At 40.4% G+C, this 144,179-nt stretch overlaps 6 protein-coding genes and 1 long non-coding RNA gene across 14 annotated transcripts; 6 read left to right on the top strand and 1 right to left on the bottom strand.

Annotated features, from left to right (window-relative positions):
- The first annotated feature begins 5,790 nt into the window (after positions 1-5,790).
- Positions 5,791-11,553, top strand: LOC131231562 (MDIS1-interacting receptor like kinase 2-like). Of its 2 annotated transcripts, none has more exons than XM_058227791.1 (3): positions 5,791-6,679; positions 7,544-9,319; positions 10,646-11,553. In XM_058227791.1, the coding sequence occupies exons 1-3, from the start codon at positions 5,797-5,799 to the stop codon at positions 11,002-11,004; spliced, it is 3,018 nt and encodes a 1,005-aa protein (XP_058083774.1). In that variant the 5' UTR covers positions 5,791-5,796; the 3' UTR covers positions 11,005-11,553. The 2 variants fall into 2 exon arrangements, with proteins under 2 accessions (XP_058083774.1, XP_058083775.1); XM_058227792.1 differs by lacking the exon at positions 5,791-6,679 and adding an exon at positions 6,686-7,378 and having other exon boundaries at positions 7,523-9,319.
- Positions 11,554-34,368: 22,815 nt separating this feature from the next.
- Positions 34,369-37,033, top strand: LOC131230559 (MDIS1-interacting receptor like kinase 2-like). The gene is made up of 4 exons (XM_058226463.1): positions 34,369-34,429; positions 34,540-35,379; positions 35,524-36,906; positions 36,987-37,033. The coding sequence occupies exons 1-4, from the start codon at positions 34,369-34,371 to the stop codon at positions 37,031-37,033; spliced, it is 2,331 nt and encodes a 776-aa protein (XP_058082446.1).
- LOC131231563 (uncharacterized) lies at positions 36,977-134,025 on the top strand. Of its 7 annotated transcripts, none has more exons than XM_058227793.1 (5): positions 36,977-37,320; positions 38,728-39,080; positions 48,026-48,503; positions 49,102-49,347; positions 53,919-55,685. In XM_058227793.1, exons 1-3 carry the CDS (start codon positions 37,038-37,040, stop codon positions 48,047-48,049), a joined length of 660 nt encoding a protein of 219 aa, XP_058083776.1. In that variant the 5' UTR covers positions 36,977-37,037; the 3' UTR covers positions 48,050-48,503; positions 49,102-49,347; positions 53,919-55,685. The 7 variants fall into 7 exon arrangements, 5 of the variants coding, with proteins under 5 accessions (XP_058083776.1, XP_058083778.1, XP_058083777.1 ...); XM_058227797.1 differs by having other exon boundaries at positions 36,979-37,320; positions 38,728-39,015; positions 53,903-55,685; XM_058227796.1 differs by having other exon boundaries at positions 36,985-37,320; positions 38,728-39,015.
- LOC131230558 (probable leucine-rich repeat receptor-like protein kinase At1g35710) lies at positions 81,208-82,723 on the top strand. The gene is made up of 3 exons (XM_058226462.1): positions 81,208-81,661; positions 81,878-82,216; positions 82,506-82,723. The coding sequence occupies exons 1-3, from the start codon at positions 81,208-81,210 to the stop codon at positions 82,721-82,723; spliced, it is 1,011 nt and encodes a 336-aa protein (XP_058082445.1).
- LOC131231565 (MDIS1-interacting receptor like kinase 2-like) lies at positions 82,332-85,987 on the top strand. The gene is made up of 2 exons (XM_058227798.1): positions 82,332-84,015; positions 85,394-85,987. Exons 1-2 carry the CDS (start codon positions 83,685-83,687, stop codon positions 85,750-85,752), a joined length of 690 nt encoding a protein of 229 aa, XP_058083781.1. The 5' UTR covers positions 82,332-83,684; the 3' UTR covers positions 85,753-85,987.
- On the top strand, positions 106,993-107,933 carry LOC131230557 (glycine-rich cell wall structural protein 1.8-like). Its single transcript, XM_058226461.1, has 2 exons — positions 106,993-107,809; positions 107,925-107,933. Exons 1-2 carry the CDS (start codon positions 107,009-107,011, stop codon positions 107,931-107,933), a joined length of 810 nt encoding a protein of 269 aa, XP_058082444.1. The 5' UTR covers positions 106,993-107,008.
- On the bottom strand, positions 116,249-121,702 carry LOC131231566 (uncharacterized). The gene is made up of 3 exons (XR_009164440.1): positions 120,351-121,702; positions 120,108-120,199; positions 116,249-116,710 (listed from the first exon to the last, which is right to left on the bottom strand). It is a non-coding gene; the product is annotated as an uncharacterized LOC131231566 (long non-coding RNA).
- Positions 134,026-144,179: the final 10,154 nt, after the last annotated feature.

The raw sequence follows: 144,179 nt of genomic DNA, 5'->3' as shown, positions 1-144,179 counted from the left end.
AATGGGGTCCATGGAGAATGGCCCCATCATGGATCATGAAGATTAAGGTGGTCCATCGGCCACATCAAGGGTCCAAAGTGAGATCCATACCATCAATCGGTAGGCCTCACTTGGCATATCATCAAAACATGAAAAATCTAGCCTAATAAGCACCCACCGTTCGATCTTCTTGGTCCGTTGGAAAGTCGATCTCCTTGTGATCTACTTTGATGGAGGGTGATGAGAGTCGAATGGCTAGGATGAAGGTTTTGGAATGGGAAAGTGGGCCACACACATGCACTTTCTCTCCTTAAAAATGTTGGACGTCCACTCCTCTCTTTGCTTGGAATTGTGTTAAGAAAAGAGAGAGAGAGAGAGAGAGAGAGAGAGAGAGAGGGTTGTAAGGAGTGATGGATGTGAGGTGAGCGATGGGTGAGGTGAGTGATGGATGTGAGGTGAGTGATGGGTGAGGTGAGAGATTGGTTGACTTTTGGGATTTGCTTGACTTGTCAAGAAAGAAAACATGGGTTGATCTTGTACTTGACATAATATGATTAATTAATTGATTTGAGTGATTGATTGATGGGACATGTTGTAGAGATTCTCTTGTGATCGTAGAAGTATGGCGTTTCTTCAAAATAAACGTCCGCCCACATCTTCCTGTCAGGGTATCGGATCGGTATGCAAGATACGGCGTTGGAACCGCGGCGACGGTGCGGTCGCAATGGTACAAGTCTCAGATTAAGCCGACTCAAATCTACGAGATTCGACTTACAGTCGAGTGCAAACGTCAATTATTAGTCGCAGGTTACCAAAATTCGACGGGAATGATCGTTGGAGTCGACGGAACAGTACAGACTAGGATATAGGTCTTACATGGTCGTGGTGCAACTATTGCTGGGGTTGGATCTCATAATCACCGTATGGCCTTTAAAATGCTTGACTGCATCACTTTTAATTTTATTTTATTTTTCTTTAAATCATACAGGGATGCATAAAAGGAGATTCTTCTCTGGTGATTTAAGGCCCTTTTGGATGCACTTCCACGATAGGGGTTTTTGGAAAAGGGTGCAAACCTGCTTTTTTGGATGAGTTGGCACTTGGCACCCTACTTTGATGATTTTGGGGTCCATTTTCATACACTTTCACAAATTAGGCTTCTTTTTTTTTGCCAGTTTGTTTTATAGCAACTATTTTGTCAAGCAAAGAAGGGGATTATGCAAAGTCACATCATAAATTGTTGTTTGGAACAAAAATGCTCTTAGGGCTTGAACACCCTCTGGGAGGGTGCATCCAAAGAGACCCTTGGAATCTAATAGCTCCCTGAAAAAGGAGAGACATGACTCAAATATAAGGGGAGACTTAACTTTTAAAGTAAAATTTGAACCCAAACCCACCCAGTCATGAGCCAATATTTTTCAAAATTTACCAGCACCCACCTAAAAAAGATAAAGACTTGGAACTCTAAACGAATGGTACACTTAACTCAAAAAGTAGAATTAGGGCTTAAAACCATCCAGTCCAAGGTCCCACTAGGAATCTCAAAAAGTAGAATCAAGGCCCAAACTCATCCATCAGAGCCATGGCTACTTCCATAAATCTCACAGCACCCAATAAAACAAAAAAACAGAAAAGAAAAGAAAAGAAAAGAAAGCAAGAAAGATAGTACTTTACACGTGGAACACATTGCGGGACTCGCCTCTCACGCAGGATTACGAGAATCACATGTGACTTTAAGCTCTATGAGGACAGCCGTGACGTCTGTGTTACTCCATTCCTTGTGCCAGCAGCCCATGCTAGAAGGTGATGTTAAAATTCACGAAGATTCAGACCCACATCACATGAAATAGTGGGGATAGAAATGGCCACGTTGTAACTTTCCAAAGGCTCACCTTATGTTTATATGCCATCTAAAACGGCTAATAAGTTGATTCCCATGCAGATGAAGGGAAACACTTATATCAAACCGTTCCGAAACTTCTGTGGCCCACAAGAAGTTTTCGATGGTGGTTGATCAATCACCACTGCTTCTTGTGGTATGGCCCATTTAAGATTTGAATATACTTTATTTTTAAAATGAGTTCCTAGAATGAGCAAATGCAATGGATAAATGAAGTGGATATAACACAGACATCACAGTGGGCCTCATTGAGCTTAGTATAAAAGTAGATTCCTTTAACCTCTAATTACAGGCAATTTGCGTTTGATGCCACTTTCCTGTGCCCAACATACAGGGAGCTCCCAAGGCAGAAGCTCCGCCCATCAATTTCACTGGGATCGCGTTAGGACATGAGCCCAATCATGATGAGGTAGATCCAAAACTCAAGTGGGCCATATGATAGGAAATAGTCCTAAGATGAACCTGCAAAATGGATGGACGGAATGGATGTTGCACATAGATTGTGGCAGACCACATATAGCTACCACCTACTGGAACATCTTCTATGCAGGGGCATAGCCAATTCACATCCATTCATCTCCGAAGTTCAGAGCAGGCAAGAAATAAAGGAATTGAATACAACCGTTGAAATTTTCTTTAGGATAATAGAAGTTTTGTATTAGGCTGATATTCATATTTTCCTTCCATTTGGCTTTTTGTTCATAACCGACTGTGGAGAAGAATGATCCACATGCACCTCTGGTATTGAGTGTATACATGTACATGATAAACCTGCATGCAGTTGTTATTTACGCTCATGAAGCTTGTTCGCATCATCGCAGGTGGAAAATGCTTTCACCTACTGAAAGTTATTCATCCTAGGGTGTGGAGCCGACTGCGTTGTTTGTACCTGATGATTGGACCAGCTAAATTTTTGGCTAATCTGATCGAGATGGTCGTGGTGCAACTATTTCAGGGTTTGGATCTCATAATCACCGTCTGGCCTTTACAATGCTTGACTGCATTACTTTTAAAATTTTAAAATTAATATATATATATATATATATATATATATATATATATAGGGATGTATAAAACGAGATTCTTCTCTGGTGATTTGGGGCCCTTTTGGATGCAGTTCCACGGGAAGGTTTTTCGAAAAAGGGGTCCAAACCTGCTTTTTCGGATGAGTTGGCACTTGGCAGCCTAGTTCTTTTTTATTTTTTTTTCTTTTTTTTAACTTCGAACTACATTTCATTAAAAAGGAAAGGATGTACAACCTATGCAAAAAAGGGGACATTTTGGGACTCCCAGCTACAAAAAAATACTGAGGGCCTATCGTAAGGAAGCAAAACATCAAAAAAGAAGGGGACAAGCAGCAACCAAAGTAGCTTGCACCCGGAAAATTAAGAATCATATCTGAGCGACCCTAATCCGACCTTGTCCAGAAAAATGAGACCCCGGACTAGAGGCGGGAGCGAAGGGAAGTAGTGGAACAGCAAGTCTCTCTAATTTCGGCTCCCATCCTTGGCTAATCCATCTACGGGACCATTGCTTTCCCTGTATGTGTGCAAAAAGGAAAATTTTCCTAACTGTTTCAAGTGGTTAATTCTAGTTATCTACGGTTTCCATCTCCACGGAACCTTTGAATGGCTCGCAAGAATGTCAATCACCAAACTAGAGTCCGACTCTACCATGACATTGGGCAACCCCTTCTGGATACAGATCATCATCCCATCGTGAATGGCCCGGAGTTCCACCAGGTTGTTTGAACCTTCACCGTAGCCAAATGAGAACCCGAAAATGAAGGACCCATTGTCACTTCTACATATGTCACCTCCTCCCGAGGGCCGGGATTCGTAAAGGCTGATCCGTCTGCATTCAGCTTGACCCACCCAGGGATTGGAAATCTCCACTTAACGAGGACCGCGTTGGGACGCCTCTGACTCGCTGCAGGGTGCTTGGGACTGCCTCTACGATTCGGGAGGCAGATATCACCTTCCAACTCAGAACCGATAACTAGCTGGGCCCACCATCGAATGCGGGCAATGGCTCCCCTGATGTTCACCAGCTTGTCATCATAAGTGGCCTCATTTCTTGAGTGCCAAATTTCCCATAGAATGAGACAAGGCAGAAGATTTCTGACTGGAGAGGTGGCGCTACCTTGGGCCGCCGCACACCTCCAATGAAGAAGCCTACCTTCAACAGATAAGTGAGGGAGGTTGGGAACGCCGCATAGCGCGCTGAAGAAGGACCATAGGGACTCAGCAAGATGACCGGTCAGGAACAAATGAGCAATCGATTCCCTGTCCGAGCTTCCGTGAGGGCTGCCTAAGCAACACTGACATTTTGACGCCAGCGCTACCCCTTTCTCTTGAATTCTACCATCAACCGGGATAACCTCCTACAGCAACCTCCAAAGGAAAACAGATATTTTTGGCGGGATAACCTCCTGCAGCAACCTCCACAGGATTCCACCATCAACCGGGATAACCTCCTGCAGCAACCTCCCACGCTACCCCTTCTTTGATGATTTTGGGTCCATTTTCATACACTTCCACAAATTAGTGTTTTTTGCCGGTTTGTTTTATAGCCTCTATTTTGTAAGCAGAATAGGGGATTATGCAAAGTCACACAATAAGCTGTTGTTTGGAACAAAACTGCTCTTATGGCTCAAACACCCCTAGGGAGGGTGCATCCAAACGGGCCCTTGGAATCTACTAGCTCCCTAAAAAAGGAGAGACCTGACTCAAAAGTAAGGGAAGACTTGACTTTTAAAGTAGAATCTGGGCCTAAACCCATCCAGTCATGGACCCAAAAATTTCAAAATCTACCAACACCCAACTAAAAAAGATAAAGACATGGGACTCTAAAAGAAGGGAAGACTTGACTGGAAAAGTAGAATTAGGGCTTAAACCCATCCAGTCCAGGGTCCCACTAGACCTTGGAATCTAAATGAAGTGGATATAACACAGACATGACAGTGGGCCTCATTGAGCTCATGATACGAGTAGATAATTCCTGTAACCTCTACTGACATGCAATTTGCATTTGATGCCACTTTCCTGTGACCCAGCATACAGGGAGCTCCTTAGGCAGAAGCTCTGTGCTTCAATTTCACTGGGATCACGTTAGGACATGAGCCCAATCATGATCTAAAACTCAAGTGGGCCACATGATAGGAAATAGTCCTAAGATGAACCTGCAAAAACTGATTGCAGACCACATATAGCTACCACCTACTGGAACATCTTCTGTGCAGGGGCACAACCAATTCACTTCTATTCAACTCCAAAGTTCAGAGCATCCAAGAAATAAAGGGTTTGAATACCACTATTGAAAATTTCTTTAGGGTCTTAGAAGTTTTGTATAAGACTGATATTCGTATTTTTCATTCATGCATGTAAGAATCGCCTTATGAACATGTAAGATGGTACATAAGCATCAAGATGCACCACAAGAAGGTATTAATGATTGGAGTTTCCATCTCCACTATTTCTTGTGATGTGGCTCACTTGCGTTATGAATGATGGGGTTTCCTTCTAAACTATTTCTTGTGATGTTGGGTACTTGCGCTTTGGATCTCCCTCTTATTTGGGCTTATCTTTAAAAAGATGGATGGAGTGAATATAAGTTAAACATCACAGGTGCATATCAGCGATAGGAAGACATGTGACATCAGCACTGATGTAATGATAGAAAATCAGAAAATGAGAATGCTATGTTAGACGTTGATTCTCTGCAAGTGCACAATCGTCATCGAAACCGTTAAAATAATGTGTACAACAAGTCAATACTTTTCAGCATGTGTGTATCAAATGACCTTTTTTTTCACTCGTAAGAATGACGAGCAGCAATCGAAGCCAAGTGTATCAATCTTTTCCTATAAATACCCATATCCCTCCTAAGTTTGTAACATACCATAAGCAACAACAGCCATGGCCATACATAAATCTCTCTCCCTTTCTTTTCTCCTCTTTTTCCTACCATTTCTTTCTTCCCATGCAACATCATCATTTGCAACGGCAGGACTGCCAGAAACAGATGCTCTCCTGAAATGGAAAGCCAGCCTCTCACCAGCACAAGCTCTCCATTCATGGTCGCTTCCTGCTGCTAATGGCAGCACCAACGGAATCTCTCCATGCAAATGGACTGGGATCTCATGCAACAGCCTTGGAAGTGTAACAGAGATAAGCTTACCGAGTGCAGGCTTGCAAGGTAAGCTCGACCACTTGAGCTTCCTGTCATTTCCAAACCTCGTTCATCTCAATCTCAGTGGCAACACTCTCACCGGAACCATCCCAGCCCATATTGGCACTCTTTACAAACTCATGTCCCTCGATCTGTCTGCAAATAATCTTTCTGGCATTTTACCACTTTCAATGGCTAATCTTAGCCGCATTTCAGAGTTAGACATCTCATCTAATGAAATTAGAGGCGAACTAGCTCCAATTTTCTTCACCAATTGGACCAAACTCATCTCCCTTCGGCTCCAATACAATCAACTCACTGGAAACATTCCATCTGAAATCAGGCTGCTTACAAATCTCCAAATCTTGTATCTCAGGGGAAATAAAATAAATGGATCAATACCTGTGGAAATAGGGAATCTGGTGAATTTGAATGAGCTAGTCTTGTCCATTAACCATCTAGATGGTTACATCCCTTCCACTTTAGGGAACTTGTCCATGCTCACACGTTTGTCTTTATACGAAAATCAGATTTCAGGCACAATTCCTGCAGAATTAGGGAATCTCAAGAATTTGGTTGGGATTTCATTGTACCGAAACAATCTGACTGGTCCCATCCCTCCTACTTTGGGTAATTTGAGAAACCTTACACTGTTGTTCCTCTACAGCAATCAAATTTCTGGTTCAATTCCACCACAATTTGGGAATTTAATGAATCTCGACAATCTTGATCTGTCCAATAACACTCTAACAGGTTCTATCCCTTCCACTTTAGGGAACTTGACAAAGCTCACAGTCCTCTTCCTCTTTCAAAATCAAATTTCTGGTTCAATTCCTCCACAATTTGGGAATTTAATGAATCTCAACAATCTTGATCTGTCTGATAACATTCTAACAGGTTCTATCCCTTCCACTTTAGGGAACTTGACAAGGTTGACAGTCCTCTACCTCTTTCAAAATCATATTTCTGGTTCAGTTCCAACAGAACTCGGGAATTTAATGAATCTAAATAAGCTAACATTGCATAATAACAGTCTAAGTGGTTCGATCCCTCCTGCTTTGGGTAATTTGTCCATGCTCACAATTTTGTATTTATTCAAAAATCAGTTTTCAGGCACAATTCCTGCAGAATTAGGGAATCTCAAGAATTTGGTTGAGCTGACGTTGTACCAAAACAATCTGACTGGTTGGATCCCTCCTGCTTTGGGTAATTTGAGAAACCTTACAATTTTGTATCTCTACAGCAACCAAATTTCTGGTTCAATTCCTCCACAATTTGGGAATTTAATGAATCTCGAAAATCTTGATCTGTCCAATAACACTCTAACAGGTTCTATCCCTTCCACTTTAGGGAACTTGACAAAGCTGACAGTCCTCTTCCTCTTTCAAAATCAAATTTCTGGTTCAATTCCTCCACAATTTGGGAATTTAATGAATCTCAACAATCTTGTTCTGTCCAATAACATTCTAACAGGTTCTATCCCTTCCACTTTAGGGAACTTGACCAAGCTTACTTTTTTGTCCCTTTTTGACTGCCAATTATCTGGTTCCTTGCCTCAAGAAATGACAAACATGACAAATCTTTCTAAACTCTACTTGGGTGGCAACAACTTCTCTGGCTATTTACCTCAGTTATGCCAAGGCAGATCTCTTCAAGTCTTCACTGCATTTGACAACCATTTCACTGGTGAGATCCCAAAAAGCTTCAGAAATTGCACTAGCTTAACAAGAGTACGACTCAATGGAAACCGGCTTGCTGCAAATATATCGGAAGCCTTTGGTGTATACCCGCATCTCACATTCATGGATGTCAGCGACAACATGTTGTTTGGTGAACTCTCACCGAATTGGGGAAGATGCCAAAACTTGACAATGCTACAACTCTCCGGGAACATGATCACCGGTAGAATTCCTCAAGAGATTGGGCAGTTGACACAGCTAGGTGTGCTTGGTCTTTTTTCAAACCATCTAGTAGGAGAGATTCCAAAGGAATTTGGGAGGCTGACTTCTTTGTTCAACTTGACTTTAAATGATAACCAGCTTTCTGGTCAGTTACCCCAAGAGATTGGAAACCTATCCAATTTGGAGGTTCCTGACTTGTCAATGAATCACCTAAGTGGTCCAATACCACCTCAATTAGGGGATTGCTCTAAACTCCAGTATCTCAAATTGAGCCAAAACATTTTGAATGGAAGCATTCCTTTTCAGATCGGTAACCTAGTATACCTACAGGGCTTACTAGATCTAAGTCATAACTCCCTCAATAGAGAGATATCTCCACAACTCACAAAATTGGTTAGGCTGGAAAAGTTAAATCTCTCCCACAACATGTTGTCAGGCTCCATTCCGCCTTCTTTTCAAGAGATGGTCAGCTTGCAATCCATTGATTTTTCATACAATGCTTTGGAAGGTCCGCTTCCCAAAAGCAAAAGCTTTCAAAAGGCTCCTGCAGAGGCATTCATAAATAATAAGGGCTTATGTGGTGAAGTGCAAGGTTTGAGACCTTGCAATACCTCTTCAATCAGTCATGGTGATGTGAAGCAAGGCCATAGAGTTGTGGTCCTCATTATTCTTCCTCTCTTGGTGGCGCTGTTTCTGTTATTTGCAATCTTTGGCATTTCTTCCATTTATTACCAAAGAAGAAAAAATATAGAGAAAGGAGTTCTTGAGAGGAGCACTGGAAATCCATTTTCAATATGGAATTATAATGGAAATGCTGTGTTTGAAGACATTGTGGAGGCAACAGAGGGTTTCGACGACAAATACTGCATTGGAACTGGAGGGTATGGAAAAGTTTACAGAGCAAATCTACCGATGGGCCAAGTATTAGCTGTGAAGAAACTTTGCCAGCTAGAAGGCGGTGATCAATCTAATCAAAGAAGTTTTAGAAATGAGATAAGAGCATTAACTGAAATCCGTCATCGTAACATTGTAAAGCTTTATGGTTTTTGCTCTCATGTTCGATGCTCATTTCTAGTCTACGAGTACATGGAAAAGGGAAGCTTGGCAAGCATCCTAAGCAATGATGAACGAGCTGCACAGTTAGACTGGACTCTAAGGGTGAAGGTTATTAAAGGTGTTGCCCATGCTTTATCTTACATGCACCATGATTGCACCCTGCCGATTGTCCATCGAGACCTATCAAGCAACAACGTTCTGTTGAATTCAGAACTTGAGGCTAGTGTCTCTGATTTCGGCACCGCACGATTGCTGATACCTGATTCGTCCAATTGGACTACGCTCGCAGGCACATATGGATACATTGCTCCAGGTTAGTCGCTGATACATTCTCAACACTTGATAGTTTTATTATAAATTAGTCTTTATTTTTTAGTAATAATGTACTATAAAAATTTTGCATTAAAGTACCACACTATTGTCAGATGAGGCATTCAAAGGTGATTGGAATGTATGAAAAATTCATATTTGAAAATTTTCCCTTTTCTCTCTAAGATTCCTTAATCCATGCAACGACTATAAGAGGCCTTGTAAAGATAATATGGTAAAACTAAACTGTGATTCACATTTATCAAACAGACTTTAACCATACTTTATCAATTATTAAATGTATGGCACTGACTATTTCTCAACCATACATTTGTTGGCCACCAAATGGTTGGATAGAATCCTTCTATAAGTATCGTTTATGGGATCTTCTCCATCTACAATATGGGTCATGTTTTCAGATGGTCTAGATTGATTTACAAGAATACCAAGTTTAGGTGGATATGAGTTATTGTTATTTAAGGAAATGATTGAAAAAGCTCATAGCTTTTAGCCCATACAAGTAAATCTGAAAATGATGCATCAGGAAACATGGCATGATGCAATGCTCTGCCAATAGATCCCAGAGCATGGTTGGATTTTCTCCATTGTACAGGGGATCCATAGTTCTAAGATCCAAATTGTCCATGTGATGTACCACACAATGAATGCTCCACACAACAAAAGAAGTTCCTAGATTGGAAAATGTCAGACATTGAATTTATAATCTTTCTTTGTTGAATGTGTACAATTGTTTCTTCTTCTTTCTCTCTCTTGATAGTCTATCTTGGAACTATGGACCTCATTAGTACAGACTTAAAGCCTTAGTAGAATATCATAGATACCCTTGGGTGGACACCATTACAGTCTTGTTCACACATGCCAACTTCTCCCGTGTCTTGGAGATCTAAGGTGGACATAAAAGTAGGCCCAACCATGCAGATGACCTGACACAATGTTTAAGTTGGTCCCCTCATCAGGTAGGCCAACACCATGTCAAAACGATGGACGGTTTCGAAGAAAAAAAGAAGCAGCAGCAGCAAACAGTATGCACTCAATATATATATGTGGTATGCCTGATGAGTGGATCATCCTGACTTTCTAGTGAGATCATCTGAAAGTTTAGCCCATCTTATTCACCTACTAGATGTACCAAATACATCTCTTGGCACATGCTCAGCCTATAAAGATGCCTAGGGGTTAGTGCACAAGAGCGTAAAAGATATGAAACCTAGATTAAGAAACCCATGTTAGTTTGATATATTGATAAGAGTTTATTTATTGATGATTACAAAGGGTAAAGAACATGATTGAACTATCTTCTTTCTTGCAGAGCTTGCATATACAATGAGGGTGACTGAAAAATGCGATGTATATAGCTTTGGTGTTGTGGCACTTGAAGTGATGATGGGAAGGCATCCTGGGGAGCTCATCTCCTCATTGTCATCACCAAATAGAGATGATACACTGCTAAAGGATATGCTGGACCAACGTCTCTCCGATCCGACGACGGAGGTTGCACAGAAGGTCGTATTTGCCGTGTCAATGGCAATGGCATGCATTCGGCCAGATCCAAACTCTCGTCCAACCATGCACCATGTGGCTCAGGAACTATCTGTTGGTGGGCCTTCTTTCTCTCTGGAGTCATTCCATGCACTTACATTATGTCAACTGTTCGATCTCAAGGTATAATCAGGTGTGTGAAAATTATTGAGGTTGTGAGCATGTAGTGGCTAGAACATTATTACTGTATGTCGATTATATAAAAATAATCAAGCACAGAGGTGTTTTTCTTGTTGTGATACATGCATAGGTCAGTGTGTGGAATCGATGCTTATCTAGAATGTAGATTTCTAGGATTGGTGATCAAACTTCAAATGTTGTAGAAGCAAGCTTAAAGAATAAAGATGTTTTCTTGTGTGATGGTTATCTTCTAACTAAAGGTTTTTATGCCAAAGAACTTACAGTCTAGGAATTGTAATATCCTTTTTTGTGATACCAGTTGTGTACTAATATGTTATCCCAAGTAGAACAACAACTTTATTTATCTATGAAAGAAGGCATAAATTGTAGTTGTTTTAAATAGAAGAGAAAAAAAAAAGAACTTCATTTGGCCTTGTTGCAACTTGTAATCATCTTCTTTCTCCTTGTTCCAGAGTCCTTCAATAAAATGATTTTATGTTTATTTATTCATTTATTTTTTAGAAAGTTGGAAGCACACCATCTACAAATTTTATTGAAAAGATTTTTAAAAAAAAACATCTAGGATGGGGTAGAGAAGGACTAAGACCCTTGCAAATGACCTATATAATATATGGGATCCTCTCAAAGCAAAATGTACGAAGAAATCTCAGTCTCAATCCAAACAAGACAAACGAAAAAAGAAAAGTAAGCAACGATCCAAAGTTTGAAGCCTAACCAGCAGACCAAGAAGCAAGCAGAACAGAGACCAATGCGCAGCGTTCCACTTCTTCATATCCACATCTCCTATCTATTTGGAAATTCCATTAGGAGAAATTCTCACTAGTCTCTCATGCACCTTTTGGGGTCGGGCTTGAACTTGGGCCTAACCTTGTCTACACCATATGGCCTGGCTCGATCCCGTTACAGGCTCAGGTCGGATTTAATCTTACATGCAAAATTGCGGGCTGTACTTAGACAGAACTTGGCACAGCCTAACCCGGTAGGTTGACAACCCTAACTCTACGTTCTATCATAACAGAGCCTCCTCCCAAATCCAAGCATGACTTCGGTTAATCATTGACTGTTGGACCCACTTTTATATATGTGTCATACATCCACGCTGTTCTTTTGAAAGCCCATTTTAGGCTATTATTTCTAAAAATGAAGCAGTTCTAAATTTTAGGTGGACCACGCCACAAGAAACAGTTGTGATTGAATACCCACCATTAAAAACTTCTTGGTGCCACTGGAATGTTTATTTGCCACCTAATCTGTTTATAAGGTCACAAGGATCTGGATGGAGGGATCACACAGATATCAGCTTGATCCAAAACTTTCGTGGCCCACAATAAGTATTTAATGGTCAATCACCACTGTTTCTTTTGGTGTGGTCTGTTGGAGATTTAGATCTATTTCATTTTTAGGATCATGCCTTAAAATGAGCTTTCAAAATGGATGACCGGCATGGATGCAAGGCACATACATCAATGTGAGCCTTAAGTGAGGGATTCACTGAAGCCGTGCACCCCAAAACTGGTATCCTACAAGCGTTAAGGACACTGGAGCACCGTGGGGCCCACTGTGTTGTCCGTCCCATCTACTCCATAAATCAGGTTCGTCTCTAGATGTCAGGCCTTGGGTGAAATGTCCGTGACATCTACTCCAATGTATTTCAACCAACCCGTTGAAATCAGGTGGTTCAGCAATACAGGTGGGCCCCACTGAAAATCAAGGGTGGGTGAGGGTCTCCACTATTCCATATGCTTTGGTATACCTGAGTTTTGGACCCTGGGGGTTACTGAGGTGACGGATCTGATATAAGGACGGGTCGGATGTGATATATACATCACATGGGTCCGGCATCTACCGGTACGATTCATGTAGCTTACCTCTTTTATATAATAATAGTAATGCTAGCAAGATTTTAAAACAGTTCCCTATTTATTAGCAACAAAAGTGAATTGAATGGGTCACATACACACCTGCTGGTTGCTCCACACAAACCAATGGTTGGTATCCAATCCATTATTCCTAGGGGTGGCCAGCCTGAGTTATGGATTTGGATGATTTCTTTTGCCTCACAGCCTAGACTCAAGGATAGAACCTGATGGATGGAGTGGATTTTACGTATGGAACTGGTGGACCTCACTGCTCTTGGGTATTTAATGCATTGTGTAGAACTGGTGCTGAGGGTCCCATGTAAACAGAAGTTGTGGGACCATGTAAAACCTGACTTGTTGGGATCCTATCTAAACCAAAGCTTGGTATCTCTCTGTAAAACCTGACTTATATGGAGCCCGTGTAAGCAAAAAGATGTGGGGTCCACTGTGTTATGAGTGTGACATCCACTTTGTCCAGCAAATTGGCCAACTCATCTTAGGACATGAGAGCTCATAAAAAAGGCAGATTTAAGACACACGTGGGCCATCCACAGGAAATATTGGTAATTAAATGCCTACCATTGAAACTTTCCTAGGGTCACTGAAGTTCTGGATCAATCTAATACAGTAATTCTAGAGTCTCAGCTGTATTGCTCATCTTGTGAATAAAATTTCTTCTTTTTTTTTTTTCCTGAAAAAAAAAGGTCTAATATTTGTGTTTTTTGTTCATCACCTTTCGAATAACCGTATGAACAGTTGGATGCCATATAAACATCACGGTGGGCCCAAGAAAGTGTCCATGATGTGTATTTCGGGTCCACTACTGTTTTGTGTAGTGTGGTGATGGAGTTTTGGATTTTGCCTCATTTTTCCGCTAATAGCTGGCGAAGTTGGGGGTCCGGGGCTTTCAGTTCCCAATGGGGTGACCCACTCGATTGGATCAACCCCATTTTACGGGCCCCTTATGAGTTGATTAGGTGCAATTGATGCACGCAGGGTTCGGATGGGTGAGGTGTTGGTGGATTTTGGACCGTTAACACTCATAAAAGACATGGACACGCTGTTTGGCTGGTGACCCAAACACCAGCCAGCTAGCTGGTGTCAAAGCTCAATGGGTCCCACCACGATGTAGCTGTCTGTCCATTTTGTTAGCTTATATATTGTAGGTCATGAGCCCAAAAACAAGGTTGATCCAAACGTGAAGTGGATCACACCAAAGGAAACAGTGGGGATTGAAAACTTATTAGTGGGGATTGAATGCATGCATGGTGTTTAAAACTTATCAGGGCCCACAAAAGTTTTGAATCAAGATGGTATTAGTGATTTTCCTTCATCCATGTTTTTGACCTTGTGAACAGGTTGGATGATGAATAAATATCACTGTGGGCTCAGGAAGGTTTGAAGGGTGGACACTAGTCTCTCCATTGTTTCCTGTGATGTGGTCCACTTAAGGTTTGGATCTTCCTTATTTTTGAGTTCATGCCCTAAAATAAGCCGGCGAATTGGATAAACTACAGGGATAAAACACATCCATCATGGTATGGCCCAAAGAGCTTTGACACCAGCTAGCTGGCTGGTCTTGGGTCACAGCCAAATCCGTCCCTGTGATACACTCGCGTGCAGTGAAACTTGTTCGCATCATCGTACTGGAAAACATTTTCAGCTACTGAAAGTTATTCATCTGACCGTGTGGGGCCGACTGTGTTGTTTTTATGTCTTTCCACAAGCGCTTCTGGTGAGCCCCACCCTGATGATCAGCTTGACCCAAAAGTCAGGTCGGTTCCTATCATCAGGTTCATGGGCTACAGGTTCCAAGGTTTTTTGTGGTGTATTATAGTTTTCTAAGGTGGCCCACCTGATGGTTGTACCATCTAGATTCTTGGGGGTCATCTGGCCGAGATGGTAGTGATACAAGTATTGCAGGGCTTGGATCCCAAAATCACCGTCTGGGCCTAACAATACTTAACTGCACACCACTCTAAAAAGAATGATGTAGAGCGGGTCGCGGACAGTTTCATGGCCAAGATGGATCAAAAAAGGCCCGGTCGACGACAGAAGTGATCCAGACCATCGGACCTTAGATCGGGCGTATCTCGCAATCCGGAATGAGTTAGCTGACGTAAAATATATGATTTTGGGGTAGAACGAGCTACTTTAGCCAACCAACCCGCTACGCCGGGCTGCGCCGCCCGGAATTGCGAAAAACCCCTTGATTGACGGTCGTTTCCCTGTTTTAATTTCGTTTTTACTATAAATAGTAAGTTTTAGTTTGATTATAACTCTTCATCCGTTGGGCTTTAGGAGTTGCGCCCAACGTGAAAAGAGCTTAGAATAATTAGGGGAACGGTTTGGTGAAGCCAAATAGGACACTTACTATTTTTGGCCGAAAACCTTGCGCACTAATAGACATCACGACCGTCTATAAATAGTAAGTTTACTATTTATAGTAAGTCACGGATTCTAGGAGTTTGAGTTGTAGTTTGATTATGATTTCTTTCCCATTGCTTGATACCCTTATTTAAACGGTTGTGAACTCGATTTTAAGGATTCATCAATCAATTTCGATTTTATTAGAATTTATTTCTATTTTCTGCTTTCTTTCCTCGTGGATTCGAGAAGTCTCTGTGAGGAGTCCAGAGAAGTTCCGTGGATTCGGAATAGTTATCCTCTTGAGGAAGACGGTGCTCGACCTCACGTCCTCCCCTGCGTCAGTTTGGTATCAAAGCGAGGTTTCTCCTCGGATTGATGGCTTCTAACGACGGGTCGGGCAACAATCCCATGGGCGGTGCTCCAGGGAATTTACCTTTAACGGCGGCAGCTTTCGAAGTAGCGCAACAAGAGAATCAGCAAGCCATGCAAGGGCTGCAGGCTTCCATCGACAGCATAGCGGATCTCTTGGCGGAAAACCTAAGGCAACTTTGTGTTCCTGGTGTCAATCCTCCACCCCCAATTAATCGTCCTGATCGCAGGATAGTACCGACAGTGCATTCAAGGGTCATTCCTGAGGAAGGGGGCTCCAGTGAGGAGGAAATCGATGACATACTCTTCCAACATCCCAGACATGGCGGTGATCGAGTAGATCGAACAGATCGAGAATTCAAGATGAGGGTTGATATTCCTAGCTTCAATGGCCAATTACACATTGAGGATTTCCTCGATTGGCTTTCTGAAGTTGAGCGATTTTTTGACTATATGGACATCCCTGAAGTAAAGAAGGTCAAGCTTGTGGCCTACAAGTTGAAAGGAGGAGCTTCAGCTTGGTGGGAACAACTGCAACTCGCACCTGGCAGCTTGGTGGGAACCAGGCAGACGAAAGCACCAATCCGCACCTGGCAGCGGATGAAGCAGCTACTACGTGCCCGATTCCTCCCTAGCGATTACGATCAGGTATTATTCCAACAATACCAAAATTGTCGACAGGGTAGTCGGTCGGTGAGAGAATACGCAGAAGAATTTTACCGCCTGACGGCGCGTAACGATTTGGTCGAGACTGAATCGCAGCAAGTCGCCCGATTCAACGGTGGATTGCGTATGGCTATCCAGGATCGGGTCCAGATGCAGTCCGTCTGGACGATGAATGATGCGATCAAGTTGGCTACTCGTGCAGAAGTGCAACTTGAACGTCCTAACACACGGACCTATCATACTGCAAGGATTCCTGTGGCAGGTCTGCCCCAAGGAACTGCACAGCCTAAGGGGAAGGAGCCCGTAGGAGCACGCACTCAACCTCCAACGTTTGAGAACCGAGATCAGGGAAGTGGGCAAGCTAGACCCCAAAGGGGCGTATCGACTGCTGCTGGTCCAAGTAGAATCCCGAACCCCTATGCTCGGCCAAGGCCCGATAACTGCTATCGTTGTGGCCAACCGGGCCACCTATCAAATACTTGTCCCCAGCGAAAAGTGGCAAACCTCGCCATCAATGATGGTAGTGCTGATAACGCTTATGAAGATCCAGATATTGAAGAACAGGAGCATACCACCGAGGACGAGGCAGATGATTCAGGTTGGGTTCAGCAAGATCACGGCGAGTCGCTTGTCGTGAGGTGACTATTATATGCACCAAGAAAAGAAGTGCATCCACAGCAACATAACATCTTCCGCACTAGGTGTACGGTAATCGAAAGGTTTGCGACGTGATCATTGATAGTGGGAGTAGCGAGAACATCGTTTCCAAGGTCATGGTGGAAAAATTACAATTGAAAACGGAGCGTCATCCCTCTCCATATACAATCGGTTGGATCAAGAAGGTCAGCGAAACAAAGGTAACTGAACGGTGCACCATATCCTTTTCAATTGGCAAACATTATAAGGATGAAGTAGTATGCGATGTGGTCGACATGGAAGCATGTCACATACTACTCGGTCGGCCCTGGCAATCTGACCGTGATGCCACTCATAAAGGGCGAGATAATATATATATCTTCGTCAAGGACGGCCGAAAGACCATATTGGCCCCTATGGATCCAGAGGGACCACCTGAAACTTCTAAAGTGGAGGGCCGTTTTCTCTTAACCATACGGGACTTCGTGGAAGAATCAAAGGAAACAGGACAGACTTATGCATTAATTGTAAAAGGGGAAGAACTCGAGCCTACCAACATCCCTGAAATACTAAGGCCTCTGCTACATGAATTCAAAGAAATCTGGCCCGATGACCTTCCCGATGGGTTACCCCTCATGCGGGATATCCAACACCATATCGACTTTGTCCCTGGGTCCAGTTTACCGAATCGTCCCCATTATCAAATGAGTCCGAATGAGTGCGAGATCCTGCAGGGACAAGTAGAGGAGTTGATCCGTAAGGGTCTTATTCGGGAGAGCATGAGTCCATGTGCTGTACCAGCTCTATTAACTCCAAAGAAAGATGGGAGTTGGCGCATGTGTGTTGACAGCCGAGCCATCAACAAAATCACCATAAAATACAGGTTTCCTATACCACGGTTGGACGATATGCTGGACATGCTAGAGGGTGCAAAAATATTCTCTAAATTGGACCTAAGGAGCGGCTACCATCAGATTCGAATACGGTCGGGTGATGAGTGGAAAACAGCCTTTAAAACGAAGGAATGATTATACGAATGGATGGTCATGCCCTTCGGGCTTTCGAATGCGCCTAGCACATTTATGAGATTGATGAACCAAGTTCTGAAACCTTTCATTGGGCGGTTCGTTGTGGTTTACTTCGATGATATTTTGATATACAGTCAAGACGAAACCACCCATATGGAACACCTCAAGAAGGTCATTCAAGTGCTCACTAAAAATAAACTGTATCTCAATTTAAAAAAGTGCAGCTTCATGACTGATAGCCTATTGTTTCTGGGTTTTGTCGTCACATCCACGGGCATTCGGGTGGATGAGGAAAAGGTGAAGGCAATCAGAGAATGGTCGGTTTCTACAAATATTCACGAAGTGTGAAGTTTTTATGGACTAGCGACATTCTATCGTCGGTTCGTGAAAAATTTCAGTACCATTGTTTCACCAATCACAGATTGCATGAAGAAAGGGCAGTTTCGGTGGACTGACGAAGCCGACAGGAGCTTTGCCGAAATCAAGCGCAGATTATCCACGACCCCGGTTCTTATACTTCCCAACTTCGACAAACTATTTGAAGTCGAATGTGATGCCTCATATGTCGAAATTGGAGGAGTTTTGTCTCAAGAAGGTAGGCCGGTAGCCTTCTACAGCGAGAAACTTAGCGATGCACGTAAGAAGTGGTCTACATATGAGATCGAGTTATACGTGGTGGTCCAGGCACTGCGGCACTGGCGACATTATTTAATTCAAAGGGAATTCATACTTTATACGGACCATCAAGCTCTCAAATTCATTAATAGTCAAGCTAACATTAACCGTGTGCATGCTAGGTGGATCTCGTTTTTGCAGGAATTCACGTTCGTACTAAAACATAAGTCAGGGCAACAGAACAAGGTATTTGATGCACTGAGTCGCCGCGCAAATTTGTTAGTCACCATGAGCAATGAGGTTGTCGGGTTCGAGCACCTCAAAGACATATATGCCGATGACGACGACTTCAAGGACGCATGGGTTAGATGTCAAGAAGGTCACCCCGGTGACTTACATATGCAAGACGGTTTCCTTTTCAAGGGAAATCGATTGTGCATCCCAAATAGTTCGCTAAGGAAACAAATAATCCAAGAGCTACATGGAGGTGGCCTCAGTGGACACCTTGGGCGAGACAAGACGCGAGCTCTTGTGGAAGAACGGTATTACTGGCTGCAATTGGTACGTGATGTGGGAAAGGCAGTCCAACGTTGTTATATTTGTCAGACCTCTAAGGGGCAATCTCATAATACAGGCCTTTACACTCCGTTACCCGTGCCTGACGGCCCTTGGGAGGATTTATCTATGGACTTCGTGCTTGGTCTCCCACGAACACAACGCGGCATGAATTCGGTGTTCGTGGTAGTAGATCGTTTCTCCAAGATGGCGCACTTTATTCCATGCAAGAAGACTCTCGATGCAACACACGTGGCGAATCTATTCTTCAGAGAAATTGTGCGGCTACATGGGGTTCCCAAGACTATTACTTCTGACCGTGACACGAAGTTCATAAGCCACTTTTGGCGGACTTTGTGGACTCGATTCGATACACGACTTCAGTTCAGCAGCGCCTACCACCCACAGACTGACGGTCAAACTGAGGTTGTGAATCGCACGTTGGGAAACCTCCTTCGATGTATTTCAGGAGAAAAACCGAAGCAGTGGGATTTGACTTTGTCTCAAGCGGAGTTTGCATTCAACAACATGGTGAACCGCTCGACAGGGAAATCCCCGTTCCAAGTTATTTATGGACGAGTCCCTCGCCACACACTAGACTTGGTCCCTCTGCCCAAGCTCCCAGGCATGAGCATTGCAGCGGAACATATGGCTGACAAGATCATGGGCATTCATGCAGAAGTACAAACCAAGTTACATGCCTCGAACGAAAAATACGAGCAAGCCGACAAGCATCGGTGACAAAAAGTGTTCGAGGTGGGTGACCAAGTAATGGTCCATCTGCGCAAAGAACGATTTCCGACCGGAACGTACAACAAGTTGAAGAATAAAAGGATTGGACCGGTACCAATCATCCGAAAGATCAATGACAACGCTTATGTTGTTGATCTTCCAGATGACATGGCGATCTCACGGACTTTCAACGTCGCGGACTTGTTCAAGTATCATGAACCAGCGCATGATGAGAACTCGAGGACGAGTTCTTTTGAAGTGGAGGGGACTGATGTAGAGCGGGTCGCGGACAGTTTCATGGCCAAGATGGATCAGAAAAGGCCCGGTCGACGACAGAAGTGATCCGGACCATCGGACCTTAGATCGGGCGTATCTCGCAATCCGGAATGAGTTAGCTGACGTAAAATATATGATTTTGGGGTAGAACGAGCTACTTTAGCCAACCAACCCTGCTATGCCGGGTTGCGCAGCCCGGAATTGCGAAAAACCCCTTGATTGACGGTCGTTTCCCTGTTTTAATTTCGTTTTTACTATAAATAGTAAGTTTTAGTTTGATTATAACTCTTCATCCGTTGGGCTTTAGGAGTTGCGCCCAACGTGAAAAGAGCTTAGAATAATTAGGGGAACGGTTTGGTGAAGCCAAATAGGACACTTACTATTTTTGGCCGAAAACCTTGCGCACTAGTAGACATCACGACCGTCTATAAATAGTAAGTTTACTATTTATAGTAAGTCGCGGATTCTAGGAGTTTGAGTTGTAGTTTGATTATGATTTCTTTCCCATTGCTTGATACCCTTATTTAAACGGTTGTGAACTCGATTTTAAGGATTCATCAATCAATTTCGATTTTATTAGAATTTATTTCTATTTTCTGCTTTCTTTCCTCGTGGATTCGAGAAGTCTCTGTGAGGAGTCCAGAGAAGTTCCGTGGATTCAGAATAGTTATCCTCTTGAGGAAGACAGTGCTCGACCTCACGTCCTCCCCTGCGTCAAAGAAGAAGAAAAAAAATGATCGAGGGATTCATAAAATAGATTCTTTGGTGATATAGGGCCCATTTGGATGCACTTACTATAAAAGAAATACACCATTGGGCCTAGAAATGAGGGAACGTGACTCAAAAGTAGGGAAAGACTGCTCTAAAATAGAATGGTGATGCTCTTTGCAGAAGAAGAGACTTTACCATAAAAGCGTAAACTTTTGGCTCAAAGTCATCTTGGAAATCTCGTAGCACCCTGTACATATATGTGTGTGTAAAGTGGGTTGTAGATGCTTTCATGGTAAAGATAGACCAGAGAAGGCCCGATCAGAGGCAAAAATGATCCAAACTGCCGGGACCTTAAATCAATTGTATCTTGCAAATTGGAATGAATTTTTCGACATATTATATATGATTTTAGGATTGGAGAAGCTACTTAAGCCAACCAACCCCACTACATCGGGTTGCCCACGCCGAATATGCGAGATTCCATCAGATCGATGGTCACAAAAATCCTATTTAATTTCATTTTTATTATAAATAGTAAGTTTTAGCTTGAGTATAACTTTTAATCCTTTGCATTGTAGTAGCCGTGCCCAACATGAAAAAGGGTTTAGAAAAATTAGGAGAGTGCCCAACATGAAAAAAGGGCATAGAAAAGTTAGGAGAGTAACATAGTTGGCCTAGAACGGACACTTAATAATTTTGGCAAAAAATCATGAAGTCTGGTAGGAATGAAAGCCGTCGATAAATAGTAAATTTACTATTTATAGTAAGTCATGTTGTTAGGGTGTTTGAGTTAGAGTCTAAGTCTAAAACTCTATCCTAGGTTTAGCTCATTATTTAAAGGATTGTAATTTCATTTTTTAAAGAAAAATCATCAATCAAGTTATTTCAAATTTATTAGAAATTATTTCTATTTTTATCCATCGTGAGTTTGAGGAAGCTCTATGAGGAGTCCAAAGAGCTCCATGGATTCGGAGTGTACATCTCCTAAGGAAGACAATGATCAACCTCATCACATCCCTCCCTACGTGTGTGTGTGTGTGTGTGTGTGTGTGTGGGGTATCCGCAGGAGACCTTCCTAATCAGCAAGGTAGGCTTTCTTAGACAGGTGGACTGGGGTGGGCCCATCATGATGTATTGATGAAATCCACCTACCATTAGGCCTGTGAGAGAAATTAAGTTGTGAGACTCCAACATCAAGTTGATACGTGATTCGGGTGGGCTACACAAAGGGAGACAAAGGGAGAGGGGGATGCCTACGGTTGACTTTGTACATGGTCCACCATGATGTTTATCTCGAATCCACTCCAACCATTATCTACCTTATGAAAATTAATGTATGGGGACCAAATTTTTTGCCCATAAGTGATTTATGTGAGCTACACCAAGTGAAACAGTTTGGATGGTGGGCATCCTTTGTACTGTTTGCGCATATGTGGTCCAGCATAAATTATGAATGTGTCTGATGTTTGAGCCCTATAGCTATATTTTCCTCACTCACGATACGATTGGAGTTAATTTCACATACACATCACGGTGGGGCCATCTCCAGCCCTCCCACCCTGGTTTTCCCACCTGTCTCGTGCATGTTTACCTAAGTCTTGCAAGTGGCAACCTCTGTTGAACGGTGCTGAAACTGCAATGTGGGACCACCATGATACATGCATGATCCAGATTGTCCATCCATTTTTCCATATCATTTAAGGGTATGAGACCAAACATGAGCAAGATCCAATTCTAAGGTGGACCACACCACATGAATCAGTTGTGACGAACAACGGCCATTAAAATTTTCCTAAAGCTCTCAAGAGTTTTGGATCAGTTGATATCGGTGTTTTCCCTTCATCGAGGTCAGTATGACCTTAACGGCAGGTTGGATAGCTAATAAATGTTACAAGACTCTTAGGAAGCTTTTAACAGTGGGCGTTCAATCACCAGAATTTTCCTATGGTGTGGTCCAGCTGAGATTTAGATCTATCTTGTTTTTTTAGCTAATTCGATAAAATAAGATGGAAAAATGGATGGACAGCTCGGATAAAACACATACATCATTGTGGGACCACGAACACCAACAAGCTCTGCCCCTAGTGGCAGGATTACGATGCAATCCATGTTCTAAGAGTCTTGCTAGGCCAGGGTGGGCCCATAATGATGAATATGAAATCCACTCCGACAGTAAGGTGAGTGACAAAATTTTAGCTGTAGATCTCAAAAACCACTCACATCCATAATTCAGTTGAGTCATATGAGCAGAAACATTGCAGGGGAGATGGCCATCATCCAAATTGTTTCATTGGGTGTAGCCCACGTAAATCACTTATAGGCCTAAATTTTGGTCTATATACATGAATTTTCACGAGTCAGTTCATGGTTGAATTGGTTTTCATATAAACATCATGGTAGGCCTTCTAAAAATCCAATGATAAGCGTCCTCTCCCACTTTCTCTTGGTGTGGCCCACTTAAATCACAAACCTACATAGTTTATCAAAATTTTGGCTAAATTTTCATTTCAGACTTAAACATCAGAATGGATTTCATGAATGCATCACAATGGGACCTACCCCCAAGCCGTTGTGCGTACAAAGGTGGAGGGTGCAGGAGACTATCACTCTTTGCGTGTGTGTGGATATATATAGGGAAATGGTACTATGAGGTCGACCTCATGCGAACATCCCATGAGGTTGAGCTGTGTGGGCCCTACCTTGATGTGTGTCAAACATCAACACCATGCATTTTATTGGTCCCCTTTAAGCTATGGTATATCCAAAAATCAGTCGTATACGGAATCCAAGTGGGCCATACCATCTAAAATCATGTGAGGACATGCCTAAAACATATAAAATCACTTGGTGGGGTCCACATGTGTTTTGGATGCGACTGAAACTTGGTCCGACTCTCATCCAAGTGGGACACACACAATGGATGGGCTGGATTTGTGAACCATATCTTGGTGGGCCCAATAAATGATTATACATGTTTTAATGGGACAACCCCTCTCAACTATTTTATGTGGTGTGGCCCACCCAAGTCATGGATAGAATTGATTTTTAAGCGTGTTGCCCACCATGGAATGGTGCATCTGACTAATGGGGTAGATGTTTGATACACATCACAATGAAGCCCACACAGCTCGACCTCATGGGAAGTTCTCATGAGGTTGACCTCGTAGTACCGTTTCCCATATATATATATATATATATATATATATATATATATATATATATATATATATATACACGCGCGCGGAAACACTCACCTGCGAACCAGTTCGTACATACTACATACCAACTTTTTTGAGAACCCATCATACGTTATGTATACCCAAAATCTGAACCGTTGATGTGAAGAAGCACATTGTGAAACCCCCCAGAACCAAGTTTTAATTTAATCTAAAACTTTGATGGGCCATGAAAAATGAAAACAGTTTCCTCCTTTGATTTACATTTCTCTTTTCAATGGCCCACCAGAATTTTAGATCAGGGTGAAAATTTGTCACAAAGGGTTTCATGGGATTCTGCATCACATGGACCGTTCAGATTAGACACCCATGACACGTGTGCAAAGGTGCGCATGTGCGTAGGTGCGCAGGGGAGCATGACTCTCTCTCTCTCTCTCTCTCTCTCTCTCTCTCTCTCTCTATATATAGTGAAATGCTCAGTTGCACATTAGTTCTCCCGACAACTTGTGAGCACTTTTTGATACGTGATGCAAATGCAAAATTTGAACGGTCCACATGATAAAGCACTCCATAATGTCATCTGGGCCCAACCTGATCCAAAACTATGGGCCACGTAGAGGTTAGTATAAGAGTAGATTCACGTAACTTCTGATTACATGCAATTCGCATTTGATGCCACCTTCCTGTGGCCCAGCATACAGGGAGCCCCTAAGAGGAAGCACTGTTCATCAATTTCACCGGATCACGTTTTGACATGAGCCCACTGTCATGAATGTAGTGTATTTTACATATAAAAGTGGTGGGGCCCACAGCTGTTGGGTGTTTTATGCACTGGTTCTGTGCTGAGGGTCCCATGTAAACCAAAGCTGTGAGAACATGTAAGAACGGCATTGGAGGGATCCTGTATAAACCAAAGCTTTGTGGGAACATGTAAAACCAGTGACGGACAAGAGCCTTTTCCTACAACTTCCATTACGTGGAGTCCATGTCAGCAAAAAGCTGTGGGGCCCACCACGATGTCCATGTGACATCCACTTTGTCTATCAGTTTGGCCAGCTCGCCCAAAAATAAGGTGGACCCAAGATTCAAGTGGGCCATGCCTCCGGAAAAAGTAGTGATTACACACCTATCACTGAAGTTTTGGATCAGTCTAATATTTGTGTTATATGTTCATCCTTGTGGGAATAACTATAACTGTACCAACAGTTTGGATGCCATATAAACATCACTGTGGGCCCAAGGAAGTGCCAACGGTGAGCGTTTCCATCCCCACTGTTTTGTGTGGTGTGGCACTCAAGAGTTTTGGATGTGTTCAATACGTGGATAAAACACAAATTATGGTAGGACCCACAGAGCTCTAACACCAGATAGCTGGCTAGGCTGGTGTTCGGGTCACCAGCCAAACTACATCACCATGATACACACCGTATGGGGCCCGCTTCTGCGACACTAATTCATCCCACTCCTTGTACCTAGCAGGACCCAACAATAAAGGAGGACTTAAAATACTAAAAGTTGGGAAGACCTAACTACAAAAGTAGAATATGTGTCCAAACCTACACAATCATGAGCCCAACTCTTACGGCAGCACCAGATAAAAGAAGCAGACTTGACTTATAAAAGGAGGAGAGACTTGACTGTAAATGGAAGATCTGGGCCCCAACCCATCCAGTCCCAGGGCCCACCTTTTGGATTCTCAATGCTTCTTACAAAAGAGGAGAGCCTGAAGCCATCCAATCCCATAACCAACTCCTGAAAATGCCACGGCACCCAATTTAATAAGGAGACTATACTCTAAACATAGAATACTGTTCCAAAATCATCAAGTACTGGGCCCAACCTCTTGGAATATCACAGATGGGACTCGCCTGTTACCTAAGGTTATAGGAATCCCCTAAAGCCTTAAGCTCCGTGGGGGTGTTGTGAAGTCTGTGCTATATCCCTTCTATTTATTGTGACAAACTATGTTAGGAAGTGATGTTAAAAATAAGGAAGATTTAAAAACTAAAATGAGACACACCACATGATTTACTGGAGATGGAAACACCCATGTTGAAACTGTCCCGAGGCCAACCTGATGTTTAAATGCCATCCAAAACCATTCATAAGTTGATTCCTTCATGGATGAAGGGAAACACCAATATCACTATGTCATCCTGATCCAAAACTTGTGTTCTCGACGTGAATGTTTGGATGGTAGTTGGTGGTGAGGCTAATTTGAGATTTGAATCTCGTAGATTTTGAAACCGGACTGAATATAATATATGACTTTCCTGTGTCTCTGCATACAGAGAGCCTCGTATGGAAGATGCTATGTGGGGCCCACGGAAATGTCCATGGAAAATCCAGTCGGTCACCTGATCAGGTTAGAAAGTGAGCCCAACCACTGCGTCTGGGGCTTTTCTATAGTTTGACTTCATAATGGTGTGACCCACTTGATTGGATCAACAAAAGCGGGTGTTTTCCCTTCCTCTAGGTCTGCGTGACCTTTTTTATTTATCAAAAGAAAAAAAAAAAGCACACGCACACACTCACGCCTTAGTGGAACTTCACCACCTATGGGTACTCGAACCCTCAACCAGGTGTTAAAACTCCTGAGAGTCTACCACCGGAGTAAGAGTAAGGACTCAAGTCTGTGTGACCTTGTGAACTAGTTAGATAACAGATAAATATTACTGCAAGCCCTACGAATGTTTCAACAGCTGATATCATTCTCCCCTGTTGTTTCCTCCTGTGGTATGGTCCATTTGGGGTTTGGATCTGCTTATTTTTTGGGCTCAGGTAAAATAGATGGACAGTATGAATGGAACACATACATCACGTTAGGGTCACATATTTGACACCAGCTAGCTGGTTGGTGCACGGGTGATCACCAGCTAAACCACGTCCACGTGATACAGACTATGTAGGGCCCATTTCTGCGACACTTAATCACCCCCACCAAGAATTTATTCACGTTCATGGAAACGTGTTTCACATCATCGTGAGTGGAAAACTGTTTTACCCACAAAGTTATTCACCTGACCGTCCGGTAAAGCTCTGTGGCGGCCACCGTTATGTAAACGTCTTATCCACGCCGTCCATCCCTATTTAAAAATAATTATACGCTATAAACCCAAAAATGAGACATGACCAAGGCTTAAGTGGGCCACAAAGTGGGTATTAAAGGACCACCATTAAAAACTTTTTGGGAGCTACAGAAGTTTCGGATCAAGCCGATATTTATGTTTTCACTTCATCCAGGTCTACACGACCTAATGAATAGATTGGATGGTAAAAAAACATCACAGTGGCCCTTTGAGAGGTTTCAATGGTCGGTGTCATTATCACCACTGCTTCCTTTGGCGTGGTCCACTGGAGATCTGGACCTGATTCATTTTTTGGATCATGCCATAAAATGATCTAGTAATGGGTATGGACGGTATGAATAAGAAGTTTACGTTAGGTGACTCTCACAGAGCTATGGCCGGACGGATTACTGTCTCGGCCGGGTAGGACGCAATCTGCTTCCGTTGGTATGCCTTCGCACAAGGGAAGCTTTGGCTAGTGTGCCACACACCACCCAACTGGCTATTGTGTTGACGTCACCAAGTTATGTGGGTACCATCGTGAGCTATAAGTTATATCCAAACCATCCGTTCATTTGACAAGCTCTTTATAACGATTGAACTGAAAATTAAGATAGATCAAAAGATGAAGTGGACCACACTATAAAATGTAGTGAGGGATTGAACTTCTACCATTGAAATCCTTTTGGAGGTCACAAAAATTTTGGATCAATACCATATTTGTTTTTCCTCTCCATCCGGATCTGTATGACCTTATGAACATACTGGATGTAAAATAAATGTTATGGTGGGCCCTAAAAATCTTTTAATGGTAAGAACCATTGTCCTACTGCTATTTCTGGTGTGGTCCACTTGATCTTTGGATATGACTCATTTTTTGGATAAAAATCTAAAATGATCTTGCCAAATGGATGAACAGTGTGGATATGATAAATATATCATAGTGGAGCCCACATAACTTTAATCTCCTTTGAACCGTCCGTACAACTCGGACCTAGAGGAGCGTCAGCGCTGTCTTCGCACGACATACCCACACGTTGGTGCCTTGGTGGTGTGTGGTACACCAGCCAATCTGCTTCCGTGGGCTACAGGTTCCGAGGTTTTTTTGTGGTGTATTATAGTTTACTAAGAGGTGGTCTACCGGATAGATGGACCAGCTAGATTTTTAGGTCATCTGGTGCAGATGGTCGTGCTGCAACTATTGCAAAATCACCGTCTGGGCCTAACAATGCTGGACTGCACCACTTCAAAAATTAGAAAATGATAAAGGGATGCATAAAATAAATTCTTCTTTGGTGATTTAGGGGCCCTTTGGTTGCATTTCCTCCACAGGGGGTTGGGTTTTGAAAAAAGGGTTCCATACATGCTGTTTTTCGGTTGAGTTGATGGCAAAAGACAGACTGGACTCTAAAAGAGGAGAGACTTAGACTAGAAAAGTAAAGCCAAGTTCCAAACCCATCTAATCCAGAGTCCCATTACTTGGAATCTTGATGACCGTGGCAAAAGTGGAGACTTGACTCTAGAAACATAGGCTTTTCGCCCAAAGCCACTATCCAGTGCCTTGGCCCAGGAGGAAAAATAAAAAATTAAAAAAATTAAAAATATAGAAGAAGAAGAAGAAGAAGAGAAACTGTACACGTAGGAGACAAGCAAAGCCATCCAGTGCCATTAAAAAAAAAAATTTAAAAATTAAAAAAATAAAAATAAAATAAAGGAAACTATAAAGCTAGAAGACAAGCCTAAAATCATCCAGTCCTATACCCACTCTTTCGATTATCATAGATGCAACTTATCTCTAACTCAGGGTTATAGGAAGCACATATGACCTTAGCTCCATGGGGGCAATTGTAACATCTGTGTCCTCCATTCCTTGTGCCAGCCCATATTAGGAGGTGATGTTAAAAATTAGCAAGATTCATAAACTAAAGTGAACACCAGATGAAATAGTGGGAATAGAAATGCCCACGTTGAAAGTTTCCAAAGACCCACTTGATGTTTATATGTCATCCAAAACCATTAATAAGTTGATTTCCACACGATGAAGGGAAACACCAATACCAGCCTGATCTGAAACTTTTGTAACCCACAAGAAGTTTTGGATGGTGGTTTGTTCAATCAGCATTGCTTCTTATGGTGTGGCCCATTTGAGATTTGAATATGCCTTTTTTCCTGAAATGACGTCCAAAAATGGGCAAGCACGGTGGACGAAGGAAGTGGATATAACACACATCACAGTGGGCATCATAGAGCTTATTATAAAAGTAGAGTAACAAACATCTTATTAAGAGCAACTCGCATTTGATGCCATTTTCCTGTGGCCCAGCATAGCTTATACATATAGAAAGCCCCCTGGGCAGAAGCTCTATTCACCAATATTACCGGATCATGTTAGGACATATGCCCAATCATGAGGCAGATCCAAAACTCAAGTGGGGCACAAGATAGGAAATGGTTCTATCATGAACCCGAGGAACTAACTGATGGACCAAATGGATGTTGCACCTAGATTTTGGCAGGCTGTATATAGCTAGCACTTATTGGAACATACCTTAGGCAAGTTACATCCATTCAAATCCGAAATTCAAAGCAGCCAGTAAATAAAGGAATTGAATACCACCTGTGAAAAGTTTTTGGGGGCCATAGAAGTTTTGTATTAAGCTGACATAGGTATTTTCCCTTCATACCTATAAGAGGCTATTTGTTTACCACTTAATATGTCATCGAAATTTTAAAAATGAGATTTCGGTCACTTAATATGCTATTTTGGGTGTTTGTTTAACAATTTAAAAATAAATTTAAAAAAAATAAAAAAAATAAAAAATACCTTAACAAAAATTAATCACAAAATTAATTCAGGAGCGGTGAATAGGTGAATATAGTGAAAAGCTGATGGAATGCGGCAAGTAATTTTAAGTAAAAATAATTTTTTTAAATGACAACTCTACCCTTTTCGTTGGGCCCATCATGGCAAAGTTCATTGGGCCCATCATGATGTAGGTGTTATATCCACCACATCCATCCATTTTGCCACATCATTTTAGGGCACGTGAGCCAAAAAATAGGCAAACCCAAAGCTCAAGTGGACCACACTACAAAAAGGTGTGGGGACAATGACGGTCATGATTGAAACCTTCCTAGGGCCCGCCATGATTTAGTCTTGCCATCCAATCCGTTTTATAAGATCGCACATAGACATTGGATCCTTACTCTTGCTCCGGTGGTAAACTCTCGGGAGTTTCAACACCCAGTCAAGGGTTCGAGTATCCATAAGTGGTGAAATCCCACTACAGTGTGAGTGTGTGGGTGTATGTGTGTGTGTAAAATTTAAATTTTAAAAAATAATAATAATAAATAAATAAAAAGATCACATAGACATTGACTAGGGAAAATACAAAACTTTTGTAGTCCACTTTTGTAGCCCCCAAGCAGTTTTCAATTGTAGACGTTCAATCTCCACGGTTTTATGTGGTGTAGTCCAATTTAGCTTCGGGTTTGCTACATTTTTGGGCTCATGCCCTAAAATAATATGAAAAAAATATGAACGATATGGATCTAACACATACATTATGATGTGGCCCACTTTCTTAAATATATTTTATATCCATGCCATCCATTAACTTTACTAGCTCATTTTAGGGCATGAGTTGAAAAATGAACCAAATTTAAATCTCAAGTGGATCACACCACAGGAAACAATGGTCATTGAACGACCACCATTAAAACATTTCATGGCCCACCATAATGTTTATTTGACACCCAAATTGTTTATAAGGTCACATAGACATGGATGAAGGAGAAAAACAAATATTAGCCTGATTCAAAACTTTTGCTACCAGTTTTTAACCGTGGGAATTCAATTTCTCTGGTGTGGTCAGCTTGAAACTAGGACCTTTTTCATTTTTGTGACCATATCTTAAAATGATCCAAAAAAAAAATGGATTGACAGTGTGGATATACAACACATATTAGGGTGTGCCCCATGGTCCAGTGTTACCCGATAACACCTAATTCACTCCAATTTTGGAAGGATACCAAACTAGGTGGGGCCACCATGATATTTCTGAGAAATTCACTCCGTCCATTCATTTTTAAGATCGTGTTAGGATATGAACCCAAATTAGAGACAATTTGGTAAAATGATCAAATATCAAACATTTTTATGAAATAGAAAATTTTGGATTTAACAGTAAATTTCAGTGTTCAGGGATTAAAAAATAAAATAAATAAAAACAGTACCAAACAGGCATTTCAGCTGTTATCAATACTTAAAATCCAATACACAATAGATTCAATATTTAAATTAATTTCAGATTATTATTTTTTAAATTCCGTTTACCAAATGCACCCTAAGGTAGGTCGCATTCCAATGCAGCGCTGGCATTCAGCGTCAAGAAGACATGTGACATCAGCACCGCTGTGGTCATAGAAAACCAGAAAACAAGAATGGTCTGTTACACGTTATGCCTCTGTCCTACTGCACATAGTTTTGATCCAAACCGTTAAAATAATGGTAGAAACTATGGATGGTCATCCATATACTTAAAAAGGCACCAAGCAATAATTCTAACCATCGTATTCATCTCTAAAATATGCCATCCTTACAAACTTAGGCAGTTTAGATCGTGTGTGTGCATCTGTTCTACAAAGAGTAAAGGATCTTCATTCAATGAACAAATGCCCATCCATACAGAGTCCAGATAGGTCCAACGGATCTGATTTTACCTATTTCTCCTCATCTAAGTTAGCGTCCACAAATATAAGATGAACACTGTAATGCCATATAAACATCATGGTGAGCCCAAGGAAGTGTCAATGGTGAGTGTTCCGTCCCTATTGTTTGTGTGGTGTGGCCCGCTAGAGTTTTGGATGTGTTCAATCCCCGCTGTTTCCTGTGGTGTGGTCCACTCGAGGTTTGGATCTCATGCCCTAAAATAAGCTGGCAAGATGGAGGGACTACGTGGATAAAACAAATAAATTATGGTAGGGCCGATAGAGCTTTGAGACCATCTAGCTGGCTGGTGATAGGGTCACCAACCAAAACGATCTCCATGATACACACCATATGGGGCCCATTTGTGCAACGCTAATTCACCTGCATGCAGTTGTTATTCACGCTCATGAAGCATGTTCACATCATCGCAGGTGAAAAATGCTTTCACCTACTGAAAGTTATTCATCCTAAGGTGTGGAGCCGACTGCGTTGTTTGTACCTGATGATTGGACCAGCTAGATTTTTGGCTGATCTGATCGAGATGGTTGTGGTGCAACTATTTCAGGGTTTGGATCTCATAATCACGGTCTGGCCTTTACAATGCTTGACTGCATTACTTTCAAAAAAAAAAAAAAAAATGATACAGGGATGCATAAAACGAGATTCTTCTCTGGTGATTTAGGGCCCTTTTGGATGCACTTCCACGGAAATGGTTTTTGGAAAAGGGGTCCAAACCTGCTTTTTCGGATGAGTTGGCATTTGGCAGCCTACTTCTTTGATGATATTGGGTCCATTTTCATACACTTCCACCAATTAGTGTTTTTTGCCGGTTTGTTTTATAGCCTCTATTTTGTAAGCAGAAGGAGATTATGCAAAGTTACATCATAAATTGTTGTTTGGAACGAAACTGCTCTTAGGGCTCAAACACCCCGTGGGATGGTTCATCCAAACGGGGGCCCCTGGAATCTAATAACTCCCTAAAAAACAGGAGAGACCTGACTCAAAAGTAAGGGAAGACTTAACTTTTAAAGTAGAATTTGGGCCCAAAATCTACCAACACCCAACTAAAAAAGATAAAGACCTAAGACCCTAAAAGAAGGGAGGACTCAGACTGGAAAAGTAGAATTAGGGCTTAAACCCATCCAGTCCAGGGTCCCATTAGGAATCTCGAAAAGTAGAATCAGGGCCCAAACTCATCCATCAGAGCCATGGCCACTCCCATAGATCTCACAGCACCCAATTAAAAAAAAAAAAAAGACAAAAAAAAAAAGAAAAAAGAGAGAGAGTACTTTATACGTGGAAGACATTTTGGGACTCGCCTGTAACCCAGGGTTACGAGAATCAAATGTGACTTTAAGATCTATGAGGGCAGCTGTGACGTCTGTGTTACTCCATTCCTTGTGCCAGCCCATGCTAGGAGGTGATGTTAAAATTGGAAGATTCAGACCCACACCGTATGAAATAGTGGGAATAGAAATGCGGACATTGAAACTTTCCAAAGGCCCACCTTATGTTTATTTGCCATCTAAAACGGTTAATAAGTTGATTCCCATGCGGATGAAGGGAAACACTAATATCAGACTGATCCGAAACTTCTGTGGCCCACAAGAAGTTTTCGATGGTGGTTGTTCAATCACCACTGCTTCTTGTGGTGTGGCCCGTTTGAGATTTGAAAATGCCTAATTTTTTAAATGAGTTCCTAGAATGTGCAAATGCAATGGATAAATGAAGTGGATATAACACAGACATCACAGTGGGTCTCATTGAGCTTATGATAAGAGTAGATAATTCCTGTGACCTCTAATTACAGGCAATTTGTATTTGATGCCACTTTCCTATGACCCAGCATACAGGGAGCTCCCTAGGCAGAAGCTCTGTCCATCAATTTCACTGGGATCACGTTAGGACATGAGCCCAATCATGATGAGGCGGATCTAAAACTCAAGTGGGCCACATGATAGGAAATAGTCCTAAGATGAACCTGCAAAACTGATTGCAGATCGACCACATATAGCTACCACCTACTGGAACATCTTCTGTGCAGGGGCACATCCAATTCACTTCTATTCAACTCCGAAGTTCAGAGCATCCAAGAAATAAAGGATTTGAAAACCACCATTGAAAATTTCTTTAGGGTCATAGAAGTTTTGTACTAGACTGATATTCGTATTTTTCATTCATGCATGTAAGAATCGCCTTATGAACATGATGGTACATAAGAATCAAGATGCGTCACAAGAAGGTATCAATGATTGGAGTTTCCATCTCTGCGTTATGAATGATGGGGGTTTCCTTCTAAACTATTTCTTGTGATGTTGGGTACTTGCGTTTTGGATCTCCCTCTTATTTGGGCTTATCTTTAAAAGGATGGATGGAGTGAATATAAGTTAAACATCACAGGTGCATATCAGCAATAGGGAAGACGTGTCATCAGCACTGAGAATGCTCTGTTAGACGTTAATTCTCTGTGCAAGTGCACAATCGTCATCCAAACCGTTAAAATAATGTGTACAACAAGTCAATACTTTTCAGCATGTGTGTATCAAATGACTTTTTTTTTTTTTTTTTAAACTCGTAAGAATGACGAGCAGCAATCGAAGCCAAGTGTATCAATCTTTTCCTATAAATACCCATATCCCTCGTAAGTTTGTAACATACCATAAGCAACAACAGCCATGGCCATACATAAATCTCTCTCCCTTTCTTTTCTCCTCTTTTTCCTACCATTTCTTTCTTCCCATGCAACAGCAGGACTGCCAGAAGCAGAGGCTCTCCTGACATGGAAAGCCAGCCTCTTTCCATCACAAGCTCTCCACTCATGGTCACTTCCTGATACTAATGCTACCACCAACACAATCTCTCCATGCAAATGGATTGGGATCTCATGCAACAGCCTTGGAAGTGTAACAGAGATAAGCCTACCGACTGCGGGCTTGCGAGGTAAGCTTGATAACTTGAGCTTCCCGTCATTTCCAAACCTCGTTCATCTCGATCTCAGTGGCAACACTCTCACTGGTACCATCCCAGGCCATATTGGCACTCTTTATAAACTCACATCACTCAATCTGTCTTTAAATAGTATAAGTGGATCAATACCTCTAGAAATAGGGAATCTTGTGAACTTGAATGAGATAGACTTGTCCAATAACCATCTAGATGGTTCCATCCCTTCCACTTTTGGAAATCTGACAAAGCTTTCCATCTTGTACCTGGACCAAAATCGAATCTCTGGCTCCATTCCTCCACAAATTGGGAATCTACAAAATCTGGTTAGGTTGTCGTTGTTCCAAAACAATCTGACTGGTCCAATTCCTCCTGCTTTGGGTAATTTGTCCATGCTCACAATTTTGTCTTTATACGAAAATAAGATTTCAGGCCAAATTCCTGCAGAATTAGGGAATCTCAAGAATTTGGTTGGGATAGCATTGTCCCGAAATAATCTGACTGGTCCCATCCCTCCTGCTTTGGGTAATTTGAGAAACCTTACACTGTTGTTCCTCTACAGCAATCAAATTTCTGGTTCAATTCCTCCACAATTTGGAAATTTAATGAATCTCGACAATCTTGATCTGTCCAATAACAGTCTAACAGGTTCTATCCCTTACACTTTAGGGAACTTGACAAAGCTGACAGTCCTCTACCTCTTTCAAAATCATATTTATGGTTCAATTCCACTAGAAATAGGGAATTTAATGAATCTCAAGAAGATTGACATGTCCATGAACCCTCTAATAGGTTCTATCCCTCCTACTTTTGGAAAATTGACAAAGCTTACTTTTTTGTCCCTTGTTGACTGTCAATTATCTGGTTCCTTGCCTCAAGAGATGACAAACATGACAAATCTTTCTAAATTCTACTTGAGTGGAAACAACTTCTCTGGCTATTTACCTCAGTTATGCCAAGGTGCATTGCTTGAAGTCTTCAATGCATTTGACAACCATTTCACTGGTGAGATCCCAAAAAGCTTCAGAAATTGCACTAGCTTAACAAGAGTGCGACTCAACGGAAACCAACTTACGGCAAATGTATCAGAAGCCTTTGGTATATACCCACATCTCACATTCATGGATGTCAGCGACAACATGTTGTTTGGTGAACTCTCGCCAAATTGGGGAAGATGCCAAAACTTGACAATGCTACGACTCTCCGGGAACATGATCACCGGTAGAATTCCTCCTGAGATTGGGCAGTTGATGCAGCTAAGTGTCCTTGGTCTTTCTTCAAACCAGCTGGTAGGTGAGATTCCTAAGGAATTTGGGAGGCTGACTTCTTTGTTCAACTTAACTTTAAATGAAAACCAGCTTTCTGGTCAGATACCCCAAGAGATTGGAAAACTATCCAATTTGGAGGTTCTTGACTTGTCGATGAATCACCTAAGTGGTCCAATACCACCTCAATTAGGTGATTGCTCCAAACTCCAATATCTGAAATTAAGCCAAAATGTTTTGAATGGAAGCATTTCTTTTCAGATCGGTAACCTCGTATACCTACAGGGCTTACTAGATCTAAGTCATAACTCCCTCAATGGAGAGATATCACCACAACTCGCAAAATTGGTTAGGCTGGAAAAGTTAAATCTCTCCCACAACATGCTGTCAGGCTCCATTCCACCTTCTTTTCAAGAGATGGTGAGTTTGCAATCCATTGATTTTTCATACAATGCTTTGAAAGGTCCGCTTCCCAAAAGCAAAAGCTTTCAAAAGGCTCCTGCAGAGGCATTCATAAATAATAAGGGCTTATGTGGTGAAGTGCAAGGTTTGAGACCTTGCAATACCTCTTCAATCAGTCATGGCGATGTGAAGAAAGGACATAGAGTTGTGGTCTTCATTATTCTTCCTCTCTTGGTGGCGTTGTTTATGTTATTTGTAATCCTTGGCATTTCTTCCATTTATTGCCAAGGAAGAAAAAATATAGTGAAAGGAGTTTTTGAGAGGAGCACTGGAAATCCATTTTCAATATGGAATTATGATGGAATTGCTGTGTTTGAAGACATCGTGGAGGCAACAGAGGGTTTCGATGACAAATACTGCATTGGAACTGGAGGGTACGGAAAAGTTTACAAAGCAAATCTACCGATGGGCCAAGTAGTAGCTGTGAAGAAACTTCGTCAGCTAGGAGGTGGGGAACAATCTAATCAAAGAAATTTTAGAAATGAGATAAGAGCATTAACTGAAATCCGCCATCGCAACGTCGTGAAGCTTTATGGCTTTTGCTCCCATGCTCGATGCTCATTTCTAATCTATGAGTATATGGAAAGGGGAAGCTTGGCAAGCATCCTATGCAATGATGAAGGAGCTGCACAACTGGACTGGACTCTAAGGGTGAAGGTCATTAAAGGTGTGGCCAATGCTTTATCTTACATGCACCATGATTGCACCCTTCCAATTGTCCATCGAGACCTATCAAGCAACAACATTCTGTTGAATTCGGAACTTGAGGCTAGTGTTTCTGATTTTGGCACTGCACGATTGTTGATACCCGATTCGTCCAATTGGACTGCGCTCGCAGGCACGTGTGGATACATTGCTCCAGGTTAGTCACTAATACATTCTCAACACTTCATAGTTTTATTATAAATTAGGCTCTATTCGTTAGTAATAATCTACTATAAATTTTTTGCATTAAAGTACCACACTATTGTCCAATGAGGCAATCTAAGGCTACTAGAATATATGAAAAATTCATATTTGAAAAATTTCCCTTCTCTAAGATTCCTTAATCCATGAAACTATAAGAGGTCTTGTAATGATAATATGGTAAAACTAAACCGTGATTCACATTTATCAAACAGACTTTAACCACACCTTATCAATTATTAAATGTATAACACTGACTATTTCTCAACCATACATTTGTTGGCCACCAAATGGTTGGATAGAATCCTTCTATAAGTATCGTTTATGGGATCTTCTCCATCTACAATATGAGTCATGTTTTCAGATGGTCTAGATTGATTTACAAGAATACCAAGTTTGTATGGATGAGTTATGGTTATTTAAGGAAATGATTGAAAGAGCTCATAGCTTTTGGCCAGTACAAGTAAATCTGAAAATGATGCATCGGAAAACGTGGCATGATGCAATGCTCTGCCAACAGATCCCATAGCATGGTTGGGTTTTCTCCGTTGTACAAGGGTTCCATAGTTCTAAGATCCAAATTGTCCATGTAATGTACCACACAATAAATGCACCACGCAACAAAAGAAGTTTGTAGATTGGAGAATCCCAGTCATTGAATATATGACATGATCTCTCTTTGTTGGATTTGCACAGTTTTTTCCCCCTCTTGATTGTCTATCAGCTCGCCACTAAAACGATTAGGATTTCCAATTAGAGAAAAACTAATGCATCATGCATCTAAATTGGGGCCCACTGTGTCAATGGTTTGGATATTGGAACTATGGACCTCATTAGTACAGACTTGAAGCCTTAGTAGAATATCGTAGATACTCTTGGGTGGACACCATTACACGATCTTGTTCACACATGCAAACTTCTCATGCGTCTTGGACATCTAAGGTGGACATAAAAGTAGGTCCAACCATGCAAATGACCTGACACAATGATTAAGTTGGTCCCCTTATCAGGTAGGCCACCACCGCGTCAAAACAAAGGATGGTTTCAAAGAAAAGAAGAAGAAAAAGAAGCAAGCATTATGCACTCAACGTATATATGTGGTATGCCTGATGAGTGGACCATCCTGACTTTCTACGAAGATCATCTGAAAGTTTAACCCATCTTATGCACCTACTAGATGTACAAAACACATCTCTTGGCACATGCTCATCCTGTAGAGATGCCTTGGGGTTAGTGAACAAAAGCGCAGAAGATATGAAGCCTAGATTAAGAAACCCAGGTTAGTTTGATATATGAAAAACAATTTATCTATTGATTATTACAAAGGGTAAAGAGCACGAATGAACTATCTTCTTTCTTGCAGAGCTTGCATATACAATGAGGGTGACTGAAAAATGCGATGTATATAGCTTTGGTGTTGTGGCACTTGAAGTGATGATGGGAAGGCATCCTGGGGAACTCATCTCCTCTTTGTCATCACCAAGTAGAGAAGATATACTTCTTAAGGATATGTTGGACCAACGTCTCTCCGATCCATTGGCGGAGGTTCCACAGGAAGTCATATTTGCAATGTCCATGGCCCTTGCATGCATTCGGCCAGATCCAGACTCTCGACCAACCATGCACCATGTGGCTCAGGAGCTATCTGTTGGTGGGCCTTCTTTCTCTCTAGAGCCATTCGATGCACTTACATTTCATCAACTGATGAATCTTAAGGTATAATTAGGTGTATGAAAATTAGTGAGGTTGTGGGTGTGTAGTGGCAAGAACATTATTGCTATGTGTGTCTATCGTTTGAAAATAATCAACCATGGAGGTGTTTTTCTGTTGAGATGTGGAGCCACATCTGGGGGCCGCTCGACCGGTCGAGTGGCCCACTCGACTAGTCGAGGACTGGCTCGACTCAAACTCCAGCGAGCATCAGGTTTTGGGTTCCGAGGTGCTCGACCGGTCGTGGCCCGTGCTCGACCAGTCGTGGCCTGTGTTCGACCGGTCGAGGGTCCGCTCGACCAGTCGAGTTACGCAGATTCGTTTCCGGATTTGATGCAGACTGCGGATTTTTGAGTCGGTTTTCGCAGAGGTACGAAAGAGAAGTTGCCTAAACTATAAATATGTGTCCCTAGGATATGGGAAATAATTCTAAGGTGTGGGCAAAAGGGTTTTCTCTGTACTTCCGAGTGAGAGGTTAGTATATTGCCTTGTAATCTTCGTTTTTCTTCATAGTGGAAGTTTGCATCTATGGTTTTTTACCCTTGTTGGGGTTTTTCCACGTATATCTTGTCTTGTGGTTTGTTTGGAATGCTTTGATTCATTTCTAGTTTATATTTCTTCCCGTTTATCGTTTGTGGGTGAGGCTGGAGATTGGATCTCGGTTCACTACATTGTTGGCGTGCTGTGCAACATTTTCATGTTATGATGCGTATATAGTTCAATCCGTGGAATTGATCTTTATATAGAATATAGATTTCTAGGACTGGTGATAAAAATCCAAATGTAATAAAAGTAGGTTGAAAGAAATAAGATGTTTTCTTGTTCGATGGTTATCTTCTAACTGAAGGTTTTTATGCTCAACAATTTACCATCTACGGATTGTAATCATTTTCTATGATACCAGTTGTGTAGAAATGTGTCATCAAAAGTAGAAGAATGGGTTCATTTGTCTGGGAAAGTAGGCATAGACTGTGGCTTCTTTAAACAGAAGAGAAGAAGAAAAAAAGAACTTCAAATGGCCTTGTTGCAACTTGCAACCATCTTCTTTCTCCTTGTTTGGAAGCCCTTCAATAAAATGATTTTATTTTTTTCTCAGAGGAGAGCTCTCATCCTTCCCAATGTTTGTTTGATGTGTATGGCAAAGGAGGAGACAATCAATCACCTTTTCATCCACTGTCCATTTGCAACTAAAGTGTGGAATCACTTCTTGTTCTCCAATATTTTCTAGCTTTCTTTCAATATTTGTTGGGTGACGCCGTCACCTATTAAGGAATTATTGTGGGCTTGACACAGCAGAGGAGTTGGGAAAGCAAGCAAACTGGCATGGAGGCTGATTATAATGCAATCTTTTGGATCATTTGGGGCTCTCAAAATGGCTGATGTTTCTGTAATAAGTTAGAAAGTAATGTAGTAATTATTGCTAGAGTTAATACGCTTGTTTCAGATGGGGAGATATATGCTTCTCGGCATTGCTGGTCTTCTTTTATGGTTTCTTCTTTTTTTGCTGCTCTTTTTCACTTTGTGCAAGTTCTAATAAAGTTTGGTTATCTTTCGAAAAAATTATTTACTTTGGGAGCACATTACCCGCAAAATTTATTAATAAGATGAAGAAAAAAAAAAAAAAAACATAGAAAGGAGCGAACAAGGACTGATGCCCCTTTCAAGTGACCTATATAACATATGGGATCCTTTACCATCAAAATATACAAAGAAATCCCAATCTCAATCCAAACACGACACAAACAAAAGAAAAATATTGAACAATATAGAGTTAGGAGCCTAACCAATAGAACAAGGAGTAAGTAGAACAAAGACCAATGCACAAGAGGCGGGAGCTTCTCACACAGGGTGCAACAGGCAGTGAATTCAGGCTAGGACTGCACTGAGAACTTCTCCTAACCTTCAACGAAGATTCAACACTTTCACTCAATACCTACCAACACCATAAGGCAGTTGCTGGAGAGAAACTGTTGCTGCAGATAATGCTGATGGCAAGGGACATCAAAATGTTAATTAAAATCCTGCTATTGATAATGAAGCTAAAGAAACAGGCTACCTTCTTCTTGTTGTGCTTCTTCTTCTTATTCTTCTTCTTCTTCTTCCTGTTTTATTAATGTGAAGTTGTTGGTCTATTGTCGATATATAGCACTTTGTTTTTTACCCAAGGAAAACTAAACATCCCACTCCTAAATCCTAAAGACCTGAACAAAAATCATACAATCCAGGGGACTAGGACAATTTAAGGGACCAAGATGGAGCAATAAGAAGAAATCCATGAGAGAACAAAGCAGCTTCTGCTCTGCACAGAGAACAAACTCAATCATCTCCAACTGGCCATGACAATGATGAGCGCAGGGCCGTTTATGAGTCCACCAACAATGACTTTTGAGTTAGATTTGATCATAACAATCTTCACCCCGAATTGTTTCCATAATTTTAGGCTGTTCAATAAGGCCTTGGTCTCCATGGTAGTGTCGGAGACAATACCTTTTTTTTTTTTTTTGGGAAGATTAAAAAAAAAAAAAAAACAGATAAACCTATTTTTTGTGGAAGAAATGAAAAAGCAAGTAGGCACTCAAAATAAATTCACATGAATATAGGGATTTTAGAACATGTGTCATGTTAACTGTCTTTAAGATGGGCCCCACTAATAAGTTGGTTGGGCCAAATGATCATGGTTAAAATGGATATGATAGAATAATGATATGAATGGTTTACTTGATAAGTGGGTTGTGTTGGTCCAGGTGTCAACTGGCCATACCCACTTCTAAGGCGTGCCCAGAATAAATATGGCTCTCAACCCCTTGGGTTTGGGTTTAATCCTAGAGTACATGTTTGATAACGGTTTTGGGTCAGGCTGGATCCAATAGGTTCGGGTTTGGTCTAGGTCAGGACAAATAAGTATTTTTTTTACATTTTGGTTTCACTTATTGAATGGATTAGATTGCACACACGTGTGCCATAATGAAACATGCCTGTTATGTAAATGGGCTCTCTTGCATGCATATGGCTTGGCAGATCCTATTCCAATTGCTTCTGGTCAATATATAATGTATTTAACATAGAAAAATGCTCAAATGTTCTTAGAGCACTATAAATTATAGTGCTCCTAGTTACACTTTTACAGTTTGATGTACTGATCCAGACTGTTCATTACTTCTGACCCACATTTCATGGGATACGATGCGAACATCTTATCAATCCGATAAGTACTAACCATTTTATCAATGGCCTTTAATTTGGATGGTTAAGATTGTTTTCGCAAGATAGGTCCAATCAATCATTTGATCTGTCGTGGATTGCTTATAATTCTAAAATATCGATTTTCAGTCAATCATGACCATCCCATCCCATCCATGGTTTGGAAAAGGGATGGACAGAGAAAAATAAGGCACAATCAATAATGGATTGGATCGTCTTATCAGTACTTTTTTTTGTGGGGGGGGGGGGAGGATTTACAACCATTCGGGCGGGTCCCAATAAAAAGATTTCGAGATCACGCATATGATATACCCAAAATCATAAAATAGGCTTCACAAAGAAAAATGGACCCAACTTGGAGAAATGCAGCATTAGTACCGCACCATAAGCCTGTCAACATATCAAGCATCCACCTACATTCAGGCGCTAGCTCAGAAAAAATCAAGGCATCCATCAGCATACAACAGTAGGAGGCTAGAAAACTAGGTTCCTATTCAAGTACACCTGATGGATCCTAAGCTGGCATTGTCCAACACCAGAGCTCCTCTAATCAACCTCAGAAGATCTTCTCGGCAGCTGTAAAATTTGTTGGAGTATCCTTCACTTGCCATCCTAGCCAGAGCGTCCGCCACCAAGTTACCCTCACAGTAAGCGTGTTTAAAGATGAGTTTAAGGGGCTGACGCTTTTGATGGATGGCTCCCATCCTGTACCAGATGTTCCATGGGGTAGGAGTTGTGAGATCTCTGGCAGCATCTGCTATGAGTTTGGAGTCGGACTGGACCATGATATTGGAAAGGCCCAAGGAGGAGCAAATGTCTATACCATCTAGCATAGCCTACGCTTCCACAATTATGTTTGTAGTTCTCCCATAATATTTGTGGAAGGCAAAGATTAACCACCCTGCATGGTCCCTGCATACTCTCCCTCCCCCGCTCTCACCTGATCAGTGCTATATTTGCATTGTAGTATATGAAATGTTTTGGAGTTAATAAACCGTTCAGATTAATGGATTGGACTGTCCAAGTGAACATATGTAAGAATGCTTTACCTTAAGTGCTCAGAGAGTACCGGAGCATTTCTCTTTACTATTGATTTTATGTGGAAGCCCCTCCCTTAGTTTTTGAAAAATCTTCATAGCATTAGAGCCTTGGTGGTACCATTAATTCTGGTGAACTTCCTCGATTTTGACGAATCCAATCACCACCAAAACCCATATTTGTCAATCTATCGACTCCACATCTCCGAGACCTCCTGCCCGCCCTTTCAACACTCATCTAAAATCCATTCCAGCGACCTTCCTCCATTACAGTGAACTCAATCTGTTTTGAAACCCATCTCTCCCACCAACCATACAGGAAAAAAAAAAACACAAATAGACAACAATGGGAAAGGAAAAAAATTGACCTCTAACAACCCACTCTCTTCCTGCCCCACCTGTAGACCAGACAGTGCTCCACCTCTCACGCTAGTGCTCCTTTCTCCCTCTGCCTGTGGACCAGACCTGCACTCAACCTCTTGCCCTAGAATTAGGACCGAACCGGACCAAATCTCTTACAAAAACCGTCTTTAGCCACAATTTTTTAGCCTCAGTTTAAAAAATGAAGGCTAAATGTGCTTTTTAGCCTCGGTTGCTAGGGAACCGAGGCTAAAAGTTTATTTTTCACCTCAGTTACTAAGAAATTGAATCTAAAAGTCTACTATTTTGTCTCAATTGGTGAGAAACCAAAGTTAAAAGTTTATGATTTTGCTTCGGTCAGTGAGAAATTGAGGCTAAAAGTTCACTATTTTGCTTCAATTAGTAAGAAATTGAGGTTAAAAGTTCACTTTTTAACCTCAGTTATTAAGAAATTGAGAATAAAAATCTATCATTTTGCCTCGGTTGGTGAGAAACTGAGGCTAAAAGTATATCATTTTGCCTAAGTTGGTAAGAAACTGAGTCTAAAAGTTTACTATTTTCCTTCAGTTAGTAAAAAATTGAGGTTAAAAGTTCACTTTTTAGCCTCAGTTATTAGGAAACCGAGGCTAGAAATCTACCATTTGACCTCAGTTGATGAAAACATGAGGCTAAAAGTCTACAAATTTACCTCAGTTGGTAAGAAATTGAAGCTAAAAGTGTACCATTTTGCCTTAATTGGTGAGGAACTAAAGCTAAAAGTGTATCATTTTACTTCCATTGGTGGGGAACTGAGGCTAAAAGTGTATCATGTTGCTTCATTTGGTAGGGAACCGAGGGTAAAATTCTCTACTTTGCCTCAATTTATAATATATCGATGTTAAAAATTCATTATTTTGCCTTAGCTCGGGTACACCTATTAAATTTCTCCGACCATTGGTTGTATCTGATCGTGAAAAACCTATAGCCCATAAATCATGTTAATCAAATTATTAGGTGCCTAACAAAAAAAAGGATCAAATGAGGGTAATAGGGCCAAGATATAAATCGTAGCTTTATTACTACGAATTTAATCCGTAGCTAAAAGCCGCGATAGTTAGAGTGATCTAATGGCCTGAAAGGGGCTCAATGGGAGCCCAATGCAGATGTATATGCTTTATCTAAGCCATCCATTCATTTTGAAAGTCATTTTATAGCATGGGACCAAGAAAACAGGCATATTAAAGGTTAAAGTGGATCACACCATAGGAAATAGTTGAGATTAAGTACCTATTATTGATTTGTGGTGTGATCCTCTTAGGACTTCGATCTGCGTCATTTTTGGGATGGTACCCTAAAACTAGATTTCAAAATGAATGGACGGAGTGGCTAAACCACATACATCACGATGGGCCCACAGAATCCCTGACATGACCGTCCGTCTCTTCCTCTGCGTGGGGTATTACCCAATCCGCGCCCATTCTTTGAGCAGATAACCCACCATTTTCCTCCTCTCAAATATAAGTTTGGAAAAAACCCCCCAAGCTCTCCTCTCTCTCTCTCTCTCTCTATCTCTCAGGTTTCCACTCCAGTCTTCTTGAACAATCCAAGCCCTCTCAGGAAAAGGGATGGACACGCCGATATCGCACATCCAGTTTGCGGATGATACGTTAATATTCTGTCAAGCAGAAGAAGAACAAGTCGGCATCCTGAAAACTATCATCCGCTGTTTTGAAGCTGTCTCGGGACTCAAAATGTTTGGAGTTACCTGACAGATGAGGAAGTTCAAATTTTTGCAGAAATTCTTGACTGCCCAAAAGGTAATCTCCCAACTACCTTTGTTGGTCTCCCACTTTGCCTTGGCATACCCCCTCTTCATTTGTGGGATAGAGTCATCGATGGATTTCAGCTCTATCTGGCCAGATGGAAGTGCTGATATCTCTCGCTGGGTGGTCGCCTAACATTGATAAAGTCAGCTATGTCAAACCTTCCCATCTATTTCATGTCTCTTTTTAAATGCCCAGGCGTCATATTATCTCTTCTTGATAAAATCAGAAGAGATTTTCTGTGGCATGGAAAGGAGGCTAGGAAATTCCATCTCGTCAAATGTTAGGCAGTCTTTATACACCATCGGCTAGGTGGTACAGGGATCAGAGATCTGAAAATAATGAACAGGGCTTTGCTTGGCAAATGGACGTGGAGACTGGGTTATGCTCGTGGCAGTATGTGGATGAGAATCATTAAAAGCAAATACGATTCCTCTTCGGGTGGTTGGTGGACCAAAGATTCATCGGTCAAAAGAGTTTCCGCTGTGTGGAGGGGCATCTTATCCTCAAAAAAACTGGCCTTAGCTGGGACTAGTATGGCGATCGGTAAAGGAGACAGAATCCGTTTCTGGGAAGAGAGATGGCGGGAGATTCCCTCCTCAAGGATAACCACCCTAATCTTTATCATCTGGTCCCACATCGTTCTATCCTGGTGGCCGACTGTAATACTTCAACAGGGGAAGATCAGTCTTGGAACATCTTATGTAGAAGAAACCTCAACGACTGGGAGGTTGAGGAGTTCGTGTCCCTGCAATGCCGTTTGTCTTGTTATAAGGTAGATAAATCTTGCGAGGATTCCCTAGTCTGGAGGTGAGACCAGGCAGCTCCTTTCTCGGAAGAGAGATGGCGGGAGATTCCCTCCTCAAGGATAACCACCCTAATCTTTATCATCTGGTCCCACATCGTTCTATCCTGGTGGCCGACTGTAATACTTCAACAGGGGAAGATCAGTCTTGGAACATCTTATGTAGAAGAAACCTCAACGACTGGGAGGTTGAGGAGTTCGTGTCCCTGCAATGCCGTTTGTCTTGTTATAAGGTAGATAAATCTTGCGAGGATTCCCTAGTCTGGAGGTGAGACCAGGCAGCTCCTTTCTCAGTAAAATCTCTACACGATTTTATCGCCATCGATTCGAAAGCTTTGTTTAAGGACACGATTCAGAAAATATGCAAAATCAAAGTCCCTCCTAAGATCTCAGCGTTCAGCTGGCTGGTAGTTAAAGTGAAAGTGCTGACAGTGGATAATTTGAGAAAAAGGGGTATGGTGCTTCCAAACATATGCCTTTGTTGTATGAAGTCTGAAGAATCAGTGAATCACCTATTTCTCCACTGCCCTTACACTTCTCAAATGTGGTATGCCGTTCTTAGATCTTTCAACATCTCCTGGTGTGGCCCTGCTTCAATGGAAGATTTTTTCACAGCTTGGATTGGCTCTAATTTGGGTTCCCAAACAAACAAGATCTGGAAGCTTTGTCTGATGGCGGTTTGGTGGTCTGTCTGGGAAGAAAGAAACGGGAGATGTTTCAACAATATTTCAAATTCAGTGGATCTTGTTCTCCAGAAAACGCAGCAGTACATAGCTGAATGGGCCTACAATTTCCTAAATATTAAGGAATGTAATCTGTCTTTTGTTGGAGGCTCATCTTCTCGCTAACTCAGCGGGATCTTCCTCCCTTTTGTAATTCCTTTTTTTTTTCCTAATATAATCTCTGTTACTTCTTAAAAAAAATGATATTTATTCATTAACTATGAACATGATGTGTTGTTGTGACTGCTTGTTGCTATTTAATGCATTTATTTCTTTGTGATGTTTGTTGCTCTTAGAATCCATTGAGGTGTTCAATAGATTAGTACTTAACACAATGAACTTCCCATCATTTAACATTTCTATAATTTTCCAAGTTGTGACTGCTATTAGAAGCTTGGCAGCCCACCTCTACGCTTGGCAAAAACATACTATTAGTAGAACTGCATTTACTTGGAGGTGTTGACTATATCTTCTTGCTCTAGGCTCCATATTTAGCTTGTATTAGATCTCATCTGTTAGGAGTTAGATTTTATCGTTTGTTGGCTGCTATTAGAAGCTTGTGGAGTTCGGGTTTTGGAATACTGAAAAACTGTGTTTGGAGTCTTAAAAGCATCAGTTTAACTGAATTGTAGACATAAATGTGTTGCCTTCATATCTCATAGTTAACAATACCCTGTTTTTCACCAACATTCATTTACCATGTGTGTTTTCCTTATTTCAAATGCTTCTATCACTTCATTTTTCTTGCATTCTGCCTTTTGGTTTTGCACTTGGGATTGTTTTTGTTCTGCACATGAGTGTATAACAATGCACCCTGAATGCAATTAACTATAGTCTGCTGTGAATGCAAAGAACAAGTGGATCATACCACAGGAAACAATGGGGATAATGATTTCACCGTTAAAACCTTGCTTGGCCCCACAGTGATGTTTATTTGTCATCCAACCTGTTCAGAAGATTATATAAACATGGATGAACGGAGAACACAAATATAAGCTTTTAATTCTCTCTCTCTCTCTCACAGGAGCGGAAATTAGTTCAATGCTGATATGATACAGTCCGAAGGGCAAGAAGGAATAGGGGTATCAGCTGCAGCAGAAGCATGGGAACTGTAGGAGCACATCATTCAAGCTATGGCTGAAGTCCTGCAATTTGCTGAAATAGTAGCCAAGGTGTGATATATCAGGTCAGTTCCTATAGCTTCCCCAGTGTTCGGTTGCATTTCGAGAGGTTTATCAAGGACCTTAAGGTTTGCATAGTTGCATTTGAGTTTGTTTGTGGAAGGGATTATCCATGTGTTCTTCTAAAGTAACTATTGTTTTTTTTTTCCCTATCCGTTCATAGCAAGCAGACTTGGAAAAGGCTCAGCTGGGTTTGGGGCATAGTTACAGTCGAGCAAAGGTCAAGTTCAATGTTAACCGAGTCAACTATATGGTTATTCAGGCCATTTTCCTTCTTGATACTCTTGACCAAGATATTAATTCCTTCTCCTTGAGAGTCAGGTTTGTTGACATTCTTTTTTTAAAGATATGTTAGATTCTTTTTTCTTATATTATATCAAAGCATTTTTTTGGTCTAAATTCCATTTCGCTAGAGAAAAGGAAACATGCTAATCATTTGCTGGACCATAATTTTCTCATCAATAATGTAGCGTGTTTATACACTCTGAGTTGGATTTTTATGTTGTTAATGTCAGAGTGGAACTCGTGAAAACATTTTTTTAATTAAAACAGAAAATTTCAATATTCTCATCTTCTTCAATCATGTCCTCTTTACACAGGAGAAAGCATTGTATATCTTCAAAAAAGAAGAAGAAGAAGACACTTTGCGTCAATGTAGAAACTAGTTTACTAGTTGTTAAACTTTAGTTGAGATGGTGTCAGGTTATGCTGTGAACCCATGACTGCAATGCTGTAATTATGATCTAATGCCCCTAGTCAGGGTAGTAGGTTATGAGAGACAGCAACCTTGTGCAACATAACGTTATATTTAATGTCTGTATTTGATACTGCCATAAAAAAATTGGGTTTTTTTTTTTTTTTTTTTTTTTTGAGAAAAACCCATGTTTCAAACTCTCTTTGTTTTAACACCTTTGTGCAGAGAATGGTTCTCTTGGCACTTCCCTGAACTAGCGAAGATTGTCAATGATAACTATCTCTATGCCAAAGTTGCTAAATCTGTGGAGAACAAGTCAGAATTAACTGAGGACAAGCTTCCAGGGTTAGAAGACATTCTTGGTGAAGTTGTTGGTGCCCGTTTGATTTCCCATGCTGTCAGTCTTACAAATCTAGCTAAGTGCCCTGCTTCTACACTTCAGACCCTTGGTGCCGAAAAAGCACTTTTCAGGTGCATGCTTCAGCATCTACTTATGCCTTATCATTCATCATCATCATTGCTGTTGTCATTCTCATTGTTGTTGTTTTTCATGGTAGAGAAATAGAGAATAGAGAGGAGAAAAAACAAGATGAATTCATTTTCAACCATCCACCAAACATGTTCTTAAACATTATGTATAAGTATTCAAAATTTACAGAGAAGAAAGAGGAATCAAGAACAATAATCAGTTACTTACAAACCAGCTCACATGCCGACATGCCAGCTGCGTAGGGCATCACAACCATTCATTAAGCAGACCCCATCACCAAATTCAACTGGAACAGAAATAAGGCTGGTAAACTCATCTCCATTAAATTAGGCTGTCGGTTAGGATGGCCTAACTGACAGTGGACCATACTGATTTTTGCACCCAGTGATTTCTTGGTGGGGTTTACCTGATGCATGGCTCAAATGTCCTAAACACAAAGTGTGTGGTAAGTTGCAGGTGAATTCTCCTTATAAAACAGAGATACAAACACTGAGGGTGTGTTTGGATTGCCCGTTTAGGTTGTATTAGACAGACACTATTATACAACTCACATGGTAGACTGAACTTTCTCAAAATGTCTGGTCACTGTTGAAATTGAGGAATTTGGTGGGCCAGATTGATTGTTCTGAAGCAAGCAGAAAATCATCAACAGTATCAAATAAAACCCATTTGGGTGGACCACACCACAGGGAATAGTGGTCATTGAACACCCACCATTAAATTCTTCCTAGGGTCCACAACAGAGGCTAAATCCATTTTTAGTCTCAGTTTTGCATTATTTCTTAAACTAAGACTACAACTCCTGTGACTAAAGGCTTTTGCCGAACAACCGAGGTTAAAAATAGTTTTAGCTTCAGTTGGAGGCAACTGAGGCTGAAATTTGGATCTAGTCTCGGTTGGAAACAACTGAGGCTAAAAATTTGATTTAGCCTCATTTCGAGGCAACTGAAGCTAAAAAGATTCTTTTAGCTTCACTTGAAAAACTGAGGCTAGAAACACATTTTTAGCCTCGGTTGCTAAAACTGAGGCTAAAGCCTTTACCTACCGGGGTACCAGCCTCGGTTTGGATAATTGAGGCAAAATTGAGGCTAAAGGTTTTATCCTCAGTTTTTAACATCTCTGGCCACGGTTTTGAACCAAGGCTAAAGGCCTTTTTTGTTGTAGTAGGCCACTCTCTGTTTTCAGACTACAGCAACAACTAAAAAAACTTTCTAAAGGCCTACCTCATGTTTATATGGCATCCAAAACCGTTAATAAGTTGATTCTCACATGCATGAAGCAAAATACCAATATCAGGCTGATCAGAAACTCTGGTGGCCTACGGGAAGTTTTCAATGGTGGTTGTTCAATCATCACTGTTTCTTGTGGTGTGGCCCATTTGAGATTTGAATATGCTTTATTTTTTAAATGACGTCCTAAAATGGGCAAGTGCAATGGATAAATGGAGTGGATATAACACAGATATCAATTTGCATTGGATGCCACTTTCTTGTGCCCCATCATACATGTAGGCCTCTAGACAGAATTTCTGTTCATTAATTGGACATGAGCCCAATCATAAGTCAGATAAGTGGGCTAAATGATAGGAAATGGTCCTTTATATGAACTGGCAAAACTGACGGACGGAGTGGATGTCACACATTAATTATAACAGGCCCCATATAGCTACCACCTACTGGAACATCCCAAATGCAGGGGGCACATGCAATTCATATTATGAATACTGTTGGTGAGTTTGTAGAAGTGGAGACAACTGTTGGAAACGGTGGGCCAGGCTACATGGCAGAAAGTACAAATTAGGGAAACTGATTTTCGAAAATTGATTATTTAGGCTGTGTTTGGATACACATCGATTAGCTATTGATTTGGCTAACAGCAGCAAATCAGTAGCTTATGGGGCAAAAGTTTAGTTTGGTAACATATTATTTAAGAGGTGTTGAACACTTTAAGATTACTAATAGAGTTGAGCTAAAAAAAGATTGCTTTTTTATTGGAGTGGAGAATGACTAAGGTGTTCTCACTTGTCCTCCATAAAAGCCCATAGCAAAAGGGAACACCTCCGCTGTTGCGATCCACCTGTGCCCTCCATAACTTCTCTCTTCCCTCTCTTTCCTCCCATTGCATCTTCATCCCTTCTTCCTTTTGTTTCATGATTTCTTTTTTCATTTTTTATTGGTTTTATTCAAAGAAGTTGGAGGTCGAATGGTTACTGTCGCAGTAGTTGGGTTTTTTTAATGGTGGAATAGGGGAAAGAAAAATTACGATGGGAATGAGGTTGAAGGAGAAACTTCTTGTTATTTATGCTAGTGTTAGGTTTCGATATGAGGAGATGGGGGTATATCAATGTCAATAACGGATGAAGAAGTTAGTACAAAAAAATCTTAATATTAGATCTCTCTGTAATGTCATCTATCACATCAAGATTTGAAATCAATGTTTTATCAAAGAAAAGTGGCCTTTCAGATATTTCATTTCGAAATTAAAAGGTTCATTTCAGCTCTTTACTTGCTCTTAGCTCCTCTGCCCTCTTCCATTAGATGGTCCACTCTTACTAAATTCCTCATCGAATTCGGAATTACGGTCAAGGACAAGGCACACTAATTACATAGATTTATGTCGAGCAAATTGCATAAATTGATCATAGAACATGGACAGTTGATGATCAAACAAGGAACTAAACTTGTTTTAGCTTCCAGGAATTTGAAGACAGTAGTGACAACATGGAACACAAAGTGAAATAACGAGAGAGAGAGAGAGAGAGAGAGAGAGAGAGAGAGAGAGAGAGAGAGAGAGAGATGGTCTTTCCCAGATGCCCCCATATATGCATCTTGAAACCTTCCCCATGATCATGTTGTCTCACTAGTTCCAATTTCTCTTAGTGGAACTGCCAAGTATTTTAAAGGTATGAACCATTCTCTAAAATCAAATTTTTGGCAATGTATTGCACTTACTCTTCTTAAAGCCAATGAGAATCATTCTAGCTTGGGCAATAAAATTGCAATTATTGATACCAGTGTTTTAAATTGTGTGTAGTGTATATTGTGGCTTTTGGTCCTCTATAACGTGTAGCACAAGCTACATAATCATTAATATTTTTTTAATTAAAATAATAAAAAATATGATACAATTTACGAAATGCATAATTTCTATGAGTTCTTGACTACGAATCTGGATCATCAACCACTTATTTCCATGGAAAATATCTCTCTCTTTGCCTTTAGACATCTCTAAGTGTTACCCTTTTTTTTTTTCTTTTTTTTTTCCATTTATTGAAACATCATAAATTCATGATATAGACCACAATTTGGATAGTCCGAATTGATCTAAGTGACCACAATTTGGAAGGTCCAGATTAGTTTAATGTAGTGCCATGTGTCATAGGTATAAGTCATCAGCATTTTAAAATGTGTTGAAGTAATATAAAAAACACTTTTAAAAATGAGATTTTAGGTACCTTACGCTATCTATGCTACACACTACGCTATGCTCCATGTAGCGTATGCTACATGCCCTATAGCTTACGCTACCAGGGACTTACGCTATGTAGTGTTTTCACTATGCTACACTATGTAGCGTATGCTATACGCTACGCTACAGCACTACTGAAAACACTGATTGATACATTGTGTTTCTCATCAAATACTTAAAAGACATGCTTCTCAATAGTCAAAGCTTTCTCATTATGTTCAGAATTGCCCTTCTTCTGATACTTCATTCAAATTTCTTGTGCATAGGCTGCTGATGGGAAGCTTTCACAAACTTGCAATCTCATGGCACTAGATTCTTGCTGCTAACGTTTTTGTAGTAGTTGTCAATTGAATTCATTTGAATGTTTTGTTTGTTCTGCTTCAGCCTTCGGCTTACTCATGTACATATTTTATATTATCTTATGGTCTTTCGTTCATTGGATTTGAGAAATTAGAGGGAAAACAATTTGAAATTTCTGATCCAGATTACTTTGTATTTTATTCACCATATAACAAGGTATCAATTATTTGTATAACATGCTTGTCCTCTGATTGTATTTGGTGAGAAGGCTTGAATAGATAATGAGAGGAACATGTTAGAGGATTTTGATTGATATGGTGAGAAGGGATCTGAAGGCTTGTTCTCTTACTGAGTAAAACTCAACCATTAGACATGGTTAGAACAGAACAACCACTTTGGAGTTTCCAAGTGTAGAGATTAATTCATAATTGAATACTGTATTTTTAGTTATTCTACATCTTCAAAACATTTAGGTTAGTATAGAACTGCATATACTCATTAGGACCTTGTTAGTGCCTAGTAACAGTATGACACATGTCACACTCTAGTGGGTTGTACTAAAATACTCACACCATGTTTTAGCCATTAAGCAGTACATCAAACCATTGGCAGGTGGGCTGTTCCAAAATGCTACACTAGAAGATTGTCATGGACATGGATGATGCAATACAGTTTTTGTTTTTCCTTGGTTTTTTTCCATATGAATGTCTATTCCCTTGTTTAGTTATGTGCATCTAGAGAATGCTTCTAAAATGCGTTTCCTGATAGGGGCTCCTATTTCCAGGTCAATGAACAATGAAGCTTGGAATGCCAATCAATATTGCATACAGAACAACATTGGGCACTTGGGCATCAATGGTTGAAGCTATGGTCAACACAAGTAGAACAGAAGTTTTCTTTCGAACTTTCGAGCCTTCTCATTGGGTGTACTCTCCTCATCTCAACTGACTAACTCTAAAGTGTATCCTGGACAACAACTCCATCTAACCTGGTCTGTAACCAAAATCTAATTGGTTTTTGGCTGCAAGACTGGACAGATGATCTGACTTTGTACATGCCTATTTTTGTGCAGCAGTTTTTTCTGAAAGTAGCTTATTCTCAGAAATCATCTCATTTTTCCTTAAGGAAGCTTTTTATAGGCATTCTTTTGGTCCTTTTCTCTAATCTGTTGGAGAACCATCGTAAGAAGAGTCAATGCTCAGTCACACATAACCTGCAATCTAATTGCAAGTGCTAAAACGACAACTATATAAATAGTGGGTCTTAGGAAGTTCTTTATGACTTTTTTAATAGCAGTAAGCACTTGCCTTTAAACAAGATTTTTTTTTTGGAGCGTTAAGCATCAGCCAACAACAATCCAGTATGCATAATTTGAATTAAATTTGTTACATATGCATGAATCTAACACCGTCTAGTTATTGGATTGATCAGTTTAGGGATGTGGGCCCCCATATCCAATAAAAAGTCAATCATAGGGCAAGCTTTGGCCCCATATCTCAATATCCTGATGTCATGGATTGGATGGTGTTAGATTCACATATATCTTATAACAATATTTCATACCAAGTTGTCCTAAGTTGAACATAAAGGAAAATGAAGAAGAAGATATTTTAAGAAATTTATAGAACTTAAAACCGTTTGGGGAAGGGGTTCTATCTAGTATATTTGATTGTTGTTTTTAATAGCCATTTGTTGATGTCTATCTTATGATGTAAAAAACCATTTGTTTCATGTTCAATATCCATGAAATGTCCTAGTTCAACATTTTTCTAGGACATTTGAGAAGATTTGGCTTTATTTTCTCCTGTATACACATACTTCCTATTTTTCTTGTAAGACAATGTCAAAATTTTCTAGTTAAATTCTTGATCCGTAAAATCTCTCCACTATGGACCCTATTGTTGAATATTATATCCAACCTTTTTTGTTGAATTCTTGTTGACCAAAATTTGCATTCATGTTCAAATGGGAAGTCCTAGCATAGATCATGCTCGCAATCATGAAGAGTATTTCAGAGGGTTGGTGAATGCCAAAACATCATCTCAGCAGGGATCATGTTTTGGTTCACAAAGTCAACAAGGTTAGTAGCTATCGAATTTTTCAAAGCAGAAGATAGCAGTAAACACTAAATAGTTATGACGGCTATTAACCCATATGTAATCTTTCATCACTTGGTGCATCCCACTATGGATTCGAGAAGTAGAAAATTATCATTGATGGGATGATCTTAAAGCCCAATCAATGACCTAAAAATGGTAGTGGCAATGTTGGCAATGGATATGTCCCTCCATAATGACTATTCTTACTCACCTTTCTCACTTTGACTATTGTAATGGATAGGTGCTAAAAGGGTGAAGCTACACCATAAACTTGCTGAACTCTTGGATGAGGAACTGCATAGGCGGGAACTTCAGTAATTCTTGCTGGTGAGTTATTTGGTAAATGGATTCGTGAGACGGCAACTGACCATGAGATAGTCTATCGTCCGATGGTTATTGTTAGAAATACAATACTAGAGCAAGATGAAAATGAAAAGGGTATTATCAATTTATGTTACTCTCATGGTACTACTATTAAATTGTTGTTTATGCCATTGCATACAATAGTAGTTTTCACTGAAGAAATAGTTGTTCTGTTTGCATATATTCCTCCTTTTGCATTTTAACAATGTAATCTTGTGTTCACTAGATAGAGCAGCAACCGAGCACTCTGCATCCCGCTCTTTGTCCCAACTCCCACACATCAGAAGGGCCACACAAAATCAGAGCAAATATATCTCCCTCAGCTCTTCTAGAAGATCAGTCCAGAGCAAATATACCCCCCTCCTTAGTCCTGCTAGGGGATTTCTTCCATCATCATCTTCCAAATCCCCACAAGGCCCTGTTGGAAGGAGATAGCCCCCTGAGGCTACGCTATTCAGCGGAGGGGACAGAGAATGTGGATGATGTAGTGGACTGCGATTTCCCTCATTTCCATGATGCTCGTAGGAAGGATAAGATTGATGGAGGAGTCCACCTTGCGGTGGATCTTTACCCATTTTTCAGCAAATCCCCTCACCCATCCCCCAGTTCTACCTCGCCTCCCTCACCCACATCCCTATCTCTTTTGCCCACTAGCCAAGTCCCCTTTCATAGTTAGACACCCTGTGCTAACCAAATTCCCCCACAATGAATCATGTTTCTCCCCTCCCTTCAGCTACTTCAGCTGACCCTGCCCAGTCTCAAGGGAAGGAGAAGTCCCTTCTTCCAGTACAGTCAGCTAGGGACCCAGTGGCTGTCACGCCTCAAACCTACCCTAGGAGGTCGTTTAGACTATCCGCTAGGTTGGGCCATCCCAGAATCAGAGCATCCACAGCCCCTGTATCTATATTGAAGGAGAAATTAATTAGAATCAAACGTCGAGGCGCATTGTCCAAGAAAGTCTCTCATGGATAGTATACTTATATGGAATGCCCGGGGGGTGGGTAATGAACCCACGATCACGACGCTGAAGCGGTTGATCAGCAAGTTCATGCCTGCTTGGGTGGCCATCTTAGAGCCCATGCTCAATGATGATAAGAGAATTCGCTTAGGGCTGAAGTTAGGCTTCCACTCATCCAAATCCAATGCAGCGGAAGGAGGTAAATTGTGGCTCTTCTTCCACTCGTCATGCTCTATTGATCAAGTTGCTGTTTCCTCTCAGATGATTTCCTGCTCCTTTGCGTCTCAAGGCAACCCATCTAGGTATCTTGCATCTTTTGTCTATGCCAAGTGCTCGAGAGTCCAATGCAGGCTGCTTGGGGACCAACTTTCCAACTTGGCAGCAAGCTCTGCGTTACCTTGGTTGGTCGCTGGAAATTTCAATGCGATTCTCACCTCTTCCGAGTGCAGAGGTACAAGCCCCTTTGACACTAGGAGCACTATAGAGTTCACTGAAGGCCTTGATAAGGTGGGTCTGACAGATGGGGGTTTTGCTAGTAATATATTTACATGGTGCAATAATCGGAGGGGTCAGGCGAGAAGCTGGGCGATGTTGGACAAAGTTTGTTGCAACAGTGCTTGGGCGGGGTTGTTTGCCTCTTTACAAGTCAAACACCTCCCCAGAATCAACTCCGATCACGCTCCCCTTCTTGTTTCCTGCCCGGCTTTGTCTAGTCCTTTCCCAAAACCTTTCAGGTTTCAAAGAATGTGGCTGGGCCATGATTCTTTCCAGGATCAAATCAAGGCGGCCTGGAAGTAAGATGTTGTGGGAGATCTGCTGTTCACCCTGCAGAGTAAACTGAAAAATGTCAAAGTTGCCTTGAAATCATGGAACAGGGATATCTTTGGGAACATATTCCACAACATTAGGCAGGCTGAAGTGGAGCTGGCATTATCGGAAGATGCATCGCTTACCTCAGCTTCCCCAGGACATGAAAATTAAATATGATATGCGAGATTTCAGGCTTAAGATCACATTAGTTCAGAAACAATTACACAAATTCCATTTCCCACATGAAAGTCCAAACATTTAATTAAGGGGAATCTATGCGGGTCCAGGCCTACACATGATAGGTCTGGATCAATAAAAATTATGAACCAAACGATACTCAAAGATAAGAAATAATTATCCATACATGCATAGTAATCAGTCCCTAATCTAAGGGATTCACTAATTTGAAATCAAGGAACCCTAGGGTGAGAAAATGGGCATAAAATTGGAGATTTGAATAATTTAGGGTTAGGTTTAAGGATTTTGGGTGAAAGCGGAGTGAAAGAGAGGAGAGAGACAAGTCAGAAAAGTACCGCACGCCTGGACGACAACAATGGTCCAAACGCACGTGCGTATGATCTCGGCTGCACGTGTGTGGGGCCCACTACTCAGAAAAAGGCCACCTTGGCCCTGGTCGACCAGGGATGCACTCCAAAATCTCAGCTTAATCCGATGTACGGTTTGTGTATGGTGCTTTCACGAAGTTTCACCCTCCCGTAGGGTCAAATCTCGAAATTCGATGTAGGGAGAAAAATTGCTGCAATAGATGACTGATTCAAAGTGTAAATGATGGGGTGAGATGAGAAGAAGAGATGGTGAAAGATGGGTAATAGAGATGGAGATGGATGGGAGCGAATCGGGATAGATGTGGCTTCGCACTACAGTAGTTAGCCCTTCGATGAAGGGATGGCTTTACACCCAATTAGGCTTCACAACTCAGAGAGTAGGAAAACGCGAAATTTTTATTAATCTTCAATGAATGAAAAAAGCTACAAGGGGCACCTATTTATAAGAAAACCCTATACCCTAAAACTCGCACCATGTATGCAACCTATTACTTGGCGATGAAGTAAACCAAAATAAAAACTAATCAAAGAAATCTAAAGCGTCCATGATGTTCTAAATAATAATAAGAAGCAAAACCTAAAATATAAAATCAATCTGACTAGTGGGCCACGATTATGAGATTCCATGATGGGCTTTTCTTGACTAATGGGCCTAATCTTTTGAATCAAAACTTCGTCTTCTACCTAGGAGGCCCTCCCTGGACATCGTTATCCATTCAGATTGACGATGGGGCCCTCCTTCTGGCGTACGAACGTGGGTGGAGGGGGGGGGGGTGTGCATGCACGTGTGGATGACGTGCGCGGGATGTCCCCATCATGAAGCCTAAGGAGTGATGTGTGACTAAGTGCAACAAAACTTAGTTTGTTCCCTTTCCTTGTGTTCTAATTAAATGTTTATCCATTTTACATATGGACAAAAAGATTTTGGCAGCGCAAATTATGTCACAATCATGTAATTTAACTAATTTCTAAAGGCATAAGGTCCTGTTCTTTAATATGTTTTGCATATGGTTTCTTTCATAGGTTGCTTCTTGATTGTAATCAAAACCGGTAGGTATGGGACGTTGAGGCTGGGAAAATGAGTTGGGACAGGTAGGTATAGGAGGTAGAGGCTGGAAAAATGAGTCGGGATGGGTAGGTATGAGACGTAGAGACTGAAAAATGGGTCGGTTAGGGTAGGTATGGGAGGTAAAGGCTGGGAAGAAAGGTCAGGAAGAGTGTGTATGGGAGGTAGAGGCTAGGAAAATGGGTCGGGAAGGGGTCATGGTTCAAGGGATAAATATGGAGAATGAGAATGGGTATGCGAAGGGTCGGACAAAGTATTAGTAGTCCCCTGAAAAGTAACTAGATCCTCCACGTTAAATGTGGAACTAATTCTCATAGAAGGTGGAAGATCCATCTCATACGTATTGAGACTGTTTCATTTTATAATTTTATAGGATCTAACACTACGCGCGTGTAACTTACGAACGGCCCCTGGAGGATACTGCTTAGGCCTGATGCGGACCATCACAGAGTCCCTTACATTGAATTCCTTGAAACGTTTATGCTGGTCTGCAGAAAATTTGTAATGTTCATTACTAGTAGTGATCTTTTGCTTGATTTCTTGATGCCATGAATGAATGTGATGCACAAAAGACTCTGCAGGATCTGACAGCCTATGAGACAGCGACATAGGGACAAGATCAATAGGTTTCTTAGGTTTATAACCAGTAACGATTTTATAAGGACTGAGACCTGTGGACCTATCGACGGAACTATTAAACGCAAACTCGGTTGTAGGTATTACGGTGTCCCATGTTCTAGTGTGCTCTATATCATATCCCTCATATGGGAAGACTCATCTGGTAGATCATCAGGAAAGATATCACGTAACTCATTCATTCCAGAATGACCTCGGTGGGTAACTCTACACTAGCCTCTGGTGCACTCTCTCCAGCCACAAGGCCGCACATGTTGTACCCCTCAAAATAGTGGTCTTGATGTCTCTCATGAGGTGGGTGCACACCCATAATTGATTCCTTGACTAACTCCATTCATTTGTCTATCCTCCAGGCCACTTGTCTGAGATTGGACATCTACCCCAATAGTGGGGTTTGTCCTAACGATGGTCTTTAGTCGGGTAATGCGTACATCAAGCTGTTCAAAGCATTGGTCCATTTCCAAGCGCTTAATCAAAGACTCCAACTTCTGAGACAACTTGTTTAGTGACTCTTGCAATTGTTCTATGTTTCGTGTAGGGTGCCAACCAAAATTCAGCAATATAGTTGTCAAAATATAAGATTTTTGTTTTATTATTATTATTATTTTTTTTTTTGTTTAAAAGAAACAACCTAGTTTCTAAAAATGAAAAAGTACAGTTTTTAAAACAAGTTAGGAAAGTTTCTAAAAAAAAAGCAACCTAGTTTCTAAAAATGAAAAAGGAAAGTTTCAAAAAAAAAAAAAAAACAAATTAGGAAAGTTTCTAAAAAAAACGAATTAGGAAAGTTTCTAAAGAAAAGCAACCTAGTTTCTAAAAACGAAAAAGAAAAAGGAAAGTTTCTAAAAAATTAGTTTCTAAAAAACAGAAAAGGAAAGTTTCTAAACCTAGAAATAGAAAACTAAGTTAATTTCTAAAATAATTCAAATAAGGGGATAACAGAAAATTTCAGCAGCTTATGTTAGGGTTTATGGACCTCTAAACAACCATATATGATGAGAATTGATGCGTAATGGACATAAACAACCAAACCCTAAACATGTAATGAATTCCCCTACAAGAACCCTAGGCTCTGATACCAAATTTGATGCAGGACATGAAAATTAAATATGATATGCGAGATTTCAGGCTTAAGATCACGTTAGTTCAGAAACAATTACACAAATTCCATATCCCACATGAAAGTCCAAACATTCAATTAAGGGGAATCTATGCGGGTCCAGGCCTACACATGATAGGGCTGGATCAATAAAAATTATGAACCAAAGAATACTAAAAAATAAGAAATAATCATCCACACATGCATAGTAATCAGTCCCTAATCCAAGGGATTCACCAATTTCAAATCAAGGAACCCTAGGGTAAGAAAAGGGGCATAAAATTGGAGATTTGAGTAATTTAGGGTTAGGTTTAGGGATTTTGGGTGAAAGCGGAGTGAAAGAGAGGAGAGAGACGAACCAGAGAAGTACCGCACGCGTGGACAACAACAATGGCCCAGACGCACGTGCGTGTGATCCCGGCCGCACGTGTGTGGGGCCCACTATTCAGAAAAAGGCCACCTTGGCCCTAGTCGGCCAGGGATGGACTCCAAAACCCCCAAATCTCAGCTCGATCCGATGTACGGTTTGTGCGTGGTGCTCCGCCGAAGTTTCAGCCCTCCTGTAGGGCCAGATTCTGAAATTCTGCTGTGGGGAGGAGAATTGCTGCAATAGATGATTGATTCGAAGTGTAGATGATGGGGTGAGATGAGAAGAAGGGATGGTAGAAAATGGGTGGTAGAGATGGCGATGGATAGGGACGAATCAGGATAGATGTGGCTTTGCACCACGGTAGTTAACCCTTCGATGAAGGGAGGGCTTCGCACCGAATTAGGCTTCACAACTCAATGAGTAGGAAAACGCAGAATTTTTATTAATCTTCAATCAATTAAAAAAAAGCTACAAGGGATGCCTATTTATAAGAAAACCTTATACCCAAAACTCGCGCCATTTGCGCAACCTATTACTTGGCAATGAAGTAAACCAAAATAAAAACTAATCAAATAAATCTAAAGCATCCATGATGCTCTAAATAACATTAATAAGCAAAACCTAAAATATAAAATCAATCTAACTAGTGGGCCACGATCATGAGATCCCATAATGGGCTTTTCTTGACTAACGGGCCCACTCTTTTGAATCAAAACTCCGTCTTCTAGCTAGGAGGCCCTCCCTAGACGTCGTCATCGATCTATATTGACGGTGGGGCCCTCCTTCTGGCGTACGAGCGTAGGGAGGTGGTGTGCGTGCACGTGTGCAAGATGCATCGCTTACCTCAGCTTCCCTAGTAAATCTTCAGACTCTAGATAGGGCCAAAGCAAAGTTGGCCCTACTAGAATTATGTGAAGAGATTTACTGTAAGCAGAAGTCCAGGTGTAACTGGTTGAAAGAGGGTGACTGTAAGACCAGTTTTTTCCATAACATGGCTTCAGAGCTGGACAGTAGATCGCTTATTCAGAATATTGAGCAGGTGGATGGTTAGGTAGCTGAGGACCAGGTCTTTATCAAAACAGCTGCAACTGATTTTTTCGCTGCGCTGATGACTGCTGAACCTACTGCTGCTCAAGAGGGTATTCTGAACTCCATCCCTGTGGCGATCACTAATGTGGACAACCTGGAATTGATGCAGGAGCCCACCATTGAGGAGGTCCACTCGGCAGTCAAAGCTCTTCCCCTAGATGGAGGTCTAGGCCCAGATGGTTTCACTGAGGCCTTCTTTCAGGGCTGCTGGGAAACAGTTGGCCAAGATATCTACCAAGCTTCATTATCCCTTTTCAGAGGGGGTTGCCTCCGGAGGGCTTTCACTAGCACCCTTATCTGCCTCATTCCCAAATCTGTGGGCCCTAAGAAATTTTCTGATTTTCGTCCAATTAGTTTATGTAACTGTATTTACAAAATCTTTTCCAAACTAATTGCTGACAGGCTTAGCAGGATCCTGCCCAAGATTGTTTCCCATGAGCAAAGGGCCTTTGTCTAAGGGAGAACCATAACAGAAAATTTTGCTCTCGCTCAAGTGATCTTCAGGTACATAAACAGGAAAGTCAGAGGGGGCAACATTCTCATGAAGCTGGACATGGAAAAAGCTTATGATAGACTGGACTGGGGGGTTCCTCAAGGCAGTCTTGGAAAAGTTTGGCTTTGCTCCCATCTAGATTGAAATGGTGGAAAAATGCTGGGCGAACTCCTGGTTCTCAGTTCTTGACATCTTGTCAACGGGGAGCCTTGCGAATTCTTCCACTTGTCTAGAGGTCTTTGTCAGGGATACCCGATCTCGCTGAGCCTTTTCATCCTAGCTTCAAAGGTTCTCAGTAGAGGCTTCTAGCAACTTTTCAGCAGTAGGGCCTGCCTTCCCTACACCACTTGTGGATCTTGCCCTGTCATCTCCCACCGACTCTTCACAGATGACACATTACTGCTGGCTAATGGTGGAAGAACCACGCTGAAGAAGATTGCAGATTTCCTCAAGGCGTACCAATCAATGTCCACTAGAAAATCAGCAGCAACAAAAGTTTTTTCATCATCTCAGCTTCCCAATCTCAATCCCGGGTCAGAACAGTTCAAAGAATCCTTGGTTTTCATCGGGGACCAGCCCCTTTCACCTATCTAGGTGTCCCGATTTTCAAAGGGAGGGCTTTAAGGTCCTATTTTCAACCTTTAGTGGAGAAATTTCAGCTTAGAATATCAGGGTGGAAGACCAAGTTGCTGTCCCAAGCGGGCCGTGCCACTCTTATCAACCATGTCCTGAATAGTATCCCAGTTCATGTTTTGGCAGCAACTGATATCCCTCTAACTCTTCTGAATGAGCTTGATAGAGCCTGCGCAAACTTTTTTTGGGGCTGGGATGGTATCCACAGGCAATGCCATTGGTTGAAGTGGGATCTCATTGTTCGTCCTAAGGAGGAGGGGGGTCTAGGGATCAAAAGTCTCCCTTGTGTCATGATTGCATTCAAGATGAAATTGGCCTAGAATGTTTTTTCTTCTGAAAAGGCCAGTAGCTGGGTGACTTTGGTCAGGGCCAAATATTCTGCTGATGTAGGTAATACTGATGGCTCCCATCTCTCCAGTCATGCATCTCCCATCTGGAAGCGGATTTGCTCGCTTCTCCCAGTCGTTGCAGCCATGTCCCGCTGGATCATTGGTAAAGGTGAGCTGGATTTTTGGAATGACTCCTGGTTGGGGCTGGGGCCTCTCTTGGCTTGGCAACAACATCCTACATCTCCTCGGATGATTCAGGTCAGCGAGTTCATTGGTCCCCAGGACTAGATTGATCCTGGTAGAACTAGATCCCTCTTACTGTTAGAAGTTGTGGACCATATTTCAGATGAAGGCATCTGCACCTCCCTATCGGAGGATAGAAGAGTCTGGGCCCCCTCATCTTCTGGCAAATTCAAAGTTAGATCGGCTTGGGAGATCCTTAGACCAGCTAGGACAAAGTATCCATGGGCTAGATGGGTTTGGCACCCCCTAATCCCACTGAAAATCTCCCTTTTTTCTTGGAGGATTATCCATAGAGCGATCCCAATGGATGTTAGAATTCAAGCAAAAGGTGTTCAGTTAGCCTCCAAACACATCTGCTGCCCCACTCCCCTTCAGCTCGACGTAGAATCAATTGACCATCTCTTCTCAGATGGTTTTACAACTAGGAAGGTTTGGTGCCACTTCCAACCTTTCTTTAGGGTCGTCGGTGCTTCTCAGCTCTCAGCTATGGGGAGGGCTTTAAGATTGCCTCTCTCTCCCGTGTGTCCTCCTCCCCTCTTTCACATTGTGGTGGGCCCCAGTCACATATTCTGATCGCCTCTCTCTCCTGCGTGTCCTCCCCTCTTTCATTTTCTGGGAGATATGGCTGGAAAGGAATAGGGCGCTTTTTGACAATTCCGTGTTCTGCCCCTCAAGGGTAATTGCCTAGGTTCACCGTTGGATTACGAGAATCAGTCCATCCCTGCCCCTCCCTAAATCCCTCAATAGACTCTCGAGCTCGCTTCTCTCGCAGCTACGCATTCTCGGGCCGTTGACAAAGCAGATTTTCCCTCGTGTGATGAAATGGCTTAGCCCCAGGAGGGGCTAGATTAAGATCAACGTCGATGGGTCCGCCCTGGGGAACCCAGGACCTTCGGGTGGAGGGGGTGTTGGTAGAGGTTGGGATGGAAATTTTGTTTTTGGTTTCTTGTTAGGATATGGCGTAGGCTCAAGCTCCCGAGCCGAGTTTCGTGCTATCTGGGAGGGCCTCATGAGATGTGCTAATTTAGGTTTTTCTAAAGTTAAAGTGGCGAGCGATTCCAAATCCATTGTGGGGATCCTGACGAATAATTCAAATCCAGCTTGGTCATTGTGCTATTAGTGTGCGAGGGTCAGGGCAATGCGAGATGTGTAGGACATTTCCTTCGCCCACACCCTTAGGGAAGCAAATGCAGTAGCAGACAATCTGGCTAGGAGAGGTAGCGCATCTCAAGCAAGTTCCCTTTTCATTTCTTAGGCCGATCTCCCCGACATTACTAGGGGCCTTCTTTTTTTGGATAGAGTAGGCTTAGGTTACTTGAAGGAGGCTTAGATTCATTGTTTTTCTGCTATACGATAGGTGCGGCATCGACCTTTGTGATGCCCACCCAAAGACAATGTAAATCCCCCTTTTTTGAGAAATATACCATGAAACAAGTTTCTTTAAAACAAAAAAGAAACTTGATAGAGAGGAATGACATGATAGGGATTCGTATAGCCGAATCCAAGTAGTTGGGATAAGGCTTAGATGATGGTGATATCATCTACATTGATAACTATAACTTTCGGCTTTTGGCTCTAGCAGGCTCTCTCTCATTTAAAGCCATGTGCTTGCTTACCAAGATTTAAAAATTCAAAGCTTGACTAAAGACTTGATTATTTAAGCCATTTTTAAAGCCTATATTGATGCAAAAATTGGTTTAATAACTAAACTTAGGTTTTCAAGTTTCCACCAAAAAGCCTATGCGTCAAGCCAACAGGGTGCTCCAAGGACTAAACTATGGTGTTGAGCATTTATCCTTTACATGCTTTGCTTTTTTTGGATAAAATGTTGGGCAGTTAAAGAAAAAACATGTTCATAGGATTGAGTGTAGCTTAAAGGAGGATGTTAAGATTGATGACTGACAAGATGAGGAAGGATAGAATTAGAAATGAATGCATTCGAGAGAAATTTGTAGTAGTACCAATAGGTAGTAAGATGAGGGAAATTAGACTTGGATGGTTTGGTCATGTGCAATGGAGACCAAGCACCATGCTAGTTAGGAGTGAGTTGATAGAGTGAAATGGTGGAACAAGATTTATGTGGCCGACCCCAACCAATTTGTTCAAGGTTTAGATGTTGTTGTTGATGATGATGATGTTTTGCTTTTGTTGCCCTTAGTAAGATATGGTTGTATTGGACTTTTTTTTTTTGTAAGGTTGTTAGCAGGCCTAGGAATCATTGATTCACTCAGAATGCATGTTATTTGACACGGTTTGGATGGTCTCTTGATTACTGATCCTAGCCCTCAATTTCATTAAGAAACAACAAAGTTGTTACTGACTAGGCCAAGTCAAACTTGGATTTCGTAGATTGGCTATCGGAACTAATTCTAAACCTTGAACACCTTAACACATTTATGGGTTTTTTTCAATGCTTTGAAATTGAATATTGAGGACTAGTAAGTCAATTTTGATATGCATGTATTGGTGGGTGACTCATTTTGTCCTCCATTAAAACCAAGTGGACTCAGTATTGGATGGTTTTCTTAAATACAGATGATGATAGGTACTGTTGATCCAGTGGGTCACCATATGGATGGAATGTAGGCCAAGAAATTGTAGCGATTTTCATAACAAAGATGATTGATTGTTGTGAATTTTGACCATTGAATTTGGACTAGTTGCTCATTTTTGAGCCAGGAATCCTTTTCCAAGCCACTAAATGGACACCAACCTGTCCGTTCGCCTTGCATTTTGAGCATGGTGAATCCATGTGGTGGGCCACTAGATCAATGGTCCCATCCATTGTACACCAATGGAATGTATACAATAGGGATTTTTTTACGTGTATGTCATGGAACTTAATGGAATTTACATGTCATAGGAGTAATGCTCTCATCAACATCACCACCATCATCATTATCATAGTATTGTTTCAAGTATTTTTTTTTTGTCTGTTATCAAGAATGGAATGTATGTTTGAGTTCATGGTCAGTTGAAAGGGTTTCAGGGAAAAAAAAAAAAAAAAAACATGCCATCGCCTTCTTTGTTAGGTATGCATTTACATTTTTGTCAATTTCATGTGCTTTCAACTAGTCACCTGTATAGCAATGCAGTGTTTTATATACAATTTCAAGTCAGAGAGTAAGATAGTGGTCGATTTGAGTAAAGTTTCTTTTTGCTATCATTGAAATGGATGTTTCATGTCGTTTCTACTCGTTTTTATTAGCATATTTCTACTTCCTTGAAGAATCATGCTTGTTTTTCCTCGAGACAATTTTTTTTTCTTGTTGGTTAGAAGCAGAGTACCTGTTGCAGGAACCATTTTCTAGTGCACAAGTTTCATATGGCATGATAGGAATTGGGTTACTAAATGACCATTAAATCTTGTTATTAGTTTACCAAGCTTGCATCTGAAGATTTTGAACATTTATATGACTCGGGTTCCTATTTTTTTTACTGGTCATCTATTTGATTTTTTGTTTAGAACCGAATCCAGAGAAGAAATGATCTACACCTCTGGTATTGAGTGTATGCATGTGCATAAATACAACTTATATTTATAGGTATCAAATCTAGATCTTGATTTGATGAGAATACAAAAACATGTGAATGTATGTTCCTTTTGTGGACATGGATCCTGCATTTAGATGGATCTAAGGTGCAGGTTGTGACAAAGCTCAGCCCTAGACAAATCCAGGAATGAATTCCCCTTTCTGAAATGAATCATATTGATGCAGGGATGAATGTTGGTGCACAAAAAATGCGTTTTCAGACTTCCTAGTCCCTGTTGCTGCAGAAATAGACTCCCAGAGTGCAGTTGTGCAGAATGACCTCCCAGAATGCAGTTGCGTGCAGAACGACCCTGTTGTGTGGACCTGCGCAACAAATGACCCTGTTGCGCAGTTCGGCGCAACGACGACCCCATTGTGCAAATTTGTTGTATTTGTTATGCGGAAAGGGGCCCATGACACATAAAATGAGGCCTCACACGTGAAAAGGCCAATAAATACTCCCTCTCTCATTTGGAGCAGGAGAAGTTTTCAGAGAGGTGTCAGAGCTCCTAAGAAGAAGAAGAAGTGTGTTGCACCTCGCGCAACAGAAGTGTGTTTGCGCACACGCCCCACGCAACAAAAGTGTGTTACACGGTCGCGCAACAAGGGTGCTTTGCAGTTTTATAGGTTTTCTCCATATTTTGGCTTCCAATGCATATACTTCTTGTATATTGGCTTCAAGTAAGGATTTGGACCCACACAACTCTTCTTTCAGGAAGATTGATGCAAAACATGCCGAAATGCTACTGAAATTGCCGTTAGACGACTTCATTTTCATCTTATTATGCTAGTTTATTGTGCTTTGTTTTAGAATCAAGGGAAACAAGAAGACGTAAATGAACTCAAAAGCAGTAAAATACTTTGTAATGATTCTTCTCTCATTCTTTCTTTGTTATTATTGAATAAGCTAATCCTTAAACGAAATATTTTTGTTTTTTATCGAAATAAAATGGCGACTCTACTGGGGACTGTTATTATTTAATGATAACTTAGAAAATATTTAGAGGATTTTCATCACTGTTTGGTGTCATATTGACGCCAAAATGACGACTCTCAACGGGAACATCCCCCTTTCATCTTTAAAACAAAGTACAATTTTATTTAATTAAAATAACTGATACTCAGTCAAGAATTGTATGGATTCCATCCTTACACAACCGCAATGGCTATTATCCCGACTAACACAATTGTTTACTTCATACCTAACGGATTTGTGCAAAATTACATTAACAATACACAAACATCACTATAGAGAATACCAGAGAAAGTTGAAGTAGTTATGACTAAAGATAGACAAGACCAGAGAACTCAGTTTAACTGAATTGGTCTCTGCTCGCCAATGAGAAAGATGAATTAGATGACGAATTCATTAGTCTTTGGAAAGACCTGAGGGCATTATGTCGATATATTCCAAGAGAATCGGATCAGGTCAAGTTATGTTCAGGATGACAAAAGAAACAGTGATGAAGAAAAGAAATGCGCAATTACGATGACATATGAAAGAGATCATGATATTAATTTTTTATTTTTTATTTTTTTATTTTTTTTAAAAAAAAAAAAAAAACAGCGAGTCTATGGTATTGATGATTTTTCGAGAAATCAAACAACATGACATAAGACAAGCAGTATTTCGGTCATATGTCTTCATGAACCTTCGTTCTTAGGTGAAACAAGAATGAGTAATGCTCAATGAATACAGAAATCAGAGAAAAACAGGATTTCTAAATATTCTTTTAAACATATCCTTCCAAACAGCCATGTGAAACTCTTGATTTTTAATCCTGGAAAAGGTAATTGTTAATTTTTTGAGATATAATTGTCGGTATCAATTTTTGTAGGTTAACATTAGATCCAGTATCATTACTACGACTGAACTATTATATGATAATGCTCAAGCCCGGGAGTATTGTGGCGATCAAATTATTGTCGTGGACGAAAGGTAAAATAATTTTGATTGCGAAGATTCTCAAAGAAAATCTCACCCAATCAAAAGGGGACAAATCAACAATAAAGCTCTAATACAAAACTCCATGCTCCACCCACAAAGATTCAATGTAAAGCTCTAATGCAAACGCTAAGCAAAGATTAAAGAGTAAAGTTAAGCAATGATTGAAAGAACTACGATACAATATATACGTTCAAGCTGCAACCAATGGCAACTGTTACAAGCAAGATGTTCTTTTACTTTACACCAACTGGATTTGTGGTAGAATATGCCGGTAATCAATCTCCAAGTCATAAGAATCAACCCGTATTGACTGGAAGTGACAAGTCTCAAGCTACCACTAGATTCATAACCCGTGGAGAAATTCATTGATAGGTGGAAATTTTTGGGAACTTCATGCAGATAGTTATCCGAAGAAAATGAACAGGTGAAGATGTACCTAAATTCCATGGAAATGGAAATTGCGTTCGAACTCACAAGCGCCAACACAGACCTTTTGAAACCTCGCTACAAAGGCACATGCATTGGAGTTAATGATCAAGAAAATGCTAGCGTTTCAAAACAGAATAGAAAGAAGGGGATCAAATAGATCAATGATAAGTATTATTGATCAGGTAAAAAACAAGAGACACCTTTCATAACAGACGAGAAACAAGGAGAAGAGAAGACTCAGACCGTTACAAGGGTCATGCTAATGATAAACAATCTCGATTATATGACTCTCACAAAGAATATATCTTCGAAAAGGAAGATATTTTGCCGATGATGGAGCAACTACTAACGGCTGGAACTATCAAGTTACCTCAACCCAAATATTCAGAGGAAGTTGAGATGACGAAAGAAAAGAATTATTACCGTTATCATCGTTTTTTGGGGCATCCCACAGAAGACTACTTCACATTGAAATATATTGTAGAAAATGTTAAAGCAAGGTGGGATAATAATAAAAAAAAGAGGATGAAAAGCAAGATAGAAAAATAACTATGAATGTGGCGTCTGCAAAGGATCCGTCAAAGATACGGAAAAATAAAGGGAAAGCTGTTATGACAAGAAAACCACCATTTGCTACATCTCCTACAGCAAGTTCCATTAAAAATATTTATTATTATTATTCAAAAGCTTCCTGGGTAATCTACTGAAGAAATCAACTCAGGCGTCTTAGATTCTATTTGCCAAAGACAAGACAAACCAGTCAAAGAAGTCATTGATCGATGGAGGATACTGGGGGCATTATGCTCACAACTAGCGAAAGAAGAAGAACAAGTCAAGCTGTGTATAGAATGCATAAAACTAGATATTGGAATGAGCCTTATAGGTCCGAATATACAGACATTTCAAGATCTAATCGTAAAAGCTTGCAATCCAGAAAAGCTCAGTGTAAAGGTGTTCAATTTTTATATGAACCGACTGTTTCAAGATTCTAAAAAGACTTCAACTGATAGTGTTAAGGAAGAAAGAGAAATGAATAATTATCAAGTTGAACAAAGAAACTTTGATAAAGGAAATACGAGCAGTTATACAACGGAGAAAGTAAAGAAAAGATTCAGACAATTCAAGAACTGCAAAAAGTATACATTTGAAGAAGATGACATGCTTCCCATGATGAATCAATTATTGGCTGCAGAGAAAATCAAGCTACCATGGCCAAAACATCCGAAGGAAATGAAGAAAATAAGAAAAAATGATTACTGTTATTATCATCGTTTTCTTGGACATCGAACTGAGAATTGTTTCGTCTTGAAGAAAATTTTACAAGAAATGATGCATAGTGGTGAAATGATCATAAGCTAAACGTACGATATAAGAGAGAGAAAGTAATGACACACTCCCGATTGAAGAAAAGTTGTATTCTAATACAAATACGATTCTTCATATCTTTGCAATTAGAATGTGAAACTACAAGCATACATGACAATACTTGTTTCATCAAAATATATCACCCCTGAAGATCATTATAATTTTGATTCCGAAGATTATCAGTATAATACTTCTCAATCAAAAGGGGGCAAGACAAGCAGAATGATGAAAAAGCGTCAAAATGTGTCATCTATTCATCTCCTTATATAAAAGGTAAATTCTCAAGCATATCAAGCGTATCAAATTTATCACCGATTATCGCCAAACGCCGATGATTATCACCAAACATTAATGAACTATCGCCGATTATTGCCAAACGCCGATATTATCGTCATCGCTAATCGCTACTGACTACTATTACAAAAGCCATTACTTCGAACTGATATTATTGCCAAGTTGATACACTATTATAAATATTGTCAAGAATATTATCAACAATGATGATATATCAATTATTGATTTATTATCTATGGCAGTGGAATAAGCCTATACAGTCAACCGCATGTAAGTCCTACGATAGCAATGGTGATATATCATTCACAACAGCAAAGTAAGCCTATACAACCAACTACGTATAAGACTTACCATAATCGGTGATGCATCAAAATTATGCGCGTAGTAGCGAGAAGTCAGTGGCCCTACAAAGCTCGCGAAGGCCATCACATACTTAGACCCATGCAGGCAGCGGAGAGAGCCAACGACTAAAAGCCCTAAGCGTCCAAAAGTCTACAAAGGCTAATCATGCGTAAGACCAATGCCGTCTGTACAGCTTTTGACAACACCACGGGGGAAAGTGAGAGAAAATGCCCTTCCGTGAATGGGTTCGACCTTTCAAACGAAGAAAAAGCAAGCTGCAGTGTGCGCTCTTTGGCTCGTCCATAGACAGGCCAACCATGCATAAGATCCCTCAGATTTTTAGCCTGATTTCAGTAGAAACTCATGGGGATGGGTTCTCTAAACGAGCTACCTCTTCATCAATGGACTGACGACCTTGGATTTGATGCCTCTAAGGTAGCCTTGCGAGCCCTATGAACTCTAGAGAGTTACTGTGACTAACCTTGCACATAAACTTACCGAGTTCACTCCCCGGTAGCTTCACTATGTCCCTTTGATGGATCGTGGTTTGTGAACACCCTGGCCGTGATAAGTCTAGCAAACTCATAAGAGTTAGAGAGACCATTTGCGTAAGACCTGACTCCAACTACTTTAGAGTCTAAAAAACTATGCTTGCTCCACTACTCAAGAGCTTAAACTGTGTGTGAAAGTGTCCAGTCAAGTCAAGTCACGTCCAGTCAAAGTATATTCAGTCAAAAGTAGCTCCACTAAAGAGCTTAAATTATGTGTAGCATCAAAATATTGCAGATACATATGTTCGCCTATTTTACTTAAGATATGCTTAAATATGCAATTACCTGATATGATAAAATAAATCATGAAAATATCAAACATTGATTAAACAACATACAGAAATGCATTTCTTTTGAATCATGTTCAAATTATAGCGATACCAAGTTTGTTCAAAATACTTGATACTTTCTATTTTAAAGTCAAGTCTTCCAAGATCAACTATATGAATTATAGATCTTCGATTATAATCTACTTATCCTTCCGAAGAGAACGACGATATCCTCCTGTCTCTTGCTTTTCTGATGATGAAGGAAGGTTACCACGTCAAATCTGCAAGGGCGGTGGAGGTTAGAATCATGAAGAATCATCATTTTCTTCTGGAAGATCTGAAAATTTAAATACATTCTTTGAATTCTTTGAAGGGGCACTAAATGCTATCCATCCTTCAAGAGTATTAGCAGATTTTATTTCACAAATATTATCTTCTAAAGAAATCCTTATGCAAAGTTGGCCTGGAGAAGAGACATGATCTGTTTTTTCAAAGTAACCTATGCCTTAGTCTTTCTAATAATTTCTTATGCACGGTAGAAGAATCCATATGACATAATCTACAGGATAATAATTGTGCACTAGACAATATTGATGAGCCCACCAACGCATCCAACTATAAGAAGCATGAACTGGATAATTATGACAAGGAATTATGAAGCCTGATCTAGTATGAACGTTCAAAAGTTGCTTCCATATCAAGGCCCAGTTATATGGGTCGATGTCATAACTTCTCATTGTTATAGTAATGATATTGCAAGCCTCCAGTACAATCTGATCAAATCCAAATTGACAAGCAAATCTGCTTCGATAATATGGTTTGTGCCAAAATGAACTATCTTCCCTCAATGGAAGAGTAATGGACCTAATGGAGATAAAGAACAAATGTTCGCCAAAATAGATGGAATCATCGTCGATAACTTCTATGTCCTCTTGAAAGCTAGTAAATGGAAATTGAAAGAGTGTTTTCTATTTTTCTGGCGACCTAACCATTCGATTTTTCAATCATCTTTCTCAGTTGATAATATTGAAGTAGAAGCCAATGAGGATTTGAATGGGCTTTTTCAGAATCATCAAAGGTCCAAGAAAAATATACTCTTAGTCAGCCTATAAAGAAATGCCAAAGAGCACAAACTAGAAAAGACTCGGCGGTTGAATCTTTAGAGCCGGAAATGACATCTCCAAAAGCACGATATAATGAGCAAATAATGCAACAAATGTAATGCAAAGCAGGTTGACAGGCACACAGATGGAATGACCAAATCGTTGTCATATTGCAAATATTACGTTCTAATTACTCCAAAATTATCAATACATTATGATTATTTCTGAATTGTCAATATATTACAATCATTGTAAAAGCTTTCAATATATTTCGAAATTATCAATACTTCATGAAACTAAATTAGAAAGTTATGATATTTTGATATACTAATTCCGATAAATTTGATAGGAGAGATTATCATTCGAAATCTTAGATTATATAGACCATAAATAGATGAGACATCCTTAAAGATTGTTGCAGCAGGAACAACATTAAAGAATAATTCCTTGTCACAGAGTTCAAAGAAAGAGTTACCGATGCTAGTTAAAGAGATTGATGCAGCAGGAGCAGCATTAAAGACAATTTTCAGATTAAGTTCCGATGAAAAGAGAATTACTCGAACATGGGAAATCAAAACTATGGAGGATGCAATTGCGGCCTTGTTCATAGAAAAGCGTTTTGTCTGGTTGACCGCTATGTAGACAGAGTGCTTTCGTTGCTGCCATTATCCTCCTACTGAAGCATTCACTCGTTGGTTCAAGCGCGATCATTCAGTCTTCCGCTCAAGCGCGATCATTCAGTTTTCCGTTCAAGTGCAATCGTTCAGTCTTTTTGTTCGAGCGCGGCCATCCAGTCACCATTCAAGTATAATTCTGTCGATTATGATTCTCTGTTTAGAAATGATCATTCAATCATTGTTCAAACGCGATTCCTTCGACAACAATCCATTCAAGTGTAATTCTCCGTTCAAATGCAATTCTTCAATTTTCCGTTCGAGCTTGACCCTTTAGTTCTTCATTCGAGCGATCCTTCTCCAGTTTTTGTGCAGAAGAAGACCGATGCTCCATTTAATTTAATATGAAAATCAAAGAAGGATCGAGGAGGCATCTCTTGGTGCACAAAAATTGCATTTTTGGACCTCCTAGTCCCTGTTGGTGTAGAAACACTCCCAGAGTGCAGTTGTGTAGAAATAGACTCCCAGCGTGCAGTTGTGCAGAACGACCTCCCAGAGTGCAGTTGCGCGCAGAACGACCTTGTTGCACGACGCGCAACAAACGACCTTGTTGTGCTGACCCGCACAACAAATGACCCTGTTGTGCAGTTCTGCACAACAACGACCCTATTGTGCAAATTTGTTGTATTTGTTACGCGAAAAGGGGCCCATGGCACATAAAACGAGGCCTTACATGTGGGAAAGCCTATAAATACACCCTCCCTCTCTCATTTGGAGCAGGAGAAGTTTTCAGAGAGGTGTCAGAGCTCCTAAGAAGAAGAAAAAGAAAGAAGTGTGTTGCGCCCCGCGCAACAAAAGTATGTTGCGTACACGCCCTGCACAACAAAAGTGTGTTGCGCGGTCTCGCAACAAGGGTGTTTTGCAGTTTTGTAGGTTTTCTCCATATTTTCGCTTCCGATATAGATACTTCTTGTATATTGGCTTGAAGTAAGGATTTGGACCCGCACGACTCTTCTTTCAAAAACATGGATGCAAAACATGCTGAAATGTTACAGAAATTGTCATTTAACGACTTCATTTTCATGTCATTGTGCTAGTTTATTGTGCTTTGTTTTAGAATCAACGAAAACAAGAGAATGTAAATGAACTCAAAATCGATAAAATACTCTGTGATGATTCCTCTCTAATTTTTTCTTTGTTATTATTAAATAAAATAATCTCAAAACGAAATACTTTTCATTTCTGGTCGAAACATGATGAGGTCGATCACTGTCTTCCTCGAGGATAACTACTCTGAATCAATGGAGATTCTTTGGACTCCTCATAGAGACTTCTCGAATCCACGAGGAAAGAAAGCAAGAAAATATAAATAAATTCTAATAAATTCGTAAATTGATTGATTGACGAAATAAACGAGTTCAAAACCCTTTAAATAGGGATATTAAGCAATGAGAGAGATTTTAGAATCAAACTACTACTAAAACTCCTAGAACATATGACAAACTTCCATGTCGACTACGTCACAAGGTACTTGATCCTTATAATTTTTACCAATGGAAAACGAGACAGTGCATTATTCCGTTATCCATGTTTTGTTGACCTCCTTGATCCATTCAATCGTGTACGGAGATAATTGTTTTTCTGTTTTCAGATGCAGCTTTTCTACCATTATTTTCGACTCGAGATTCTCTCTGCTCCTGACATCGATGATCACATTATAGACTTTTTGTCTTACAGAACACCTCATTCGAAAGATGTTGTCTCATTGTAAATCTATTTATACCTTTGGCATGTATAACGGCTTCCTCACGATCAAAGTGATGGCCTGCGATTTACCATCATCCGATGATGCTCTGTAGAAATTAGGGTTGTGTCGTATAGCGACCATGGGTGATTGAGCATTGCATTGAGCTCTAAGCGGAATTAACATATCCGTAATACAGTTGATGGTTGCCTGCAGCCCTTGCGGTCAACTGACTCTCCCGGTTGGAAGCTTCCATTCTTTCATAAAGATAATGAATCCGTAGATCACCATCTACACGATTTTGGTTTATACCTTTGTTGTTTGGCATCGGCTCAAGAGGAGTCCTTGCTTTGATACTAATTGACGCAGGGATGAACATGATGAGGTCGATTGTCATCTTCCTTAAGGATTAACTACTTCGAATCCACAGAGCTTCTCCGGACTCCTCACAGAGACTTCTCGAATCCACGAGGAAAGAAAGAAAGAAAATAGAAATAAATTCTAATAAATTTGTAAATTAATTGATTGATGAAATAAATGAATTTAAAACCCTCTAAATATGGATACTAAGCAATATGAGAGATTTCAGAATCAAACTACAACTAAAACTCCTAAAATTCGCGACTTTCTATAAATAATAGATTTTCTATTTATAGTAAGTGTCCTATGTGGCTGAACCACATTATTCTCTTAATTTTTCTAAACACTTTTCGTGTTAAAGAACTCTCCTAAAGCTGAACAGATGAAGAGTTATAATCAAACTAAAACTTACTAAAAATAGTAAAAACGGAAATAAATATAGAATTCGATCGTCAATGTGATGGAATCTCGCAAATTCGGCATGGGAAAACCGGCATAGCCAGGTTGGTTGGATAAAGTAGCTCGTCCTACCCCAAAATCATATTTGGTACGTCGAGTAACTCATTCCAGTTTGCGAGATATGTTTGTTTTAAGGTTCTTACAGTCTTGATGACTTTTGCTTTGTATCGGGCCTTTTCTGATCCATCTTGGACATGAAAGTGTCCACGACCCGCTCTACATCACATATGGACATCAAGTTGCAATTTCAAATCAAGTTTGAGACGACTTTGGATTTTAGTGTGTTTGGATGTAGGGGTGCACACGGTTCGGTTCGGTCCGGTTCTAGGGTGAAACCGGAACCGAACTGCTCCTTACGGTGAAAACTGGTTCGATTCCACAGTTCTGGCATTTTTATAATCCGGCCCAATTACATGTTCTATTTTATAATTTAGACCATGTCCGTTCCTGTTGTAATCCACTTGATGAATGGTTTAGATATTGTATATGGTGTGAAAAAAATACATTTATGAAAACAAGCAAAGGGTGCATTGTAAACCATAAATCATGAGTCAAATATACAACTAAAATATATTGTAAACTCAGGGTTCCAGGTTCGGTTCCATGGTTCGGATTTACAGTTTGGATCCACGGTTCGGTTCGATTCTACATACCCTCAAACTGGAACCGAACCGAACTAAACGGTTCTTTAATTTTTGGAACCGGAACTGGAACCGGTGCACTCTAGAACCGGACCAAACCGGACCGTTTGGTCAATTCCGGTCCGTTTCCACGGTTCTACCGGTTCGATGTGCACCCCCGTTTGGATGTACAATTGAGATGAAATGGCATACTTCATTCATCAAAGAAGAAATGTAGTTACTGTTGTTAATAATCAAGACAAAGTTAAACATATCTTGATAGCTGTGGGAAGGCTATGATCATGTAATTTCATGTATTGTAGCTGTGTGAAGGCTATGTTAATGTGATTTCAAGTATTATTTCTTGCGTCGTAGTGAACTTTGTTTGGATCTGCCTCATTTTTGTGCCCATGCTCTAAAATAAGCTGGTAAAATGTATGGACTAAATGGATAAAACACATACATGGTAGGGCAAATGAGCCCGTGCCCTAAAATAAGCTGGCAAAATGGATGAACTGCGTGAATAAAACACATACATTTGATAATGCCAACAAACTTTTGACATCAGCTAGCTGGCTGGTGTTTGGGTCACCAGCCAAACTGACCCCACTCTAATTCATCTGTGGGTAGAAGTTGTGCAAGTGCACCGAAACTCGTTCGCATCATCACCTGATCACCAGCCAAACTGTATCCCTGTGATACACACCATGTGGGGTCCACGTCTGCAATACTTATTCACTCTCACATGGAAGTTATTCACGTGCACGGAAACTTGTTCACATCACCTTGGGGTCACCCAGTCAAACCACGTTCCCCCGCCGTGATACACACTGTTTGGGGCCCAAATCCATCCAGTTCAGGTCCCACAATTCGGAATCCCAACTCTCTTCTCCTTGCACAAGAAGAGTTCTGACTTTAAATGTAGAAGTCAAGTCCAAAACCATCCAGTCCCACCCAAATCACACTCCTTGGAATATCGTTGATGCCCTCTAATCCACATGTATGTGACTTTAAGATCTATGAGGGCAGTTGTAACGTCTATATTACTAAATTCTTTGTGCCAGCCCATGCCAGGAGGTAATGTTAAAAATCAAGAAGCTTCAGCAACTAAAGTGAGCCATTGAGATTTGAATATGCCTTATTTTTGAAATGACGTCCAAAAAATGGACAAGCACAGTGGATAAAACACAAACATCAATTTCACCAGATCACCTTAGGAGATGAGCCCAATTACGAGTCAGATCCGAAACTCAAATGGGTCACACAACAGGAAATAGTCCTGACATGATCACACATAGATCAGAAAACAAGAATGCTCTGTTAGATGTTAATCCTCTGTGCAAGTGCACATAGTCATAATCCAAATCGTTAAAATAGTGTAAGAAACTGTGGATGGTCCATATGACTTGTGATCCAAATGCAGCCTTAGAGCCTAAGACAGTAGTCTTCATACTTGAAATCACAAAAGAATATTATTTCATTTTAGCCCCAATTGGAGCAATGTTTTTTTTTTTTTTTTTAACACACGCACACGCGCACACACACACACCCCACACTCACGCTAGTGGAATCTCACCACATATGGATACTCGAACCCTTGACTGGGTGTTGAAACTCCGGAGAGTCTACCTCCCAAGCAAGAATAAGGATCCCAATTGGAGCAATGTTAAGCTTCTACTAAAACCCCTCAAAAAGTACATAGAGCATGGACCACCTGAGTTTTTTTATCAGACCGTCTTTGTACATTCACCTTACGCCTCTTGGTTACACTTGGATAATGGGTTTAATGAAAGTTACAGATTTATGGTTGGCATCCCTTCCATTATTCCATAGGGGTGGCCACTTGAGTTGTGGATCACTACTCTGATTTTTTATTTTTATTTTAGCCTCACAACCAAGACTCGTGGATGGAACCTCATGAATGGAGTTGATTTTATAAATAGAACTGGTGGGCCCCACAGCTCTTAGGTGTTTTATGGATTGTGTAGAACCGGTGCTGAGGGTCCCATGTTAAGGAAAACCTGTGGGGCCATGTAAAAACAGAGTTGTAGGGAGCCCATTCCTACAATTGCGGTTACATGGAGCCCGTGTAAGCAAAAAGCTGTGGGGTCCACTATGATGTGCGTGCGATATGTTGGCCAGCTGTGTGATACGTTGGCCAGCTCACCCAAAAATGTGACGGACCCTAGACTGAAGTGGGCCATGCCACAGGAAAAAGTGATGATTGAACGCTTATCATTGAAACCTTCCCCAGGGTCACTGAAGTTTTGTATCAGTCTAATATTTGTGTTTTCTGTTCATCCTTATGGGTATAATTGAAACTGTATGAACAGTTTGGTTGTCATATAAATATCATGGTGGGCCCAAGGAAGTGTCAATGGTGAGTGTTTCCATCCCCCACTGTTTTGTGGCGCATTGGAGTTTTGGATGCATTCAATCCTCACTGTTTCCTGTGATGTGATGATAAAAAAGGATATATGCATGTTATGAATACATGACATCAGCTCTGATGTGATGATAAAAATTCTGACGAAGGGATCAATGTGATAAGGTCCATCACCGTCTTCATCAAGAGGATATAATTACTCGGAATCCAGATAAGCGTCTTCCTCAAGAGGATAATTACTCCGAATCCACGGAGCTTCTCCGGAATCCTCACAGAGATTCCTCGAATGCACGAGGAGAGATATAAAATAGAAATAAATTCAAAATAAATTGATTAATGATAAAAACAAATTTACAACCCTTTAAATAATAATACCAAACCTAGGAAGAAGAAGTATTAGAATCAAACTCAGACTCCCTAAAATTCTTAATTTACCGTATATAGTATAGAATCAAACTCAAACTCCCTAAAATTCGTGATTTACTGTAAAAAGAAAACTTACTATTTACAGGCAGTCATGATTTCTACTAGATATAATGGTTTTTGGCAAAAAATAGTTAGTGTCCAATTTGGCTTAACCATGTTATTCTCCTAATTTTTCTAAGCTTTTTTCATGTTGAGCAGTCTCTAAAACTCAATGATCAAGGGTTATGATTGAACTAAAACTTACTATAAATAGTAAAAACGAAAATAAAATAGAGTTTCGACCATCGATCTAATGGAATCCCGATCCCGCAAATCCGGCAATGCAACCCAGAGTTGCAGGGTTGGTTGGCTAAAGTAGCTTCTTCTGCACAAAATCATATATGGTGCATCGAATAACTCATTCTGGTTTGCGAGATACACTGGCTTTGGGGTTCCTCCCATCAGGCCTTCTCTGGTCCATCTTGTTCATAAAAGTGTCCACGACCCACTCTACGTCAAATTCACGTTAATTCTCTGTTTAAGTGCACAGTCGTCATCCAAACCGTTAAAATAATGTGTACAACAAGTCAATACTTTTGAGTATGTGTATATCAAATAACTTTTTTTTCACCGGTAAGAATAAGACGGGTAGTCGAAGCCATGTGTATCAACCTTTAACTATAAATGCCCATATGCATACATAAAATCTCTCTCCCTTTCTTTTCTCCTCTTTTTCCTACCATTTCTTTCTTCCCATGCAACATCATCATTTGCAACAGCAGGACTGCCAGAAGCAGAGGCTCTCCTGAAATGGAAAGACAGCCTCTCACAAGCACAAGCTCTCCATTCATGGTCGATTCCTGCTGCTAATGACAGCACCAATGCAATATCTCCATGCAAATGACTGGGATCTCATGCAACAGCCTTGGAAGAGTAATAGAGATAAGCTTACCAAGTGCAGGCTTGCAAGGTAAGCTTGATAACTTGAGCTTCCTGTCATTTCCAGACCTCATTCATCTCAATCTCAGTGGCAACACTCTCACCGGAACCATCCCAGCCCATATTGGCACTCTTTACAAACTCATGTCCCTCGATCTGTATGCAAATAGTATAAGTGGATCAATACCCCTGGATATAGGGAATCTTGTGAATTTGAATGAGCTAGACTTGTCCAAAAACTACCTCGATAGTTCCATCCCTTCCACTTTAGGAAATCTGACAAAGCTTTCCATCTTGTACCTGCACCAAAATCGAATCTCTGGCTCCATTCCACCACAGATGGGGAATCTGCAAGATCTGGTTACGTTGACTGTGTATCAAAACAATCTGACTGGTCCGATCCCTCCAGCCTTGGGTAATTTGAGAAAACTTACAGTATTGTTTCTCTACAGCAATCAAATTTCTGGTTCAATTCCTCCACAATTTGGGAATTTAATGAATCTCGACAATCTTGATCTGTCCGATAACATTCTAACAGGTTCTATCCCTTCCACTTTAGGGAACTTGACAAAGCTGACAGTCCTCTACCTCTTTCAAAATCAAATTTGTGGTTCAATTCTTCCACAATTAGGGAATTTAATGAATCTCAACAAACTTGATCTGTCCAATAACATTCTAAAAGGTTCTATCCCTTCCACTTTAGGGAACTTGACAAAGCTGACACTCCTCTACCTCTTTGAGAATCAAATTTCTGGTTCTATTCCTCCAGAACTCGGGAATTTAACGAGTCTCAATGAGCTAGCACTGAACCAAAACAATCTGATTGGTCCGATCCCTCCAGCTTTAGGTAATTTGGTGAATCTCGACAATCTTGATCTGACAAATAACAGTCTAGCAGGTTCTATCCCTTCCAGTTTAGGAAACTTGACAAAGCTGACAACCCTCTACCTATCCTACAATCAAATTTCAGGTTCTATCCCCTCCACTTTAGGAAAGTTGACCAAGCTGACTATGTTGTTCCTTATTGACTGTCAATTATCTGGTTCCTTGCCTCAAGAAATGACAAACATGACAAAGTCTTTCTAAACTCTACTTGGGTGACAACAACTTCTCTGGATACTTGCCTCCGTTATGTCATGGTGGATCTATTCAAAAATTCACTGTGCCAAACAACCATTTCACTGGTGAGATCCCGAGGAGCTTCAGAAACTGCACCAGCTTAAAAAGAGTTCTGCTCAATGGAAACCGACTCACTGCAGATGTATCGAAAGCCTTTGGTGTATACCCGCATCTCACATATGTGGACGTCAGCGACAACATGCTGTTTGGTGAACTCTCACCGAACTGGGGAGAATGCCAAAACCTAACGGAGCTCCAATTCTATGGGAACATGATCACCGGTAGAATTCCTCCAGAGATTGGGCAGTTGACACAGCTAGGTGTGCTTGGTCTTTCTTCGAAACAACTAACAGGATAGATTCCAAAAGAATTTGGGAGTCTGACTTCTTTGTTCAACTTGAGTTTAAATGATAAGCAACTTGTTGGTCAGGTACCCCAAGAGATTGGAAACCTATCCAATTTGGAGGTTCTTGACTTGTCAATGAATCACCTAAGTGGTCCAATACCACCTCAATTAGGAGATTGCTCCAAACTCTAGTATCTGAAATTGAGCAAAAATGCTTTGAATGGAAGCATTCCATTTCAGATTGGTAACCTTGTATACCTACAAGGCTTACTAGATCTAAGTTATAACTCCCTCAATGGAGAGATATCACCACAACTTGCAAAATTGGTTATGCTGGAAAATTTAATTCTCTCCCACAACTTGATGTCAGGCTCCATTCCGCCTTCTTTTCAAGAGATGGTCAACTTGCAATCTATTGATTTTTCATAAAATTCTTTGGAAGGTCTTGTTCCCAACAGCAAAAACTTTCAAAAGGCTCCTGCAGAGGCATTTATAAATAATAAGGGCTTGTGTGGTGAAGTGCAAGGTTTGCGACCTTGCAATGCCTCTTCAATAAGTCATGGCGATGCGAAGAAAGACCATAGAGTTGTGATCCTCATTATTCTTCCGCTCTCGGTGGCCTTGTTTCTTTTGTTTGTAATCGTTGGCATTTCTTCCATTTATTACCAAAGAGGAAGAAATATAGATAAAAAGGTTCTCGAGAGGAGCATCAGAAATCCATTTTCAATATGGAATTATGATGGGATTGCTTTGTTCGAAGACATTGTGGAGGCAACAGAGGGTTTTGATGATAAATATTGCATTGGAATTCGAGGGTATGGAAAAGTTTACAAAGCAAATCTACCAATGGGTCAGGTAGTAGCTGTGAAGAAATTTCACCCACTCGAAGGAGGGTTTCAATCTGATAAAAGAAGTTTTAGAACTGAGATACAAGCATTAACTGAAATCCGCCATTGCAACATAGTGAAGCTTTATGGCTTTTGCTTCCATGCTCGATGCTTGTTTCTCATCTATAAGTACATGGAAAGGGGCAGCTTGGCAAGCATCCTATGCAACAATGAAGGAGCTATGTAGTTGGACTGGACTCGTAAGGGTGAAGATTATTAAAGGTGTGGCCCTTGCTTTATCTTACATGCACCATGATTGCACCCCGCCGATTGTCCATCGAGACCTATCAAGCAACAACGTTCTGTTGAATTCAGAACTTGAGGCCAGTGTCTCTGATTTTGGCACTGCACGATTGTTGATACCGGATTCATCCAATTGGACTATGCTTGCAGGCACTTATGGATACATTGCTCCAGGTTAGTAACTAATACATTCTCAACACTTAATAGTTTTATTATAAATTAGCCTTTATTTTTCTTAAGATTTTTTTAATTTTTGTTGCAATTATTTACTATAAAATTTGTGCATTAGTTACCACACTATTGTCAAATGAGGCAATCTAAGGCAACTGGAATATGAGAAAATTTATATTTGAAATTTTTTCCTCTCTCTAAGATTCCTTTATCCAACAACTATCTCCACATTTTATTTACTATAAAAATTGTGCACGGTAAGACTTAACCATGATAAACATTTACCAAACAAACTTTCACCACATTTTATCTACAACATGGGTCATGTTTCCAGATGATCTGGATTGATTAACATGCATATCAAGTTTAGAAGGGTGAGTTACAGGTAGTTAATAGATGATTGAAAAAGATCACGTCTTCTAGCCCATGCTAGTAAAGCTGAAAATGACGCATCAGGAAATGTGGCATCATGAAATGCTCTACCAAGATATCCCAGAGCATGAGCTTGGGCTTTCCCTGTTGTATAAGGGTTCCACAACTCTAAGATCCAGGCTATCTCACACAATGAATGCCCCACACAACAAAAGAAGTTTCTAGATTGGAAAATCCTAGCCATTGAATCTATGGTCTTTCTTTGTTGAATGTGCACAATTACCTTTTTTTTTTTTTCTTGATCGTTTATCTGTTGGCCACTAAAATGGTTAGGATTTCCAATTAGAGAATTTCCAATGCATGAGCCATTCAAATTGGGGCCCACCATGTCAATGGTTTGGATCTTGGAACTATTGACCTCACTAGTACAGACATAAAACCTTAGATACTCTTGACCACGTTTGTTGGTTGTTTCCTTAGATACTCTTGAGACTAGTTTGTTGGTCCACAATATTGGTACAGGTAATTATGCTAAATACAACCTTAACTATACACGCCATTAAAATCTCTAGTACACACATGCCAACTTCTCATGCATCTGGGAAATCTGAGGCGTACATAAAAATAATTAAGCTTGTTCCATTATCAGGCAGGCCACCACCACATCAAAACAATGGACAATTTTGAGAAAAAAAACAAATTTAAAAAAGGGCAATAGTATGCATTCAATGTATGAATGTGGCATACCTAATGATTGGACGATCCCAACTTCCTAGCCAGAGATCATCAGAAAGTTTGGCCCATGTTATGCTCCTCCCAGATGTGCCAAACACGTCACTTGGCACATGCTCAGTTTGTAGAGATGCCTTGGGATTAGCAAGCACAAAAGCCTAGAAGATATGAAACCTAGATTAAGAAACCCAGGTTAGTTTGGTATATGGATAAGAGTTTATCTATTGATGATTATCAAAGAATAAAGAATCTGATTGTTCAATCTTCTATCATGTAGAGCTTGCATATACAATGAGGGTGACTGAGAAATGTGACGTCTATAGCTTTGGTGTTGTGGCACTTGAAGTGATGATGGGAAGGCATCCTGGGGAGCTCATCTCCTCTTTGTCATCACCAAATAGAGAAGATATACTGCTAAAGGATATGTTCGACCAACGTCTCTCTGATCCGATGGCAGAGGTTGCACAGGAAGTCATATTTGCAGTGTCCATGGCCCTTGCATGCATTCAGCCGGATCCTGACTCTCAGCCAACCATGCACCATGTGGCTCAGGAGCTATCTGTTAGTGGGCCTTCTTTCTCTCTAGAGCCATTCCATGCACTTACATTTTGTCAACTGATGAATCTCAATGTATAATTGGGTGTATGAAAATTAGTGAGGCTGTGGGCGTGTAGTGGCAAGAACATTATTGTTGTGTTTATTGCATGAAAATAATCAATCACGGAGGTGTTTTTCTTGCTATGACGCGTACATAGTTCAGTGTGTGGAATTGATGTTTATATAGAATATATATTTCTAGGATTGGTGATAAAAATCCAAATGTAATAAAAGTAGGTTGAAAGAATAAAGATGTTTTCTTGTTTGGTGGTTATCTTCTAACCGAAGGTTTTTACGCCCAAGAATTTACCTTATAGGGATTGTAATCCTTTTCTGTGATACCAATTGTGCACTAATGTATCATCAAAAGTAGATGAATGGGTTCATTTATCTGTGAAAGTAGGCATAGACAGTGGCTTCTTTAAATAGAAGAAAAAAGAACTTCAGTTGGCCTTGTTGCAACTTGCAACCATCTTCTTTCTCCTTGTTTGGAAGTCCTTCAATAAAATGATTTTTTTTTTCAGAGGAGAGCCCTCATCCTTCCCCATGTTTGTTTGATGTGTATGGAAAAGGAGGAGACGATTGATCACCTTTTCATCCACTGTCCATTTGCAACTAAGTATGGGATCACTTCTTGTTCTCCTTCAATATTTGTTGGGTGATGCCGACATTTGTCGGTTAGAAGTTATTGCTAGAGTTTTGTTTTTTTTTTTTTTTTTGGTTTTTTGTTTTTTTGTTATGTTGTTATTAGTACATGCCCCATTATTAGTACACCCCACTTGGGAATTGATACCAAGACCTCAGTTCAATACGGGGTTATCACCACTCAGTCTACCACTTGAGCTATGGATCGGTGTGTAAGTTATTGTTAGAGTTAATAGGCTTGTTTCAGTTCGGAAGATGTATGCTTCTTAGGGTTGCTACTCTTCCTTTATGGTTTCTTCTTTTTTGTTGCTCTTTTTTGCTTTGTGCAAATTTTAATAAAGTTTGGTTATCTTTCAAAAAAGTTTATTTACTTATTTATTTATTTATCATTTTTTAGAAATGTGGGAGCACACTACCTGCAAATTTTATTAATAAGATTTATAAAAATTAAAATTAAAATTTAAAAAAAAAAAAAAAAAACCCTAGCAAGATGCGGACAAGGACCAAGACCTTTTCAAGTGACCTATACAACATATGGGATCATTTACCATCAAAATATACAAAGAAATCCCAATCTCAATCCAAACACGACACAAACAAAAGGAAAATATGCAACAACATAGAGTTTGGAGCCGAACCAATAGACCAAGAAGTAAGCAAAACAAAGACCAATGCGCAAGAGGCAGGAGCTTCCCACAAGGTGCAATAGGTCGTGAATTCAGGCTAGGACTGCACTGACAACTTCTTCCAACCTTCAACAAAGATTCAAGACTTACACTTAATACCTACCAACACCATAAGGCAGTTGCTGAAGAGAAACCGTTGTTGTAGATACTGCTGACGGCGAGGGACATCAAAATGTTGAAAATCTTGCTATTGATAATGAAGCTGAAGAAATAGGCTGCTTTCTTCTTCTTCTTCTTGTGCTTCTTCTTCCTCATTTAATAATGTGAAGTTGTTGGACTACTGTCTATAGCACAATTTTATTATTATTATTATTATTATTTTTGCAAGGAAAACTAAACATCCCACTCCAAAATCCTATAGACCTGAACAGAAATCATACAATCCAGGGGACTAGGACAATTTAGGGGACCAAGATGGAGCAATCAAAAGAAATCCATGAGAGAATAGAGCAGCTGCTGCTCTGCCCAGAGAATAGACTCAATCATCCTCTAACTGGCCATGACAATGAAGAGAAGATCTTGTGATCTGCTGCAGGCTCAACGAAACCACCAAACCATTATAGACAAACCACTACTGCCAAGCTACATAGACAATCCACTATAGCCAAACAACACCAATTTAGCCATGCCATCACCATCAAGACCCAACAAAACAGAAAAACACCATCCACTATATGTTGTTACTTTCATTGAAAATGTGGGAGATTTGGGTGGTTTATACGTGGTTGTTATTTGTATAGTTCTTCTAACACATACCAAACCTTCTAGGTTGGAGGAGCCCGGGGCCGTTTATGAGTCTGTCAACAATGACTTTTGAGTTACATTGGATTATAACAATCTTCACCCCGAATTGTTTCCATAATTTTATTAGGCTGTTAAACAGGGCCTTGGCCTCCATGGTGGTTGGTCCAAGTGGCAACTGGCCATACCCACTTCTAAGGCTTGCGCATAATGAATAGGGCTCTCAGGCACTTGGGTTTGGGTTCATTCCTAGAGAACTGGTTTGATGATTTGGGTCATGCAGGCTCAACGAAACCACCAAACCATTATAGACAAACCACTACTGCCAAGCTACATAGACAATCCACTATAGCCAAACAACACCAATTTAGCCATGCCATCACCATCAAGACCCAACAAAACAGAAAAACACCATCCACTATATGTTGTTACTTTCATTGAAAATGTGGGAGATTTGGGTGGTTTATACGTGGTTGTTATTTGTATAGTTCTTCTAACACATACCAAACCTTCTAGGTTGGAGGAGCCCGGGGCCGTTTATGAGTCTGTCAACAATGACTTTTGAGTTACATTGGATTATAACAATCTTCACCCCGAATTGTTTCCATAATTTTATTAGGCTGTTAAACAGGGCCTTGGCCTCCATGGTGGTTGGTCCAAGTGGCAACTGGCCATACCCACTTCTAAGGCTTGCGCATAATGAATAGGGCTCTCAGGCACTTGGGTTTGGGTTCATTCCTAGAGAACTGGTTTGATGATTTGGGTCAGGCTGGATCTAATCAGGTTTGGGTTGGGTCCGGGTCAGGCCAAATAAGTATATTTTTATACTATTGGGCCCACTTATTGAATGGCTTAGTAATGCAAGGGCATTTTTACATCAGACTCGAGTGGGGTGGCCTGTGGGATGCAGGGCATACGTGGGGTGGGTGGCCCGTGTGAGGTGAGTGGCTCGTGTGAAGTAGAACCCATGTGAAGTGGGGCCCAAGAGGGGGGTTCGGCCAAGGTCCTAACTCATGGAATGTGGGGCCTGAGCTATGAGATAAAGGGATTGATTCGCCGTGTTCAACAAGGCCTTGGCCTTCATGCTGGTTGGTCCAAGTGGCAACTGGCCATACCCACTTCCCCATCTCCCAGACCTGCTACCCGCCCTTTGAACACCCCTCTATAACCCATTCCAGAAACCTTCCTCCATTATGGTGAACCAAATCTGTTTCAAAACCCAGCTCTGCCATTAACCATCCAAAAACAAAAAACAAAAAACACAAATAGACATGAATGGCAAAAAAAAAAAAAAACAACCTCAAACCTTCCGCGAACACCCCGCTCTGTTCCGCCCCCACCTGCAGATCAGACAGTGCTCCTCTCGCACCAGCGCTCCCTTCTCCCTCTGTCTGTGGACCAGACCTGCGCTCGATCTCTTGCCCGGGAATCAGGACTGGACCGGACCAAAACTCTTACAAAAACCCTCTTAGGCCACTCTCTCTTCTCAGATTACAGCAACAACTAAAAAAAACTTTTGATACTCTGCAGGATTATCATCTTTGGGGCACCTCACATAGAAATGCCCACGTTGAAACTTTCTAGTGGCCCACCTCATGTTTATATGCCATCCAAAACCGTTAATAAGTTGATTCTCACATGCATGAAGGGAAACACCAATATCAGGCTGATCAGAAACTCTTGTGGCCCGGAAGTTTTCAATGGTGTTTGTTCAATCACCGCTGTTTCTTCTGGTGTGGCTCGTTTGAGATTTGAATCTGCCTTATTTTTTAAATCACGTCCTAAAATGGGCAAACACAATGGATATAACACAGACATCAATTAGCATCGGATGCCACATTCTTGTGCCCCAGCATACAAGTCGCCCTTTAGACAGAAGTTCTGTTCATTAATTGGACATTAGAATAATCACAAGTACTGGAACATCCCATATGCAGGGGCACAAGCAATTCACATTATGAGTACTTTTGGTGATTTTGTAGAAGCAGAGATGGCCGTTGGAAATGGTGGGCCCAGCTACATGCGAGAGAGCATAAATTAGGGAAATTTGGTAGCTCACCAAACAAAATTAAGCTGTCTTTGGATAGACATTGATTAGCTATTGATTTGGCTAACAGTAACAAATCAGTATTAGTTTATCTTAATATGGAAATCCAGGAAATTTTAGTTGTGCATAGTACATAAAGATCAAGGGATTTAGATGGCTTGACTATCAGAGAGGCCATAGTTGAGAATAATAGAATATTAGGATCTTCCTCTTCTTACACCTTAATTTAGAAAATTAGATGGGACTTTGTTTCTGACTTATGTGTTGGATTGGAGACCTAGCTTTATTATATAGTTGCTGGGGTGAAGAGAGTTTGAAACCTATCATAACTCTCTCCCATGGCTCCACATTTTCTTATACTTTTTTTTTTTTTTTTTTTTTGGGTTTGCTTGTTAGTACACACCCATGTCAGTACACACACTCCATGTTAGCCACCCCCGCTAGGGATCGATACCAAGACCTCGAGTGTTGAAACGAGATATCTCCACTTGGTCTGCCACTTGAGCTATGGATCTAGGTTATCCTAGTTAAACCCAAATAGCTCTACATATCACAGATATAGCACTCCAACCCCTTATGCATGCTTACACAGATATTCTGCGAGAATCACAATGAAGAGGGGTCCACTGGTTTACCCGATCACACAATCCAACTATCAGGGCAATCCAGACCATTGATCAATATGGCCCACCTTATAGAGTTCTTATATTCTCTCACTTGGGTTATATTGAACAATGTCAATGATTAATCTGTAGAAAATACTTTTGAATAATTAATTTTGATTTTAAAGAAACATCCAAATTAACACCAATGCAACTGTTGGATAATACGAATAATACTATTCAATCTGGTCCATCAAGAATATCAGCATCAAATCGCGGTAGTCATCGCAACATTTAATTTAGGCGAAATGAAACTAAGCGTAGTCACGAAGGCATTCAACCTTAACGACATATATCAGAAACTAGGAATTGTGGTATAAGGATTACACACGTAGTGTAATGATGTATATTTATCCTTAAGAGGTCCTGAAGCTTTCAAATATCTCCAACAGGACATGACTGTAGTTCTGTTTACTCAAATTCAATTGCACATGCTAAATGAGAAGCATAAATAAAACTTTATATCAAAATCATCAAAACTGTATAAAATGAGATCTCCTGAATATTTGTGAAAATCAAAGTACGCTCAACTCCCATTAACCAAAAACATCTGTAGAATCAATGACTTCTATGGATCTCACATGCTCCTGAAATGGTATGATAGGGAGCTCTTTAGTGAGCGGATTAGATGAACTTTATGGAGACTTAATGATTTTGAACTTTTTTCTTTACAACAAGATATTTAATTATTTTTTTCATCTTCAAAGTCATAAGACATCTCATCTTTAAAGTCGTAAGATATTTAATGTCGATACATCTCGACCTTGATGAATGCTTGTTGTTACTAAAGAAGGAAATTGCAATTGAATTGTCGCAAAATACTCTCAATGGTTTCGGGATATGCTCTAGTACCCGCAAACCTAAGAGGAAACTCTGTAACCATAATGCCTGATTAGATGCCTCGTGACAGGAAATGAATTCAGCTTCTATGTTGGACGAGGCTATAGTAGATTGTTTCACGCTTTTCTATGACATAGCTCCTCCAACCATCATGAAGATGTATCCTGAGGTGGACTTCTTGGTGTCAACGTAGCCTGCGAAATCTGGGTCTGAATATCCAATCAACTCCAATTAATCAGATCTTCTATATATGAGTCCGAAGTCCTTTGTTCTTTATAGATATCACAATACTTTCTTTGTAGCTATCCAATGTTGCATTCTTGGATTACATAGTATCTCTTCAACATTTCAATAACAAAGGCAATATCCGGTCGCGTACAAACTTGAGTATATATGATGCTCCCTATTACTGATGCATACGGAAATCTCTTTATTCGATTCTTTTTCAAATCATTTTTTGGACATTGAAATACACCAATTACAATGAGCAATTGTCCCGAAGCATAATTTTGCATGCCATACCTTTCGAGTACCCTATTAATATAGGCCCTTTGTGACAGGCTGAGCAGTTCACATGATTTGTCACGGCGAATCTTACATTAAAGGCGTCACCAAGATCTCTCATTTCAAATATTTGAGATAAGGATTTCTTGGTGTCACTTAACATCCTAATGTCACTGCTAGCCAACAAAATGTTATCAACATACAAAATCATCATAACGAACTTACTCCCACTGATTTTAGTTGTGCATAGTACATAGAGATCAAGGGGTTTAGATGGCTTACCTATTTGAGACGCCATAGTTGAGAATAATAGAATACCAGGATCTTCCTCTCCTTACACCTTAATTCAGAAAATTAGATGGGACTTCGTTTCTGACTTATATGTTGGATCGGGGACCTAGCCTTATTATATAGTTGCTGGGGTGAAGAGAGTTTGAAACTCATCACAACTCTCTCCCACGACTCCACACTTTCTTATCCTAGTTAAAGTCAAATAGCTCTGCGTATCACAGCTATAGCACTCCAACCCCTTACGTATACTTACACATATATTCTGCGAGAATCACACTAAAGTAGGGTCCACTGGTTTACCCGATCACACAGTCCAACTATTAGGACAATCTAGACCGTTAATCAATAAGGCCCATCTTATAGAGTTCTTACAATTAGTAGCTTAAGTGGCAAAAGTTAGTTTGGTAACATGTTATTTAAGAGGTGTCGAATACTTTAAAATGACTGATATACTTGAGCTAAAACAGATTGCTTTAAAAAAAATAATAAAAAAATAAAAACTTTTGAGTAGAGAATGACTGAAGTTGTTCTCAATTGTCCTCGATAAAAGCCCATAGCTAAAGGGAGCACCTCCACTGTTGTGATCCACCTGTGCCCTCCTCCATAACTTCTCTCTTCCCTCTCTTTCCTCCCTCTGCATCTTCATCCCTTCTTCCTTTTGTTTCATGATTTTATTTATTTATTTATTTTAGTGGTTTTATTCAAAGGTAGTGGAGATTGAATGGTTACAATTGCTATGGTTTAGGGCTTTTTAATGGTGGAATAGGGAAAAGAAAAATCAAGGTGGGAATGGTGAGGTTGAAGGAAAAACTTCTCCTTATTCATGCTAGTGTTAGGTTTCGATCTGAGGATTTTTTTTTGTTCTTTTTGGCTAGTAAGTGTAAGTAGAAATCAAGATAGCCATCGAAGGCATGACTAGCTAAAGCAAAATTACTTGTGTTCCAAATGCCATCTTAAAGCCTTTTTTTTTTTTTTGAAAGGCAGGAGCACACCACCTGGATTTCATTGATCAGAAAGATGCTATACAGAGAATGGGTGGGCACCACAAAATAACTGGGCCTCACCAAATTTTAAATCTCATTCCGGCAGCAACCAAAGACAAAAAGCTGGCCTGCCTATCATATTTATACAAAGAGGGGCCCTTAAACTTTTCTGAAAGAATCCAAACCCGTTTTATCCAAAAGGTAGTGGCGCTTGACGAGCCTGGGGAGATCAAAAACATCCTATTGGCTTTGTGATAGACTTCCCTGTTTAGCTAATCTGTTGACCGGACCGTTAGCCTCTCTAGCCAATCCATCTTAAAGCCTAAGAAAGTAGCTAGTTTTCGCAATCAAAATCATGCCTATGCCCCATCTAAAAAAATTAACATTTTCCTCACAAAATAAAGCAGTGTAGTTGAGTATTACCCAGGACCAGGGACATAAATTCATTGTATAACAAGTTGGTGATAATACAGGTGTGACCTTTAATTCATGATCAAAGTGCATTAGTGAGATAAGTGGCACCATTCACCATGCACTATATTCTTTTTAATAGAATATTCATAACTTTCTATTGGTGTTATTTGGGGACAAGCACATGGTGTGGGTGATAGGAAGCATTGGTCGGTGCTCAATGGCCCCATCATCTTGTCTACATTTTATCAAAGTTGTCCATTTATTTTGCCCAATCATTTTTGAACGTAATCCGAAAAATGAGGTACATCCAAATATTAGGTAGACCACACAAGAGAAAACAATGGTGATTAAATGCCTATTATTAAAAACTTCCTAGGCCTACTGTAATGTTTATTTTCCACCAAACCTATTGAATAGGTCACATGGACCTGGATGAAGAGAAAACACAAAGACCAAATTGATCTAAAACATTTGTGCGCAAGAATGTTTTAATGGTGAGAGTTCAATCATCACTGATTTGTGCAGTGTGGTCCATCTAAGATTTGAATCTGCCTCAATTTTTTGGGCCCATGACCTAAAATGATTTGGAAAAATCAATGGATGGCATGGATAAAATACTTACATTATGTTGGACCCTTCTTTTTTGGTAATACCTTAATGGTTGTTACATTGACCGTGGGGCCCATCTTGATATATATTGTATATCCATGCGGCTTATCAGTTTTCCCAGCTTATTTTAGGGCATGGTCCAAAAATTGAAGCAGATCCAAATCTTGAGTGGGCCATATCATGACATGGAACGGTGGTCATCAAGAAGTTAGTAATGGTGGCATTCAATCCCCACTGTGTGGTACACTAGAGAGTAGTATATGCTTCGTTTTTGGGATGATATTTTAACATGAGCTAGGAAACCAGATGAACAGCATAGATATACAACAAATACATCGAGGTGAGTGCCATGGTTACAGTAACACCTATTGAGAAGTTAATCGAGTAACACCTAATCGGCTTGCTTTCAGAGGGAGGCAGATTTTTGCCAAAGGGGTGTTACCTGTCCATCCATTTTAGTTGCTTATTTTATTACATGCGACCAAGAATGAGGCGGATCCAAAACGCAGGCTAATATTTGTGTGTTTTCCCTTCATCCCATGTAAACAATTTGGATGGCATACGAACATGAAGGTGCAGCCCACCGTAGGCATTTCTTTTCCTAATTTCCCCTTTCATGTTGCTCAATTGAGTTTTCAATCCACCTCGTTTTTGGTAGTACGTCGTAAAGTGAGCGTACAAAATAGATGAATGGGGGTGGATATCTCACAATCATCACAGTGGGCTCCACCTAGCATCTCAAACTTACTAGGAAAGGCTTTGGAAGGAAATCCACGTCACTTTCAAAGCCCAAAGCACGGCTGGGGCCGTCAATGAGCTAGGCCTGAGTTGCCCTCAACCCATATTTTGAACTGTTTTGAGCCAAGGCGTATTCAAAATTTGGATTATGGTAGACCCGAACCCAACCCATTGACAGCGCACCTAGGTACTGTGTTGATGTGGCAAAGTCACACAATGGCTACCATCGATCACATGACAGAGGTGTTAGGGCAACTCTGTGTTCGTGGTAGTAATCCACTCCCGGTAGGAGTTGAAATTCGTAATCACATCGATCGCATGGTGATACCGGCAATGAACCATATGATCACGCCTGAGGAGGTGAGATCTAGCGACGATGAGATCGACGACATGATCCTTCAATATCTTGGGAGATGTGATGATCAGGTAGAATAGGCAGATCAAAAATTCAGGATGAAGGTCAATCTTTCTGGCTTCAATGGTCAATTTTATATTGAGGATTTCCTTGATTGGATTTTTGAAGTTGAGCGAATTTTCGATTATATGGAAAAAAAATAAAAATAAAGAAAAGAAGGTTAAACTTGTGACTTACAAGTTAAAGAGCGGAGCTTCAGCTTGATGAGAGCAACTTCAACTTGAGAGGATGAGACAAATGAAAGCACTAATTCGTAAGTGGCCACGAATGAAGTAATTTTTGCACGCACGGTTCCTCCCTCGCAATTATGATTACATATTGCTCCAATAATTCCAAAATTGTCAGCTAGATAGTTGATCAATGAGAGATTATTTAGAGAAACCCTATTGTTTGTCTGCGAGAGGCGACTTGGTTGAGAAGGAGTCACGATAGGCCATCGGATTCGTCACTGGCGTACATGTGGCCCATGTGGAAGCGGAAAACTAATCCAATACTTCTAAAATGGACAAGCAATATCTCGTAAACGAATGAGATTTCATCAAACACTTTGAGGAGACGATAGTGATGATAGCACTAGTAGAAAAGAAAGCGGATGTGGAGTCTGTGACCATTCCAAAAGCTGTAAAACCCATGTTGCAGGAGTTCAAAGCGATTATGCTTGTTGAACTTTTCAACGAATTATCCCTTATATAGGAGATTTGTCTTTCTTAAGTTGAGTTTATCTTCAATAACACAAGGAATCCATCTACCAAGTAGGCCCAATTTAAGGTTATGTATGCCCAAGTTCCTAAACATGCACTCGACTTGTTTCTATTGCCTAAACTATTTGGAATAAGTGTTGCAGCAAAGAATATGACAATTTGGCTAGCAACTATTTATGCTGATGTCTAGGAAATATTAGAGAAGCCTACTGCAAAGTATAAGGAAGATGCTTATAAATATCAGCACCCAAAATTGAATACGCATTGTAAACCAAGTCCATTAAAGAACTCGAGGAAGTTGAACACATATTATGAACCAAACTCGAAGATGAGTTTTTTTTTTTCAAGTGGATGGGTTTGATGCAGAACGAGGATCAAACATATTCCTAATGCATAGTTCAATTGGTAGAACTTTGCGGTCGAAATTCTGGCAGAAATTTCAAATTACTTGCTAACTGTTTTCTGTTAGTTTAGACATGTTAAAATACTGTTAGACGGGTCAAAATACTATTCTAGATTGCTTGTTGACTGATTTCTGCTAGTTTAAATAGGTCGAAATATTGTTCGATAGGTCGATAGATGGGGTCGACAGGTCAAAAATCACAGAATTTTTTATTTAAATCTCTGGATAGTTTTTAGTTGTTTCGACCTATCGACTAGATAACTTGATGACATGTCGATTGATAGTGGAAATTTACATATTTTTCAAAGTTTATTTCCTTATTTGATTAGAATTCTTTAATTACGTTTTTAAGATTTGTTTAGGGTTGTTTAGAGGGTATTAAACTATTTTTTTTTTTTTTTTTATATCATTCATTCAATTAACAAACTTTTGAAGATTATTTTTATTTTCTCTCATGGATTCGAGAAACCTCTTGTGGATTTAATAGTTCCCTGTATATTCAAGGTATATATCGATTGAGGAAGACGGTGATTGACCTCATCACGTGCTTCCCTGTGTCATGTTGGATACCCTTAACATAACTTATACGCTTAAGCAAAAAAAGATTGCTTTTCTATTAAAATGGAGTGCGATTGAAGGTGTTCGCAATAATCCTCAACAAAAGCCCATAGTTAAAGGAAAGACCTCTACTGTTGTAATCTGGCTGTGCCCTCCTCCATGACTTCTCTCTTCCCTCTCTTTCCTCCTTCTGTATCTTCATCCCTTTTTCATTTTGTTTCAATTTTATTTTATTTTTTTTTTGGTGGTTTTCTTCAAAGAAAGTGGACGATTGAATGATTACAATTGCAGCTTTTGGGGGCTTTTTAATGGTGGAAGAGGGGAAAGAAAATTTAAGATTGAAATGGTGAGATTGAAGAAGAAACTTCTCTTTTTAATGCTAGGGTTAAGTTTTAATTGAGGGTTTTTTTTTTTTTTTTTGGCAGCATGCTTGTTTACCAAATATACTTATCTTCAGTGGAAACCAAAATGAGCTACTGAAGGCATAATTAGCTGAAACAACACTATTAAAAAAGTAGTTTTCATAATAATAATATAAAAAAAAAAAAAAAAAAAAACACCATTTTGTTTTAGCCCTTGTCAAAACAATGTAAATTCTCCTAAAACCTCTGAAGTGCACACAACATGGGCCACCTGAGTCAGGCTGATTTTTGTACATTCACCTTGTCCTTGTTAGTTACACTTGAGCAATGGGTCTGACGGAAGATACACATCATGGTTGCTCCACACAAACCTATGGTTGGCATCCAAACCATTATTCCTTATGGGTAGCCAGCCTGAGTTGTGGATTTGGCTGATTTCTTTTGCCTCGAGGCCTAGACTCAGAGATAGAACCCGATGGATGGAGTGGATTTTACATATAGAAGTGGTGGGTCCCACTGCTCTTGGGTGTTTAATGCATTGTGTAGAACTGGTCTTGAGGATCCCACGTAACCAGGTGCTGTGGGACCATATAAAACCGGACTTGGAGGGATCCTATCTAAACCAAATCTTTGTAGGACCCTGTAAAACTGGTATTGTAGAGAGTCCCCACCTACAACAGGGGTAACATGGAGCCCGTGCAAGCAAAAAGTTGTGGGGTTTATTGTGTTGTGCGTGTGACATCCACTCTGTCCAGCAGTTTGGCCAGCTCATCTTAGGACATGAGAGCTCATAAAAGAGGCGGATCCATGACACAAGTGGTCCACCCACAGGAAATAGTGGTGATTAAATGCCTACCATTGAAACCTTTATAGGGTCAATGAAGTTCTGGGTCAAGCGAATACTAGGGTCTCAGCTGTATAACTTATCTTGTGAATAAAGTTATTTTTTGCTGAAAAAGAAGAAGCTAATATTGGTGTTTTCTGTTCATCACTGTTGGAATAACCTTATGAACAGCTGGATGCCATATAAACATCACATGTGTGTTTTGCGCCCCAATGTATGATGTGGTGATACAGTTGTGGATTTTGCCTCATTTTTCAGCTCATGGCCCAACTTGAGCTGGCGAAACTGAGGGTCCGGGGCTGTGAGTTCCCAATCGCGTGAGCCACTTGAGTGGATCAACCCCATTTTGTGGGCCCCTCATGAGTTGATTATCTGCTATTGATGCACGGTTCGGATGGGTGAGGTGTCCCACATGTGGGTGTCTTAAGCGGACATTGTTGGGCTGGGGACCCAAACACCAGCCAGTTAGCTGGTGCAAAGCTCTATGGGCCCACCACGATGTAGCTGTTTGTCTATTTTGTTAGCTCATTTTAGGTCAATGAGCCCAAAAATAAGGTTGTTCCAAACCTGAATTGGACCGACAGGAAAAGTTGGGATTGAAAGCTTATGTTGAAAACTTATTAGTGACTATTGGGTTGAAAGCATAGTGTTGAAAACTTATAAGGGATCACAAAAGTTATGAAGCAAGCTAATATTTGTGATTTTCCTTCTTCCATGTCTTGAGGTTTGGATCTGCCTTATTTTTGGGTTCATGCTCTAAAATAAGCTGGCAAAATAGACGGACGGCAAGGATACAACACATCCATCATGTTAGGGCCCACAGAGCTTTGACACCAGCTAGCTGGCTGATGTTGGGTCACCAGCCAAACCCGTCCCCCTTATACACAATGTGGGGGCCATTTCTGTAACAATTCCTGTATGTAGAAGTTATTCACTTGCACGGAAACTTCTTTATATCATCGTTTGGTCAACAGACAAATCCCATCTCTGTGATACACACCATGTGGGGCCCATTTCTGCAACACTTATTCGCGTGTACGATAAACTTGTTCACATCATCATACGTGGATAGCATTTTCAGCTGACCGTGTGGGGTCAACTGTGTTGTTTGTATGCCTTTCCACAAGCGCATGTATATTCGCTTGACCCAAAAGTCAGGTTGACTCCTATCATCAGGTGTGGTACAGGTTCCAAGGTTTTTTGTGGTGTAATATAGTTTTCTAAGGTGGCCCACCTGATGGTTGTATCACCTAGATTCTTGGTCATCTGGCCGAGATGGTGGTGGTACAAGTATTGTGAAGCTTGGATCCCAAAATTACCGCCGGGGCCTAACAATACTTAACTGCAACCAGCCACTTCAAAAAATGATAGAGGGATTTATAAAGTAGATTCTTCTTTGGTGAATTTAGGGCCCAATTGGATGCACTTAAAAAAAAAAAAAAAAAAAACCATTAGGCCCACAAATGAGGGAAACGTGACTCAAAAGTAGAGAGACAACTCTAAAGATAGAATCAAGGGCCCACTAGGAATCTCGATGCTCTTTGCAAAAGAAGAGACTTGACTAAAAAAACCTAAACTTTTGACCGAAAGCCATCTTGGAAATCTCCCAGCTCTCTCTCTCTCTCTCTCTCTCTCTCTCTCTCTCTCTCTCTCTCTCTCTCTATATATATATATATATTGGTAATTGTTAGTTGCATTAACCTATCGAGCAGGGTTGGCCCACAATGAGAACAGATGCCCCCAAAATCAGGGCAATCCAACTATTAGGTATTAGATCAAAACTGGAGTGGATCTAAAACTTTAGTGTACTGCACGAGAGAAAACAATATTGATACAGTGACTACCGTTAAACATTCATTTGGCCATCAAAGATACTTATCAGGATAAGTTTTTTTTTTTTTTAAATGTTACTTCATCCCATTAGGAATGACCTTATAAAGGGTTTAGATGGCATATAAACATCTAGGTGTAGCCTACGAAGGTTTCAATCGTAATAAAGTCTTTCCTCAGTATTCTATCTTTTATGGCCCACAAAAGTTTTGAATTTGCCTTATTTTTGGTCATATGTCCTAAAATGATCTCACAAAATAGATGAACGGGGTGGATTTCACACAAACATCATGGTTGACCCCTAATAGCATCCTAGCACGCTTACCAGGCACGATAGGCTAGCCCATGGCTAATGGTCCATGCTCTGTGGACCCCAACCTGGTGTACATGCCACATCCATGCTGTCCATATATTTTTTTCAAATAATTTTACAGTGCGATCCCAAAACTGAGGTGGATCAAAATATTAAGTGGGCTACTCAGTGTTGATTAAACTCTCACGGTTAAAATTTTCTTAGGGCTACAAAAGTTTTAGGTCAAGCTCAAATTTGTTTTTTGGCTTTATCCAGGTCCGATTGACTTGATCTATAGGTTGGATGTCAAATAAACATTGGAATGGGTCATATGAGGTTTTTAATGGTAGACGTTTAATCACTACCGTTTTCCCATTATGTGGTCCACCTGAGATTTTGATCTGCCTCATTTATGGGATAAATTATTAAAATAATGTGTAAAAGGGAATGAACGGTGTGAATAGTGGCTAGTGGTCGGTGGCTCCCACATAGCACCGACCACTAGCCACCTGGTCAGTGGCATCGTCACTTGCCAAATCGCGTACCCAGTAACCAACCGTATTGGACGCGGATTTCCTGAAAGTTGTTCGCAGTAACTTACTTCGCAAGGATGCAGGGTGGGGCCTGCCTCAATGGCTGTGAGAAATCCACCCCGTCCATCTATTTTTTTGAGCTCAATTTAGGACATGTGACTGAAAATTAAGTTTATCCTACACTCAAGTGGGCCACATGAGAGGAAACAATGGACATTAAATAAGCACCATTTAAGCATTCTTATAGCCATAAAAGTTGTGTATCAGGCTATATTTAAAGTGTTTTCACTTCATCCCGTTGGTAATGGCCTTATAAGCTCTGTGGATAGCATATAAACAATCAAGGTAGCGTAGGAAAGTTTTAATGGTAGGAATTATTTTTCCTCAATTTTGCCTCCTGTGTGACCCACTTGAGTTTCGTATCCATCTCATTTTCTGTCGCACGTCCTAAACTGAGCTCTCAAAATGGATGGACGAAATGGATTTCTCACACACATTGCAGTGGGCCCCACCCACCATCCTTGCGAGGAACTTCCCGCCAAAGGCTTTTCATGAAATCCGCATCCGCGTCTTACCCCCGCCCGTCTCCAGCTGGGAAAGGGCGGCAGCTTGGACGGGCCACGTGATGTGCAGGTCTTATTAACACCGTCCATCTTTATTTTTATTTTTTAATCATTTTAAGGCATAAACCTAAAAATGAGGCAGATCCAAGGCTCAAGTGGACTACAGTGGGGATTAAACTCTTACCTTTGAAAACTTGTTAGGGCCACAAAAGTTTTGGATGGAGCTGATATCTATGTTCTCTCTTACGTATCTTTACGAATAGGTTGGATGGAAAATAAACGTCACGGTGGCTCCTATAAAAATTTTGACGGTGAAAATTATGATCATCGCTGCTTCCTGTGGTGTGGTTTACTTGAGCCTTAGATCTGGCTCATTTTTGGGCTTATCCCTTAAAATGATACAAAAAATAATGGATCGACGGTGTGGATAAGAACCATATATCACAGTAGGCACTCAAAGCTGTTGCCTGTTCCCAGCTGGAGACGGCCGGGAGTAGGACGCATTCCGTGAGAATCCAGCAGCGGATTGCGTACTGATAGCGTATGTAGCGAGGTGGCTACCAAGGGTGCTTCGTTGGCCCCACATTATATATATATATATAGAGAGAGAGAGAGAGAGAGAGAGAGAGAGATCCAAATCCCAAGTGGACCACACCACGAGAAAGTAGCGGTAATTGAATGCCCACCATTAAAAACTTCGTAAGGCTCACTGTAATGTTTATTTGCCATCCAACCTGTTGATTAAGTCACACAAAGCTAGATGAAAAGAAAATGAAAATATCATCTTAATTTAAAACTTTTGTGCCCCTTATGAAATTTTAATGGTAAGTGTTCAATCACTACTCTTTCCTGCGGTGTGGTCCATATGAGATTTGGATCTTACTCATTTTTGGGGCTCATGTCGTAAAATAGTCTTGGAAAATGGATGGAAGGCATGAATAGGATGCATGTACATCATGATGGGGGGGCACAAAGCGGCATGAATAGGATGCATGTACATCATGATGGGGGGGCACAAAGCACCATCAATGCCCACCTCTCGTCCAATAATTTGGAGAGAGGCTCGGCACCTCGATTTCCTGCGGATCAGGAAGTAGGCGTGCTTAATGCTATTTGGGGCCAACCATTATGTTTGTGAGAAATCCACTATATTCATATGTTTTGTGAGATCATCTTAGGTGATACGACTAAAAATAGAGTATATTCAAAACTTGAGTTAGCCATACAATATGGAAAACTGGATAAAGCCTTCAGTACCATTGAAACTTTCTTGGGCTCCACCTTGATATTTATATGCCATCCAAATTGTTTATTAGCTCATTCCTATTGGGATAAAGTAAAATAAAAAGGAAAAAATAAAATAAAATTAGCCTCATAAGTGGCTTTTTATGGCCGAATGAATGTTTCAACTGTAGTCACTAAATCCACATTGTTTCTTGTCGTGCAGCACATTGGAGTTTTGGATCTACTCCAATTTTGGTCTAATGTACTAAAATGATTTTACAAAGCGGATGGACAGGTTAGATTTCTCACAAACATCATGATGGTCCCACCTAGCATTTGAGCGCAGTAACTTCCTGCGAAAGGCTTCTGTAGGAAACCCACGTCAGGAGACAAGTGAGTAGGAGAGTGTCTCTCTACGCAACATGCATAACCGAAACTCACACTCAAATCCAAACATAAATTAAGGACGTGTACTACCCTCGCTCGTCCCTAGCTATGAACGGGTAGTTTTGTTGGTGGGCCCACCGTGATGTATCTGTACATCCAAACCGTCTATCCCTTTTCTCATATTATTTTAAAGCATGAACACAAAAATGAGGCATATCCAACGTTCAAGTAGACCACACCAAATAATAAGCTTGGTTGCATTAAAATACACAAAGCATTAAATGTTAGTTGCATTAAATGCAAGAGGCATCTGTGGTGTGGTCCATTTGAGCGTTGGATATGCCTCATTTTTGTGTTCATGCCTTAAAATAATCTGAGAAAAGGGATAGACGGTTTGGATGTGCAAATACATCATGGTGGGCCCGCCCATAGAACTGCCCGTTTGACGCTAGGGACGGGCGGGTGTAGTACGCAATCCGCGTCCATAAATTAAACAATACGCCATATCCAATTTTCGACCTTGTTTGATGGGTCCCCTTTAGGTTATGAGATATCCCAGAAATCTGTCGTATACAAAACTCGGGTGGGCCATACCATCTAAAACCATTTGAAGACATACCTAAAACATATAAAAGTACTTGGTGGGGCCCACCTGAGTTTTGAATGCTACTAAAGTTTGGCCTGACCCCTCATCCAAGTGGGACACACACAGTGGATGGGCTGGATTTGTGAACCACATCTCAGTGGGCCCAATAAATGATCATGAATGCTTTCATGGAAGGGTAACCCCTCTCAACTATTATATGAGGTGTGGACCACCCAAGTCATGGATTGACTTGATTTTTAGGCCCATGGCTCACCATGGAATGGTGCATCTACTGATGGGGTAGATGTTCAACACACATCATGGTGGGGCCCATAGAACTCAACCTCATGGGAAGTTCCCATGAGGTCGACCTCATAGTGCCATTTCCCATATGTGTGTGTGTGTGTAAATAAATAAATATATATACACACACACATATACATACATACATACGCGCACACACACACATGACGAAATGCTCAACTGCGAACCAGTTCTCATGACAACCCGTGAGCAGTTTTTGATACGTGATGCAAATGCAAAATTTGAAACATTCATGTGATGAAGTGCTCCATAAAACCCTTAGGGCCCAACTTTTAACATGATCCGAAACTGTAGTGGATGCGGATTTCCGGCTGTGAAGTTCTTGCGCAAGGATGATAGGTGGGGCCCACCACCATGTTTGTGGGAAATATACTCCATTCATCCATTTGGCGAGCTCATTTTAGGACAAGCGACCAAAAACGAGTTGGATCCAAAACTAAAGTGGACAACACCAGAGAGAAAATTGGGAAACGAAATACCTACGGTTGAAACCATCCTGGGCTCCACCTTCATGTTTATATGCCATCTAAACCGTTTATAGGGTCATTACAACAGGGATTAAGTGAAAAAAACCTGAAACAAAGCTTTTATGGTCACAAGAATGTTTCAAAGGTTCTAACTGAATCTCTACTGTTTCTCTCATATGGCCCACTTGATTATTGTATCCACCTCTTTTTTGGTCGTTTGTCCTCAAATGAGCTCGCTAAACGGATAAACGAAATATATTTCCCACAAACATGGTGGTGGGCCCCACCCAACATCTTGCGCACGAACTTCCTCCGAAAGGCTTTTGAAGGAAATCCGCGTCCGAGAAAAAGCATGAACGTCGGGACGCGGATTAGATACGGACAGGTTAAGCAGCGGACTAAATCGGCGTCTGGAAAAAAGCATGAAAGTCGGGACGCGGATTAGTTACCGACAGGTTGAGCAGCGGTCTAAATCCGCGTCCGGAAGAAGGCATGAAAGTTGGGAGGCGGCTTAGATACCGACAGGTTGCAGCGAGTCGTGACGCAACCAAGTTCTATGGGTTCTACTATGATATATGTGTTGTATCCACACCGTCCATCCATCTTGAGATATCATTTTAGGACATGAGCCAAAGAACGAGGTAGATAAAAAACTGTAGTGGACCCATCACAGAAAACAGCGGGGAAGTGATTCCTACAGTTGAAACTATCCTAAGGCTCACCATAATGTTTATTTATAATCTAAGCTGTTTAAAAGTTAAAAAATACATGAAAGAAGGGAAAACACAAATATCAGCTTGATCTGAAATTTTTGTGGCCTTTAGAAGTTTTTAATGGTAGGTGTCACTGTCCCCACTGTTTTCTGTACTGGGGTGGAGTGGAGATTTGGATTTAACTCATTCTTTGGATATTTGCCTAAAATGATCCCTCCAAATGGATGAAAGGTGTGGATACAAAACATACATCATGGAAATTGGTGACGTCACCTGAGCAGCAAGTCTTGTGCTCAACCTGTAAGTATCTAATCTGCGCCGGGGAGAGTCGGGAATGGATTGGCTACTCCCGCTGCCACCGGCCATTAGCTGGTGGTCGGTGATCTGTAGGCCCCACCATGATGTATGTGTTTCATCCATGCCATCCATCTATTTTTCTAGATCATTTTATGACATGATAATAAAAATGAGATATATTCCAATCTCAATAGGACCACATTACAGAAAATAGTGTTGAATGGACGTCGACCATTAAAAACTTTTTAGGGGCCATGAAAGTTTTGGATCAAGCTGATATTTGGTTTTTCCCTTCATCTGGGTCTATATGACCTAATCAACATATTGGATGTCAAATAAACAGTATAATGCGTCTTAGGAGCATTTAAATGGAGGATATCCAATCACTTTTGTTTTCCTATGGTTCCACCTGAGGTTTATATCCCTCTCATTTTTGGGATGAAGCTCTATGATGATATAATGATATGTAGAAATGGATGCCTGAGATGGATGAAATACATACATCATGGTGGCCCCACAGTGCACTGAACACCAGCCACGGGACTAGTGGCAGGGGAGTAGCCAATCCCTTTCCGGAGAGTTGTGCTTTCGGCAAAACAGAGGATCCCGACTCCTATGCTTAGCGTACCGAGTAAACTCCATGGGGTCCACCATGATTTATGTATTTTATCCTCTCTGTCCATTCATTTTACCAGATAATTTTAAGATTGACACAAAAAATCAAGCATATTAAATGTTCAAATTGACCACACTACTGGAAACAATTGAATTGAACATCTATCATTGAAAAATTCTCAGGAGCTGCATAAGTTTTAGATCAAGCTTATATTTGTGTTTTACCTTCATCCATGTTGTGTAATCTTATGAACATGTTGGATGACAAATAAACATCACTATGGGGCATATAAAGGATATGATTCAATTGATCTGTGTATGTGCTTCAATTATGAGCTCAACACCTTAAATTTCAATGGTGGTCACTAAATTTCCACTGTTTCTTCTCATGTGGCTCATTTAATTTTTGGAACCTCCTCATTATTTGTTGCATATATTAAAATGATTTCAAAAAACAGATGGACAGGTTGGATTTATCACAAACATCATGATAAGCCTCACACAAGAAGGCTCTTGCATGATCAGGAAATTCTCTTGCAATTCCTAATTTCTATCCGTGAGCATAGTATGCGCGCATATATATATGAATGCTCACCTGCGAAACAGTTCTAACTGAAAACTCGTGAGAACTTTTTTTAAAATCTTTTTCCCTTTATATGAGTATAAGATTTATATTGTCCATGTGATGCAGCAACCCATGAAACACCCTTGCTGAACTTTTACCGTAACCCAAAACTTTAGTGGACAATGGAAAAATGAAAAAAATTTCTCCCTTGATTTGCCTCTCTCTTTTTCCATGGCCGACCAAAGTATTGGATCAAACTAAAAGTTGGACCGTAGGGATTTCATTGGGTGCCGCATGACGTGGACAATTCAGATTTTGCACTCAGATCACAGGAGAATTATTTGCCCATGTGCTATGACCACCGACTAAAACTACGAATAAAATACGCGCTTTTGGATTCCAACAAGAACCTCTGTCAAGCCTATAAATATCAAGCTCCCTTAACACGCCCATCTCATGGCCTTGGCTCACATACATCTGACCATGGCTAGTAGTACTAGAGCTGTTAGCATTGGTTTCTTAGTGTTGTTGGGTGCTGTTTGCATATGTTCTGCAGCTAGAACCCTTCTCACATCTGAAGGAGGAGCTGGCTATGGTCTAGGCCATGGTGCCGGCGGAGGGGCTAGTTATGCTGCTGCAGGCGCTTCTGTCGTTGTGGGTGGTTCTGGCGGTGACAGTGGCGGAGGCTCTGGTGGCAGATATGCTGGAGGCAAATTTGGTGCAGTATGTGAGCATGGAGCTGGATATGGAGGCAGCAGCGGCGGTGGAAGTGGCGCTGGCTACGGTGCCGGAGGTGAAAAGGGTGGTGGGTATGGTGGTGGCGGCGGTAGTGGGGGAGGTACGGGCGGAGAGAAAGGCAGTGGCTATGGAAGTGGTTTCGGTGCTGGGTATGGCGCTGGTGGTGAGCATGGCGGTGGCGGCGGTGGCGGTGGCGGCGGCGGCGGCGGCGGCAGCGGCGGTTCTGGGTATGGTGCTGGTTATGGTTATGGTTCTGGTGGGGGTTCTGGTGCAGGCGGTGGGTACGGCGCTGGGGGCGGTGGAGCGAGTGGTGCTGGCGGGAGTGGGGGCGGTGGTGGTGCCGGGTATGGTGCAGGAGGAGAGCATGGAAGCGGGTACGGCAGTGGTGGTGGGGCCGGCTACGGTGCAGGTGGGGAGAAAGGTACTGGCCATAGTTACGGTGCTGCGGGGTGTGGTAGTGAGGAGGGCTCCGGTGGCGGGTCTGTTAATGGCGAGGGCTCCAATTCAAAAATTACGTGGGTCAGCACCTTTTGTATTTGGGTCATATTTCAAATAATCATAGCCGTTGACGGAAAATTTTGTTAAATTTCCACTGTTTCAAACCGTTGATAATGTCACTATTTTCTGTATGCAGTTAGCCTAAATCAATCCTGATACTGGCGAAGGTCAAGCCAAGGCAGGATTTAGAGGACTAGGGCCAGGCCAAGGCCAATCTTGGCCCATTACCCACCCCATGCTCTTGCATCCCGACATAGTTAGATAATCCAAACCGTTGATTTTATGAGTCCTACCGGGGATGGGGAAGCACTCCAAGTGTAGAAGTTGGAACTAAGATCCAACCCTTTTGCACAAATAGACCGTTAAGAAAGAATTACCCAATGCTCCAAACAAAAGAAAGTGACTTATTGGACGTCTGGGATCTTTTTAATCTAGAAAATTTATACTTCTCCACCGTCCACCGTGGAGATCATCAGTTTGCACCATATATACCATACTGCTCGGGCTTTCAATTTATTTAAGTTGGGCCATTGTTTCAGTGATCCAAACCGTTCATATTGTGGTACCTATGGAACATACAACATAAATGTCCCGGGGTGAAAAGATCTCTTAAGCCGTTTAATAGGTGGTCCATAAATAACGGTTAAGACAGACAATACAGCAATGTTTCCGATTCAATAAATATGGACCTTCCATTTTGGGGGAGTTTTGGTCCATGGGCCATCCAATGCGAGTCACGTCACATAAACGTTTTGGATCACTTCCCCATTAGTATAATCTATTGACCAGGGCATTTGTATAACTCGTGCATAGGAACCTGTCACTGTAGGGGTGTACATCGAGCCGAACCGAGTCGAGTTGGCCTCAGCTCGACTCGGCTCGGCTACTAGCTGACCTCAGCTTGAACTCGGCTCGGCTCGGTTCGAGCTTGACTGACCAGCTCAGCTCAGTTCGGTCAACAGCTCAGGTCAATTCGGACCAAGTTCGAGCCGAGTTTTTCTGTGCGGCATTTCCACAAACATATGGACTGCACCTTCAAAATCCCATTGTCTGTGAAACAACAACAAAGGTTGTTCAGGTATTTTATCAAATACCTTCCAAGCAACGTAAAAAAGAGAAAAAAAAAAAAGGATACTTGTTTCATATACATACCTTCCTTGCCGCCAGCCACACTTCGTTAAGTCATTTCATCAAACATTTGGTGAGCAACATCAATATCAAAGTAATCGAGTAACTGAACTGGTTCGATTCGAAATTGATTTGATCTTGGTCCGATCTGAGTCGAGTCGAGTCGAGCTGGGGCCAGCTTGAACTTGGCTTGAACTCAGCTTCGAACCGAGTCGAATTGAGCTTTTTCGAGTTGAGTTGAGTGAGCTAACCGAGCTAGCTCAATTTGTGTACATCCCTACCTGTCAGGCGACGTGCGCGAATGAGATGGAGGGACGGTCGTGGTGACTTGAGAGAGGTGTGATAAATCCGGCTGTTCATTGGGTGATGATCACTATCATTTCTGCCTAAAGTCAGGTCAATCCACTGATTGCTGGACCACGCTTGTACCATACGATACTGGGGTCCTCGATTATTCAGCCACAAGGGTGAAACGCTTTCTAAGGATGTACATGGAGCCGAATTGAGTTGAGCTGGACTCAACTCAACTCGGCTCGGTCACCAAGCAGACTCAGCTTGAACTTGGCTTGGCTAAGTGACTGAGTAACATCTCCAGCTCGACTTGGCTTAGTCAGTAAATCGGACCAGTTCAAACCGAGTTTCAGCCAAGTTCAAGCTCCAACTTTTGAGCCGAGTTTGAGTTCGATGAGTAGAGAGAGAGATGAGTTCTCAAAAAGTTCTCACCAGTTCTTGTGAGAGCTAGTGGACAGGCGAGCATTCCTATATATATAAGCATGCTCACCTACGCATGTGCACATCTTTGGACACGTGTCATGGGCGTCTAATCCGAATTGTCAATGTGATGCAAAATCCCATGAAACCTCAAAGGACAAATTTTCACCATGATATACAATTTTGGTGGGCCATAGCAAAGAGAAATGAAAATCAAGAGAGGAAACTGTTTTCATTTTTCATGGCCTACCAAATTTTTGGATCAAAGTAAAAATTGGGCATGGGGGGTTTCATGAGATGCTGCTTCACGTGGACCTTTCAGTTGGAATATCATATGAGACTTGCCTCTAACCCAGGTTCATGAGAATTTCCCTTTATTGGTTTTTAAGGAATTTTCCTTCTTGGAATTCTTGTTATAAATATTCTCTACTGTATGTACTTTGGCGAGGAATTCCTATTTTCCATCTTTTTATCACAATTGTAGGATTCTTCTTCAATTCAAAGATGTTTCTGGATTTGTTCCAACGTGTAGTATACAATCTTATGCAACAACTTCTTTCTATAGTCTTTCCACATCAGGGGCAATTTTGCGATAATAGCCCTCACTTGGAATGACTCGGGAAGATAAATTTTAATGGCCTTGATTTTATTCACTATTAGTTGCAATTCTTCGATTCGAGGCAGTAACGATTTATTATTTATCATGTTATAGTCGAAGTACCTGGCTATCAAGAACTTATTTGTACATTCTTCTTCAGATTTGTATTTGAACTCCAAAGTGGTCAAAATTTCTTTATCGGATGATGTTTGTGTGTATATATCGTATAGTCGGTCGGAGAGTGCGTTTAGTATGTGTCCACGGCACCGAAGTTCATTGTCAGCTCATTCGTTGTGGGGAGCAATCTGTTCAGGTGTGTCCTCATCAGTAAATACAGGTAATAGTTGCAAATTTGGATCTAAAATGTAATAGATCTTTAAGGCGGTCAGAAGAAACTTGATCTTGTCTTGCCATCATATAAAGTTGGTTTCATAGAACCGATTAAGACGAATCAAATCTTGATTCATCAGTTTGATGGATGATACACTTTCGGTTTCTATGAGAATAATCCTTTAAGATTGTTACAAAAATATTACATATTTATACTTTTTGTAAAATGATTAAACCGAAAATATCAGGACGGTTGAAGCACGCATGATTACGTTGTCCTTAAAGCGTTATTTGCCCCTTCTCAATCAGATTGAGAATGTTGATAGGTTTTAGGCAAACAGCTTCTAGGATACAATGAGCCTGGGTGTGAATTTGCATTCAACAAATAGGAAGAGCCATGAATGGTAGGGTTATCCTAATGGTGTTCCTTATCTTACATAAGTCTAAGTTTATTATCATAATCTGGATCTAAATACGCTATTGCTTAATTTTATCACTACTCTTACATTTCTAATATAACAAATCAATTAACATTTTTAGGTTTTACAAATTATTAGGAATCTTTTCAGGACCTACAACAATTAGGGATTGTTTTAATGCCCATAATCATCTCAATTTTCTAATGCAATTTCTACGTGAAAATTTGAGTTCAAAATTTATCAAACTTTTCCAGATTCTCAAATCTAGTCTCAAAATGCTCAATCTAGAGTTGAATATTTTACTCAAAATTTTATAACTTCACCGCTAATTAGTTGTAATTGCTAACATTTATAAGAAATATCATCTCTAACTAATGAGATTTCTTAGAGAATTTAATTTATAACTCATAGTACAATTTTTAAGTTTAGGGAGTGCTTAAATTTGGTCTAATATACAATGTGATGGGTATGGAACTTCCTACAATGCCTAAACCTGTTTTACTTGTTAGGTGTGGTGATAATGTTATTTCCAACTAAGGAAAATAAAGGAAAATTAATTTAATCCTATATTGTTAAAGATGTTCCTTAGGGGTTAGGTTCAAGGAATGTTTTTATTTGATCTCATGTGCATCACAGCAGTTATTTGTTCGCACATGATACCTAAGTTTAGTTTAGAAGATTCAAATAACTAAATCTAGAAATTTCAAAGGGGCCTAAAGTTTTAAATTTATAGGTTCTTAACTTTCTTACTCATAAGGGGGTTTCACATAAGCTTGAATGACCATCATAACTATGCTCTCAAACTTTCTCTTAATTCCAAGGGATTTTCAAATAAGTTTGAATGGCTATCTTAACAACTCCTAAGGAAACTTAAATTTGGGTCTCTACATTATCAAATTTTCTCTAAGGAAAATTTACTTAGGTTCAAATATCTAATTCCAACATCTCAACTTGAGACATTAAAAGTTTGTATAAGTTTGTTTCCCAAAGGCAAGGCTTGTCTAGACTCTCTCTGATACCATCTTGTAACATCTCGGTTCCCGAAACCCGAGTATACTACTCGTGTTCCAAAAACCCGAGCATTAACTTTTGAAAATACCCAAATTTTCTTTTTATCTAAGTTAGTAATTTTAGCAGAATAAAAATGAATCGAGTATAAGAGGGAGTCCAAACATACATAATCAAGATTTCAAATGGTTACCCGAAAACTTATATAAACCAATATCTTAACTTTTACAAAACATGATAGTGCAAATTAAATACAAATGAAGTCAGAAATAGAGAGTCACAAGATTATTTGGCTCCTCCTATTCCACATAAACACCAGCATGTGCATCATTTGCGTCTCCTGCACATTGAATGTGGTTTTATAGTGTTAATGGCTATCCTAGTGAGGTATAACCTTCAAGATTTATCGTATCATTAAGATAATTATACATAGTTATTAAGAATAGTGTAAGGCAAATACTTTTCAATGATTATCATAGTAATCAGTTAAGGTTCATTAGATATACATTCATTAAATAAATTCCACAGAGATAATCTTGTTTAAATGCATGGATGCATGCACATGATCAAAGACATGGGGATGGCACATCCAGTTGGTAAAAAGGTCGTCCAAGGAGAGTTAGCCACCTAGAAAAGTACTTAAAGGTACGTCCAAGGAGAACTAGTCATCCGAAAAAAACTATATAATGAGGACACCCAAGGTGGACTAGTCTCCCGAAAAATAACTCAAAGGTACGCCCTAAGGAGGACTAGGCACCCGGAAAAGTCCATGCAACAAGGACAGCGCATAGCAGTATGAATGCATGAATAATATTTTAAGATCACCCGCTAAAATACTCTATCGTATACTACCAGAAAACTGGGTAAAGGCTACGGATAAAAGCCGTAGCCATAGACTTATAGCTACGGTTTTAGTCCGTAGCACGACCGTAGTCGTAGGTGCCGTAATAATAAGTCTTAAACCTATGGCTACGGATTTAATCCGTAGCCATAGATTACAATAGCTACAGATATAATCTGTAGCAATTATTTCTGTAGCGAAAAGTGCATACAGCTACGGTTATTATTTGTAGCTAAAAGAAGTGCTGGATCCCTAGCAACATGCCGAATTTAATAACGGCTACAGTTGTCAGATTACCAGCTACGGTTAATATCCGTAGCTATTTCCTACATTTAAAAAAATCATAATCATTTGTTCATTCAATTACCACCTGCATAATCTTTTATTCATTCAATTACAATCCTTAATTCATTCATTCAATTACAATCCTTCATTCAATCAATTACAATAATGCTGAAAATACAAATCTTGGTGAGTCTGTGTGCACTCGCATATGGTCAGGTACATCCTTTATCTTGGCCTTTGGCTTCATTAGAGAAATTTCTCGACTTCACCCTGAAATTTCAATGATAAGGAATTGAAAAAGAAGATAGATTTTGACGGTATGGTATTTTTCCCACAAGTAAATAGGCATTTTTCAGCCATCCGCTCATCACCTACCTGAAGAATCAAAAACTGATTGTTGTCCAAGTCAACTCCTTTTCCTTTTAATTTCTTAGTGACCTCTGTAAAATTACTTCCACGGTCATTTATGTAGTACTTTGAAGAGTTGTTTCGAAATGTAACTCTAGTAATGACAAAGTCACTTCCTGCAATAGCTTCATATGTTCCATCATCCTACAAATAGTAATGGCATTCATAAATTAGAATGACCATTGGGAGAAAAAAAAAAAAGACAAAGTGAAAGAAGTGCATCATGTATAACCATTTTTTTTTCTTCTTAATGAATTAATAAAAACTCAAAGAAGAATGAAATTGACACAAAAGGAATGGTCTCACCACATCAATTATCTCCTGAAAGGGAACAGAAATGACTGCACTGTCCAAGTTTTGGTGATTGGTGATTGGTATAACACAAAAGTTGTGACCTAAAGGAAAAAATAAAAAAGAAATACACATTTCAGCATGAACCCTACGAGGAAACAAATGTTACTATTTTCATTCATGATTTTCATACCTTGCTCCACTGAAAAACTTCACCATCATCAAACTTGAGAGTTAGAAAACCAACAGGATCAAGTTGGATTGAACAGCCCCAAAATTTGCTTTTCAGATTACTGTCTCCCTAAAATTTCCATCCTCTACCTTCACAGTGGCATGCAACAATCATTGGATGATGACTGACCTGTCTCAAAGTAAAATATCAAGTTACCTCCTTGACTCAAACCAAGTCAACAATGTGAAGTCTTATAAGATTCTAAAACTCGTCAAACCAATTCATTTGATAGGTTTCTGAGCACTAGATAAACCAACAATGTCGACCCTGATTAGATTCCCATATATAAATGGAGCTTACCTGCTTAGCTCGTTTCCCAAATACAAAGAGCATTGCATCTATAACGTTGCTTTTACCACTTCCGTTCGGACCCACTACCATTGAAAAACTCTGCAGATAACAGAAAATTCAAATGAGACAATAAACACATGAGTCAAGATGTAGTGCACAAAGCAAAATTGTGTGAAATTCACAATCAAGTAACCAGAAAGGGACCAGATCCACTTCCAAATTAGAATTTTCACTTTAGAATTGAAGAGAATTGACCTATGTAGAAGAGAGAAGCTTAGAAAGTTTTGGTGGAGACCTGATTTTTGGAAAAAAAAAAAACACAATCAATAATTCATAAAAATAGATAACTGGACTGATTTTTTTATTTTTTTATTTTCATTTCTTTCTCCATTAATAACAGATCTCTCATTCTCCACAAGCACATCTTCAGATTTCAACAATACAATGTACGGATGAATGGCATGCATACAAGTGGTAATAGAATTAAGCTAGGAAAACTAAATGTACAAATAGATGAACAGATCCAGAAACATACATGCTTCAACAACAAAATAAACCACATCATCTTCTGAGTATTACAAATAAACCACAATCCCATAATCATGCTGCCAGGATGAGCTCAACTGTTGATTTATGAAGCTGAATGCGAGCCATTGAAGTTCATCATTTTAGGCTCTGTTTGGTTGCCACTTCAAAGTGATTTCATCTCATTTAGTTAACAGTATTATGTATTAGAGATCATAGTTTAGTTTATGTAAATTATGGGTTATCAAGAGTTTTTTATCCTTATAGAAATCTCTAATACACAATTAACGTTAGGATGCCTTTGGTTGCACCAATTGAAATTTCATGATATTTCAACATGAATCAATCCAGTTTGGTGAAATTTTTCATGAAATTTGGTGCAACCAAATACACCCTTATATAAAATGAGATGGACTCATTTTTAAGTAGCAGCCAAACAGGGCCTTATCCATTAAAACTAGCATGACATATGATAGCTTTTATTTTTTGGGGGGCCTGAAATTCCACCGATTGGATTATCTTAAACACTCAATCAATTGCCTACATTTTGGTCATTACCCATGCTTATATAGAACATGTCTATTTCACAATCGTTATCACCATAAACATCTCATTTCAGTAATGCTACATGAGGAATACCAAATACAGCACTGGTTTTAGAAGAGAAATATAAAGAACAGTTGAACGAGTTGGAAAACTATGGAAACAGTTCAAAGAACTATTGTCTAATTTATAAACCTCTCTCAAACAAACACTCTTTAGACCTATCGAGGGCGTAATTCGGTAATCGATGCCTCATTCCTAGAAAGTGGCAGAACTGAACTTCCAGATTTATCTGTCTCACTTTCATGAAAATTTGAATCCGTTGGAGATACATCAAACTCCATATTAGTCTCTCCAATGAAGAAGGCAAGTCGCGAAGGAGCAGGGAGGGTGACAGAGTAGGCATCGAGCATGAGAAGAACTGATGACATGGTGGGTCACGCTGTTGCTTCTTGCTGCACACATAGCAATCCAATGTGAATGCACCTCAGCACCTCAGCTCGCTTGTAATTTCCTCCCAGAGTTTCATCGATCAGCTCCAACGAATTTCCTTGGCTCCAAAGCCGCCATGTATAGTTTGTAAGGTCCAGATCACTTTCGGATTCCTGAAAACCAATTGTCTTTCGTCCTGTCACAAGCTCTAAAACTAAAATGCCAAAGCTATATGCATCCGATTTCACTGAAAACTGGCCATGAATGATGTACTCGGGCGCCATATATCCATATGTGCCGGCAATCCGACTCATATTTCCATGAGTTTGGTCTCGACCAACACTACTTCATTTCTAAGCTCTTCCACTCCTTGCACTGACGTCCTCGCTAGCCTTTTCACTGCTATAACCATCCATTAGCTTCCCCTTGTAAACGGGACCGAAGCCACCTTCACCAAGCATGGCATATGGCAGCTAAAGCAAGCAAAACGTAGCAGAGAAGACAGATGTTTGGAAGGACCATCAAGTGTTTACGAAGGTTGTCCATAGCAGAACATTTTGCTATATTTCAGGAATATAAGCTTATTGTTAGGAAGTCACCATCTGCCATTCAGAACATTCTGCAGATTCACCATCTGCTTATAGTTAGAAGCTTATTCTTCAGTTTCATTTATTTCCTTACTAGTGGCATACGATAGAATCTACTGCTTGTTGAAGCTTATAGTTAGAAAAGCTTGTTGAATCTACTGTTTCAAAGGGAAATTGAATCTACTGCTTGTATTGTCTCTGAGGTGTGATTCACTAAAAATAGAAGAGCATAAAAAACTCACCAATGACTTCTCTATTCACCAGTAACTAACAACACCAAAGCATCTTTTAATCTGAAGGTGAAAAGAAAATTCCAATCAGCCCAACTTTTTGAAGCTATAAAAGCCATACATCCCATTTCCAAAACCAAAAGAATATCAAAACAAGTGGTTCTTTCCAAGATGAGCTCTAAAAGAATGAACTCTTGACCAAAACAGAAAAAAAAGAAAACAAGAATAGAAGTCTCTATAGTCTGAAATTTTTTGCTCAAAAGAAAACAAGAATGAACTCTTGACCAAAACAGAAATGCCCTGTAAAACATTTAATGATCACTTTAGCTCCCTATTCCCAATCTCTACTCAGAAAATTAAATGAGGCTGCAATTGACATTAAAAGCGTGAGAAAAGCAATGCTCACTTGCACAACCTACTCAAAGAACACACACAAATCACGTAATGAAATAGAGGTGATGTGCCACTCAGCATCCATCAATAGCTTGTATTAAATCCCAACAGAAAAATGTTGAAATACAGTCCACAGTCCACAGCGAAACAAACACATGAAGATAGACACTCACATGATTACATAATCGAAATCCTCCATAATCAAAACTGCAGGAAGTGAATTACTTTGTACATATTCACAAAACAGTCAAACAAAATTTTGAATTAATTTGTACATATTTACAAAACAGTTAAACAGAAGTCTAAATAGCTGAAAAGATTAAAACATAAGGAAAATCATCAATCCTTGGCAAGTTCTAGAGAGGGAAACCCTTCATGAACTAGGTAATTTTCCCTCAAATGGAAGACCTCCACTAGACTATAAACATGATTAGGCTTATCATATTCCCCGCAGCCTCTCCATAAACATGGCAATATAATCCAAAAAAGAAAAAGAAAAAAAAAAAAAGCATAAACAGAAGAAAAATTTTGAGAAAAGAAAGGCAAAGAAAATCACCATCTCTATGTGCTTTCTCCATAAGCAGCCTGTTACCAGCCATGTTTGGGCTCATGTCGAAAAGGTTAACCATTCTTCCCATACATCCTGGGAATTGGTTCTCAAAACTGCAGACTGTTTTGTTCTGAAACTCGTTCATCTCACCTGAAAACCTGTCATAGAATCCTCTTTTTTCCTTCGTATTTCCTCTTCGGAATTAGGAAACAAGCCATCACAAATTACCATCCAAGTCACAAAAATCACCCAACCAAGGAAAAATCTTCATCTGTGGCACTGTCATCAACTCATAAATATACAAAACAAAAGAAAAATACAAAGTAACTAAGAAACGTGATAACCCAGACTGATTAAAGGTCCTGAAAATAGATGTAACAAATTGTAAAGGGGAAAACAGGGTTTGGAATGGCAATGGATAAGAATTCCCACTGCACAAAAGTGCCTACTGCACAAAAAGCTACAAAGATCCATTAAGGCAATGGATAAGAATTCCCATTGCCAAAGAAGAACAAAAGATCCCTTCCTCAGCCAGGGAGTCTTCTACTGCGGGTTCTATAAAACTAAAACTGTTCAGTAAAATCCCTCAAACAACATGCAGTTTTCTCTGAAGCTAAAACTTTGATTATTATTATTTTGTTGCAGTGGGGCACATGTTGTATGTATATGACATCCAACTTGTCCCACAGCTGAATCCTATTCGAAGATCAGACAAATGAAAATTCTGTTGGATCCAACCAAACACTGGGCCACACCATAGAAAATAATATCCGCTGCCCAAAAACATCCAAATCGAGGTGTAGCTCATATGATGATTGGATTGAGACGATCTTGGTGAGGTACATACCATGTGGGCTCCACAAATCTCAACTTGTAATCTCATCCCCATGAATCACCTATCTCATAAATTTGGTCTGTGGTGGTATTTTATATATATATATATATATATATATATATATATATATATATATATATATTGGTACAATCAGCATTCCTAAGGAATTTTGTTCTTACAATTTCTAAGGAAAAAGTAACAAAAAAACAATAAAATATGGCCAGCATCCATGGTGTGTGAACAGGACTTGCTTCCCAATGTGATCCACCTGCTCTTGGTCTATGATGCACACCGTAAATCCTACCTGAGAACCATGAACAGGTGATATCTTGCCCACGTGTGGCACTAGGTTTGCACGTAAGCAAAAATGCTATTGACATCTAAAATGTACATCCAACTGGCTCAACCATACATCCGGCAATAGATAAAAATCATAGTTAAATGATCCTAGATTCGGATACGAGAGGATCCGAATGGTGATGGCCGCTTGCCCAAACCTCGTCAGGCTTTCATACATGGTTTTCACTTGTTGAGAGGTACAATAATGCAAGAACAATGTTAGTAGAGTTAGGATTTCTATAACATACGTGGAATACTGAGTCAAATGAATTTTTCAGAGACTCAAGTTCTTACATGTTGGTTGTTGCAAACCATAGAAGAGCATTGGATAGGGGAAAAGGAAAAACACAAGTTGACTTTACTCTAATGAACTATATAATGATTCATTTAACTAGGGAGAAACAGATATACTACGAAACACCAAAATGTAAAATAACATTATCATGAACCATGATCGCAGTAACAAATCACACTGATCGGACAACTACAACGATTTGTCAAATGCATGGAGCATATCATAGAATTCTTTGCACTCGTGTATATTTACAGATTTGAAGTAATATTATTTAAACAAGATCTAAAAATACAAGCACGTACATTTCCAGCACATGGGCCAGCCTCAGCGCTTAGTCCAAACATTCAGGTTTTGTAACATTACAATTTCTCTATCAATCCACTGAAAATCAACCAGTCATGCACACTCCAATGTCAAAAGAACTACAAGAGACAAAACAATGAGCAAACTAGAATGCTTAACTAATTCATGAAGATGTATCCATGTATGTTCAGAACCCAACATTCAGCCTTCACTTCGGTTTCTGGGATGAATCAGTTGGGTCAACGAATACCTTGCTATTTTATTAGAAAATTTCAAGCTCTGTACGTGGGACTATGAGCACAGTCAAGGATAATCAAGTCAGTAATATGACTAGACGGCTGTGAATTTTAAAAATCATAACAGAACCATAAACAACTGATGATAAATTATTGCAGATGTGCCAGACTTGAGATCAAACATTACTTTTAAAGCAATAGAGAAAGGGCCAAATTGATGTTCAGTAACAACTCAAAAATCAGCATACAATCAACATATTAGCCAAGTTGATGGCTTGCCAAATGCCCAAAAACATACCAGCCAAGCACATCCCAACATATCAAGAGTAACTTACAAGAATCAAGTTTCAAGGCATAAAACCGAACATATCATGACGGTTTTACATTCAAAAAAATCATTCCATTCAACCATCAATTAGATGGATCTATCAACTACATCTAGTAATGAAGGCTTGCACATTCAGTTCCAAGTACTCAGATACAACAAATATATAGGAGATCATAGGTACCTGCATATAATATAGTTGGGCCTTGTCCACAGAATTGCAAGATGAGAAAGTTACTCAGGATCTTCTCAACTAATATCCATTTCAGCCAACAGCTAGCGCATATAGACAATACAATCATCAGCTTTGAAAGCAACTATTATTTATTATTCAAGGTCTATTAAGAAAAGGACCAGGTAGTTTTCACAAGCAGCTCAATAAGGCAATTCAACATGGAATTGACAAGGTAGGTAATAGATGAAATACCCCAACGTTATTGTATTTCCAAAGCTTATAAACTCCATAATCAATTACCTGTAGCCAAAAACCAGCTCATGTCAACCAACAACTCTACACACATCATTTCTTGAATAAGCATCCATGTAAAAATCAACAGGAGATTGTCCAGGCATGGCATGGATATTGCTAGTTACTAAACACAAAATTGCAAGCAACCTACAACTAAATGTGGCAAAAAACTATACCCAGGCACAAGCCCTTAGAGGTTTGCAATCCCCTCCATAGTCATCTCTACACAAATAGACATGCCAACCTGGCACATGCACAGGAGATCCAATCCAGTTTATCAGGTGAAACCACCATTAAACAATTAGATCATGGTATATGCTTTTCGCACCCTATAAAGCTATTGGGTTGATCAACATATGATAGATACTTATACCCCGCCTCATCCGGGTTAATTCCAATAGGGAGCTACAAGATTTGAAACAAGTAAATTTTTTCCAAGTATGCATCTAACAGTCATGGGGGCCATTCAGGGTAATTTTCAAATAATAATAATAATAAATATACTAGCTGATTCCTTGTATCCATGAGATACTAACCTGCATGTACTTGGGCATGGAACAAATGGTACTAAAAACTTACATCTACAGATTTTAAATAAAAGGCTGACTACGATGATCATCTTCTGTTACAGGTGAAAGACTTTTTTCTTTGATTTTTAACAAAGTTCCATTAATAGAGATTCCTTTAATTCGTAAGTGTTTCCTCAGATCCATGTTTGACCAATGGATGGTCTGTTTGGCCTGATCTACATGAGACACTGACATCAAAGAAAAGAAATAGTTCTAGTGAACTTATCTCTAGAAACTACAAGTATTTAGGGCTGACATTTAAGATTTAGGTGTTTGGTTCCACAGTATAACACGAGATGTATGGCTAGTCTTCCTGGCCCTTCGCTTTCTAACATACAGGGTTCCCTGCTTAGGGGCCCATGGTATTCTCCGATTCAAACTGTTCATCTGCCAGCCTTGACAGTAACTGAGTGATGTACTGGAAATACACCAAATAAGAAAATCCTAAGCCTTTGATATATGGACTTGTCATTATGAAATATGGAATGTTAATGTACTTAGTCTACATTTTTAGACCACCAAGATAAGTGTTTGGAACATCCTGGGATATTACAGGGCATTCCTCCTCCACAATGAGGAACATCATATCAACAGTTTGGAACCCTAAACCATGGGCCACACATGCAGTGAAGCATCTGATGAATAGGACTTTCTAATTCATCTACAAATCTACAATCACCATTTATTTATTTCGGTTAGTTACAAACATGGCGAATGAAAGAATTCAAGGAAAAGCAACAAGGAGAGAGGAAAGGAGTGTCAGAATACCTGATCGAGTGGGTTGTAGTTATTGGGAATCCTTGAATACCCTCTGGATTCTTTATGGTAAATATCATAGGATTCCAAAGTAGAGGTATTCCCTCTTATGATTACCACTAAAATTTCTATATGCTTAACAGAATCAGTAGCTTTATTCGAACAAATGGCTTTCTACCACGAACAGAACCATCCAATCACGTCCTATGACTGCACAACATATCAGATAATTAAGCTTAATACTTCATACCAATACATAGGAAAACCACAAAAACTGATGCTGCAGAATTATTGAAATGTTTCTTTTAAGAAACTGAGTGTAGTTTAAACTGAATTTTTATCATTTCTATATATGCATGTGGCAGTTTTCCCAGATTTAAACAGTCAATTTTAGCATTATAACTGTACACATGAAATCTGATATACATATATAGTACATTGTGAAGTTTCTATTAGAAAAGTTATAACAATAGAACTTTTCTTCTACACCATGTACAGAAAAACCCAGCTCAGGGGAATAAAGCAGGGTTCTCTCCAATACAACAAGTTTGGGCCGTTTGGCATTTTACCAAGCATGTAAGGTGCCAAAGAATAACATAACCAATTTTTTTTTTAAAAATGACTGATGTAAACTATACAGATTCAATCATTTGCAACTCGTTTTATAATCTACATTAATATACAAAATCCGAAGAAAAAAATCGATTGAATTGATGAACGAAAAATATGTATAGAGAAAGAGGACCTGTAGATCTTCCGGGAGAAATTTGTGCTTTATGGAGAGATTCATTGCACGCTTGAGGTGCTGGTTCGTGGGGTCGATGATCTCACAAGGAAGGTGGGCTAGGGATTCCATTCTTGCTTCCATGTGCAGGAAAGAAAAGAAGAGCAAGGGTTTTCTTACGGTCTTACCTGGCGCGGGAGGCGGGAGCTCTCTTTCGGGCACGGGAGCTCTTTTTTTGGTGCCGATTTGTTAATACATATGACGAAGGAATTAGAGACGGACGGTTTTGTTGGAAGCTCCGTGGGGCCTACCGTGATGTATGTGGTTTATCCACACCATCCATTCATTTTAAAATATACTTTTAGGGCATGATCCCAAAAATAAGGCAAATTGAAGGCCCAAGTCAACCATACCACAGATAAAGGTAGGCACTTAAATCTCGACTGTTCCTACCATGTGGTCCATTTATGAATTCTATCTACCTCAGTTTTTGTGCTCATGCCCTAAAATGAGCTTTCAAAATGGATAGATGGCTTAGATGAAACACGTACATTACAATGGACCCCATAGGTCCTCTTACGGTGGTGAGATTATAGCTTTTAGCTACAATTTTAAGGAGTTTATAGCTACAAATATAATCCGTAGCAATATAGCTACAGTTTATATCCGTAGCAGAAGAGTCCTATAGTCCATAGGCTTTGCTCTCTTTTTTGGTAGTAATGATCCAAGAAAATCCTCGTGTCTTACATTGACCACCCGGTAAAGTCCGCATGCCATGAAAATGCATGATTAGCTTAATCATTATTATTTCAATTCCAAACGATCATTTTAAGGAAGCTCAAAGGTCACCATGGGGGGTTTGTCACCCAGCATAGGCCGACAGCTCAGGCATAGTGTCTCACTCCACCATTACTGGCTCAAGAGACTAACAAAAAGGATGTTTAAGGGTAACCTCATCAACTAGTGGCCAATCTCAGTTCGACAAGTGGAACTTACCATTAAAGGGTTATTTAATAATAATACATCAAAGCCGGAAAGGGCAAATAGCTAATCAAAGCCGCAAAGGCAAATAGTCAATCAAAGTTGCAAAGGTACTAATGATCCATAAGATGGTAAGTCCACAATGAAGAAATTTCATTTAATTTATTAAACAGAATGACCATTAATTTAAAGGCTTCCAAGCATTCCATCAAGTAATCATGAATGACCAATTAAATCACGTCTAATATCAATGGCGCATGCATATTTAAAATTATTGATCATTTTAAAGCAGAATAGAGGTATTAAAATTCGATCGCATGTTCAAATAAATGAATTTAAATCCAATTCATCAAGCATTTATAAGGAATCAAAAATCAATAAGATTAAAGAACCACATTATGCAATCAATAAGATGAATAATCAAAGATGATTAAACATGTTAAATATCAAGACGTAGAAAAGCTTGAAGGGTAATCCTCACCTTTGGGTCGAATCCCTCTCTTGTTATTGTTAGATTTACATATTCTCGTTTTGGTGTCGAATCCTACCATAAGTCACAAGAATTGCGTAATTAGACCACAACATTACACCCTACAATCGACTAAGATCAACATTAATGCTTCAATTAAGTAGAATTTGGATATTCCATCTATGTTTTAGTCCTAGGTTGGACTCTTAGGGATTTTGACTCCTACGTTCAACATAAACATAAAAGCTTAGAATAATAAATTAATTTCATTCTTAAAATGTTATTGGATGGCTTATCCAGATGACTCAAACCCACTTTGGTTTGATTTGGTGAGATTTGACAAAACCCAAGGGGTGTTGGCATAGCTTCTGTTATGACTCACTTCCATGCTGTTGCTGCAACGACACTTGTTAAGCTGAACTGGACTCGACCCACGCCAGGCCCGACTCATTGTTAAAATGGTGGGTCGACTCACTGAGTCAAATCAGCTTGACTCACTCTCCCTCTCTATCTCTTTTTCTTCTTTCTTCTCATCTCTTTCCTTCCTCCTGCTTCTCTGTCTTTAATGTCCAACAACTGGACTGATGATCTTGACTCGACCCACCATGATTTGAGATGAGCCAAGCCAACTCAACTCACCATGATTTGAGCTGGGTCGAATGGCTCGATTGTGGCAACTAATGGACATCCCTCTCTCTTCTTCCCTTTTCCTCTCTCTATTCTCTTTTCTCCTATCTCTTTCCATTGGAATTACAAGATTTGGGCTCAAGTTAGACCCAACTCGGCCCTACGACTCACTGAGTCAAGTTGATGTGGCAGCAACACGTCCGACTCTCTCTCTCTCTCTCTCTCTCTCTCATAGTCTATCTTCTAATTCATTTCTTCTCTTTCTTTTTATTTTATTTTTTTTACATATGCAGCAACAGCAAGCCTATCCACACTTCTGGACTTGAGTCTTCAGCCGAGTCAATCTGCAATGGAGGCGGTGTGGCTGATGAACAAGAAACAACCTGATTTCCAGCCTTCTTCTTATTCCCTTCCTTCTTCTCTTTTTCGGTTAGGAAGCTGTAAAGGTGCTGGACTCGGCCGATTTACAGCGACTCAAGCTGAGTCGACTCCACTTGGTGCGGCACTAGAAGCGGCGCCTTCTCTCTCTCTCTCTCTCTCTCTCTCTCTCCATTTTCGGAAAGGATGCCCTAAAGCAGCCTTTTTAAAGGCTCTATTAATCCGTTCTAGATGGTTCGAAATTGTAACTAATTAAGGGATTAGTTACAGTTTCTAGCTGATTAATTCATGCCATTTTGTGACGTTAATTATAATTGAATTGACTACTTGGACGGACTTCTAGGACCTAGGTCTATGCTTCTAACATCTCAGATTGGAAATTTACGATCAAACTCGATGATGGGTGTGTTTTGGCTAAATGGAGAAGATGATCCAGCGGTTAATGACAGATCATTAACGAAGGGTTATTCCTTGGTTTTCTTTCGTGTGGATGGTGTAGATTTGATCTTAGAACGCTATGGGACCCACCATTTAGAGAGGCTTGGACAAAAACTCGATGGGTTCTGAGATTTTTGAGCACGGCCGGTTCTCTCGCAATAACGAGATCTCGGGGATGAATGCGAGAGAGGCTTAGTGAAGCCCTAGGATGGACGTACCAGATACGTCAATGAGGCTTCTAGAAGCCAAGAAGCGGTTGAGATTGAGCCAGCACAAATACGGAAAGATTCTTTCCACCTTTTGTTCTATAGAAACCCTAAAAGGAGGTTGGAAAGGACGGGTGGGATTGTTTGTAATGGAAGGCTTAGATGAACGGAGCTGAGCTGTCTTAAATCGCCAGGCTAACAGCTCAGCAAACATGATTCCCATTTTGAAGCTGAGCCGCACACACACAACCAACTTGCGCCCAAGGTCATGTGCATGCATACGTGTACCGAGATGTGAAATCAATCAAGGTTTGGTCCGGCGAGGGTGCTCCGTCAAATGGACAGTTCAGATCATTGCAATGGCTAGTGATGGTGGGCTAATATTCAAAATCACGGACGGTTGGTCGTTTGAATTAGTTTTGGTGGGAATGAAATGAGATAAAATCTCTCCTTTTCTTTTCCACCGGGTCAATGCCCGATTGACTAGATTTTCCATCAAGTGCATTGGCGGTGCACCTCCCCTAATGCACATGCACACAAATATGGGGTTCACTATGATGAAATGGACAAATCTACACCGTCCATTCGTCTCAGCTCGTATTATGGCCTAGTCCAAAGAATGAAGCAAATTCATGACTTCAGTGGGCCATATCATCTGAATTATGGCCATTAAGTGCCAACCATCATCGATTCGCGGTGATCGGTGGTCCACTCCCGCGATCAGAACAACTCATTTAACTAGTGAGCCAACTAGGGCCACTATCTATTTTAAGTTTATGTTATCTTGTATGGATAAGCCACACAATGTTTGCCTTTTTATGTTTTATTACGGATTTCTATCGATTGGATGTTCAGGTCGTCTAGATCTGAAATTAAGGTTTCCTATGGATTCCTAATCAACATTAGAGAGAATTTAATGGTTGGTTAGGCGTTGATTAGTTAGTTTGTATGGTTTAGTAATTACGGTGTTAAGAACAAAATAAACAGTGGATCTTATGATCCAGAGCTTTAACGTTGACAATGAGTGGTTTGATTTATCTATTAAGGAGATTATAACCCCAAAAGTAGGTCCATTTAGTGATGTGATGGTCCATCTCGAAAACCGATGGATAGATGCACTAATTTACGGTTGCAATCACTTCCAACGGTTAGATTTAAGCACAACAGGTTTGCAGTTACACTAAATTAGGTTCTCGTAATAACACTTGAGTACCAAAAAGTACGGGGTGTTACACTTGTCCACTTCTATTATCTCTGCCTCGCATCATAGATTCATCAATGCTTCTCTTGCACACTCCATCTTCCTTTTACGTCATCGCCAAGCCTAGAAAAGTTGTATAAAACTTGAACTTCTCTGTAGGAACGATTTTGGTGAGCATGTCCATTGGATTCACACTGGTGTGAATCTTCTCTAGAGTCACGCCTCCTTCTTCAAGCACTTATCGGATAAAGTGGTGACGAACATCAATGTGTTTAATACGAGAGTGATAAATGGAATTTTTATCCAAATTAATAGCGCCTTCGTTACACAATTAACCATTACAACCTTTTGCCGAAGCCCCAACTGATTTATCATGCCTCTTAACCAGACATCTTTCATAAACGCTTCTATCACTGCAATATATTCTGCTTCGATTGTGAAAAGAGCCACCACGGACTGAAACTTCAACATCCAACTAATTGCTCCACCCGCTGGTACAAACGAGTAACCTGAAGTCGACTTTCTTGAATCTACATTGCCTACGTAATCTGAATCTATATACCCTACCAACTTTGGTCTTGTCTTCTAAAAAATTAAGACGTAGTCTTTTGTACCTCGAATGTATCGAAGTAGCTATTTCATCGCTTCTCAATGTTGTTTGTCGTAGTTTGATATATATCTACTCACAACACCGACTACCTGTGAAATATCTGGTATTGTACAGACTATGACATACATTAAATTGCCGACTTCATTTAAATAAGGAACATGAGACATAACCTGTTTTTTTTCATTTGATTTAGGACATTGTTTTAAGGAAAGCTTGAAATGAGATGCATGGGGAATGCTCACCGGCTTTGCCTGATCCATCCCATACTTGATCAGTGCCTTTTCAAGGTATTCTGTCTGTGATAACCAAAGTCTGCTCCTCTTCATGTCTATATGAATATCTTTACCAAGAACCCTCTTTGCAGCCCCCAGATCTTTCATCTCAAATGTCTCTGATAATCGAGTCTTCAGTATGTTGATTGCAGATATATCATGACAGGCGATCAACATATCATCAACATACAATAGTAGGATGATGAATTTTCCATCATTCAGTGTCTTGTAATAGACACAGTGATCGTATTCACTTCGAGTAAATTTGTGATTCAACATGAAAGAATAAAAAAATTTATACTACTGTCTAGGCGACTGTTTCAGGCCGTACAACAACCTCATTAACCTGCAAACTTTTTTCTCTGCCCCTTTAACTTCGTAGCCCTCTGGTTGCTTCATGTAGATCTGCTCTTCCAACTCCCCTAGTAGGAATGTAGTCTTAACATCCATCTGTTATAGCTCAAGATCGTATTGGGCAACCAGCGCCAACATAAATCTGATAGACACCTGCTTAACCCCTAGTGCGAATATCTCTGTGAAATCTCGATTCCTTTTCTCTGAGTATAACCCTTCGCTACCAACCTCGCTTTGTATCTATCATGTTTCCTTTTAAATAACCACTTACATCCGATCGCTTTTTGGCCTACTAGAAGCTCCACCAGTTCTCATGTGTGATTTTTGTACAACAAGTTCATCTCATCGGCCATAGCCGCCTTCCACTTTTCTGCATCAGGCTCATTAAGGGCCTCCTGAATAGTAGGCGAGTACCCCTCATCTTTAATAAGGGCATATGCAATATTAGAGTCGTCCTTGTATTTTACTGGTAACCTACAATCACGCGGTGGGTTTCTTCTCATAGGTGGTTGCTCCACCTGATCTTGTACCTCTGTCTGTGCATCTGTCTCTACCTGAGTATCATCTTTGTCAACTTAGACGTCTATGATCAACCTTTCTAGTTTCTCTTGCTCATCTTGATCATTATTGCGGAATATGGAGCTTTCCTCGAATCTAACATCATGACTAGTGATGAACTTGCATGTGACTTTGTCGAATAACCTGTAATATTTCACACCAACATCATAGCTAACAAAAATATACTTTTTGGCTCTATGGTCTAGATTATCTCTCTCAACCTAGAGTAAGCCTCACAACCAAATATGTGCAACTCTAAGTAATTCAGCTTATAATCATTCCATACTTCATCTGGAATTTTACATTCAATTGCCGTAGACGGGGATCGGTTCACCAAGTAGTAAGCCATGTTAATAGCCTTAGTCCATAAGTTCTTGGCCAATGCAATATTACTTAATATGCATCGGGTCCTCTCCAAAAGAGTCCGATTCATCCGCTCAGTCACACGGTTTTGTTCGGGCGTGTGGCGCACTGTGTTGTGCCTAATAATCCATTCATCTTTGCAATATTCATTAAAATCAGTGGAAGTAAATTCTCCACCATTGTCAGTCCTTAACTTTTATTTTTCGCCTTGACTGTTTTTCTACCATTACCTTCAATTGTTTGAATATGACGAAAACTTCGAATTTAGGTTTCGTGAAGTAAACTCAAACTTTCCGATAGTACTCGTCAATGAATGAAACAAACCATGACGACCCCCAACGAAAAACTTCTGATGATGGCCCCCATACGTCAGAGTGCACATAAACAAGCACTCATTTACATACATATTTTCTATATTTAAAAGATAATCTAGTTTATTTACCATATATACAGTGCTCGCATATATCTAGATCAGAATTCTTAAAAAATGGAATTAAACAATGACAGACAGGACCTTCATGCCCCACTCGCTCATGTGGCTCAAACGAGAATGCCACATATGTACAGACGTGGAATCTGAAACAGCTGCTGCCGCTCCACCTGCTGAAGTGTTCTCGATCAACTTGTAAGGGTTTTCGTGCCTTTGCACTCTTATAACCACAAGTGCCTCTTTTGAAACTTTTAAGGACACCATCAATACCAGTGAACTTGTACCCTATAGCCTCGAGTGCACCGAGAGAAATCAGACTGTTCTTCATATCAGGAATGTGCCTGACATCAATCAAGGTACGCTTCATCCTATCAAACATCTTAATGCTCACCGTACCAATAGCCACACCATTACAGGCATTGTCATTGCCCATAAAGATCTGTCTACCATCGCATTCCTTATAGCTGACGAACCAACTCCGATGAGGAGTCATGTGATAAGATGCTTCTGTGTCAAGGATCCATTCATCTTTATGATTGTCATGCAAGTGACCAATCATGGACACAGACAAAACATCACCACCACTTGTCTCTTCATCAGATGTGACAACATTGGCCTCCTCAAAAAAAGCTTCTGAGTTTTCTTTCTTCGCTTTAGAATTGGTATAATCCTTTTTCATATGTCCAGTCATCCCATAGTTCCAGCACTTTAGTTTTCCTTTGCTCTTGCCCTTTGATTGAGATCTATTTAGGCCTTGAGGATAGTATTCCTGCCCCTCGAAATCAGTACATCGGAAGATGTCCCTATGCCGCCGTTTAGCTTTCTCATGTCCTTCTCTTAAAGGACTGAGATAACGGTGTCAACACTTAAGGTTCTATTTACGGTGCACATTGTGTCTCTGAATGAGTCATACGATGCTAGAAGAGAATTCAACAACATATATGCTCATTCCTCATCTTTGATCACTTCCTTCATATCCAGCAGTTTGCAAACCAAATTATTAAAGTCGCTAATGTGGGCCTCCTAATCTCCACCCTCTTTCATCTTGAAGGTGTACCACTATAGCATCAACTGTAGGTGATTTTCAGAGGATATTTTCGCATAGATATATTCTAACTCCATCCATAAACTAGCCGCGGTTTTCTCCCTCAAAACGTTGTAGAGAACCTCATCCCGGAGACATAAATGGATGGAAGCTAAAGCATTCATGTTAAGAGTATTCCAGTCTTCGTCATTCATAGTCGATTTCCGATCTTCAAGAGCCTTAACTTCGCCTTACTTAGTTAATAGATTAATCATCTTGATCTTCTGTAACTTAAAATTATTTTTTCCTGAGTACTTCTCATATCAAACTTGGTGTTTCCCATTGATGCTAATCCTGCAGATTCAGATCTGTGCCCCAACGATTGCTCTGATACCACTTGTTGGGTTTTGGACTGCAAAAGCACACAAAGATGGATTTAAGATAGCAATCCAAGAGTACCAAGCAAACACAAGAGAACACAAAGATTTAATGTGGAAAACCCTTTTGGGAAAAAAACCATGGCACAAAGCGACAGATCTTCACTATGAAAGCAGAAATTACAAAGAGGAAGGACTTACCAGACTTGAGCAATCCTCAAATCTCTCCCTTGCTCCACCCTTTCACAAACCCTAAAACCTTTTTAAAAAGCCTTAGAATCCCTTAAAATACCTTAAGATCCCGTTTACACCCATGTATATAGTTTTAGAAAGAATCTTAAACAAAATTGGAAAGAATCATATAAACAAAATCAGAAATAAATCCCGCGCTTTCACAGTTGCGCGGAAAATCTGCGCAGAATTTGATTAGATTTAAGACATCAAATACAACAATCAACACTGCTAGGATGATAGAAAATCAGAAAACCAGAATGCTCGATTAGACGTTAATCCTCTATGAAAGCGCACATAGTAATCATCCAAAGCGTTAAAATAATGTTAGAAACTGTGGATGGTCCATGTACTTAAAATGACACTGAATAAATTATTCTATTCATCATATCAATGCTTAAAATATGTCCACTGTTACAAAGTGGGGCAGTCTATATCGTGTGCCTGCATGTGTTGTACAAAGAGTCAAGGACCTGCATTCAACGAACAAATGCAAATCATACAGAGGTGAGATTGGTTCAACGGATCTGATTTCAGCACATCATACAGAAGTGAGAACAAAAGATTGCTATAAAAAAAAAATTTATTGGAGTGGACTAACTCCCGGAGGTATGACTAGCTGAAGCAAAATGACTTGTGATCTAAATGCAGCCTTAAAGCCTAAGAAATTAGTTTTCATATTTGAAATCACAAAAAACCATTATTTCATTTTAGCCCCAATTGGAGCAATGTTAAGCTTCTACTAAAACCTCAAAGTACACGTCGCATGGACCACCTGAGTTTTTTTTTTATCAGGCTGTTAGTTACACTTGGATAATGGGTTTGACGAAAGATATAGAGATATGGTTGGCATCTCATCCATTATTCCATAAGGGTAGCCACTCGAGTTGTGGATGACTACTCTGATTTTATTTATTTATTTTTGGCTTCACAACCAAGACTCGTGGATGGAACCTCATGGATGGAGTGGATTTTACATATAGAACTGGTGGGCCCGACAGCTCTTAAGTGTTTTATGCACTGCATGGAACTGGCGTTGAGGGTTCCATGTAAACCAATAGCTGTGGGACCATGTAAAACCGGTGTTGTAGGGAGCCCATTCTTGCAATTGCGGTTACATGGAGCCCGTGTAAGTACGTAAAAAGCTGTGGGGTCTGTGATGTACGTGTGATAGTTTGGCCAGCTCGCCCAAAAATGTGACCGACCCTTAAGACTCAAGTGGGTTTAGATAACGAGGGCAGCTGCAGGAGCCAGTCTGACAGATTTTTCATCGACATCCCTGCCCTTCCCTGGCTTGTTAAGGGCTGCTTCCTGATGGATAAAGCAGGTTTAAGCTCAATTAGAAATGTATTTAGTCCTCCTTTGTGTAGGATATAATCGGTGGGGCAGGCATCTGGGCTCTGCTTCCTGCCCAATAGCATTTACTTGTACATTTTCCCATATCAACGAAACTCAGATTTTTAAAAAAAAGGCCATGCCACAGGAAAAAGTGATGATTGAACACTTAACATTGAAACCTTCCCTGGAGTCATTGAAGTTTTGTATCAATCTAATATTTATGTTTTCTGTTCATCCTTGTGGGTATAACTGTAACCGTATAAACAGTTTGGATGCCATATAAATATCATGGTAGGCTCAAGTGTCAACGGTGGGTGTTTCCATCCCAACTGTTTTGTGTGGTGTGGCACACTAGAGTTTGGATGCGTTTAGTCTCCACTGTTTCCTGTGGTATGGCCCACTTCAGGTCTAGATAAAGCACATAAATTATGGTGGGGCACACGGAGCTTTGACACCAGCTAGCTGGCTGGTGATCGGGTCACTAACCAAGCCGCATCTCCATGGTACTATGCCACAATGATCAGCTTGACCCAAAAGTCAGGTCAGTTCCAATCGTCAGGTGGGCTACAGGTTTAGAGGTTTTTTTTTTTTTTGCTAAGGTGGCCTACCTGATGGTTGGATCAGCTAAATTTTTAGTCATCTGGTCGAGATGGACATGGTGCAACTATTGCAGGGTTGGAATATCTCATAATCACCGTCTGGGCTTCACAACGCTTGACTGCATCACTTAAAAAATAAAAATTATACAGAGATGCATAAAACAGATTCTTCTATGGTGACTTGGGCCTGTTTGGATGCACTTCCATGATAGGGGGTTTTGGAACCAAACATGCTTTTTCTGATGAGTTGGCACTTGGCACCCTGCTTCTTTGATGATTTCGTGGTCCATTTTGATACATTTCCACAAATTAGTTTATTTATTTATTTAATTTCTCAGTTTGGCCCATGTTATGCTCCTCCTAGATGTGCCAAACACGTCAGTTGGCACATGCTCAGTTTGTAGAGATGCCTTGGGATTAGCAAGCACAAAAGCCTAGAAGATATGAAACCTAGATTAAGAAACCTAGGTTAGCTTGATATATGGATAAGAGTTTATCTATTGATGATTAGCAAAGAATAAAGAATCTAATTGAACAATTTTCTATCATGTAGAGCTTGCATATACAATGAGGGTGACTGAGAAATGTGACATCTATAGCTCTGGTGTTGTGGCACTTTAAGTGATAATGGGAAGGCATCCCGGGGAGCTCATCTCCTCTTTGTCATCACCAAATAGAGAAGATATAGTGCTAAACGAGATGTTGGACCAACGTCTCTCCAATCCGATGGCAGAGGTTGCACAGGAAGTCATATTTGCAGTGTCTATGGCCCTTGCATGCATTCGGCTGGATCCAAACTTTCGGCCAACCATGCACCATGTGGCTCAGGAGCTCTCTGTTGGTGGGCCTTCTTTCTCTCTAGAGCCATTCCATGCACTTACATTTCCTCAACTGATGGATCTCAAGGTATAATTGGGTGTAAGAAAATTAGTGAGGTCGTGGGCGTGTAGTGGCAAGAACATTATTATTGTGTGTCTATTGTGTGAAAATAATCAATCGCAGAGGTGTTTTTCTTGTTATGATGCGTACATAGTTCAGTGTGTGGAATTGATGTTTATATAGAATATATATTTCTAGGATTAGTAATAAAAATCCAAATGTAATAAAAGTGGGTTGAAAGAATAAAGATGTTTTCTTGTTTGGTGGTTATCTTCTAACTGAAGGTTTTTATGCCCAAGAATTTAATTACCCTCACAACCAATTTTGAGCATGTGATTGTGGCGATCGAAGAATTAAAAGATATTGAGAAACTCTCCATTGAGGAGTTGATGGGATCGTTGCAAGTTCATGAGCAACGAATGCAGAAGAATGCCAGTTCCATGCCGATGGAACAAGCTTTGGAGTCAAGATTGACTCTTAATGATAGCAATGGTGGACGTGGAAGTTCACAACGTGGTGGACGGTTTGCTAACAATCGCGCAAGAGGCAGAGGGCGCGGATACCAACAAAGTCATGCCCAAAACCAACAGAAAAATACCAATTTCCATGGAAGAGGAAATGGTAGAGGTAGATCTATGCGTGGACGGGGAAGTACAAAGAACATCCAATGCTATAATTGCAACAAGCTTGGCCACTATGCATCTGATTGTTGGAGCAAGCCGATGAATCAAGACGAGCGATCCAACTATGCCGAAGCATCAGGACATGAACAAGAAAGCTCCACACTTCTCCTTGCACAAGAGAAAGGTAGTGATCAGCAGGACGTATGGTATCTCGACACGGGTGCAAGTAATCACATGTGCGGCGACAAGAAACTCTTTGTGGAACTCACAGAAGGAGTTCATGGCGATGTAACGTTTGGAGACTCATCAAAAACACCTGTGAAAGGTAAAGGTAAAATCCAAATCTTTCAGAAGAATGGTGTTCCAAACTATATCTCCAATGTGTACTATGTGCCTAACATGAAGAGTAACATACTGAGTCTCGGACAACTCCTCGAAAAAGGGTATGTCATACACATGGAGAACTCTTCTCTTTCCATTAGAGATTTGCATGGACGTTTGATTGTAAAAGTCCAGATGGCAAAGAACCGTATGTTTCCTCTCCATATAAACACAATGCTTGAGAAGTGTTTTTATGGAAAAGCAAAGAATGATTCCTGGATGTGGCATCTTCGCTTTGGCCATCTAAATTTCAGTGGCCTAAAACTTCTGTCCTCATCAAGCATGGTGCATGGTTTGCCTACTATTGAAGCTTCAGAACATGTGTGTGAGGCGTGCACACTTGGGAAACAACAAAGAAACTCCTTTCCGAGTGGAGTATCCCGAAGAGCAAGAGAACCGTTGCAGTTGGTTCACACTGACATCTGTGGACCATTAGAGCCAATCTCTCTTGGAGGTAATAAATACTTTATTACCTTCATTGACGATTTCAGTAGAAAATTGTGGGTGTATGTAATTAAAGAGAAGTCTGCTGCTTTTACTATTTTTAAAAATTTTAAGGCCCTTGTTGAAAAAGAAAGTGGTCTTAAAATCAAAACTCTCCGATCTGACAGAGGTGGGGAGTACACCTCAAATGTTTTTCGAGAATATTGCAGGGAACATGGCATTAAGCAACAACACACTGCAGCGTACACGCCACAACAAAATGGAATTGCGGAACAAAAAAACCGCACCATCCTCGATATGACGAGGACCATGCTGAAGGAGAAAAGTCTGCCAAAGAATTTCTGGGCAGAGGCAGTTGCATGTACTGCCTATCTGCTCAATAGGTGTCCAACCAAGAGTGTCAGATTCCAGACACCGCAAGAAGCATGGAGTGGATACAAGCCGAGCGTGGCGCACCTTAAGATCTTTGGGTGTGTCGCCTACGCTCAAGTTCCAGAAGCGAGAAGAAAAAAGCTTGATGATCGTGGCGAGAAGTGCATCTTCATCGGTTACAGTGAAGAGTCAAAGGCATACAAGCTCTACAACCCACTAACCAATAAGCTGGTGGTAAGTAGAGATGTAGTATTCTGCGAGGAAGAATCTTGGAAGTGGAACCAGGAAGATTCGGCCAAAGAAAGTCAAGTTGAGGCAGAAGTATATGAAGAAGAGAGGCATATGAATCAGGAGCAGACACCCACATCACCCCCTTCGGATCTCAGAAGTCCAGGAGTACGCTCCATATCTCCTGAAAGTACTTCATCAAATCAGAATTCATCCAGCACATCTTCATCTGATTCTCCTTCATCCTTGGCTCCTATTAAAATGAGAAGCCTCAACGACATCTATGCAGAAACTGAGGAAGTAAATTTACTCTGCCTGTATGCGGACCATGAGCCTCTCACATTTGAGGAGGCTGTGAATGAAGAATGTTGGAGAAAGGCTATGGAAGAAGAGATTCATGCCATCGAGAAGAATCAAACATGGGTGTTGACCTCACTCCCCAAAAGCCAGAAGACCATTGGTCTCAAATGGGTGTACAAAATCAAGCGGAATGCCGATGGTAAGATCGAACGATATAAAGCAAGGCTCGTAGCAAAAGGTTACAAACAGAAATATGGGGTAGACTATGAAGAAGTTTTTGCCCCAGTTGCTCGCCTTGACACTCGTAAGAATGATAATCTCCTTACTCATCACAGGTTGGATGATTTACCAACCTGGATGTGAAATCGCATTCTTAAATGGGGTACTTGAAGAAGAAGTATACGTTGACCAGCCGAAGGCTTTGTCATGCAAGGGAGGAACACAAGGTGTATCGGTAAGAAAGCCCTGTATGGGTTGAAGCAAGCTCCTCGTGCTTGGAATGCACGGATCGACGTTATCTTCAAGAGAATGGTTTTCAAATGTCCATATGAGCATGCCGTCTACACAAAGAAGAATGCCCATGGTGATATGCTTATCGCTTGTTTATATGTTGATGATCTGTTGTTCACTGGGAACAGTCAGGCGATGTTTGAAGAATTCAAGCTGGCTATGTTCAAAGAGTTCGAAATGACTGATGGTGGATTGATGTCTTTCTTCTTGGGCATTGAGGTGAAGCAACAAGTCGGCGGCATTCACATATCCCAGAAGAAGTACACAAAGGAACTCCTTGAGAGGTTTCAGATGGTCGATTGTAAAGCGGTAAATACACCTATTACAACAGGCCTGAAGCTCACGAAAGATGGAGAAGGAAAAAACGTCGACTCAACCCTATTCAAGAGCCTAATCGGAAGCTTAAGGTACCTCACAATCACTAGGCCAGATATAGTCTACAGTGTTGGGCTTCTAAGCCGGTATATGGAAGCCCCAAAAGAATCACACTGGCTAGCTGCAAAACGAGTACTGAGGTATATCAAAGGGACTATTGAGTTTGGTCTTTTTTATCCGTACAATGATGATGCGATGTTGTATGGATACTCTGATAGTGATTGGGGTGGTGATCAAGATGAAAGAAAAAGCACCACAGGCTATGTTTTCTATCTTGGGTCGACAGCATTCACATGGAATTCGAAGAAGCAGAGTGTGGTCGTCCTGTCCACATGTGAAGCAGTGTACATGGCAGCATCGTCCACCATCTGTGAAGGAATTTGGTTGAGAAATCTACTAAAGGAGTTCAAGCATCCGCAGGAAGAATCCACAGTCATATATGTGGATAACAAGTCGGCAATCGAGCTAGCTAAAAATCCGGTGTAACATGGAAGAAGCAAACACATTGATACCCGATACCATTTTCTGAAAGATCGTGTAAAGTAGAAAACGATGAAATTAGATAATTGTTATACTACGCAACAGGTGGCGGATATTTTCACAAAGGCATTGCTGACAGATGCATTCAAACGACTAAGAAGGATGCTCGGAATGAAGCTGGTTTTGGTTTGAAGGGGAGTGTTGGAAGCGGTGATGGATTTGTGCAAATCCAAAACCGTATGAGCATCGTCTGAGCTAGCTTTGCTAGCTGTGAGATTGGATTTCCTTTCTAAAATTAGATTCCTAGCTGTGTGATCTTTCTAGCTGTTGAGATTTTTTTTCTAAGTTTACTCTGCTAGCTAAGAGAAGATATACAGTAGATTTTTTCTAGATTTTTTTCTTTCTCTAGCTGCCCCTGGGATGTATCTGGACAGGGATAGATTAGTCTTTTCACGTAACAAGAAAAGCCTATAACAACACCGTGTATTCATCTCCGTTTGAACACGATTCTAACACAGCAGCATATCACTGTTTCTTTTTAAAAGTTTATTTTGACTCTAAACGTGGAAGACAAGTCCAAATCCATCCAGTCCAACCCATATGGCACTCTTTGGAATATCGTTGATGCATTACGAGAATCACATGCATGTGACTTTAAGCTCTATAAGGGCAGTTGTAACGTCTGTGTTGATCCATTCTTTGTGCCAGCCCATGTTAGGAGGTGATGTTAAAAATCAAGAAGATTCAGTAACTAAAGTGAGCCGTTGAGATTTGAATATGCCTTATTCAAATCTCAATGGATAAAACACAAACATCACAGGTGGACCTCATAGAGCGTGGGATAAGAGTAGATTCACTAACTTCTGATTACAGGCAATTCGCATTTGATGCCACTTTCCTGTGCCCCAGCATACAAGGAGTCCCCTATGCAGAAGCTCTATTCATCAATTTCACTGGATCACCTTAGGAGATGAGCCCAATCAGGAGACAGATCCAAAACTCAAGTGTATCACACGATAGGAAATAGTCCTAACATGAACCCGCAAAACATTAAATGAGATGTTGCGCGCACATAGATCAGAAAATGAGAATGCTTTGTTAGACATTAATCCTATGTGCGAGTGCACATAATAATAATCCAAATGGTTAAAATAATGTTAGAAACTGTGGATCGTCCATATACTTAAAATGGCTCTAGATAAATTATTTCATCCATCGTATCAATGTCTAAAATATGTCCATCGTTATGAACTGGGTCAGTCTAGATCGTGTGCGTGCATGTGTTCTACAAGGAGGAAAGGACCTGCATTCAATGAACAAATGCAAATCATACAGAGGTGAGATAGGTCCAATGGATCTGATTTCAGCTATTACTCTCCATCTAAGTTAGGGTCCACAAATTGGGGTAGTCTAGATCATGTGCCTGCCTGTCTAAGTTAGGGTCCACAAATTGGACCACGCCACAAGAAACATTTGTGATTGAATACCCACCGTTAAAAACTTATTGGGGCCAATGTAATGTTTATTTGCCACCCAATCTGTTTATAAGGTCACAAAGATCTGGATGGAGGGATCACAGGCACAGATATCAGCTTGATCCAAAACATTTGTAGCCCACAATAAATTTTAAATGGTCAATCACTACTGTTTCTTTTGGTGTGGTCTTCTTGAAATTTAGATCTACTTAATTTTTAGGATCATGCCTTAAAATGAGTTTTCAAAATGGATGAATGGCATGGATGTAAAGCACATACATCAAGGTGGGCCCTAAGTGAGGGATCCACTGAAGCCGTGCACCCCAAAACTAACTGGTATCCTACGAGCGTTAAGGACACAGTTCGAACTTTTTCGAGTAGAGTCGAGTGAGCTAACCGAGCTAACTCTGCTCGTGTACAGCCCTAAGGACACTAGAGCTCCGTGGGGCCCACTGTGTTGTCCGTAACATCCACTCCATAGATCAGGTGCGTCTCTACGTGTCAAGCCTTGGGTGAAATGACCATGACATCTACTCCATGGTGTGTATTTCAACCAACCCATTGAAATGAGGTGGTTCAGCAATACAGGTGGGCCCCATTGAAAATCAATGGTGGGTGAGGGTCTCCACTGTTCCATATACTTTGGTATACCTGAGTTTTGGACCCTTGGGGATCTGATGGACGGGTTGGATTTGATATATACATCATATGGGTCCCGCATCCACCCAATACCACAGTCGCTCACCTCTTTTATAAAAGAAGAGTAATGGTAGCAAGATTTTAAAACAGTTCCCTATTTAATAGTAACAAAAGTGAATTGAATGGGTCACATACACACCTGCTGGTTGCTCCACACAAACCTATGGTTGGCATCCAAACCATTATTCCTTATGGGTGGCCAGCCTGAGTTATGGATTTGGATGATTTCTTTTACCTCACAGCCTAGACTCAAGGATAGAACCTGATGGATGGAGTCGATTTTACGTATAGAACTGGTGGACCCCACTGCTCTTGGGTGTTTAATGCATTGTGTAGAACTGGTGTTGAGGGCCCCATGTAATCAGAAGCTGTGGGACCATGTAAAACCGGACTTGGAGGGATCCTATCTAAACCAAAGCTTTGTAGGACCCTATAAAACCGGTATTGTAGAGAGCCCCTACCTACAACTGCGGTTATATGGAGCCCGTGTAAGAAAAAAGTTGTGGGGTCCACTGTGTTATGTGTGTGACATCCATTCTGTCCAGCAGTTTGGCCAACTCATCTTAGGACGTGAGAGCTTATAAAAGAGGCCGATCCAAGACACAAGTGGGCCACCCACAGGAAATAGTGGTGATTAAATGCCTACCATTGAAACTTTCCTAGGGTCAATGAAGTTCTGGATCAAGCTAATACTAGGGTCTCAGCTGTGTAGTTTATCTTGTGAATAAAATTTCTTTTTGCTGAAAAAAAAAAGGTGTAATATTTGTGTTTTCTGTTCATCACCTTTGGAAGTATTGGATGCCATATAAACATCACGGTGGGCCCAAGGAAGTGTCCATGATGTGTATTTCGGGCCCACTACTGTTTTGTGTAATGTGGTAATAGAGTTTTGGATTTTGCCACATTAATTTTTCCGCTCATGGCTTAACTTGAGCTGGCGAAGCTGAGGGTCTGGGGCTTTGAGTTCCCAGTGGCGTGACCCACTTGATTGGATCAACCCCATTTTGCAGGGCCCTCATGAGTTGATTAGGTGCAATTGATGCACGCGGGGTTCGGATGGGTGAGGTGTTGGTGGATTTTGGACCGTTAACACTCATAAAAGACATGGACATGCTGTTTGGCTGGTGACCCAAACACCAGCCAGATAGCTGGTGTCAAAGCTCTATGGGCCCCACCACGATGTAGCTGTCGGTCCATTTTGTTAGCTTATATGTTTTACTTCATGAGCCCAAAAACAAGGTTGATCCAAACCTTAAGTGGATCACATGAAAGGAAACAGTGAGGATTGAAAGCTTATTTTGAAAACTTATTAGTGGGGATTAAATGCATGGTGTTGAAAACTTATCAGGGCCCACGGAAGTTTTGAATCAAGATGATATTTTTGATTTTCCTTCATCCATGTTTTTGACCTTGTGAACAGGTTGGATGATAAATAAATATCACTGTGGGCTCGAGGAAGGTTTCAAGGGTGGACACTAGTCTCCCTATTGTTTCCTGTGATGTGGTCCACTTGAGGTTTGGATCTTCTTTATTTTTGAATTCATGCCCTAAAATAAGCTGGCAAAATGGATGGACTGCAGGGATAAAACACATCCATTATGGTAGGGCCCACAGAGCTTTGACACAACCTAGCTGGCTGGTGCTGGGTCATCAGCCAAACCCGTCCCCCTGGGGCCCATTTCTGTAACACTTCCTGTGTTTAGAATTATTCGCGTGCATGGAAACTTTTTTACATCATCATTTGGTCACCAGACAAATCCCATCCTGTGGGGCCCATCTCTGCAACGCTTATTCGCGTACAGGGAAACTTGTTCGTATCATCGTACTGGAAAACATTTTCAGCTACTGAAAGTTATTCATCTGACCGTGTGGGGCCGACTGTGTTGTTTGTATGCCTTTCCACAAGAGCTTCTGGTGAGCCCTGCCGTGATGATCAGCTTGACCCAAAAGTCAGGTCGGTTCCTATCATCAGGTGGGCTACAGGTTCCAAGGTTTTTTTTGTTGTGTATTATAGTTTTCTAAGGTGGCCCACCTGATGGTTGTTCCACCTAGATTCTTGGGTCATCTGGCCGAGATGGTAGTGATACTTAACTGGTTTTTTTGTGGTGTATTATAGTTTTCTAAGGTGGCCCACGTGATAATTGCAGGGCTTGGATCCCAAAATCACCATCTGGGCCTAACAAAACTTGACTGCACACCACTTTAAAAAGAAAAAATAAAATAAAAATGATTGAGGGATTCATAAAATAGATTCTTTGGTGATATAGGGCCCATTTGGATGCACTTATTATAAAAGAAATGCACCATTGGGCCTAGAAATGAGGGAACGGACTCAAAAGTAGGGAGAGACTACTATAAAGGTAGAATCAGGGCCCGCTACTTGGAATGGTGATGCTCTTTGCAAAAGAAGAGACTTGACTATAGAAATGGAAACTTTTGGCCCAAAGCCATCTTGGAAATCGCATAGCACCCTCTCTCTCTGTGTGTGTGTGTAGAGCTGGTTGCAGACGCTTTCATGGAAAAGATGGACCAGAGAAGGCCTGATCGGAGGTAAAAACGATCCAGACCGTCAGGACCTTAAATCAGTTGTATCTCACAAATTGGAATGAAATTTTCGACATATTATATATGATTTTAGGGTAGGAGAAGCTACTTAAGCCAACCAACCCCACTACATCGGGTTGCCCACACCGAATATGCGAGATTCCATAAGATCGACGGTCAAAAGTCCTATTTAATTTCATTTTTTATTATAAATAGTAAGTTTTAGTTTAACTTTTAATCCTTTGCGTTGTAGTAGTCATGCCTAACATGAAAAAGGGTTTAGAAAAGTTAGGAAAGTGCCCAACATGAAAAAGGGTTTAGAAAAGTTAGGAAAGTGCCCAACATGAAAAAGGGCATAGAAAAGTTAGAAGAGTAACGTTGTTGGGCTATATTGGACACTTAATAATTTTGGCAAAAAACCATGAAGTCTAGTAGGAATGGAGGCCGTCGATAAATGGTAAGTATACTATTTATAGTAAGTATGTTTTAGGGTGTTTGAGTTGGAGTCTAAGTCTAAAACTCTATCCAAGGTTTAGCCTCCAATGGGACCGAGGTTGTTGGTTAGCTTAAGAAATACCAAATAAAGTTTCTTTTGGGAGCCTCCAATGGGAGTATACATGTAACGACCTTGGAATTTTTGTGCTAATCTTTCCTTAAGTAGTTGTTTTGGGGTAATTAGCGCAATACTCGATTGCTTATGAAATTCGCACCAATCACTTTAAATTGTATCTCGCATGGCTTAAAACGTGTAGATTAGTTAGCGCTACGTTACTCGAAAACCTGGGATCTATCGCTAAATCCAGGTGTTCTGGGAATTTTTGGAAGATCCGGATCGGACTGACCGCGCGTCGAAAGTCCGATAGCGATGATCTTAGGCTATTGCGGTCACCGAGTTGGACTTGACCATCACCTCGAAAATCAAGTCCATGTGATGTTAGGGTCGTTTTGCTTGAGCTCGGAGTGAAGAGTGTGAGAACGGTTGGTATTTAATAAGTTTTTATGAAATCTGAGTCGTGTCACATGCGACAATTTTAAACTATCGACCGCTAGATTCGACCCAATTTCATCCTCTATCGTGGATAGGTGGCCCGGCATATCCTAGTGCTTATGGACTTGATCGAGATTCCGTGACCGTTGATTTGAGTGTGGTTCGCCACGTGATCTCGAAGAGCCACAAGTAAAAACTCGGCTGACCTAGATCCATGGTCAATGAGCTTAAGTCCGACCTTTCGTGGTTATAGGCCCACCAGAAGTGCTTCGTTGGATCGAGAAAGGCATGCTTTGGTTATAACCTAAGTATACCTTGTCCCTAGGGTTATTTTCATCAAGAATAGGCCTATTTATAGTCCTTAAACCCTAGCCCTCTTTTCCATACGAATTTGTCTCTAACCCTAGCTTGGAAAGAGAGTGGAAAAGAGAGAGAAAGTGAGAGAGATAGGCTGGTGAATCATCTTGGTTTCTTCCTTGTTCTTCTTCATCTTTGAACCTTCACTTTGAATCGTTCTTCTGACGGTTCTGAGTTCTTTTGGGGTAAGTTAATCTAACCCTAACCTGTGTTAGAGCTTAGATTAGACTTGGTGTTGTTGTATCTCATTTCTATCCTTGTTTTAGGGTATTCTTTCGTCGTTGACGAAGACAACTCGTCTAAATTGGTTCGGTGGTTCTTTCTTCACTTAAGGTGCGGACCTTAAGTGTATAGGTTATGGTTTTCAAGGCTTTCAATGCCAGTTAGTGATTTATTCTTGTTATGGATGAGATTTCATATGCCAAATGTTGTGTTTACATTGCTTTCCTGATATGCATGCGCTATATTGAGATTTGTGTATTCTATATGTATTCATAAAGTACCGTATACGTATAAAATATGCACTTATATTTGCCATGATTATTTGTCATGTATGTATGCTAGATGCATGTATGACAACTCCTTGGTAAAAGGAATTGTCAAAATGCATGTATTTCAACATACGTC

The sequence above is a fragment of the Magnolia sinica genome, chromosome 17 (assembly GCF_029962835.1).
Source record: "Magnolia sinica isolate HGM2019 chromosome 17, MsV1, whole genome shotgun sequence".
In the NCBI taxonomy this organism is placed as follows: Eukaryota; Viridiplantae; Streptophyta; class Magnoliopsida; order Magnoliales; family Magnoliaceae; genus Magnolia; species Magnolia sinica.
This window is presented reverse-complemented; position numbering and strand designations above follow the sequence as displayed.

Coding starts and splice junctions, on each gene's coding strand:
- LOC131231562 (XM_058227791.1), top strand. CDS start 5,797: ATGGCCATACATAAATCTCTCTCCCTTTCTTTTCTCCTCTTTTTCCTA. Junction 6,680..7,543: donor TCCCATCCCTCCTACTTTGG/GTAATTTGAGAA, acceptor CTTCCACTTTAG/GGAACTTGACCAAGCTTACT. Junction 9,320..10,645: donor ATATGGATACATTGCTCCAG/GTTAGTCGCTGA, acceptor TCTTTCTTGCAG/AGCTTGCATATACAATGAGG.
- LOC131230559 (XM_058226463.1), top strand. CDS start 34,369: ATGACGAGCAGCAATCGAAGCCAAGTGTATCAATCTTTTCCTATAAAT. Junction 34,430..34,539: donor TATAAATACCCATATCCCTC/GTAAGTTTGTAA, acceptor ATGCAACAGCAG/GACTGCCAGAAGCAGAGGCT. Junction 36,907..36,986: donor GAAACTTCGTCAGCTAGGAG/GTGGGGAACAAT, acceptor AACGTCGTGAAG/CTTTATGGCTTTTGCTCCCA.
- LOC131231563 (XM_058227793.1), top strand. CDS start 37,038: ATGGAAAGGGGAAGCTTGGCAAGCATCCTATGCAATGATGAAGGAGCT. Junction 37,321..38,727: donor GTGTGGATACATTGCTCCAG/GTTAGTCACTAA, acceptor TCTTTCTTGCAG/AGCTTGCATATACAATGAGG. Junction 39,081..48,025: donor ATCAACTGATGAATCTTAAG/GTATAATTAGGT, acceptor TCTCTCTCACAG/GAGCGGAAATTAGTTCAATG.
- LOC131230558 (XM_058226462.1), top strand. CDS start 81,208: ATGACTGGGATCTCATGCAACAGCCTTGGAAGAGTAATAGAGATAAGC. Junction 81,662..81,877: donor TCCGATCCCTCCAGCCTTGG/GTAATTTGAGAA, acceptor TTCCACAATTAG/GGAATTTAATGAATCTCAAC. Junction 82,217..82,505: donor ATCCTACAATCAAATTTCAG/GTTCTATCCCCT, acceptor GACTCACTGCAG/ATGTATCGAAAGCCTTTGGT.
- LOC131231565 (XM_058227798.1), top strand. CDS start 83,685: ATGGCTTTTGCTTCCATGCTCGATGCTTGTTTCTCATCTATAAGTACA. Junction 84,016..85,393: donor TTATGGATACATTGCTCCAG/GTTAGTAACTAA, acceptor TCTATCATGTAG/AGCTTGCATATACAATGAGG.
- LOC131230557 (XM_058226461.1), top strand. CDS start 107,009: ATGGCCTTGGCTCACATACATCTGACCATGGCTAGTAGTACTAGAGCT.